The sequence below is a fragment of the Onychostoma macrolepis genome, chromosome 11 (assembly GCF_012432095.1).
Source record: "Onychostoma macrolepis isolate SWU-2019 chromosome 11, ASM1243209v1, whole genome shotgun sequence".
In the NCBI taxonomy this organism is placed as follows: Eukaryota; Metazoa; Chordata; class Actinopteri; order Cypriniformes; family Cyprinidae; genus Onychostoma; species Onychostoma macrolepis.
The window spans coordinates 27,506,594-27,634,853 of NC_081165.1; the positions used below are offsets into that span (position 1 = coordinate 27,506,594).

Sequence of the window (128,260 nt, forward strand, 5' to 3'; positions counted from 1 at the left end):
TTCTCTTAATGTTCGCATAACCAGAAAAAAAGTTTTAAATAATTTTAAGAACTGGACCTTTTTTGAACGTTCAGAGAGAATTCAAAGGTAACGTTACCATAATGTTTGCAGAATTATAAAATGGAATGTTCCTTTGATATTCGCATAAACAGGAAAGATTTTTGAACATTCAGAGAACAACTTAATAGTAACATTAGCAAAACTTTCTTGGAACATATTTTTGTTAGGACTTTAATTCTGAAATTCTGAAACATAAAGGAGATGTTATGCAGGATGTTCATGCTGCTTTCCTATTCAAGAAAAATTTCATAACAGTAGGCCTATAATTGCGCACTATATTTGAGGTCTTCTGAAGTCATGCAGCAGACCCAAACTGACCCCCAATCTCATTTACATTCTCATATATTGACAGGAAAACCTGGTGCAGTTCATCTAAAGGTGCATTTTATGGCTGAACACAAGCATGCAAGAGATTTGAGAGCTGCAGATAGACTTGGAATACAGTGCATATGGTGCTTTAGATCCCAATTTTATAGTTTGATAGCCGTGATAAATATGAATTTGTTTTACGGATAAAGATTCTCTCTAACATGTTTTGTGTTACTAACCTTAATTTCTGTCAGGACCACGCAGGGAAAAACTGTAAAAAAAAAAAAAAAAAATGAATATTTATTTTATTTTTTTACAAACTGAGGGATGAATCAAAATAATTACAATCTACATTCACAGGTTGTTCTACTAAACCTATAGTAAACTTAAAACATTTTTCCTAATTTTACTTCCATAATCAGATCTAGAAAATCTGGAATTCAGTGATAAAAATGAAGGTGGAACTTGGTTTTATCCATAATAATTGTTTGGATGGCGGTCTTGATATGAATGTGTCTAAAAAAATAAGAGGCATTGATGACGTCAGCGGCAACGAAAGTCGTTTCGGATCACTGATCTAGCTATATAAATATTCTAGATCAGTGTTTCGGATGCATTTCTTCAACTTAAAAATTACGTGCACTGATAAATCAACACAATCTCATATCAGTTCATAACAGTGTTGGGGGTAACGCCTTAATGCGAGTTATGTAATCAGATTACTTTTTTCAAGTAACTAGTAAAGTAACGCATTACTTTTTATTTTACAAAAAAGTAATTCAAGTTACTTTGTTTTCCTATTTATTGACTGACAAGTCTCCTGTCCCCATGTTGGGAGAAATCGGAAGTGCAAAGTGTGAACATGATGTTACTGTAGTTGTAGACTAAATGTGAATGTGCATTAATTCATCCCACTCGCAAAAAAACTGATTTAGTATTCATCAAAATGAATACAGTGAAATGCAAACTCAGAAAATGACGCAAACCTGCAATAATGAAATGTGTTAAATAACACAAATGTATCTAATTCCATTTTATCAACCAATGTCTTTGCTGCTGACCTTTGATGATCCAGTTCAACCATACTAATAAGCAAACATAACTTTAGATAAACTAACAATTGTGCTTCGTAGTTTTTTTTTTATTGCTGAAGAGTGTTGAACCTTCTTCTCCTGCGTTCTACTGTACAGACGTGAATTTACTTTTCCTTCAGCCTGAGGTTTATTCATTACACTTTTGGTGTGAAAGGGCTTTTACATTTGCTATAAATAGAACTTCTTATATTAAAAACAATCAAGCCCTGCTCATATCGGAAAAGTAACGCAAAAGTAACGTAACGCATTATTTTCCATAAAAAGTAACTAAGTTACGTAATTAGTTACTTTTTTAGGGAGTAACGCAATACTGTAATGCATTACTTTTAAAAGTAACTTTCCCCAACACTAGTTCATAACTATTTTACGTTTTGAATTCGTACGATCTACTCACGCACCATTGACGGTTATTTAGGGGCGGAGCTTTCATGCTTGCTTACACATGTTTCCTTCTAAAATTTGAACGTTTTCGAACGAATGCATACGAAATCGCCACCTCGTAAAATATCTACGTTTTCCCGTAAGAACGGGTTGGATAAATTGTTGACAATAAGACGATTAAGAAAGTTAATAGGTTAATTCTTCATTCCTTTAGTGTCAGTAAACTGTTCCACAGGAATCGTTGAGCTTCATAAATGAATCTTCATGATATTCCACCACTGATTAATCACACTGAATGAAGTCTACAGTAAATCAATTTCTCCGTGTTAAGGGCTCTGTCAGCGGCTGATCTCTCGGACTAATACAATCACAGATCATCAGGCGCCATCCCGCTATTTTCAGCTTCACTGCGTCTCCATCGCGGATGATGATGATGATGCTCTTCTTCTGACCGCAGGACAGTGATGGTGTGTCAGGACACATGTACCTCTCCAGACATCAATAATTATCATCGTGTCATTCATGATTCAGACAGCGTTCTGTCATTTCACGATGATCTCAGAGGACGAATGGACGGCTTTGACCACATGACTTTTATATCTGGGACTATAAAGCAAGTTGTTTGAGACACGATTGAGCTTCTTTCAGCTTTATAATACTCTGCATAGTGCACGAGAGACTTTGTGAAGTTTGTAAATGTTAAGTAAAGAACTGCATTATGCATACTACAAAATATATGCCAAAATTAGGCCCATTTCTTTTTTGACTCATTATTTGATCATACAAATTTAGATTACAAACTTATTTTTAAGATAACAATTCCACACCTCCAACTCTTTCCTTTCATGTTTTATGCATTTCAAACGCGTGTTGTTTCTACTTTGCAATAATGTTTGAAATATTTAACATGGCATATGCCACATGCTGTTTCACGTAGACTAAAATAATAAACACCAGTACATGGTTCATGTAGAACATGAAATATCAAGGAATTTTAAAATGTAAAAAAAAAAAAAAAAAAAAAATCATGGAACTTAATAAAAAATAGAATGTTTTAAGTTATAAAACATTATTGGGGTAGGTTTTACAAGAAAATACTATTCTTTCTGTAAAATACTGTCTTTATACTTTAAAATGTCACATTAAATTTAATGTGATTTATGAGTCAAAATTATTTTAAAGTAAATTATACACCATTTTCCCCACAGTGTAATTACATAACACTCTCTATAAATCTCTATAAAGTGAATCCAAATGCAAAGTCATGACCCTTGAGTATATAGTGTGCAGTATGCAGTATGCTAGAATCTGCTCCTTCAAGAGCTTCAGCTTCGTTTTATCTCCACCTGCTGGTGGGACACAGAAGTGAGATTACCTTCATAATGAATAATTCTCCAGACATAAACTTCCAAAAGTCAATCGTGGATTTCATGTCACTTCTTATTAAACAATAAATCCATTAAAAGTACATAGTAAGATAGAAAAGCAGCAGTAAGATAACCAAAGGACAGAATGACGTGCAGGTAACGACTACAAAGACTGAAACTTGTGAAGGTGCGGAGTGAAAGTCCAGCGAGTCTTCAGACATCAGAGTGACAGATGAAAGAGCATCTCATTACTGACACCCTGACCTTCTGCCGGACAGACAGAGAGAAGCAGAGCCAGAGAGAGACTTTCTGAGAGGTTTAACGCAGTCTCACATGTTCTGGTCATATTCCACCCAAAATCAACTAAAATATATATATATTTTTGATTTCTGGCATTGTGACATTATTTTCATGACAATCAAACGTATTTCAGATCCAATTCTTAAATTAAACTTTGTACAGCATCCAAAGGTATTGATCATTTTAACAAGCTTCAAGATCAAGTTCTCCAATTCTATCAAATTTAAATTTGCATAATTTACATTCAGATTATTCCAGGATATTGATCATTTAACATTTAAGATCAAGGGTGTAGAATTCAGTGACATGTCCCTACCAATATCCAGCCACTACTAAATTGTCCCTAGCAATAATTTTGATCAATCAATCAAATATAAGTGCATGTAACCACTGTTGTAATTTTGGCCGCATCTGAAAATAGGTCACACCATTGATATTACCTGAGAAGTTAAAGAAATACACTAATACATTACGAAGTGTTTGAAAGATATGAGCAGAGTTCAGCTGAATGATAACGTTTAGCCTCTTTAACTTTGTTTTTCTGCTGTTTTGTGTTCATCTGCTCTTTTTACATTGACTATCACTCTATATAGACACAATCAGATACAATCATTTCTCAAATATGTATTACAATACATACAAGTAACTGGATGCTCTCCACTGATTTCTATTGAACTGCAGCTCAAACTATTTCAAATATAGTGAATTCTATTGAACTACAAACTCCATCATAAAACACAATGTTTCCATCGAACATGTATTTTAATGTTATATTAATGGAGTGTTTCACTAGTTAGCAGTAAACCGGTCACCTCACCTCAATATGTTCATAGATTTGTGTTGGATGTTATCTTTGGTATGGAAATATTGATGTTTTATTTGTAAACATCATACTTTTTTCACTTATTTCAGTTAATGTCATAAAACTAGTGAGCTAAGCTGGTAGCGGTGCTGAAAGTGTCATTTAAACATGACTGAAGACACAAAAAGAGGAACAGACAAACCGAATCAATTGAGTGATTTAAACTCGTGACTTCATCAGTTCAAGCGATTCACTAGCAAAAACCAGTTCAAAAGAGCAATTTAATTTCGACATACATATATATATATATATATATATATATATATATATATAATTATATATAATATATAGTCAGTTAAACCACTCCATCGCAAAATGATACTGTTTCGAAGAGCTCCAATCGGATCGGTTATCGCATGATTCGCGGGTTCGTGAATCATTTCACGAATTGAATGATTCTGGATCAGCGCTACGAGTCTTGATCTAAAATAATGGTTCACGAGTCATTATTCAGAACGGAACTTCGGAGCGGTTTCGTGAATCCTTTATTCTGTTTTCTTTTTTATTAAACAGTTAGAAATTCATGGTTCACAAATTCACTAATTGGTTACCATGTTTTTTTTTTTTTTTTTTGGAGTACAACCATGGTGAATATTTGTAAGGGACGTGTTACCAGGTAAAAAAAAATGAATAATAATAATTAATTTACACCTTAAGTGGACACATGGGATGAACAGTAACTCATGAATCTGTTGTCTGATCTCTTCATATTTAAGGAGAGATATAGTTTCCAAAGTCAGACACTTGTTATGATTTTCAAGGGTGTAGAATTTAGTAGAGACGCTCTGACATGATCTTACCGATATCAGACACTACTAAATTATCCCTAGCAATAATGTTGATCAAACAATTAAATGTCCGCTGTCTGCCGTTACGTCCCCGCCAATGCCAGAATCAACGCCCTTCATTAAGATCACATTCTCCATTTTAAATTTGCAAAATGCAAAAGTAAATTATTCTATAAATTATGAAAGGATATTGATAATTTAACATATTTAAGACCAAATTCTCCATTTCAAATGCTTCAAATTTACACAATGCAAAGGTAAATTATTAAAAGATAGCCTATTGATAATCACAGTAGATGGTTAATGTTGAAACATCAGATCGAATAAAATGACATTATTCTATTTCTATTGTTTTCTATTATTTTTATTATCCATATATAAAAAGTAAATCATTATTTGGCCATTAATGAATTATATTATTCAACTGAAGTTTCCTGCTATGACGAAACATCCTGCAATTAAAAACATTGCATGTCTCTTCATCACAATCCCTGACTGACAGATCCGAATGAGGAAACGCAGAGACGTCAGCATTAAACCAGCAGTGAATCACCATCAATAACCTCAATATCAACACCTGGATGAATATTTAAAGAACAGATGACAAGCCGCTGCATAATCAGAAATCATTCATATCACATTCAGTGCAATAATGACACAAAATAAAACTCACGCAGACACAGAAGTGGAAAACTCAGGTTTGGTTTATCGAGAGCAAATTCTACACAGGTGAGCGTGAACAAAACCAGGTCATATATACAGCCGCAGTGTCAAATAAATACAGACGTGGATATTAAACATAAGCATGCGCAGCATGTGAAGCTCTATGTCTCAATCTACCGCCATTAGCAAAGCGTTAATGCAAAACTCCCTTCAGTTAACCAACTTCATCCAGTTAACTAGGGGTTTACTCAATGATCCGAGCTGCTCTTGTCAAACCGAGTTAAAGATTCAAGCAGGTCTGTATGTAGTGCCCTATAAAGTATTTACAAAGATCATATTTGATTCTCTTAGCTTCACGTGTAATGAATTGAACGGTAGTGGCGTTTGTGTAGTGAAAGACTGAATCGATTGCCTGCATGCAGAGTCCAGAAATCTCCTAAATCAGAAACCTTTAAAATATATTATCTTTTTTCATCTAAATAAATCATTGCTAGAAGGATTGTAGATGATTCTCTCCACAAAAACACCTTTTTTTGTGTGGAATGTTCTTTGGGATTTCTAACAAGACTGAATAATGTGACTTTCTTTTCACAAACCGCTGTAAGGCCTTTAAAATCAAAGCGAAGAAAGGAAAAACACATGAAATCTGAAGTTAAACGTCCAGCAAAAGCACAGAGTGATTCATTTAAGCACCAAAGGTACAAAAAGACTAACAGAGCACTTTAAACGGCACAAACCTTCCTAAACCACAACAACTGGGTTAAAACAGCAATTTAACTCGTAAACATCCAATTTGGATTATTTTTAGTTACAATTATCGCTCTAAAAAGTTTAGAATTCTGCTTTTACGTTGTTTTATATCATAAATTTAGTGCGTGTGTGTAAGTGAATCTTTAATGAATTGATTCAGTTTTGTTTTAGATCATTTCTGAGGAAGATTCTTATACTTTCTCACTGAATTATTTATTTCTCAAATTATCAATTTGTATATTTTGGACACAAAAAACCATCAATGTGGTCCTTAAATCACAAAAGGAGACGCATTTATCATAAATCTCCATGTTAGTGTTAAAATAATCATGGTTCTTCTGTGCGGCGCTGGAATGTGAGATTTTGAACTAAATTAGTGCTAATATTCATCGTTCTTAGAGTCAAAAGCTCTTCGCCTGTTGGCCGAAAATAAAACAAATGCTGTACAAATACAATCTCGGTTCTTGCATATTCTTAAATGCCCAAAAATGAATGTCGTCACTAAAAGAGCGTCCTAGAGAACTTGAGGCAGCAGAGTTAAAGACGTAAAAAAGGGCGTTACATTCACTAATGAGAGGTAAGACGACTCCTGATTGGCCGATCGGACAGAACATTATGTGTGCTTTGAATATGAGGACGATAAACGCCACAGCAACGGTAAATGAGCAATAAAAACAGTTTCTCTTACACACAGAGGCACGACTGCTGCGCACACACACACACACACAGTATGTTGGACAAACGCAGCCGAACACAAAGCTCAGCGGGCTCTGGTTGAATGGTGTAAGTGTTTGCACCTGTTCAATGAATCACGTGCCCTTTAATAAAGCGAATGCACATGTGCAGCTAGAGATCTACTCGCAAATGTGCAAAATCATGGGAGAGCGCTTGAGGAGGCATGGAGGAGTGATTCAGCTGTGAGACGAGACGTCTGAAGAACTGCTGCTGTTGCTGGTGGTGGTTTGAGCTCGCTTGATGTACAGATTCAGCAGCTTCATCTGTAGAGAGAAAATCAGACACGCAAGCCGCCTAAATACACAGTATTATAAGGGATCACAGCTGCACCGCTGAAAACTCGCGCAAAATTACTAAAACGGTAAAATCACTCTATACTTGAAATAACATTACAAGAAATTTAAAAAAATATATTTAAAAAAAATCATTTATTTCAGCTAGTTGCCAAGGCAACATTTCTCTTTTTTTTTTTTTTCTTTTTTTTTTTAAAGTTGAAGTCCTAAAATAACTCAAACTAAACTAAAAACCTAATAAAAGCTATAGACAAATTTAAAAAACAAACTAAAAATGAAAAAAAAAAAAAAAATTCTAAAACTGTAAAAAGTGAAATTAAAATAAAACCCATTTACAAAATCTATTATAGTATAACAATAATACTAAAATAACACTGGAACATTATGCTGCTTTCTAAGAGACCTTATTTCTAGGCCAAAAAAAACAAAAACAAAACATACATCACATATACACTATCATTTAAAAGTTTGAGGTCAGTAAGAAATGTTTATATTTTCGAAGAAAACAATACTTTTATTCAGCACAGAGGGACTGAATTGATCAAAAGTGTCAGTGCAGACATTTATAATGTTACAAAAATGTCTATTTCAAATAAATGCTGTTCTTTTAAACTTTCTATTCATCTGTGAATCCTGAAAAATAAATGTATCACGGTTTCCCAGAATGCACTGCAACAAGCTACCAAAGAAATAATATCTGACCTTGCTGCCGGTCAGCTGCTGTAGGTGAGGCTTCAGATCTTCACCGATGACAGAATAAATGGCCACCAAACAAAACACACTGGCCTTGCGTACGCTGCTCTCGGTGTTATCATAACCCTGAAACACACACACGTTCATCTCGCCGTTTTCATCAGTGTGAGAGCAGATAGGTGTGTGTGTGTGTGTGTGTGTGTGTGCGTGAGTGTGTGTGAGAGCAGATAGGTGTGTGTGTGTGTGTGTGTGTGTGTGTGTGTGTGTGTGAGTGAGTGTGAGTGTGAGTGTGTGTGTGAGTGTGTGTGTGTGTGAGTGTGTGTGTGAGTGTGTGTGAGTGAGTGTGAGTGTGTGTGTGTGTGTGCGTTTGTTTGCGCGCGTGTGTGTGTGAACACGTGAGTGTGTGTGTGAGAGCGTGCGTGTGTGCGTGCGTGCAAGTGAGTGCATGCGAGTGAGTGAGTGAGTGTGTGTGTGAGTGTGTGTGTGAGAGCAGATAGGTGTGTGTGTGTGTGTGTGTGTGTGTGTGTGTGTGTGTGTGTGTGTGTGTGTGTGAGTGTGTGAGTGTGTGTGTGTGTGTGTGTGTGTGTGTGTGAGTGTGTGTGAGTGAGTGCGTTTGTTTGCGTGTGTGTGTGTGAATACGTGAGTGTGTGTGTGAGTGTGTGTGTGAGTGTGTGTGTGTGTGTGTGTGTGTGTGTGAGAGCAGATAGGTGTGTGTGTGTGTGTGTGTGTGTGTGTGTGAGTGTGTGCGTGCGTGCAAGTGAGTGCATGCAGTGAGTGAGTGAGTGAGTGTGTGTGAGAGCAGATAGGTGTGTGTGTGTGTGTGTGAGTGTGAGTGAGTGTGAGTGTGTGAGTGAGTGCGTTTGTTTGCGTGTGTGTGTGTGAATACGTGAGTGTGTGTGTGTGAGTGTGTGTGTGTGTGCGTGCGTGCAAGTGAGTGCATGCAGTGAGTGAGTGAGTGAGTGTGTGTGTGTGTGTGAGTGTGTGTGTGTGTGTGTGTGTGTGTGAGTGTGTGTGTGTGAGTGTGTGTGTGTGTGTGTGTGTGTGTGTGTGTGTGTGTGTGTGTGTGTGTGAGTGTGTGTGAGTGAGTGCGTTTGTTTGCGTGTGTGTGTGTGAGTGAGTGTGTGTGTGAGTGAGTGTGTGTGTGTGTGTGTGTGTGTGTGTGTGAGAGCAGATAGGTGTGTGTGTGTGTGTGTGAGTGTGTGCGTGCGTGCAAGTGAGTGCATGCGAGTGAGTGAGTGAGTGAGTGTGTGTGAGAGCAGATAGGTGTGTGTGTGTGTGTGTGAGTGTGAGTGTGAGTGTGTGTGAGTGAGTGCGTTTGTTTGCGCGCGTGTGTGTGTGAATACGTGAGTGTGTGTGTGAGAGCGTGCGTGTGTGCGTGCGTGCAAGTGAGTGCATGCGAGTGAGTGAGTGAGTGTGTGTGTGTGTGTGTGTGTGCGTTTTGTGACAAATCAGGATATAAATGTGTATAATGACAAGGGTATGACAGGTATTACAAGGAGAAGGTGACTTTTCAGGACATTACTCCATGTCCCCACTTTTCAAAACGCTTATGAATCACACAGAATGGAGTGTGTTGAAAATCTGAAATAGCAGACAGTCTCCTGTAAGGGGTAGGTTTAGGTGTAGGGTTGGTGTAGAGCAATAACACATACAGTATGTACAGTATAAAAACCATTACACCTATGGGATGTCCAAACTTTTCACAAAAACAAACGTGTGTGTGTGTGTGTACCTGTAAGAGTCCCGGGATGATGTCGGGCAGGAGTGGAATCAGGGAATCCTGGGGAATGCGTTCGATTACTTTGGTCTGCATTTTAATGGCGGCGAGGTTGATGGGATAGTCGGCCGTCTGGATGATGGGACACAGCACTTTGATGCACTGCTCCGAGTGGATGGATCCGGCCAGCGTGGACGCCGTTTCTTCTGCCGCCGCACCACCTGCGGAGACACGAGCCTCAGACAAACAGCACAGAAGACACGCCTGCTTCCTGCACTGACGTTAAAGAGGAAATGATTGATTTCAGAGCAGCGCTTCTCAACTATTTTGACTCGAACGCTCTACATTGTCTACATTTCAAGGCCACCATTTAGACTAATATGTTTCTGTAAATACACATTTTTTTTTTTTCAAAGTTTTTCATGTATATAAAATATATTTCAGGGTTATTATAGTTAGCAAAAACTAAAAAAAAAAAAAAGCAAAATATTTATTTAATATAATACAATAAAATATAAAATTAAAACAAAAAACAACATAAAAAACCCTTTGTTTTCTCTTTTCTTTAATATTTCCCTGTCTAGCTTGTACTTATTTGAACAATGCTTGAAACTTGGCATTACGAGCACTTCCTGTGTCTGTTTGCCTCTTTAAGATGAATCGCTTGATGTATTCCCCAACTGTAAGTCGCTTTGGATAAAAGCATCTGCTGAATGTAAATGTAAATGTAAATTTTATTTCAGCAATGCCAAGTCAACATTCCTCATTTTGATTTAGTTTAACTTCATATACTAAAATCACAGAAACTAAAACTGAAATAAAATTAATATATAAAGTTATACAAACCTTAAAAAACCTTTAAAAAAAAATTGTATTCAAAACTAGTCAACGATACTAAAATAAAATTAAGTAAAATTATTATAACTAAAATGAAAACAATTTAATTTCAGGATTTCAGAAGTTTTAAGAGCTGAATGATCTTCAGGTTTCACATTCTTTATATCCAGTGAACTATAACAGTTTTTGTGAATATTTTGATTTAGAATTAAATTTAATGTAATATTTTAGTTAAAGTTTTAGTAAATTTATTGTGCATTTTTGGCATTTTTATTAGTTTTAATAAAGTTTTTTTTTTTTTTAGCTTTAGTTATTTTAGTATTTCAGCTTGAACTAAATAAAAATGAGAAATGCTTTGGCAGCTAGCTGAAATAAAATAAGTTAAAGTGTTTTCTTTTAGATTTAGTTCATGATAATAACCCTGAATGAGGCTTCCTCATATATCATATACATGAATCCTGGTTATAATATACAGTGTGTGTATATATATATATATATATATATATATATATATATATGTTTTATGTTTTTTTTTTTTATTATTAAAAATTCCTTAGGACTCTTTTAAAACCTCCCAGCTTAACAGAACTACTCTGTATGCTGTATGCTGGTTTTAATGATTAAAACATGATTAAAATATCAAACGGTAATACTAACCATAGGGAATTTTATCACGATTTATCATCAAATCGTTCCATGCCTAAGTTACACTCAACGAAAATGAGAAATATTGACTTGCAACTAGCTGAAATAAAATATATATATATTTTCAAATTTAATTTCTGTTTAATTTGTTAACTATAATAGGCTTCCTCATATTTCATGTATGGGAATCCTGACAAAAACAGACTCTGAGGGGGAGAATTAAAACAAGAAATATCTGGACTTTTAGTAGTTTCAGCCCTCTGGTGGAGACGTCTGGCTCACCTCTTTGTGACAGTCTTTATGGGCCTCCAGGGTTTTCATGATGGTGAGTTCTGCGTAGTTCTTGAAGCGCGCCGGTTGACTGCGCATGATCTCCTTCAGGACGCGCAGAGCCAGCGCTCGGATGGTGTGCTGCGGACGGACACAACCGTTCTTTAGCTGCATGCATCTGTGCTGTTTTTAAGTGTTGGACCATGTGCTGTCAGATTTTTGATTATTGAGTGATATGAGTGTGTCTCTCACGTCTTTGTCTCCCAGCGTCTCCAGCAGCAGCAGCAGCATGGTTTTGAAATGCTCTTCCCACACGGCCAGACTGTCGTCACGCGTGACCTTTAACAGCTCCAGCAGAGCGGCCCGCCTCTCCTCCACACGCTCGCTGTGATTGGACAGCTCCTTCAGCAGGTCACCAACCGTCTCCAGGTGCTGCCCGGGTCCTGGCCAATCACAGTCAGCAACATTAAACACACAATCTGAACATTTATGCACCTAATCACATCTGTATGAATCACTGAAGCATAATGGAATCACACTTAGGACTCAGAAAAGGCTTTTAATATTCAGTGACCATTAACTTTTCAGCAGCCTTATATTTCAGCCAGTGCTTAGAAAGTATTTATAGAAAATCTTTAATAATACGTTTTAAAGCCTGAACTGTTTTGAAATGTTCATACATTATCGATGGCAGGGTTTTTCTCGTTCGAAATTTTCGCACGTTAAGAAATAATACGACCTCACGTTGTGTCAATCGTGTTTACACACTGCCTCTGAAACTTTCGTCCGTCATAAAAAATTCGGATCAGGTTCTATTTTCTGCGTTTTCGCATCCATAGCAAGCATTTTGATAGGAAAGGATGACGAATAGGAAAAAAACACATATGAAAATTTCGGAGTCAGTGTGCAAGGACCTTAACACTAAACTAAAACTGTTAAAAAAATATAAAAATAAAATAAAATGTATTTTTAAGGGAAAAAAATTATTTTTTTTTTGTTTCAGCTTTCAACATTTAATTTTTGTTTAGTTTTAACTTGGAGTACTAAAATAACTGACACAAAACAAATAATACATAATAAATACTATATAGGCTTTAAAAACATAAAAATAACAAAAACACAGCAAAATGACAAAGAATTTAACTAAAATGAAAATGGAGACAGAAAATAATGAATAATGAAAATAATGAATACATAAAATGAATTAAATCTAAATAGTAATAAAATAACATGACAAAATACTAAACTTTAAACTAAAATGAAAACAGAAAATAATAAATAAATGAATAAATAATTTATTAATTAATTAAACCTAAATTGTAATATTTAAACTATATAAAACAGCACAACAAAATTAATAAAAATTTAAACTAAAATTAAAATGCAAACAAAAATAATGAATAAATAAAACCTAAATAGTTTTATTTAAAACACAAAAACTAATAAAAATAACATGACAAAATACTAAACTTTAAACTAAAATGAAAACAGAAAATAATAAATAAATTAAAAAATAAACCTAAATAGTAATATTTAAAACAACAAAAAAACTCAAAAACAACACAACAAAATTAATAAAAAATATTAAACTAAAATTAAAATGCAAACAAAAAAAGTTAATAAATAAAACCTAAATAGCAATATTTAAAACACAAAACAAAACACAAACACGAAAATATAAAAAGAAAATCTAATTCAAAATATAAACATACTCTATAATAGTATATCAGTGATGCTAAAATAACACTTATCAATGGAGATGTTTATTTTACAGAAGCTGACTTTTGCTCTTACAGTTTAAAACCTCCTCATACCTGCAGACAAACCTTTCGGATGCAGGATTTTGTTTTCTCCACAGTCCTGTGGACGACCTGTAAGAGAAACCCAAAGACGTTGGCCTGTTTCTGTGAACATCACGAAGTGATTCTTCCGTTGATGTGTTTGTTCATTTACCATCTCGGATGTGCTCCACGTCGTCAAACGTGGCGAGCGCTCCTTTCTCGTAGGCGCTGATGGAGTCGCTGTAGTTGTATGGGTTGTATTCGCGAGCCCACGGGCCGCTGAACGATCGAGGGGACGGTGTGTTTAATAATGACGTCTTGTTGTCCAGCGCGGTCCGGCCTCCTTCCATCACACCAGCGGACAGACGAGGATCCACACCGGACGACGCCAGACCGGTCTGAAAGAGAAACCTGCTTGTTTAGCTTCAATCTAGTGACTGATCATAACATCTATTAATCAGAAAAAGTAAAACACTCTATTGCAAAATCATTTATATCCATCCTTGCTTTCTTATTTTGCTTATTTTATCATTTTTATATGCTGTATTTTATTTGTTTATATGAAGCGCTTTGAGAAGTAACATTTAAAGGCGCTATAGAAAACAAAGATTATTATTATATATATATATATATATATAATATATAATCAGTTTGAGGAAGAAAGAAATCAGCAAGGCAGCATTTATTTGATCAAAAATTATTTCAATTTAAAACAGCTGTTTTCTATGTGAATATATGTTAAACTGTAATTTATTTCTGTGATGCGCAGCTGTATTTTCAGCATCATTACTGCAGTCTTCAGTGTCACATGATCTTCAGAAATCAGTCTAATATGCTGCTCAACAAACATTTCTGATTATTATCAATGTTGAAAACAGTTGTGCTGCACAATATTTTTGTGGAAACCGTCATGCATTTTATTTTTCAGGGTTCTTTGATTAATAGAAAGTTCAAAAGAACAGCATTTATTTGAAATAGATAAATGTTTACTGTAACTTTTGATCAATTTAATGCATAAAATAAAAGTATTAATTAAAAAAAAAAAAACTTAATATTAATCTAATATCTATTCAAATGTAAACAACCTGGCCATTTAAAAAAAAAAAAGCAATTATGTTAAATGTATATGACAATATTAAGCTTCACATACATTTAATATAATTGCTATTTTCAAATGGTCAGGTTGTTTACATTTTGAAAGTTGCTGGAATTATTGTTGATCACAGGCTACAAGTTGCTAAATATTTAGCATTTTGAGGCCTTAATCTTCTATTTCAGATGAAAATATGAAAAGCTTTGCAGCTTGTTTGATTAGTTTGGGTCAGCCACTGTCACACTGGAGCAACATCTTGAGGACAGTCTTGAAGGTGGTGGTACTCACCGTATCTTCTCTCTTGCCGTCGTGTTTGATGGGCTCGAGTATGTCTTCCTGACTGCGGAAACTGAAGCTCTGGATGGCTTCGGTTACACCTCTCAACGAGCTGAAGATCTCCTCTGAGTTCATGTTCTCGGTGTCGTACTCCAGCATACTGCACACACACACACACACACACACACACACACACACACACAGACAGAGTGAGGCGTGACTCCATATGCTTTGACTTTAACATACAACACAAGGCGGACAGACGACACACAGATGTGATGAATGCATTTACTGCTCAGCTGCAAAGTCAAAGTGACACATCTTAAACATTTCACACAGACAGATTAACGCAAAACAAACATCTGCATCCACCATGAAGCAAAAAGCAGCAGGAACAAAAAAAAAAAAAAAAAAACAGATGGATGAGAGACAGAAAGACGTCACAAAAGTGACAGAAATGTGGGACACAGACTCTCACGCTGGGACAAATATAATGAGACTGAAGTTTGACCAAAATTTTTAGGATTGTTAAAACACCCTCAAGGCAAGACACTACAGGTCAACGGTGTAAAAATATACTTTTCCCAGATGATTATTCACAGCACATTAAGACAGTTGTGTTTTACAAATTTTCTTGAAATGCTATGTTTGAATATGAAAGTAAGACATAATCTAATTAAATGTGTACTAAATTGCATAAACACTAATCTGAATTTTGGATAAAGCCAGATTCAAAATTGGTTTTGATTTTGTTGACATATAAAAAAATTTGGATTTCTCTTTTTATCTCTCCATAAATCAGAAAATACTGTCAAAAACAACAACAAAAACAAATTTTTATGAAAAATATGTTGTATAAAACCAGGTGAATGACATATGAACAAACCCCTCACTAAAAACCTTCAGAATATAGATATATATTATAAAAAGAGATATAAAAAAAACTGTAAATTCTGTTGTATTTAAGTGCTGCTGAAGTGATGCAGAAAAAACTTTTAAAGATATGTATTGTAATTGAAATCTACAGACGCAAATACACTGTAAAAAGTGATAAGTTGACTTAACTTTAAAAAATTGAGGAAACCCGTTGCCTTAACATTTTTAAGTAAATGATAATTAAAAAAATAAGTTAATTGAATTGTCAAGTTCACTTAACTTTATTTATTATTATTATGTACTTAATAATTTTAAGGCAACGGGTTTCCTCAATTTTTTTAAAGTTAAGTCAACTTTCACTTTTTACAGTGTACATAAAAATGCAATAACAAACTTATTCATTTTTGAATTATATATGAAACTAAAAACCTTTAAAATATAGACAGGAATAAAACTGTACATTTTAGTGTATGTAAGTGCTGCTGATGTGCAGGAGTACATTTTTAAAGATATGTATTGTAACTGAAATCTACAGACGCAAATACTAGTTTATCGATGTCTTTGCTATGTTTCTGGACCTGGGAACATTTCAGTTGCGTTGCTGTCTATGCAGGGTCAGAGAGCTCTCAGATTTCATCAAAAATATCTTAATTTGTGTTCCGAAGATGAACGAAGGTCTAACGGGTTTGGAACGACATGAGGGTAAGTAATTAATGACAGAATTTTCATTTTTGGGTGAACTAACTTTTTTAATGTGTATTTTGGATGCTTTCTTTCCTCTAGTTTGAAATAAGACATGTTATGGAAGCAAAATAGCAAAACTGACCAGTGCATGAAAAAGATCACTGGGTTTGCCTGTAGTGTTTTGCCTTCAAAGGAACATTCCGGGTCCATTTAAACCCAAAATATTTCTTTAAAATGTCATGCATTGACTTTGATTGATTAGACTACCAATGGAAAACCAATAATTGTGCAGGAGATTCCTGCTCTTATGTCTTAGTATCCTGACGCCCGGGCCGAGGTGTGTTACCTGGGCGAATACGCCCTCCGATAGGCCCGGAGAGGGGGGGTGGCAGGGCCGGGGTGGGGAGGAGGGAGGATAGAGGAAGACTTTGAGCTCCGGCCCCACAAACGACTGAGCCGAGAGGAAGAGGAGGATGAAGAGAGAGCAGGGAGGTGTAGAAACAAAGAGGAGGAAGAGAGGAAGAAAAGAGGAAACAGTGAAAGATGCTAGTTCTCTAACTACTGTATCCTGACCAAACACGACGCCATCAAACAATACATCACGTCTTGCAAGTTTAAGTGAGTTTTGGTCCAAACCAGCTGTGAGTACAAATAGGCCTAGTTGCTTCTGTTTTTATGCATAGTGCACTGTAAAAAGTGATAAGTTGACTTAACTTAAAAAAATTGAGGAAACCCGTTGCCTTAAAATTATTAAGTAAATAATAATTTAAAAAAATTGAAAGTTCACTTAAATTTTTTTATTATTATTATTATTTACTTAATAATTTTAAGGCAACGGGTTTCCTCAATTCTTTAAGTTAAGTCAACTTATCACTTTTTACAGCGCGCTGGGAAACTCCGCCCACAATGAAACCTGATTGGCCCACAAGCCTAATAAAACTAAAACCATAAAAAATAAAATAAGCATAAACTAAAATAAAATATTTCATCTAACTGCCACGGCAACATTTCTCATTTTCATTTAGTTTAAGTGTTATTTAGTTTAAGAAATAAAATAACTAAAACTTAATAAAAACTATACAGACATATTAAAAAACTAATAATAATGACAAAAACACAACAAAATCACTAAAGCTTCACCTAAAATAAAATGAACAGATAATCTAAAAATAAAATTTAATTCAAAATATTAACAAAAACTACAACAGTATGGTATATCAATGATACTAAAATAACACTGATTCTGAATGGCTGAGATTTTGTCACTTCAGGCAGCATTTTGAAGCATTGAAACATATACAAGTTAAAGAATAATTCTTGAAATAATTATTAAAAGAAATAACAAATAAACACCCTTCACACATCTGAGTTGTTGAAGAAATTACAGTCACTGTTGTTGCTCATTTCAGCCAAAAAAGCACAAAATGTTATTATTTAACAAAATTTACTGTATTAGGAACAACTGTAAAATTCAATTTTCCTTTCAATAACAAAAAAGTGGAAAAACGACTGACAAAATAGCGCTTATCATGGCTGATCAAAACAAAAATTATCGTGTTGCGTCACAACAAAAACAGAGACATTTACAATCTGCAACATAAGATGCAACAGCCTTTGAAATGCCAAAACAGAGCAATATTAGTAATATAACATGGATTTCATGTTATTTCTTGATGTGCATTTAGTGCAGAAGCTGTTTTTTAGTTCATGCAGAAACAAAAAACATCCTAAAAAACAAATATAAATAGCATCAACATCTATTTGCTTTCAGAGAGTTTGAAGATGAGTGAAACATGACTGTTCATTCATTTCGGTTATTAAACTAAAGCGTGTAAAACCATGTTCAAAGATGGGTTACTGGTGAGGACAGAATCACTAGAGCAAATGTTTGTCTTTTGGAGCAAAAGACAATTAGAAAGCCTATGATTCGAGTTATGACCAGGACCAGATGAAATCTGCATTTTTGGTGTCAGTTTGTGTTGTATTTACATAAATGTTGTAATTAGATTACATTAAATATGATTTAATGTGTTAAATGTAGCCGAGAATATGATATTCTTAATATAAAATAATCTTCTTTTTTTTTTAATTACAATAAATGTTTAAATTATTTAATTAAAATATTTGTAAAAATATTTAATACATATTTTAGGTGATGTGTAGCAGGGTTATTACTGTTAACTAAAATTAAAACCATAAAAAAAAATATATATATCTTTTTTTTTGCTTTCAATAAAATAAAAGTTAACTGAAATAAAAAAAAATGAAAAAAATAAAACTTATTTTATTTCATTCTCTTTTACTTCAAGCAATAGTTACACTTTAAGTTTAGTTTAAAATATCTGAAACATATTTTAGGTGACGTGTTGCAGGGTTATTACTGTCAACTAAAATAAAACCATAATAAATATATATGTTTTTACTTTAAATAAAATAAAAGTTACCTGAAATAAAAAAATAAATAAAAAAGGTAAACTTATTTTATTTCATTCTCTTTTACTTCAAGCAATAGTTACACTTGAAGTTTAGTTTAAAATATGTGAAATTAATTAAACTAAAACTAATAAATCAAATTAGTAAACACTATATAGAAATTAAAAACGAATAAAAATGACAAAAACAGCTAAATTAACTTTAACTAAAATTAAAACAATACACATAAAACTACTCAAAATATTAATAAAAAATAACACTGAAAAGTAGCTGAGAATATTATAAACTTAATATGAAATATTTATTATTGATTAATAATAATAAATAAAATAATAACAATAATATTTACAATACATTATTAGTGTTATTATTTATTTATCATTAATATGCTCATTTAAAAAATAAACTAAAATATTTAATATTGCTTTTATTTATTTAAATAAATATTTTCGTTGATGAGTGGATAACTCTGCAGCGTTTTTCTTCTTATTTCTGCAGTCTCAGATTCCATGTGGTCCTGCTCATGTCCCACAGCCCTCACAGATGGTTGTTTTGAGGTGATGTACCTGGGTGAGAGTCCCCCGTGCGAGCCGTTGGTGGGTGAGGTCAGCGGGCTGCTGCGGGTCACCGGGGGTCGTGGAGGGGTGCGTCCCACACTGCTGCTGCCGCTGGGAGACGCCTGAGACTGAACAAACGACACAGACGTGTGAGCAAGCAGCACATCGTAACATTCAGTGACAGACAGGGGCGTGTTTAGAGGTTTAGAGTAGGGCTGTCAAAAAAAATTAATTCGAATTTAAAATAATTTTTTTTTTAGGTGAGCGTCAGTCAGCGTTATCAGTGGCACACAAGATGCGATGACGATGCAGGTGTCACTGCATTTTAATGCTTATTTTAGCCTATCCAGTTGAACCCACTGGATGCGGGGCTGCTGCGTTGTTCATTCAAAATATTGCGGAAAAGATTTTGTCTATGTGAAACCAAGCCGTTCACACAGAACGCATTTTAATCGCATTTTCAAGAAGAACATCTATCACCGTTGCACTCGCGTCTCGCACAAGAGAGCCGCATGTTTAGAAAACCACGTAAAATTAATGTAAGGTCATCTTTTAAAAAACATGTCTCCAGACTTTATGGCGTTTTTTCTGCATCCCACTGCATCTCATGTTTTTAAATGAAAAAAGTGCTCTTTGTGATTGCTTTTCGGTCCTTTGTATTAAACTATACTTACAGGATGCTGTTTTGTTTCTAACTGTTTAAGCAACTTAATTAATTATAAATGGTTTATAAACATTATTTTAAACATTATGCACTTTTTTCAAAGATAGTGTTATTTTATTGTTTTGAATAAATGTGCTTTAGTAATATAGTAATATCGCTAACCCTAAAACTGCAACTTTATTAACTTCCTAAAAAGTATCATTATTTGAAAAAAAAAAAAAACAAGTCTAAAGATGCTTATAATAACTGGATCTGGCAACACGGAGGCTGCATCCGCGCCTTCATTCACAACTCAAGCCCCGTTCACATGAATCGCTCGCCATCATTTTCACACCACGGACACTGAACAATCTACATTAAACCATCTAAATTGAATTACACATGCAGACACTCATAGGAGGACTGTTAAATGGCTAATTAGAAATTAGAAAGAAACTAGAAACTGCATGGTTTGCGTGGTGCCTAAACACACTATTGGTGACGGAGAGCGAGATCAGCGTGTGTACCACTGCAGTCGCGTTACTGTTGTTCTTCAGATGGCTGTGCAGGAGTTTAGTGGCTCCGTCCTGGAAGGTTTTGGGCAGAGCACCTAACAGCATGCTGAACTCTGGGGTGTTCAGCTCAAACAGGGCGATCAGGACCATCTGAGCAGCCTGGAAACACACAACCAGCACAAAAAACACTAATGAGATGCCTTTAACTGGCAATATGAGACTTTGTCACTTCACAACAGGAAGAGAAAATGACGTTTCACACTTTCTCTGATTAGGGTGCAAATAAAAGCATTTCAAAATCTTGCAATAACATGAGTTTGATACACATCCCAATGGACCTTAGTGAGGAGTAGACGTCATGTTGAATCTGAAGTGAATGCATAAAGACTGTGAGGGACAGATATTTAGATTGTAAGGTCATAGGTCACATCTCATTCATTTTTTATTTTCATTTCATGTTTTTTTTGTCCGCTGGAAATATTTGAACCAGTGTTATTTTAGTATTATTTATATACTGTTATAGTTTTATTAATATTTTAAATTATTTACATTTTTATTTTATATCATCAGTTTTCATTTTAGTTACATGCTTAGTAATATTATGTAATTTTTGTTTTTAAATAATACTTTTTATGTTTCACTTATTTTCATTTTATTACAGTTTAAATTTGAGTAATTTCATTATGTTATTTCTTATTATTTTGTGTTTTTAAAATAATACTATTTAGGTTTAATTTCTTTTTATTTATTTGCAGTTAAAATTGTACTAATTTTATGTCATGTATTTTCAGTGTAATGTTTAATAATTCTGTTTCTATTTAATAGTTTTTGTTTTTTAAATAATACTAATTGGGTTTAATTTATTTTGTATTTATTTCCAGTTAAATTTGAGTAATTTATGTAATAGTTAGTTTTAAAATTAGTTTTTTTTTTTTTTAAGTAATACATTTATGTTTATTTTATTATTTTTTTCTTTCCAGTTAAAAGTTTAGCAATTTTGTTATGTCTTTTTTTTTTTTGTTAAGTAACACTATTTAGGTTTTTATTTATGAATGGACTAAACGTCTGTCCCTCACATCCCTGTTTTTTTGTTTTTTTTTTCATGCCAAAGTAAATACATCATCTGCACTGCCGAAGGTCAAAGGTCATTCAAGAGCTTCAGATAAAGGTGTTAGTGGCTCAGAAATGAGGAAAGACGGTCATCAGCTGAAACATGCTGAAACATCATCACACATCAGATCAAACCCCTCCAGACAGCAGCAGTGTTAGACAAGCCCGGCATGACCTCCGCAGGCAGTCAGGAGGTCAAAGGTCAAGGGTCACTACCTGCTTACATCTCTCCTCCAGGTTACTTTCCCCCGGCAGGGAGGCCACAGTGGAGCTCCTGCCCGGCGCCTCCTCGTTCAGCCAGATATGAAGCGTCTGAGACACACCACAGCTCACTTTGACAAACCCGACTTCAGCCGGAGCCTCAACGAAGAGAAGAGGAAAAGCACACTGACCTTCCTGACATCCAAGCTCTTCGGCTCTGTGGTCCACGTGATGATTCGAGAGACGGCTAACCGCGTCTCGCTGGAGTTCACGAAGTCTGACGGATCCATCTGTCTAGCCAAAGACTCGATGTACTTCAGGATGGCCACCTTCACCTGCTCTCACACACACACACACACACACACACACACATGTTGGTTTTTATGTTTTAAGGGTTCATTCCATAGGCGTAATGTTTTTTCTACTGTACAAACTGTATTTTCTATCCCCTTGCCCTAACTCTACACCTAAACCTGCCCCTCACACAAAACTACAGCCATTTTTACATTTTTAATAAAATGTTGTTTAGTATGTTTTTAAAGCTATTTTAATTATGAGGACTTAGGAAATGTCTTCATAATCAACATGAATGATTCAAAGACATTCGAATGGTTTGATAACACTACAATCAGAGTTATTATAGTTAACAGGAATAAAACATTTGAAAATAAACGTTAAATGAAATAAAATATAAAAATTTATTATATTTCAGTTAGTTTTCAAGGCAACATTTCTCATTTATATTTTTAGTTTAACATAATGTTCTAAAAACTAAAACTGAAATAAAAATTAATTAAACTATGCAGAAAAAATACAAAAGAAGAGACAAAAACATAACAAAATTACTAAAACTTTAACGAAAATTACATGAAAAAATATTTAAATATTGATAAAAACTATATAGACATATTTTAAAAACAAAATTAAAAAGTAATTCAAAATATTAATAAATCTATAATAGTACTTCAGTTATACCATATAACACTGTTTACAATAAGGTTGATTTCTTACCATTTATTGTTCTTAGTTAAAAATAATTTCAACATCTATTTATACATTATTACAGTCAAACATATTTGCTAATATTTAATGGGTCTGAGCAACATGAACTAACAATGAACAGTATTTATATTATCTAAAAATAATAAGGATTAATAAATACTGTAACAAATAAATTGCTCATTGTTAGTTAAAATTAGTAAATGCATTAACAATGTGTTAACAATGGAGTTTAAAAAAAAAAGCTCAATGACAATTATAGAAAATGTATAAACCAGACATTCAGCAAGGAAGCAAATTTATTATAATTATTAATAATTCAGCTATTTTCCATAACATTATTGAAATAGTAATTTTCTATTTCATTTCAAATTGTACATTTCAAATATTATGTTTTAATTTGGTGGTTTGATGGACATTGAAAGTTATTTTTGGACACTGGTTATGAGCTGAAGCAGAGCAGGAAAACGTTGGGAAATGAGAAAATAAAGTCCGGACCAACCTTGAGGTTTGGGGTCTGAGTCTGATCCACGATAAACCGCATCAGGATGTTGAACTGCTGATCGTACGGAAAAGAGTCCCTGCGAAAACCAGGTCGGAAAGAAGAAAATAAACATCGACTACAGGACAAAAATACAGAAATACAGTTCACTGCTGAACACTCTTGAACGCTTTATAGAGCAAACTAGGGGTGTGCGATATATATAATTGGCTAATTGGATAATGTCGTAGTTGTTCGCTGTAAAAAAACGTTGAGTAAAATTTACGGTAAAAAAACGGCAGCTGTGGTTGCCAGAATTTTACAGTAAAAAATACAGTAGCAACATTTTAGGTTTAAACTTAAATTTACATTTAAATACCGTAATTTCATTAACTGATATAATGTTTATATATCAACCTATTAAAGTACTGAAATCTGTTTTGTACCTTTGTAATACACTGATAACCACCAATAGCAGGTGGTGATGAGAAAGTGATGAGAAAAGCAGGGAATTCTGGGAATGTCAATTTACGGTTATTCACTGTAAATTATACGTTCTTTTTCACTTCCAAAAACGGTATACTACCGTAAAATTACATGTAATGGCCAATACAGTTTTCCACCGTATATAGTAGGGGAACTCATTGTGGCATATTTACAGTCTTTTACCTTTAAATTCACGGTCATTTTTTACAGTGTAGTTTTAACAATTTTACATTATCGAGTATTTTACAAAAACCATTCAAAACACACCGTACGGAGTGCACGCTTACATTATGTGAAGTGCATTTAGAGTGCATTCTTTCACTGTCTATTAAAATGCATTTAGAATGATCACAAATTCAAGACATGGGGGCAGAAAATGTATATATTTATATCACTTCATGTAGTTAGTGAATTTCACACAAAGAGTGCCGTTTTTTCTCCAAAAATTTACAATTTAAAAAAAATTACAAATGTGGTATTGATTTTTTTTTACAGCAGTTCAATAAAGAAGTAGTTAATTAAGAGTCTTAAGTTTTAGACACCATATTTCCTGTTTTTGCGCAATTTCGACAACAAAAATAATGGTGTTTCGTTCCTGAATGATTCAGTTCAATCGCAATGACTCACTTATTAACAGTGGCTTGCTGCCACCTGCTGGCGGTTTTAATTTCACATTTAAAGTATCTTTCATTATTTAAATAATTTCAAATATCAGTATTCAACGTTTTATGTTTAAAATATAAACACATTATTTATGCATTTGTAACTGCAGGTTAAATGCATTCAAGCCACTTCAGACGCAGCTTCTGTGTTTCCTCTGCATTGCAAAGATTCATTTTATTGATACTGATTTCATTTGCTTGGTAACAGCCAAAATGTCTTATTATTCTAATTCACTGATTAAATGTAAGAATTTGACTCAAAAGATAATGGACACGTTTAGAAAAAATGGCTTTATAAAGGTAAAAATGCGCATAAAATGTAAAAATCAGTTTAAACTTATTGGAAAAGATTAATTTCTATCAGTGTGAAGTGACCACCACAGAATATAAAGAATATCAAAAAATTCAGGAGTCAGCTGTCCACGGGAGTCCTTAAGATATTAGCACAATAACACACTCAGCGAAATATCATCTAATTATCGTTATCGATAAAATCACAGAAAATATCAAGATATTATTTTTTGTAAATATCGCACACCCCTAGGGCAAACTGAGCTGGTTTCAGACCTGGTGACGTCGAGGGCCCGCTGAACTTTGGCCTGAACGGAGCCCAGAAGATCGGCCCCCATTTTCTTCAGCAGCTGCGTGAGGAGAATGAAGAGCCAGTCCTGAAGATCCTCTCGGTGCACCGTGATGAAGTCCACCAGCGTCTCCAGGAACATGCTGAACACCTGACAGACACACAGGGAGATGTGTTTTAGCAACGCTGCTGTTGTGCTGTAGGGGGCGCTCACACACAACTTCATCTGAACCGAATGTCAGTCTTTGGCCGCTGCATCTTTTCGGAGGCAACAGCACATTCTGTATGAATTAATAATTAATGCATTAAAATAAAAATAATACATTGAAATTTTTTTAAATACATTTAAATATATTTTTACAATTATTTTATTTCAGGTGTTATTTTCATATTTTTAAGCTGAAGTACTAAAATAATTCAAAATAAACATGAAATAAAAATTATTTAATTATTTACATTTAATTACATTTTAATTTAAACTTTATAGACATTTAAAACACACACACACACACACACATATATATATATATATATATATATATATATATATATATATACATACATACACATACACACAATTATTACTACTACTGTTACTGTTACTATAATTTATATTTAAATTCATCTTTACCTTTTAAGAAAATCATAAAAATATAACAAAATACACAAATAATATAATATAATATAATGTAATATAATATAATAATAACTTTATTAATATAATATAATATTATTTTATTTCAGCTAGTTGACAAGGCAATATTTCTCATTTAGCTTGACATGATATATTAAAATAACTAAAAACAAACTAAAAATGAATAAAATTAAAAGACATTTAAAAATAATAAAAATGACCATAACACAACATTATTAAAACTTGAACCAAAATAGAAACTACAAACAAAACAAAAACAGAAAATACAAAAATAAAAACTATTAAAATAGATTTTAAAAACTATAATAGTATCTCAAAGGTATAAATAGTATCTTTAAGTTTTTAAAATGTATTTGTTTGCCAAGATTTTCAGGTTTGAAACACTTACTCTCTGATGCATCGGCCCAAAGCAACACCAGAACATAAAACAGAACAAAAGTCATCAGCATTAGAAGTCAAAACAAACATAAACATTATTTAAAAACTGTGAATGAATGAATATGACGAAAGGTCACCTTGCTGTGAGGATCTGCAAACATCCTGGTGAAGATCTCACACAGTCTCTTCAGCTCCACACGACTGAAACACACACACACACTCACATCAATTCACATTTCTACTTCACTTTCTAAGCAAATAACACAATCATATTGTTCACATCAAAATGGAAAAACAGTCTTAAAAAAAAAAAAAAAGCACTTCTAAAATTATATTTAATGTCAAACTAAATTATACTACATTTAGTGCTGTCAAATGATTAATCGCAATTAATCACATGCAAAATAAAAGTTTTTGTTTACATTAATAAGCGTAATAAGCAAGGCTTCGGCCTACACCTTTTTCGGTAACTATGTATTTTTATTTGTTTTGTGAAAAGTTGTTTGTGAGGACCGGAATAAAATTATTATTGATAGATAGATAGATAGATAGATAGATAGATAGATAGATAGATAGATAGATAGATAGATAGATAGATAGATAGATAGATAGATAGATAGATATTAGTAATATCATTTTTAAATAAAATAATTTTAATAAAATTAAAATATGTAAATAAAGATATATATATATCATTTTTATTTTGTAGTAACCAGTGTAGTAGATACTGAATGTACCTGAAGACTCTTCATACATTTTGTTTAATAAAATTAAAAGAATATAGATTACTAAAATGTAAATTATCAAACTAAATAATTAAGAAGGTGCACAGATATAAATATTTGGGCTGATATTAGTCATTTATTTTCTTAAAATTTAAATCAAATGTAATAAAATCTTAAAAGAAATATATAAAATTATTAGTGCTGTCAAACATAATAAAATCCAAAATAAAAGTTTTGTTTGCATAATATATGCTTGTGTATTGTGTTTATTTATTATGTATATATAAATACACACACATGCAGTATATATTTTGAAAATATTTAAATATATATACATTTATATTATTATATTATATATAAATATATATAATATATAAACATAACATTTTTCTTAAATATATACATGCATGTGTTTGTATTTATATATACACATAATAAATATACACAGTACACACTCATATATTATGTAAACAAAGACTTTTATTTTGAATGCGATTAATTGCAATTGTTTGACAGCACTAAAAATTATTATTCTTATTATTTTTTTAAAAATTTCTGAGTAAGCAGTGTAGTTGATGGCGTCTGCACCTGAGCACTCTTTGGCTCTTCAGGAGGTTCTGGAGTCCCAGCAGCCCCTCTTTCCTCTCGGACCAGTTGGAGCTGGCGCAGTGGTTCAGGATCTCGGCCACGTCCTCCGTCTGACGCAGGTAATGCGGGGCGGCGCCGTTACGCGAGCTGAAGGAGAGCTCGGAGCAGGCGCTGGACGCGTCGCTGTTAGCGTCGTCATCCGAGTACATGCTGGGAGATTCGTACCGCCGCCGCATCGGCCTCCGCTGCAGCACATAAACCACACACACATCTGTCAAATATTACTCAGATTACGCCACGATGCATGCAGCTAAAACCTCAAATTAGACAGAAAAGAGACATGCAAAGGATCGACGGTCATGGGTGTTTTTGAACAATTGCATGCATGTGAATGTAAGTGAATACAGCTGAATCCCATGGCCAGAAAAAAAGTCAAAATCAAAAGGAAAAAATAAAATATGCATCATTGAAATATTTGGGGTCGGTAATTTTTTTGGTCATATAAATGATTCATATTATTTTTTATAAGTTAATAAATACAAAGAGGTTCATAATGTTACAAAATATTTAAAAAAGATTTTAAACATTTTTTAAAAGATTTCAAATTAAAAAAGTTCAAATTAAATTAAATAATTAATTATTAAATTAAACTAAAATTCTTTAAATGATTTTAGATTTTAACATATTCACATAGAAAACAGTTATTTGAAATTGTAATAATATTTCACAATTTTTACTGTATTTTTGACCAAATAAATGCAGCCCTGGTGAGCAGAAGAGACTTTTGATCGCAAGCAAAAATATATACATGTAATAAATATTTTCAGAGAAAATTAAGGCTATTTTAGGACTTGTTTTGCATTGTGACATTGTTTTCATGCCAATTAAAAATATTTTTATACTATATCATACCTCTGTATGAAATGCAACAGACATGATTGGATTATTAAAGAAACTACAGATCAAATGAAATGATGGTGAAGATTTTGAAAGGAAAAACACTCAATCAGGTGTCCATAAATCAACTACCTTAGTCCTGGAGTCTCCTAAAAGCTGCAGGGTTTCCAGACAAATGCAGAGGGAAAGTAAAGACAAAGACATCAGGAATAGGATGACAGATGATAATCAGACTGGAGATGGAGGACGTGATTCTCACCAGAGCGTCTGCCACGGCCGCCTCCACCTCTGTGCCTGTGTTCAAGATCCGCATGGCCTGATGGATGAGACCGAACCGATCTGACAGAGACAGAGAGAGATCAGTAACCGCACGCCACATCAATGTTCAGAAAAACCACACACAGTCGCTGCATGCTTTTCATTCATCAGCATCACAGCACACAACCGTACAAACACAGACTGAACACATGCAAGAAAACAAATCAAGAAATTACAGAAAATGCAAGAAACTGCATGAAATTGAAGTCAAAACAACAGTAAAACTTTCCAAACTAAACACAAATATGCAACAGGGCCCAAAAGTCTGAAATAATGCTGAAAATGTATGATTTAAATTTAAATAATTAATGATTCAAATCTGGAAATAAACCAAGTTTTAGGATTTTGAGTGAATGCATGAATCACATAAATAAATACATAAAACTAATACGGAGCAAATGCATACAAATTGAAATATTTAAATATAAATATTTAAGTAAAACTAAAAACATTTGGTAATTCATTAACTTAAATAAAATATAGATTTTTAACATTTATTTTTACTTTATTTTAGCTAAATTTCACATTTTTAATTAGCTTAACGTGATGTACTAAAATAATTACATTTTAAACTGAAATAAAAATGAATAAAAATTACTGTGTATAAATAAAAAACAAAAAAATTATAAAAATGACGAAAACACATTATGAAATTACTAAAATTTTAACTAAAATGACAATAGAAAATAAAAACAATTCAAAATATTACTAAAACTGATACTGATCTCTATATGAATATAATCAGAATGAATGAATAAATAAATAAATGTTGACAAATGGACAAGAAATCTCTTTCTGTGTGATTCTGTGGATTATGTTTGTGTGTTATTCAACTTGTGATTCAATTGCTAAGCTGATAACATCATTTTTAATAAAAAAAAAAAAAAAAAAAGTTTTTACCATATTAGAAAAGTACAAAATCTAAATTACTACACTTTTGGACCGCACTGTATATTAAAATTATATGATGGCAAATGAGATTTGTGTGATTTTTTTCACACAAATAAAAACTTCGCATAATATTCCATTAAAAATAAAATAAAATAAAATAAAATAAAATAAAATAAAATAAAATAAAATAAAATAAAATAAAATAAAATAAAATAAAATAAAATAATAAAAAAAAAAAAATTCATGCTACACTTTGACAAGGCTGATTTTGGAAATGGCATAAGGGAGAAATACCACACTACTGCCAATAATCTCAAAATCTCCAAACATCAGCTGATTAACTGGCCTGTCCAGTATTATGACATAAATGAGCATTAAAAAAAAACACACACACATTTCACAATAAAAAAGAAAGCACAAAAATACAGCAAGCATAAATCAAACAAAAAGATACAAAATAACCGTCCAGTTCACATCCAGGGAAACCGAGCTGGTGTTAAAGCTTCATTAGTGACAGTGAACGCAGAGCTGGTCTCTGGCGCCACCTTGTGTTTGAGCTCATCTCACAGGAGTCGAAACCTGCTAAAACTCGCTCTAAACCTGGATGTGACTGACAGATACACTTCTGAACAGCTTCAGCAGGAGCCCTGTTAAAAACACTGATGATCTGGATTCTGGTGCCGTGACCCAGACTCGTGCGATCACCTGTCTGCAGGACATCGCCGGCCGTCAGCGCGCTGGTGGAGCGAGAGTGTCTGTGGGACGCTGGGAAGGATCAGGTCACACACATTTCAGAAACAAAACCGCATTTTTCTTGTGACACATTACGGTTTATTTTTTTTAGCTCACTAACACACTCGCAAACACAGACAGTTAAATGAAGTGAAGTTATAGGAAAGAAATATATGAACTGGGTTAATTTTAGAGTTTGAGGAAGGACTGGATGACAGATTTGCATCGATTTAGCCCGCAATATAAAATTAGGCAACACTATGAATATAGCAATAATTTTAATAGGCTTTCAATTTGGCCATCAAGTTCAAAATGTTCATGAAGTCTCCATGTGATAGTTTTCTTATGTATTAAGATGTAGTAAATATACAAGTAGATATTGTTTTATGTGTTGTTATTGGTGCATTAAAATGAAAATGATCAAATATTCTGACACTATTTCAGAACAAGTGCATAAATAATAACCAGGTTTATTATAGTTAACTAAACCTAAAACTAAAACCATAAAAAAAAACATTTCCTTTACTTGAAATAATATAAATAAAATAAAAATAAAACAAAATGATCATTTGTCATATTAATAATAATAATAATAATTATTATTATTATTAATAATAATAATTAAATTCAACTTTCCTTTCAAGAAAATCATAAAAATAGAACAAAATATGTAAATTATACACATAATAATAATATAATATATTATTACTACTATTATTTATAATCAAATTCACCTTTTAAGAAAATCATAAAATGACAAAATGTATAAAAATATACAAATAATGTAATGTAATGTAGTATAATTTTATTTCAGTTAGCTGACAAGGCAATTATTCTTATTTATCTAAACTTGATGTATTAAAATAATTGAAATTTAACTAAAAATTTATAAAAACTATATAAATATTTAATTACTAAAACAAAATTACTACTTTAATTTCAAAATTAAAACTAATTCAAAATACTGTAATAATGTACTGTAATAGTATCTAAATGATAACACTGATATTGACCTGTATATGAATATCATCAAAAGGCTTAAAAATGTTAGCATATATATTTTTAGTCATACCATTCAGTCCTAATGTTTCATGGGAAATTAAAGGTGAAACAGAAACTTTTAAATCCAAACTCATAGCTGAAGTGTGAGTAAAGACATGCGCAGGAGTCTGGTCTGGTCTGGTCTGGTTTTGGTCTCTTACCCAGCGGACTGAACCCTCGAGCCGGACTGGTGTCTCTGCTGCTCTCTCGACTCGTGTCACGACTACAGCCCTGACTCATGCTGGGCCGCGGGATACGACTGCCCCGCACTGACACACACACACACACACACACACACACGCGCGCGCACGCAGCAGGAATCAGCAGAGGAGAAACGTGCAGGTAGAATGAGACCGTGAGGAAGACATGACAGCAGAAATATTAACAGATCAGATGGTGAAGTGCAGCTTAAAACATGATATTAAAATTAAAATTCCCCTTTTAAGACAATCATAAAAATATGACATAAAAATTTAAAATAATTATTATTATAATAATAAAACACAAAAATACAAATGATAATATTAAATAAATTATTATTATTAGTAGTAGTAGTATCTAAATTCAACTTTCCCTTTCAAAACATAATAAAAATATGACAAAAAATAAATACAAATAATAATAATAATAACAATAATAACTATTGTTATTAGAAGTAGTAGTAGTATATTTTGTTATATTTTTTAAACATGCAATTTTATTTTGAAATGAACAAACAAAACTAATAGAAAAAAATTCAACCAAATGTAATGAACTACAGAGAAAAGAACAACAACCAAATAACAAAACAAGAATAGTTTTCAGATGGTGAAGTGCAGCTTAAAACATATTTAAATTCACCTCCCCCTTTCAAGATAATCACACATATATAAAAACAATATTACAATAATATAAAATAATAATAAATCACATAAAATAAATGTAATAATAATATGATTTAAATCCAAATTCTCCTGGATTTAAATCATCTTAAATGGCAAAATGTATATAGTATAACATAATATAATATAATATGCTCAATCAAACATAATGAACAAAAGAGAAAACAACAACAGTCAAATGAAAAAGAAGAACAAAGTTTTCAGCTCAATTACAAACAATTACATGTTTACAGCTGAAAGAAGCTAAAGAAGAGAACGGTCCAGAACTAGATCTTTCAGGTCAAACTTTCAGGTTATCTGCAGTAAATGATGCTCATAGATTTCCACCACAACGACAATGACATGAACACAAACAGAGAGAAGTATCGACTGGATCACATGAATGACAGTGACATGCAGCGCTGCTACATAGATCACAGTTCAGTGCTTACTAGTTTATTTGCACAGTTTTAACCCTCTTAAAGAGCATTTGGCTGCTCATTCACTTCATAACTAAACAAAATTAATGCACACTGTGTGATGAGCAGGAGTTGTTGGACTTCAGTGGTCAAAGGGCCCCTATTATGCCTATTATGACTTATAAGATGTAATATAAGTCTCAGGTGTTCCCAGAATGTGTCTGTGAAGTTTCAGCTCAAAATACCCCACGGATCATTTATTATGTCATTTTGAAAATGCCTATTTTGAGCGGAAACAGAAACACACTGTTTTCGTGCGTGTCTCTTTAAATGCAAATGAGCTGCTGCTCCCCGCCCCCTTTTCCAGAACAGGGCTGTGCCTTTACTGCTCATGCCTCAGATACTCTGCTAAAAAACATCTGTTTGGTTTTGATTATCATGTCTATGGCGTTGTATCCCGGGGGTACGTCGGCTAAAACTTGACCAAAATAAAAACAGGACAAGGCTGACTAAATATGATAAAAGCTATCAAGGACATTTAAGACTCAAACTGAAAATAGCTGACAAAATTAACACTGCTCTTTACTGAATAACTTCTATAGCTTTAATAAGAAGACATTTCTAACTTGAATGCTGCTTTTAAATGCTCTAGTGTGAAGATAAACATGGCGGATTGTGTGCGGCTCACTCAGGGCGGGGCCTCTGCTAATACAGCGGTGTCAGTCAGCGGCCGTAGGCGGGGCCTAAACAATGTGATGTCACACTGCTCAGAGACTGATTTGGTTTAATGGAGATTAAAAAATATGGAGAGGGTGGATTTTTATCATTGTAGGGTGGTTGTGTTCACACACTGCCAACACATATTTATGTCCAAACACCATGTAAAAGTAGATTTTGCATAATAGGAGCCCTTTTAATATTCAACATAAAGGTGTAAATGTCTTACCGTCTCGCACGCGGCTGGGGCTCGTCTCTCGGCTGCAGCCTTGACTGCGCGGGATCTTACTGCGTTTGTCCGACTGCGCTCCAGTGGATCCGACGGATCGAGGGATTCTCATGGAAGAGCGAGCCAAGAGCTTCCCAGGTGAACTAGAGCGGCTGCCCGCTGTAACACAGACACGCTTAACTTAAACGGTGTTCTCTGGCTTGATTTAATGTCAGTATTACTGTAAATACTGTATATGTCTAGAGTACACCAATACAAGCGGATGGGAGCAGCCCATGCATCAGACACATAAACAGAGGCTGTGTAAGGCAGAGACCGTCCACTCGTTCATTAATAAATGGAGAAAACATAACACTTAATATAGCAAGCTTCTGCACAGTTTTTCATTATATTATGAATATGTTTAAGAGATCATTTACAAAATAGTGTTTGTTTACAAAATAGGCTTTGTTGTTACAGACAGAAAATGTGCTTTTTGCATGATTTGAACTTTAAGATCACAATAAATGTTGGCATTGTTATTGTTATTCCTGATTGAGACATATTTTCAACAGACAAATTTTGGTCTTTCTCACTTCAAACAGATGGAGCTGAATGCACAAAGCTGGAAACAGTGTTATTTTAATATCATTTATATATAATCTTCTATATCTATTGGAGTTTCTTATTAACATTTTTTGTAATTTTGTTATGTGCTTTTGTCTTTTTTATTAGTTTTGTTTAAGAAAAATTTATGAATAGTTTTAACTTATTGTTAAAATTAAAAATATATATATGAAATTCAGTTTCAGCTTAATTTTTACTAACTGTCATATTTATTAATTTTCTTAATTTCTTAATTAATTTTTAAATATTGCTGAATAGTTTAAATCTTTTTAAATTACGTTATTGTTCAGTTTTAGCTTAATTTTATTAATTGTGTTATGTTATTTTTATTGACTTTCATTTTTAAAAATACTTTTAAATATTTTTAATTTATTTTTAAAATAAATTTTTTTACATTATTTTAGTAATTGTGTTATGTGCTTTTGTCAGTTTTATTTTTGTTTTTAAAAATATTTTTAATTTATTTTTTATTTTGTACATAATTTTTTGGTTTTCGCTTTGTTTTTTTATATTTCTACATAGTTTTAATTTAGTTTTACAATATTTTTTTATTTTTAGCAATTGTTTTATGTGCTTTTGTTCATTTTTTTATATTTCTAAATAATTTAAATTGATTTTTAAAAGATTATTTTACATTCCAGTTTTTGTTTTATCTCATTTAGTAATTTTCATACTTCAACTTCAACTTATTTCAGTTAGTTGCAAAGCAAAATTTCAACCTTTTGAATACATTTTTGTTATTTTAATATTTATATTTTAGTTTAGTTTAGCTTTATTTCAATTAATAAAAAATTTTTTAGTAGTTTTAGTAGAAGTTAATGATTAATATACTAACTAAGCGCGCTACCAAGATTGACGCAGAGTGAACTGACTCGCCTTAAAGGGATTTGACAAAAACAGAGACATGACAGTAAAATCATATTAATAACACATCCGGAATCAATGGCAGCAGTACAGTGGATCAAGCTTTCATGACGGGACGCATGCAGACGTCAATCCGTGTTTTACTCGTACCGTGAGTTTTACCCCCCACCGGATTAGCCGATCTGGATCCTTGACGCGGGACAGTGAAGAGAAACTACATTACCCATGAGTCCATGCATCAGCATGAACTACGGCTGGTCTAAAGCATGCTGATGTTTATGATGCAGCACAGGAAGAGAGATGGAGTTCATATCTCTTCATTAAGAGGGATGTCAAACGAAAACACACGAGAGCCACATTATACTGGAGTATAATGTATATTACACTGCAGCCAATGATATTACAGCATACTGTATGTCTCTTGATCAAGGTTTATCATTTGTTTAAAGGGACAGTTCACTGCAAAATGAAAACACTGCCATCATTTACTCACCCAAACATGACCAATGAATGTTTGCAATAAAATCAGACATGAAAGTCCTTTTTGGCGAACTATCCCTTTAATTGTCTCTATAATATTCCTATAATTTCTGTGTAAAGATATTGGATTGACAAGCATAAATCCTGAGGACAGCTCAGCTGAACAGGATGATGTAACCAAAAACTCACGTTGTGATTGGGACACAGCTTTGGCTCGGCTCCGCCCCCTACTGTCAGTCACAGAAGCTCCGCCCCCAGCTGCAGTCTCTGAACTCTGTCGTCTTGTTCGCACACGACCTGCAGAAGGACAGAGAAAAAATACAGAACCATAAAATTATGGATGAATGCAAAAATAATTTCAGTAACTAAAATTTTTTTTATATATATATATTTATTTAATAACTATATTTTTTATAAATTAATATTTTTAATATATAAAAATTACATTTAAATATCTGATTAAAAACTACAAGAACATTTTGAAAATAGTTTACAGTATTAGTACTTAAAATGACTAAAATTTAAACTGAAACAAAAATAAAACTGAATAATTTAAATAAAGCTGAAATAAAATAAAATATAAATATTAGATGAAAAACATAAACAAAATGAAAATATTGAAATGCCTTTGCAACAATATGCTGAAGTACAAAAATTACTAACTGAAATAAAAGTAAAACTGAAACAAATTAAAATGATTTAGAAATATAAAAAAAAAAAAAAAAAAAAAAAACTAATAAAATGACAAAATCATATAAAATGACAAAATTCAACTAAAATCAAAATGAAAACTGAATTGAAATAAAGCTGAAGTAAAATAAAATAAAGCTAAATATTAGATGAAAACATTTACATTTTGAAATGTTGCCTTTGTAACAAATTGTGAATTAAATAATTATTTAAATTGAATATTCATATTTTAACAAATAATATAAATTTAATTTACAAATAAAATGTAATTTACCAATAAAAACTATTTAATATAATAAAAATAATTTATGTATAAACATATAAACATAATATTACAAATACATATGAAGAGTTTATTTGCAAAAACAGATAACTCTGGGGTTTTTTAATTTTCAAAAATCATGTTTTTTTTATTATGTTATCATGTTTTTATTGTTTTTTATTGTTAGTTAGCTGCATTTTTTTGTTATTTTTTACCTAATCAAAATAACCCAACTGCAGTTTGATGGAGATTATTAAAAAACATGATTTTTAAAAAATTGTAAAAAACAAATGAACTCTTCATATATTAATTAATTTAATGTTTTTAAATAAATTTATATTTTAATTAGACATAAGCAGACATTATTTATTGCATAATTAATTTAACTGTGCAAACTGATGCATACATGCACAAAAACCTAAATGCAAAACCCAAAAACACGACTTATACTCAACAAACCCAAACCGAACACAGACGCTGTGAAGACTCATGCTGACTGACATGAACATGTTCAAACCGCTTATCTAAACATATATTCATATAAATGCTGGAGAATGTTGTATCTTGTTGCGTCTTGATTTTATGTCACTTATTTATGAAATTACCCACACTGGCCAATGAACTGGACCCGTCTCCTGTGTGCGTCTCAAACAGACTGACGACATTTCAACACAAAACGGCACAGAGTGATAGAGACAGAGCAGGACGATGAGACACACACATCTTACCCTCCACATTACCAGCCGCATCTTTGAGCAAATAAGAGCAGAGGTACAACAGAAGACAACAGCATCAGTGTGTGTTAGAGGAAACGGTTTGAGATCATTCAGGAGTGTGTTATTCATCAAAGCCCCCTCATATGAACGTGTGTGTGGAGTCTATCAAAATTCATGCTTGGAATAGATTCTAATGCCTGATCTAAAAGCTTGGTTATATTATCCTGATACATAAATATATAACCCCTGATAAAGGGAGCAAGCTGAAGGAAGAAAGAGATGTAAATATAGTCAAAATCAAACAGAACACAAAAACAGATATAGTTTGTCTGGGAATTGTCAACAACATAGCATCTTTCTGTTTTCATGCATAGAATAATAGAATGACATTAAAATTATTATGTGTAGTCACTTTACAGAAGGTGTGCTAGTTCAACAAGTAAACCGAATCAAAATGTGATAACTCATTAAATAACGTGATATTCTATTATGAGATATCATTTTTAAAACGTATAATTAAAAAACAATTAATTTATATAATTTAAATATTATTTAAATATAAATAGTACAGACATGTTCAAAGTTAATGTACTTTAATTATTCATTTAAATTAGAGCTGCAAAACGATTAATCGCGATTAATCGATTCAAAATAAAAGTTTGTTTACATACTATATGTGTGTGTGTACTGTGTATATTTATTATGTATATATAAATACACACATATATATGTATATATTTAAAAATATATATTTGTATGTATTTGTATGTAAACACTTGTATATAATTTATATTATATAGAAATATAAATATTTTACATATAAATCTAACATATTTTTCCTTAACATACAGTATACATGAATGTGTGTATTTATATATATACATAATAAATATACACAGTACACACACATATATTATGTAAACTACTGCTGTCAACGATTAATCGCGATTAATCGCATCCCAAACTAAAGTTTTTGTTTACATAATATATGCATGTGTACTGTGTATATTTATTATGTATATGTAAATACACACATATAGTATGATTTGAAAATATTTACATGTATTTACATGCATTAATTTATATTCATATAATTTATATTATATATAAATATATTTAATATATAAACAAAATATTTTTCTTAAATATATACATGTATGTGTGTTTATATACATATACATATACACACACATAATAAATATACACAGTACACACACATATACAAACGACTAATGTAAACAAACGACTAATCGTTTTGCAGATCTAATTTAAATATAAATATATATATATATATATATATATATATATATATATATATATATATATATATATATATATATATATATATAAAGTGTATTATTATTTAAATAATAATTAAAATACCTTAATTGCACAGACACCTAAAAAGGGTTCTTAGATTTCACACAATCACCTTATTATCGGGTTGTTCGGCTCTATACAACAAAACTTATAATTTAAAAAATTTACATTTAAATAAAATTACATATAATATATACAGGGGTGCACATAAGTGGTCCGCATGCGTGACCAAAATAAAAAAAGCGCTAAAAAAAGTGTAAATAAGTTCTGACAGCGCATTTGCGTACTGACATGGATGACAGCTGTTAACGCACAATTCCCATTTTAGATCGACAAACTGTACTGTATATGATTTCTTTTCAAACTGAAAGCATAATCTAGGCTAGCCGCTGCCCTTTTCAAAGCAAAACTGTGACATTTCATTCACTGACGCTGTTCCATCAGCAGCGCTAAACCCAGAAGCGCATATACTTACTTGCCGGCAACCCACCAAAATAAAAGCTAGCTGATTTTACGTTTGAAAATCATCAAAATTCTAATTCAAACAATAATAATAAAAATGATAATGAAAATATTAGCATTTAATTTTTTTAATTTACTAAAAATAATTGTATTTGTATGTAATACTCCCTTTTTATTTAAAAATAAAATAGTATTATCACACTTGATTATTTATTTTATTTTATTTATCTTTTTAAACTAAATAAAGTGCAATAATATTATTATCACTATTATTAATTTATTTTTTTATAGTTATATTTTATGGGTCACACTCCATGCCGTGGCCCATGTGAGGACCAAACCAAATCTCCAGGTACTCATATAAGAACCAGGCTGAAAAACTTATGTGCACCCCTGAATATATAGTATATACACATTTACAATTAATGCCCTTTAATTACAACTTAAATATAATTATAAATTAATATATATTTATATATGACATTTATTTAATTATTTATTAGTGCTGTCAAACAATTAAGCGCGATTAATCACATCCAAAATAAAAGTTTTTGTTTACATAATATATGTTTGTATACTGTGTATATTTATTATGTATTTATATAAAAGCACATACATACAGTATATCTTTTGAAAATGTTTACATGTATTTACATGTATATATTTATATTAATATAATTTATATTATATATATATAAATATATTTAATATATAAACATCACATATTTTTCTTGAATATATACATGCATGTGTGTGTATTTATATATACATAAATATACACAGTGCACACACAAAAACTTTTATTTTGGATTTATTATTAATAATATTGTTATTAATAATTGAAGGACACATACACACCCAAAAAATGGGGCGTTAAATTTCACACAATCACCTCATTATGGGATTGTTTGGCTCTCTAAATCAGTATTTACTCTGATTACTGTTCTCCACCGCTCTAAACATGTAAGTGTGTGGGTTTTTTACCCAGAGAGGCGTAGGAACCGGGCGGCAGTGCCGCAGCTGAGCTGAAGGGGGCGGTAGCGGCGACAGCAGGCATTCGAGATTTGGCACTAGCTGCGGCGTTAACGTCCACATCGCTGCGAGATCGCTGGAGAGAGCCGGACGAAGAGGATGTGCGAGAACTCACGACTTTAGCTGAGAGAAAATTGTAAAAAACTGAGTTTATGCAAAGTATTTAATAAAACTCTAGTATCAGCATAAACATACATTTATGGAAACCCGTTTCCGCACCTGAATAAAAAATGCAAAAAGTAATTGTGAGTTTACATCTCGCAATTCTGAATTTTTTTTCTCGCAAATGCGAGTTTTATAGCATGCAATTGCGAGTTTTAAAGTCCAATTCTGAGGTGGAAAAAAGACTGATATGTTTATATCTCGCAAATCTGACTTTATAACTTGCAACTGCAAGCTAAAAAAAGTCAGTTTCTCAGAATTGCGATGTTATATCTCACAATTATGAGGTTTTTTTTCGCTATTGCGATTTTATATTACGCAATTCCGAGAAAAAAGTCAGAACTCGCAATTGCGAGAAAAAAAAGTCAGAATTAAAAGTCGCAATTACCTTTTTTATTTTTTATTCGGGCTTCCATATACATCTATACTGCTACACTGCAAAAAAATTTTTTTTTTTCCTTAGTATTTTTGTCTTGTTTTCTAGTATAAATATCTACAAATTCTGGAATTAAGATGCATTTACTTGACAAGTAAAATGATTTAAGATATTATGTCTTGTTTTCTGAAAAAACAATACAAATTTTATTAGTTTTTGCTTAAAACAAAAATATCTGCCAATGGGGTAAGAAAAATAAGCCTTGTTTAGCCTTTGAATTAAGATTACTCTTCTTACTCCATTGGCAAAATTGGGATATATTAAGAAATGTTACTTGTCAATTAAATGCATCTTAATTACCTAATTTGTAGATATTTATACTAGAAAACAAGACAAAAATACTAAGGAAGAAAATCATTTATTGCAGTGTATTTTACAAAATAAATTTCTTTGTAAGAAAAAAACTCTCTCACTTTTGCTCAAGCTGCTCCCGACAGGTGTTTTAGCAGACAGCGGCCGACTACGAGACAAATTAAGAGTGTGAAAACACAAAGATTAGAAAGTGAAAGCTCATTTACACAATAAGGAGTCTTAATTGAGAGCGTTTCTCACTTGAGGCTCTCCTGCGAGCTGGAGGACGAGCGGTCGGACTGCGGCAGAGACATGATGCTGTCGGAGCTCTTCAGGTGAGACTGCAGTGCTTTCTGATAGGACAGTTCCAGCGCCTGAAACAGATGCTCCGCCTCCTTACTGAAGTGGGCGTGGAAACCCCAGTAACATCTACAAAACATTCATTCAGATTACAGCGGCTCGTCAACATCATCTCACTGTAATAAACTCAATGCTCAAGTTATCAAAGTGGATGCACAACATATAAATGACCATACTGATATCACACAATATTTGTTTATTTTATTAGCATCAGTGCAATTAGGCTGATATTAGAGGGGTTTTTTTCTAGGCTACACAGTTGATAGTGCGAAACATTTATCCAGTATTGTAACTATTCTACATTGTAATCAGGGTTATTGTTAACTAAAACTAACCATAGAAATACATTTTCATTACATGAATAAAATAAACATTATCTAATTTTTTTTTTTTTTAAAGGGCTGCCAAGGCAAGTTGAAGTACTAAAATAATTAAAATTGTCATATAAATAAATATATATTTATATATAAAATGTATTTTTATTTAAATAATAATTAATAAACATTAACAGCATAGACACTAATAATAAAAATAGTCCCTACGTTTTATACAATCGCCTCATTATGTTGTATAAAATTAAATTAATTAATATATATATATATATATATATATATATATATATATATATATATATATATATAAGAAAAATAAAAAATAAATGTTATATAGTCCATAGATCCATAGATCTTTATAAAAAAAATTAAAATAATAATAAAAATGACAAAACACACACACACACACAAAAAACTGCTAAAACAAACTAAAATGACAATAAAAAAACATAAAAATAAAAAATTCTAAACATTCAAAATATTAACAAAAACTATTACAGTAAATATAATTATATAATTATGTAAATATAACAGACATATTTTTAAAAATGTATAATAAAAATACAAAATTACTAAAACAGAAAACATAATAAAAACTACGATAGTACATGACACTAAAATAATGCTGATTGTAATCTTTTCATTTTTCCCAAAATCGGCTCATTTAGGTCTGCATTTCAGTTTTTTACATTGAGTAAAATGTCTATATCAGCGTATCCCTTCTGTGTTGAGATGATTTGGGTATCAACAATCAAGTTATCATCATTATTATTATTAAACACAAACACAGAATCACTCACTTCCTAGCGACTGATCTGGCCTCAGAGTCTGCATCATGAACTCCTTTCTTAATGGTTTCCATCAGGACAGCGATGTGCCTGAGGAGACGAGAGGATGAAAACTGTGAGTCCATTCAGCGGCTCTGCCAAACTCCACCACAGCAGAACATGAGCCGGAATCAATCAATCGGCCGAAACCCGATTCTCCATCCATTAACCGGGAAGTGCTGGCGAAGGCGAGGTGACATTGCCATGGCCAACGTGCGTGGGTTCATCAAGGACGTCAGCCTGATTCTGAGTGTGTATGCGCTCACGAAGACCTGATCTCATCTGTGAGAGCCTTTCTGAGATCAGACATGGACACTAGATCCTCTCCTGAGGATCCAGACTGTCACTGTGTCATCGGGTTTCATAAATGGAGCTTTCCATCTGCTCAAAGTCAAGAGTGAAGCCACTCTGAAACTGTCACTTGTCAAGCTATTTAAAAATGTAGATGAGTTTGTTTCTTCATCAGATTTGTAGAAATGTGTCTCTGCATCAGTGTCTCAGCAATGGCTGCTCTGCAGTGAATGGGTGCCGTCAGAATGAGAGTCCAAACAGCTGATAAAAACATCACAATAATCCACACCACTCCAGTCCATCAGTTAACATCTGGAGAAGACAAAAGCTGAAACGAATCCAGCATTAAGATGTTTTTAATGTCTAGTTCATAATCCATAATAACGCTTCCTCCAGTGAAAAAGTGCATCTGCTGTTGTCTCTCGCATCAAAATCCAGCCACATATTAGTTTAAAGCTGTTTTGGCTTGTAAACAGTGCTTGATCTGCAGATTTCTCTCCTGATTCACACCAGAACACTTTTTCACTGGAGGAAGCTTATTATGGATTATGGACTCGTATTTTAGACATTAAAAACGTCTTAATGCTGGATTAGCTTTAGCTTTTGTCTTCTCCAGATGTTAACTGATGGACTGGAGTGCTGTGGATTATTGTGATGTTTTTATCGACTCTCATTCTGATGGCACCCATTCACTGCAGAGCAGCCATTGATGAGACACTGATGCTGAGACACATTTCTACAAACCTGATGAAGAAACACACTCATCCACATCTGGGACGGCCTGAGGGTGATGACATTTACAGCACATTTTCATTTTGGGTGAACTATTCCTTTAATACAGTTAAACCACAACTACACTGACAGTTACTCACAGAAAGTAGCAGATTTGTGAATCAAATGATTCATTTAACAAAAATTGACTCAAAAGAGCCAGTTCATTTTGATGATTCAGTTTATGAAACCAAACGAATTGGTGATATTTAAAAAGCAGTCGCTCGTGGAAAAATATGGAAAAGAGAAACAAACTACATCATCCAAAAGATTTCATTTAGTGTTTCACAGAGGTTTGTAATGACATGCAGGTGAGTAAATGGTGAACTGTGTCTTTAATTCTCACCTCTCCAGAGAATGCGTCTGCCACTCCTGAAGAAGAAGATCTAAAAACTCATAACAGCGTCTGTAAGTCAGAGCAAATATTCCTGTTAAGATCAGAGCGACTCAAACGTGTGTGTGTGTGTGTGTGTGTGTGTGTATGCCTGTAGTTTCCTGTAAGGGGTAGGTTTAGGTGTAGGGTTGGTGTAGGACAATAGAATATACGGTCTGTACAGTAGAAAAAGCATTACGTCTATGGAGAGTCCTCACAAGGATAGCAAACCAGACGTGTGTGTGTGTGTGTTTGTGTGTGTGTGTGTGTGTGTGTGTGTGTGTGTGTGTGTGTGTGTGTTCTCACCGTCTGACGGCCACTGATTTAGACGTGCAGTTGCTGGTCATGATGGGAATCAGACGTGGATAGTGAGTGTGCTGAAGAAGAACACATCACAGAGTGTTACTACAATAAATACAGATATGATCAAAATTAACTTTTTGGAAATTTTTATGTAAGGATTTCAGGTTTAAATCTGTGAGATTCTAAAATGGAAAGTGTATTAGATAATTCTAATGTGAATATTTATAAATGTTAATCACCTGGTTTTGTAATATTCTGTAAATATTTGTGTAAATATAAAATTAATTATTATAGATAATAAAAATACATCTATTTGAAATAATAGTAAAACTACACACACACACATACTGTATGTATTTTAATTATTTATAATATTAACAGCTTAATACAAATATTCCATGTATAAATGCTGTTTAATCTACACTGAGTAGCTCACACTGCAGACAAATGCACAGACCAAGCTGTGCTGCACAGACTCTATTTTGATGTAAAACTGATTTGGACAGCATCAGGAATAGAAAATAATTCAACAGGAAGCACTCTGGGATGTTTCTAACTACTGTGATGTTCATCAAACCCACAAAGCCCACACTAAACACATGCAGGATACTGGAAGAGACACAATTAACATGCAGATCAATCTTATTGATTATGTTTGCCGCCCTGAATCCAACATCAAGCCTGACTGCATGTCACACAGAGCATCATCTGCCCGTGTGTGTGTGTGTGTGTGTGTGTTTACACGTACCCGTATAATGAGACGAATCGCCGCCATTCCAGATGTGGCCATAACTTTAGCGCTGTTGGGGACGAGGTTCAGTAATGTTGGCATGATGTTCTCAGCTCCGTGATCAAATTTATTACCCAACACAGACGACAGGTGTCTGGAAGAGACACATCAGAGATCAGACTAACAGAACAAAACTTTAAACTTTGTTTCAAAACCTAGTGAGCTGCCTATGAAGGGAGCATTTTGAGGCAGTCATAACCAGGCTGCCTTCTAAGATGCCTAATTTCAGTTTAAGCTTTGCATCTATCCTTTGCAGAGAATTATAAAATAGACTATATATATACATACACACACAAACTTCATGCATACAGTAATGCAATATAACTAGAATGTTATATATTAATATTTATATAAATTTATAAGTAATATTTATAATATTTTAATCATCACTTAAATTCATGCAATACTGAAAAAAAATATTTCTGCATAACATTTAAAAATATATTTAATCAACAATTAAATTTATGCAATACTGAAAACTATCAATAAAAATATTGAATTATATTTATATATAACATTTATATATTTATACATAATATTTAGGAATATGTTTTTATTAACAAATTAATTCATGCAATATTGAAACGCATCGATAAAATATTTTAGATTAAAGTATTTATATTAATAAATAATAAAAATATATATTTAATTGACACTTTAAATTATATTTTATATTTACATATAATATATAAAATATTTAATTAACACTTGCAAAATATCAATAAATATATGACTTATATCTATATAATATTTAAAAATACATTTGAAATTATTCATTTCAATTCATGTTTATTTGTATAGCGCTTTTCACCATAAGCATCATTTCAAAGCAGCTTTACAGGAAGTGTATGTTTCTACATTACAATCATGAGTAAAAAAAAATGCATCAATTAAAATGCACTATGTAAATGCAAAAAAATGTAATGCAAAAATGTAAATACAATTAAAATGCACTATTTTACCCAATATTTGTGCTTATTATATCATGTCATTAGTTAAATGAAATGCTAACTTAAAATCAATTATGCATTTTACATGAGGAGCTATATTTGTGTTCCAAATCAGTCATTTTTGTGCGTCCATTTAAGTTGTGATGTTGCCTATGAAGGCAGTTGCCTATGGTTTGGAACAGAGCCTGTCGGTCTAATGAGAGGGTGTGTGTTTTCATGCACACTAAGTGCTTCACACTCTCTGCTCCATCATGAAGCACAGCAGATCTTACGATGCTGGAATCCGTCCAATGTTTGAAACCAGACCACTTAAACTAATTGATTCTTTTCATTAAACTAAGTCTGTCATCACCACTCAGCAGTCAGTCCGTCTTCAACTAGAGCTGAATGGGATGATGGTTTATACCAGCAACAGCAGCAAACCGGAGAGATGCAGGTATATTTGAATGCCTATCAGTGGATAAGACTGATTTACATCGCAGAAAACGATCAAAGGAGATGAAGCAGCTTTTATTGAGGTATCTTTTACTCTAAAAACAAACATTTCACTCACCCGAGTGTGATACAGGCCTCGCGCACCACCTGCGAGCGCAGATCTTTAGCTGAGAGTTTAAAAGGCCCCTCCAGCTGCCGTAACTGCTGCGAAAAACCATCGTAGTCGCTCGCACCGGCCAACAGCAGAGAACGAACCTTCTTCAGCTGTAAATGAACAAATCAATGAGTCAAAGGTCACATTCAAATGACATGACCTCATAATACTGGATTGATGAGATAACGACCAGTTTGATCGTACTTTACAAAATAAACATGACAAAATGGATCACTCTGAAAGGCTCTGTTTTGTATGGATGCTTGTTTCTGCCATGGGATTAAAAAATAAAAAACATATCTCATAATTCTGATGTTTTCTTGCAATTCTGAGAAACAAAAATCAGAATTGTGATGTATAAACTCAGAATCGAGATATAAATTTAAAACTGAGATATGTATACTCAGAATTGGGATATCAACTCAAAATTACGATATAAACTCAGAATTATGAGACATAAATTCAGAATTGAGATTTAAACTTAGAATTGCAAGATATAAACTCAGAATTGAAATATAAACTCAGAAAAGAGATATAAACTCAGAAAAGATATATAAACTCAGAAAAGAGATATAAACTCAGAATAGAGATATAAACTCAAAATTACGATATAAACTCAGAATTACGAGACATAAATTCAGAATTGAGATTTAAACTCAGAATTGCAAGATATAAACTCAGAATTGTGAGATATAAACTCAGAATTGAAATATAAACTCAGAATAGAGATATAAACTCAAAACTGACATACAAATTCAGAATTGCAAGATATAAACCCAGAATAATGGGATATAAACTCAGAATTACGATACAAACTCGAAATTGCGAGCTATAAACTCAAAATTGCCAGATATGAACTCTGAATTGCGAGATTTAAACTATGAATTGTGATATATAAACTATGAATTATGAGATATAAAAGCAGAATTGCAAGATAAACTCAGAATTGAGATATAAACTCTGAATTGCGAGGTTTAAACTATGAATTATGAGATATAAAAGCAGAATTGCAAGATAAACTCAAAAGTGAGATATAAACTCTGAATTGCGAGATATAAACTCAGAATTACGGGATATAAACTCAGAATTGCAAGATAAACTCAAAAGTGAGATATAAACTCAGAATTGCAAGATAAACTCAAACGTGAGATATAAACTCAGAATTGCGGGAAATAAACTCAGAATTGCAATGTAAACTCAGAATTGAGATATAAACTCAGAACTGCGAAGATATAAACTCAGAACTGCGAGATATAAACACAGAATCGAGATGTAAACTCAGAATCGCGATGTAAACTCAGAATTGAGATATAAACTCAGAATTACGAAATATAAACTCAGAACTGCGAGATATAAACTCAGAACTGCGAGATATAAACTCAGAACTGCGAGATATAAACTCAGAACTGCGAGATATAAACTCAGAACTGCGAGATATAAACTCAGAACTGAGATGTAAACTCAGAATTGAGATATAAACTCAGAATTACGAAATATAAACTCAGAACTGCGAGATATAAACTCAGAACTGCGAGATATAAACTCAGAACTGCAAGATATAAACTCAGAACTGCAAGATATAAACTCAGAACTGCGAGATATAAACTCAGAACTGCGAGATATAAACTCAGAATTGAGATATAAACTCAGAACTGCGAGATGTAAACTCAGAATTGAGATGTAAACTCAGAACTGAGATGTAAACTCAGAACTGAGATGTAAACTCAGAACTGAGATGTAAACTCAGAACTGAGATGTAAACTCAGAACTGAGATGTAAACTCTATAAACTCAGAATTGAGATGTAAACTCAGAATTGTGATGTAAACTCAGAATTGTGATGTAAACTCAGAACTGAGATATAAACTCAGAACTGAGATATAAACTCAGAACTGAGATGTAAACTCAGAACTGAGATATAAACTCAGAATTACAAAATATAAACTCAGAACTGCGAGATATAAACTCAGAATTACGGGATATAAACTCAGAATTGTGATGTAAACTCAGAATTGAGATAGAAATCCCGTGGCAGAAATTGGCTTCTATAATTTTGCAATAATGACCAGTTGACTTCACATTTCCCTTCTAACTAAACAACTGAATAAATGATGGACATTAAATATTGATTTGAGTTTAAATTATATGTTGATTATTTTTATATTATGTGAGAAGAAAGAAAACAAGAGACATGAAAGCATATACATGCTTGCATGAAAGCACAGCTATGTATAAAATCACTGAAACAATGAATAAATATATGGTTTGGAGTCATTATACAAAATACGTGACCACAGAATGATGCCATCGACCAATCACAATCAAGTATTCCAGAGCGATGAGTAACAAGCAGCCATTTAATTCCATTATAAATGTGAAATCACTCACTGCAACTACTCGCTGTTCCCAATCGTGTTTGTCATTGGACAGAATTTCTCGGATCTTGTTCATGGAGTCCTCGAGCTCTCGAGCCGAGTAAATCTGTGAGCGAAACAACAGCGTCATCAGACTCACTGAACACTGGCATCTGTCCAGAGATCTCTAATGGAAAACCACTGAATGCAGAGTCCAGACTGACACTCCACATTACAGATGTTATTGCTGCGTTATTGATGATTCCTTGAGTTACTGACAGAGATGCATTTGGATGTAGTTTGGGGTCAGTAAGGTTTTTAATGTTTTTGAAAGAAGTCTCTTCTGCTCACCAATTCTGCAGTTATTTGATCAAAAATACAGTAAAAAATATGATTTTAAACAACTGTTTTCTATGTGAATATCTATTAAAATTGAATGTATTGCTGCGATCAAAGCTGTATTTTCAGCATCATTACTCCAGTCTTCAGTGTCACAAGATCTTTCAGAAATCATTCTAATATGCTGATTTGCTGCTCAAGAAACATTTCTGATTATTATCAATGTTGAAAACGTGCTGCCCAATGTTTTTGTGGAGACTGTGATACATTTAATTTTTTCAGGATTCACAGATAAATAGAAAGTTTAAAAGAACAGCATTTATTTGAAATAGAAATCTTTTGTAACATTATAAATGTCTTTAGTGATAATAATAATTTGTTACATTTACATAGCGCTTTTCTAGGCACTTGAACGCCCACCACACACCAGCTTATTGGTGGAGAGGAGACAGTGATGAAGCCAATCAGTAGATATGGGGAAGATTAGGAGGCCATGATGGTCAGAGGCCAATGGGCAAATTTGGCCAGGATGCCGGGGTTACACCCCTACACTTTTCGAAAGATATCCTGGGATTTTTTTTTTAATAACCACAGAGAGTCAGGACCTCGGTTTAACATCTCATCCTAAGGACGGTGCTTTTTACAGTATAATGTCCCCATCACTATACTGGGGTGTTAGGACCCACACAGACCACAGGGTGAGCGCCTCCTGCTGGCCTCACTAACACCTCTTCCAACAGCAACCTAGTTTTCCCAGGAGGTCTCCCATCCAGGTACTGACCAGCTCAACCCTGCTTAGCTTCAGTGGGCAACCAGTCTTGGGCTACAGGGTAATATGGCTGCTGTCTTTACTGTCACTTTTAACAATTTAATGCATCCTTGCTGAAAACAAATATTAATTTATTAAAAGAGTAAATCTTACTGACCCCTAACATTGTTGAACATATTAACGTTACGAAGCTGACCAATGCTTACCTGTACGGTGGGCACATCTTCAAAGGCACGGATGAAGTCTTCTTCATCAACAGCACCGGCACCAGAGCTCTCCTTACCTGATAGGGACAATCAACATATCCAGTAAGTTTTAAATATAGATTTTATATTTTATATTTTTATTTGATATATATATATATATATATATATATATATATATATATATATATATATTTATATGTGTGTGTGTGTGTGTGTGTGTATATATATATATTTGTAAACATTTTTAAATATTTTAATTAATATTTATTTATATATATTTTATTCTATACAAAATAATAACATATAAAAATATTAAATTGTATAACATTTATTATATATACAATAAAAATAAAAACAACATTTATAAAATTGTGTATAAAATATTACAAGTTATACATACCATTTTATATTTTATATATTTATATGTACATTTTATATTTTAGATATACGTTCTTACATTTTAAGTGGGTTTTAATTGAGGCTGTAAAGATAGCTACAGCTAATATGGCATTACATTGCAGCACGGCACTGAAATGTGTTATTGCTTTTAAAACTGAAAAACTGGAACCCTGGATTGCCCAATCAGAAGGCACAAGCAAAACCATCATTTTCATAAAAATAGTATAATAACAGTCAAGCTTCTGAGATGCAGGTCATTCACCTGAGCTCTTGGTGCTGGACGCGGAGCTCGGTCTGCGCATGGATCCCGTCCGCCGCACCGATGACGCTGCTTTAGAAGATGACGAGGAACGACCTCCATCCACCGAATCCTCATCATCGATGTTCTTATCTGAGGAATGACAGAGAAAACACTATTTATTTACTATTTAGTTGAATGAATGAAGCATTTATATAGCGCTTTATTGTGTATTGCTGTACACCCAAAGTGCTTTACACTCATGTGGGGGGTCTCTCCTCAACCACCACCAGTGTGCAGCATCCACCTGGATGATGCGACGGCAGCCACAGGACAACGGCGCCAGTGCGCTCACCACACACCAGCTACAGGTGGAGAGGAGAGAGAGTCATAAAGCCAATCAAGTGGATTGGGGATTATTAGGAGGCCATGATTGATAAGGGCCAGTGGGGGGAATTTGGCCAGGACACAGGGGTTACATCCCTACTCGTTACGAGAAGTGCCATGGGATTTTTAATGACCACAGAGAGTCAGGATCTCGGTTAAACGTCTCATCCGAAGGATCAAATGTTGTTATAAACATTTTGACTTTTTGTATTGGCATTAGGAATTAGGCATTAGGAAGCCGCAGAGGCTGGGACCCGGGCGTGGCACAGGGGCTCTACAGCGCCCCGTGGAACACAGTCGGAAAACTTGATGTATAGCCCACACATACTTGCACGTATTCATATGAAACTCTGTACACATATAGATCTCATTGAGCTGAAAAACTTTCACGCTGCATGTCATAGGCTCCGCCCAACAGAAGTCGGCTATTCAGGGCTGTTTGAAAAGCGCATGCTCTGGAATTTGATATACTCCTCTGAGGATTTCCAACCAATTGCCACCAAACTTGGTGACCATGATCCCAAGAAATTGGGGATGCTAAACCGCGAAGGGATTTTTGATATCTCGAACGGTTTGCCCGTGGCGAGGTGATGAATTATGGCGAGAAATGAGAAACAGGAAGTATCTAATAAAGTCCACGTTCATTGTCTGATTTTGATCAAACTTCAGTGGTTTGTTCGTTGTATCATGCCGATCGCAAAGATGTGACTATTAGGAGTCAAAGTTATAGCGCCACCAACTGGCAGCAGGAAGTGTGTCATTTTCAAAATACTTTGAATTCAGCATCTTATTTTTACTCGATTTGCTTCAAACTTCATCAGAATAATGTCAAAACACGGGCGATGTAAAACTGTTGAAGGAATATTGATATCTAAAATACTGTTGGCATGGCAATGTGTCAAACTTGAATATTCTTTTACGGTGATTTTGAGGCAGATAACATGCTTAGAATTCCATGAAACTCAACACACATATCAGTATTAATGATAGATAGACACTGGCAAAAGCTCATGAAAGGGCGTGGAGGAAGCAGTCTATAGCGCCACCTTTTGACAAAAGTTGGGGGGTTAGTTTTAGCTACAGACACCAAACTCGGTACATACATTGTTCTCATCAAATCGGTTATTTTGCATCGAATGTGGATTTTTGGAAAAATATAGCCGTGAATTATTGCACACTAGTCCTAAGAAAATCATAGAATTCACACCAAACTTTGTCAACAAGACTGGAAAACATTGAGGAACTTAAATTGTGAATGCATTTTGGATATATTGAACGGTGTTGCCATGGTGATTTATTAAAGTAACAGTCTTTTACAGTCTTGATGGTTTGGATTAACCCTTTCATTGCTGTATCCCTTAAAACCAGACTGCCAGATGGTTACTGTAAATGCATGTGCCCCTTTTTTTTGATGCCACCAGGGTGGCGGTTGCACTGATGGCTTGGGCCCGTCATCGCTGCTTGCAGCTATATTTAGTGTTTGTTTAAGGGTTTAAAGGTTTTAAAGGGTAATTTGTAATTGTATTAATTTAATTTTTATTATTATTTTTATTAGGTTTATATATGCTTTTTTCCACATGCACATATGTGACCCAGGACCACAAAACCAGTCATAAGGGTCGATTTTTGATCCTTTTTCAGATTTTTGATCGGAAAAGCTGAATAAATATTCTTTCCATTGATGTATGGTTTGTTAGGATCAGACAATATTTGGCTGAGATACAACTATTTGAAAATCTGGAATCTGAGGGTGCAAAAAAATCAAAATATTGAGAAAATCGCCTTTAAAGTTGTCGAAATTAAGTTCTTAGCAATGCATATTACTAATCAAAAATTACATTTTGATATATTTATGGTAAGAAATTTACAAAATATCTTCATGGAACATGATCTTTACTTAATATCCTAATGATTTTTGGCATAAAAGAAAAATCAATCATTTTGACCCATACAATGTATTGTTGGCTATTGCTACAAATATAATCGTGCTACTTATGACTCCTTTTGTGGTCCAGGCTCACATATATATTTACATTTGTTTTTTCTAATTGTATTTTTACACGTTTATTTAAAATTTTGTGATGTTTTTCCATCCAATAATCCAATGTTTATGTTTTATTTTATTTTGCCTTTGTTCTTAATCAATTAAATTAAAATAATGTCTTTTAATAGCTTTTCTTTCAGTGAACCATAACAACCCTGGTTTGCACTACAAGTTAGATTCAGCTTAATGCATGCAAACAAAACAAGAATGAATAAGACAAGGCTGTAAAACCCGCAGATGTTCATCTGAACATCCTGATATTACGCTGCACCTACAGACTTCAGATGTGCTGTGTGTGTGTGTGTGTGTGTCTGTGTGTCTCTGTGTGTGTGTGTGTGTGTGTGTGTGTGTGTGTGTGTGAATCTGAAGGACGTCACCTCCTTCACTCAGCAGCTCAGGAAACCCCGGTAGAGCTGCTCACGTGAGGAAACATCACCAAAATCTGCCAGACCAGCAATCAATCGCCATGAATTATTTATACACACACACACACCCCCACCCGACCTTATTCATAATGCATTAGTGTCAACACCTCTCTCCCACAATCCTTCACTGCGAACGGCCCTCTAACATGCTCCGAACTACTCCAGAAACCTCCAGGGAAACAAACACACATTCATCCAGACATCTAAACCACAAACATCTATTATTTTTACATTAAAAAAAAAAACAGACTCAAACCCATCTCTGGCCCCTAAAAGAGAACTTAAACATTATTGACTTAATTTATGATTTATGATACACCCCCAAAATGATTTCAAGCAATTTCTGAGAACAATTTTGTCTGCAAACACACATTTGTACACATATCCTTGTTTTTACATGGAGAAAATGACATTTTCTGTCACCCTCACAAACAATTAGCACATTTTAATTAATACCTTATTTTACAGGTTTATTAAGCATTTTCCACTGAAAGTTTCCATAAGGCATGTTGTGAGGACATTTGGTGGCCATAAATGAATTAAATAATTTAGTTAATTTAATAAAATAAATAAAATAATTTAGAAAATATACTAATTATACACATTTTTATATAACATATAATTTAAATATAAAAATGCAAATATATAATTAATACCAATAAAACTAAAAATAGTATTTTGCATATTTTGTGTAAAATGAAAAATAAGAAGAAAAAGATTAAATTAAAATATCTTATTTAAAAATTTTAAAAAGCATAAAAAAGAAAAATAGAAAAGGCAAAAGGATGGAGGCAGACTAATAATAACAATAATAAGTAATAATGAAATTTCTGGAGACAACTGCAAACACACATTTGTTCTTATATTGTGTATATTTTAATTAATATGTTATTTTACATGTTTATTAAGCATTTTTAATTGAAAGTTTTCATAATGCAGGTTACAAGGACATTTTAATTAATTAAATAAAATAATTAACAAAATATTATTGAAATTTTAATATAAAGTATGATTTTAATATAAAATTAAAAATGGAAATAATTTTTTGGTCCAATCTGATGCAAAATGAAAACAAAACAAAAAAAAAGACTGAATTAAAATATCTTATTTAAAAACAAAAACGCATAAAAATACAGAAGGCAAGTCAAAAGGATGGAGGCAGTCTAATTGTAATAATAGTTAATGATGCAATTTTCTGTCTACAAACACACTTTTGTTCTTGTTTTTACACTGAGAAAATGACACTTTCTGTCCTCTAACCCTCACAAGGCATTTGTATATCTTAATGAATACATTATTTATGTCTATTAAGCATTTTCAATTTAAAGGTTGAGGACATAAATGCAAAACACACACACACACACACACACACACACACGGTCTGCATGCAGCATTTAATCACAGCGATCAGATTTCAGAAGGACAGAGGCAGAGAGACAGACAGATGTGAGTCGCTATCACAGAGAGCTACAGATGCGCGTCTATGTCTGTCGGTCTGTCTCCGTCTCTCCGGTCATGCAGTGCTCAGACAGAGAAACGCTTACAGGCGCAGATCCTCCGGCACACCAGCTTCCTCAACATATCGTCACGCTTTCCCACGCTGCCTCATTCTGACACAGCCTCCAGCGGCACGCGACCCCTCCCTGTGTGTGTGTGTGTGTGTGTGTGTGTGAGTGTGTGTGGAAACTGGAGCATGCTGGGATGAGCAATTACTGATGAAGCTCCGCCCACATCACTGGGTGGAGGAGGGCAGGGGGAGGAGCCTCACATATGGGCTGTGTTCAGAATTGAATACTAGCATACCGCTCACTACATGCACACTGCATACTGTTTTTAGATCGTATGTGAAACAGTATGCAGTATGTATGCACTGTTGTCACATGACCTCGCTTAATTGCATGTTTAATTCAGTGAGTGGTGGTCCAGTTATCTCATAATACCAGTGTAAAAAATTAAAATTAATAAAATAATTTAATGAAATAAAAAAAAAAAAATTTAAATACAATTTCATATAAAGAAATTTAACTTAATATTAATTTATATAAATATATATATATAAATAATACTAATAAAATATTTTTAAATAATATTTTGGTCAAATTTAGTGTACAATGAAAAATAAGAAAAAGACAGAATTAAAATATTTAAAAATAAAAAGCATAAAAATAGAGTAAGAGAGAAGGCGAGTCAAAAGGATGGTTATAGTAATAATAAATAAATAAATAACAATTATTATTATTGATAATAATAATAATAATGCATATTAATATGAATATTGTACAAGAAACATATATATAAATATATAATGTAATAAAAAAGATATAAAATAACAATAACAATAAAAATTAATAAAATAACAAAAAAGTTAACAAAAAGTTAATTAAAAAGCTAATTAAAAAAAGAACCAATTTTGTGTAAAATGTTATAAAATACAAAATGAAAAATAATAAAAATAAATAAACATAAAATATAATTATCACTGAAGCCTACAGGTTTGGATTGGCTGACCTGTCTCTAGAGGGCGGGGTCTGAGAGAGAATGCAGGTCAAAAAGGGAGGAGGCAGTCTAATTATACTAATAAATAATTAGTATCATTTTTACAAATATATAATTACTAATATAAGCAGCAATAGTCTATACATCTAAATATCTAAATACATTTACAGTCTGATAAAAATAATGAGCAAAAAAGGGAGACATTAAAAATGACTGGTGACATCAGTCCTGGATTACTCATCAGATCAGTGCTCTTCCACACACACACACACACACACACACACACAGAGTCATCCAAACAGCTGACTGCATCCGCTCATGACTCTGACTGAAATCACACACTCATCGCTGACAAACACACCGTCACACACTGACTGACAAACAGCAGATAATACAGCAAACACACACAATAACGCTGCAGAAAGAGTCAGAACAGGCCTGTATTACACTGACAGACATGTTTCTGTGTGTGTGTGTGTGTGTGTGTGTGTGTGTGTGTGAGTGCATGTGTGTGTGTGCGTGCGTGTGTGCGTGCATGTGTGCGTGTGTGTGTGCATGTGTGTGTGCGTGTGTGTACAATTAAATTTACATAGAAGCCATCTTTAATTAGTTTTTGAGTTCAAAATTCATAACTTTGTCTGAGATGAAACATCACTATTTATAATCCTTACTGGTTAAAAACATATTAAATAATCAAAGCAAATAATCAGAGCTCTGGTTATAAGTCAAAATGCAAAATAAAAAAAAACTTTAATATTTGAATTATTTAAGAATATTGTGATGAATATCAGATCATTAAAAAAAAAAAAAATCTCACATTTCACCAGCAGGTGGCAGAACACTAAAACTAATGAGTACTTTGTGTTACAGAACATCTTCTGTGCTAATTCCAAAATTTAGATTTTTAGGTCTAGGCATGCAGTAGGGTGTAATATTAATATTTTTATTTTTTACTGTAAGTTGAATTATGTGATCCTGTATGTGTTATGCGAGTTCAATGTTGATAACTGGTTCAGATTCTGTCCTGATGCTGTGATTTAGGACAGGCTTCACCAAAAAACACCTAAAAACTGATCTAAAAGATGTCTTTCAGCGTTTAACGTCACATGCTAACAAATGATTTCAGAAATGTGTCTGACACCAAAGTCTTTAGTCTTTAGAGCAGATGAAATATGCTGCTGCTGTATTGACGTCTGTCTGCTCCGAGCGAATCTAATAATCCTCATTAAGACAGAATGAGAGGAATGTGAGAAACACAAGCCCAACATTCAATATATGTGATGCAGCTCACAGAAAACTGATGAAGGAGGACCAAACATATCTAATAATATCAGATGAAATACATTATATAGACTCCTAAACAAGTGAATGCAACAGAATCTTTCATAAGGCACTTTTAATGAAAGGAAAACTTTATAAAACCGAGTTTCATACGGCACAATATTGCCATATTCACTGAAAAATATTTAAGAGGTAAATATAATGTTACTCACAATTACTGGGGTTTAAAATGCAAATAATACTACTGAACTGAAGTGATCATGAATAATCTTCTTTTTTTAGAGCTACTTATATAATCAAATTTGTTTTAGAATTGATTCATTTAACGTACTGTAATTAATACTGTTATTTTCATGTTTATTACTGTGAAGCTGCTTTGTTGTGAATCGTTATTAACAATCAATTTCTTCAATCTCTGACTAATTCTTCATAAATATTGCAGTTTATTACAGCAGGACGGCTGATATCATGCCAAAATGCACATATAATACATTTATCCAAGCTAATGAGATGCACACAATATATATATGTAAAAAAAAAAAAAAAAAAAAAAATTAATTTGTACACAATATTATCTCAAACTTCACCCTAAAAACATAAAAGATGAAGTAAATAACTGTAAATTTAGGAATAAGAAGTGAACACTTTCTTAATCTAAGTTTATCATCTCAATAAACACCTAATTAATCAATTTGATGGATATATTTCTGACTCAGTAGTATTACTAATATATTATTATTGTTTTTGTTACTATTTTCAATTAGATTTTATTTTTTATATTTTCTGTTTTCATTTGAATTTTAGTTCAAGTTTTAGCATTTTTGTTGTGTTTTTGTCACTTTTTTAATACTGTATGTTTTATTATGTTTTAGTTATTTTAGTAACTTCAATTAAAGTAACTTACAATTTAGTAACTTAAATGTTGTTGCTTTGGCAACCTTTATATTTGATTTTGTATTTTATTTTATCTCAGCATTCAACAAGAACCCATTCTAATTAATAAATACTGCACAATCTATAAATAAAAAAGCATTTTTTTCTTTACATTAGAAAGAATTTAATTTAAATCTTTGAATAGTCCTAATTATAGGCTTCATTTTATTTGATTTTAGGGTGAATGATGAGAGATTTTGCTCCGTATCTGCGTGTGCATTAATGCATCAAACAGCATGATCCATCTCCCTCCTTCAAGACAAAAACACACAATATCTGAGCAACGGTGCTCATTTTTCCTCCAAATCGCTCTCTAACCTACTTAAAGTGTTGCGTATGAAGTGACGAGTAGCTGAACCGACCGAAGGTGAAAAAATGTCCTATTTGAGCCGTGCGTCCAATCCAAAGCTGCTTATTTTTGCTGCGCTGTGTGTGTGGGCTGATCTCAAAACGTCCCACACACACTCTCTCTCTCTTACGAAACACACACAAGATGCTGTAAACACAGCGAAATCCCTTCAGCGTTTCTCAAACGGAGCACACGCTTTCATTAGAACGGTGTTAAGACCGTCTTAAACTGCACAGAGCTCCTTTAGCTTTCATGGTGTCGCCATCTAACGCTGAAGCTGCTGTGAAGCTCATGTACAGACTTCTGTTGATCACAGCATGTTAATTGGCAGCCGAGAAACGCAGCACAAAAACAACATTCAGCCTCTGAAATCACAAGCACGGCTCATTTTCTGTTGATTACAGTCACTGAAACACTCTATAGACTATTATTAACCCATTTTATTTGTGTGGTTGTAAAGTCAAGTGCTTATTTTAGTGCTAGTATTAAATTTGTGAAACTCAAACAGATGAACACTGTCCTAGAGTTTGTTTGTTTTAATGCCATGCCAGCTTTTTTGACAGCAAAAACTATACTTGAGTTTTTACTATTTAAAATGGAAACTACATAAGATATACTCATTTTTTTCTACTCTCAGAGGAGTAGAAATATTAGCATATCTGAAATATGTCACACTATTGATATTACCTGAGAAATACGCTAGAAAAACACATTTAATGCATGTGTAGGGCATAAGAACATATAAAAACATACGAGCAGAGTTCAGATGAATGATAAAGTTTAGCCTCTTTAACTTTATTTTGTTTTGCTGTTTTGTGTTCATCTGCTCTTTTTACTTTGACTATACACTAATACAATAATATTCCTCAAATAAGTATTACAATATATAAATTTAACATTCACAATGAAGTGGCTGGATGCTAACTTTTCTCTCCAATTAGATCAATACGTTTTCATGCAACTTACATTTAATGCAATTTGTGCAAACCTTTTCCGATGCATTTTATTTTTGCACTTTATAGAAATGTTAGTCACAAAATCAGAGAAAGACTAGTGGTGAACACATTGGAGATGTAAATACCAGGTGAAAACAAGGTGATAACAGGCCTATTTTGCTCTTGAAGAGCCTCGGGTGACTGTGAGAGCAGCTAAAGCCATCAGAAACGGGTGGCAGAGCATCAAATATTAAGTTGATGATCATGAATACTTCAGAGCACTTCAGACACCTGAGACGTGGCTCACAAACTCACGCCACACAACGAGCCGTTAAAACAGCAGTAATATGCTAATGATGCTGATTTCAAGTCATTTGCAGCCTATAAACCGAAGAAAAAAGAGATACGAGATTAGCTCGAGACATTGAGAAGATGCAGAAATGAGAGCGACTATCAGACCAAACCCTGAACGCTTGATCCTCGCATGCATTACACGCAACAAACGTCTTCAATGCACCTGCAGCGCTCTACTGAAACACATTCAGAGTAGTCTTACCGTCCCCTGCTGTCATGACGGAGGCTTGATGTGCAGTAATGAAGCTCTGCTGTGTTTCTCTAGTCTTGTGACTGAACACACACACACACACAGCGCTGCTCTCGTCTGCAGTGACTCCCTCTCTACTGACCTCACTCACATTTAAAGGAATAGCTCACAAAAATGAACCAAAAACTGATGTTTTTGAATCTGAAACATTCCAGAGCTTCAGTGATTCAGTCTGTTCTTCATATAAAACCATCATATGATTTCAGAAGACTTAATATAGCGCACGAGTCATGTGGAGTACTGAATCTTTACACAAAATATACTAGAAAAATTTGCATATGTGTTTTTTGTTGAGTATTATATTTGATGCATCTGGTTTTATGGCTCATATAGTCTGATATCGTGAGAATACAGAAGAAAAAACAGCTCAATTTATTTATTTATTTTTTTAAATATGCGATTTGTTGCAGATGCTTATATTTATATGATCGTAATGTAAATGTAAATCAGTCAGATCTAACATTTCTAAAAAAGAGTTTTTAGTAAAGGAAAAAAACTTTGCAAATGCTTTAAGACCCTCAAATTACACATCTTTATTTATTTTTGTCAAATTTTCACAATTATTTTTTAAGAGATATAACCATTTAAAAATAATGTTACACATTTTGCATTCGGGTCATTTTTGACCCGGGTATATATGAAGTAACATTAGGTGTCAAAAATACTTTTGCAACATTAACTATGAAGTTATATTAGTGTCAAAAACTTTTGTAAGTTATCTTACACTTTGAGACTGAATTTTGTTGATAAACATGTTCCTTTTAATCACTTGTTACTGAAAATGAAAGTTTATGCAAGTAAATCAATTTATTTTGTTTGAAAACTTCTCAGAGTAATATTTATGTTGATTTGATGTTGTTTTGTTAGAAATAAATATGTAGGTTTCGTAAATTTGGACTGTTTTTGAACAATCATGAGTTAAATTCAAAGGAATTTAACTGAATTCCATTGATTTCAATGGGGTTAATACTGGTCATTCTCAGATATATCCCATCAATATTAAGAAAAATAAAATACATTTTATATATATACATACATACATACATTTTTTTTCTTTGTTGTGTGTGGTTTATGTGTAATTTGAAATTTCAAAGAATTCCTCAAGTAGATACATTTTTTATCACATTTACTTATTTATGAGAAGTTGCTAAACATATACAATATGGTTGTAAAATATTAACTTATGACTGTTTTATAAAATAATTATTCTTTCAGAGCCTGAATGCATAATGGGGGCTAAAAACAATATAAAAGACGAAAACTTGTGGAAAAGACGAGAACAGACGAAGTCAGTCCACATTCCACCGTCCCAAACCAACACACACACACACACACACACACACACACACTGAAACTGGGGCAGCGAGGAAACAATGGCCTAACAATGGGAACAATCTCAGCGGCGAGCATTTCACACACACAGAAGAAAGCTCAGTTTATGAGCCGGTAACTTCATATACAGCACCTGATAGAGCTTTCATACGGTTTCACAGTGATAGAGAGTGATTTACAGCCGACAGTGTCACAGATCATCATATATGACATCAAATATAACAAGACTGACTCACCTGAGGACAGGATCATGTTCCCAGACCTCTGGACTTCATCAAACCTGCTGAAAATCACATTCAACCTGAACAAAACAGACAGAGGAAAGACTTCATTAGTCTCCATCTCATCATAAAAGAGCAGAAATCTAACACAGATACACACAAGGACTGTCAAACCTGCAACACAGCAAACAATAAAGTGTTCTTTTATAAGTCGGAGTTTTACTAAACATATCATAAAGGGATACATAAATAAATTGATTGATTAACTAAATACAAAAAGTATAAAAGCAAAAGTATAAAGAGTACTGTAATATATTGTAAAAAGTATAAAAGCAAAAAGTAATATGATAAAAGATTTTTATATAAATATAAAAAATTATATAAAAAGTAGCCTATACAATATCAAAACTGTGAAGTGGTTTGTGCACTGTAAATAAATAAAACCAAAGACAATTAAGAAAATATAAATTAATTACAGTTTTTTATTTTTTGAATAACTCATAAATAATCATTCAATTAAAAATGGTGTTAGAATTTTAAAAAGTTCATTTAAAATTAAATTGTTCAAAATTAAATTGTCATAAAAATTTAATCTAAAAAATATTTCTCAAATTTTAATACATTTTCAATAGATTACATAATGTTTTGTAAAATATGGATGGCATTGTAGCAGAAAAAAATAAAAAGAAAGTATATTATAAATATTTTTTATAATAACTTTTTTTAAAAATCACTACATTAAAAATACATCAAAATGTTAAAAATTCAATTCAATTCCCATTAAAATGTTTCTTTTTTTTTTTTTAAATGTAGATGGCACTGTAACAAAAAAAAGAAAAAAAGATGAAGAATAAAAAGCACTGGCACTGTAAATAAGTTAAAAAAAATTATAACACTTATTAAATTAAATTTTAATTTAATTAAACATTAAATTAAAACAAAACTAAAATTAAAATACATTTTTAATAAATCACATAAAATATTTTCTGTAAAATGTGGTTGACACTGTTGTTATGAAGAAGTGATTTTAATGATAATAACTGTTATTTATGTGATTTTATTACCGTGACTGCGGCAGCCCCTTCTTCCCCAGATCCATCCTCACTCTCTCCCCGACGTGTCTGTAAATCTCCACCAGACAGTTCATCGCACCGTCACGAACCTGACCAGAAACAGCCACAGTCATTCATGCCATAACAAAAACAGTAGAAGCTGAGCGCACTGCATTGCATTGTGGTACTCCAAGTATCTATATAGTGGCATGTAAATATGACTGAATAAAGTAAATGTCCAATAACATGTTATATAAACACATTAGCATGGTATTTCCATCACTATACCATAGTATAGCCACAGTACTGTGGAGGTCAGCAGCAGTTCCTGTGATGACCAGCAGGGGGATCCATAGACCACAACACTACAAACCCTCTCACCTGACTCGCCGGGTCTCCTAACAGATGACAGATATGAGGAACAATCTTGCTGAGGGTTAAACCGTGAGCTCCGTATCTGCAAAACATGAAAACAAACACAGTTTTGAATAAAAGTAAATTAGGGTTTTTATAGTAAATTAATACTGAAGCTAAAACCATCAAATAAATGTACTGTATGTTACCTGAAATAAAACACTGAAAACTATTTGTTTATTCATTCATTCATTCATGTATTTATTTATTGAAAATAGTTGTCTGTGCAACATTTCTTATTTTAATTTAGTTTACCTTGATGTACAAAAATAACAAACTAAAACTGAAATATTAAATGTATAAAACTAGTGCTGTCAAATGATTAATCGCATCCAAAGTAAAAGTTTTTGTTTACATAATATATATGTGTGTGCTGTGTATATTTATTATGTATATATATATATATATATATATAAATACACACACACACACAGTATATATTTTGAAAATATTTACATGTATATATTTATATTCATATAATTGATATTATATATAAATATATTTAAAATATAAACATATTTTTCTTAAATATATACATGCATATATATATATATATATATATATATATATATATATATATATATATATATATTATGTAAACAAAAACTTTTATTTTGGATGCGATTAATCGTTGACAGCACTAATAAAAACCTTTTTCTTTTTTTTTACTACTAAAAATGACAAAAGCACATTAAAAATTACTAAAACATATAGAATTATTTAAAAAGAGAAGAAGAAAAACAAAATCTAAATTAAAATTGATTCAAAATATTTATAAAAACCCAGGTACATACACATTAAGAGTGGAAATAAGGCAAAAGCAAACAGCTTCTCTGGTCCGGTTGTTTTTATGTCTGAATCCGGCCAGCATTCGGTCCCAAACATACTGCAAACAATAATACTTTTATTAGTTTTAGCCACAATTTATTTCACATTACTCTATAAAGCGGGACGCTGTAAGTGTGTCACCTGCGGATTGGCCGCTTGGTCCATGATTTTTAACAGAAGTGACTGCGCTTGATCTCGAACCTGGTCCTTAGAATCACCTAAACGATCGATTAAACTGGGCAGAACTGAGAGAAAAACAAATATAAGACATATTATGAAATTATTAGCATCTGTATTGTTATAAATCAATAAACTCACACAAATGAGTTTCAAATTAGTGGTCAAATACATAAAACTTTACAATATTTATTTAAAAAGTGTTACATTTTAACCATTGTAATATTAAAAAATAAAACATTTTATTTTTATAAAAATACAATAAATATTCAATAATGATAATATTATTATTATTTAATGATAATAATAATTATTATTATTATTATTATTATTATTATTTTAGAAACATTTTCACCTGTTCCTATTTGTGTTTTGAAGCGTTCCTGTAGTCTGGTCACTAAAGCAGATACTATGTCCATTCCCAGCAGCGCCACCTTAAAAGACCAAAAATATTCATCAAAATAATAAACAAAATTAAAAAATTAGGTTATTTCAATAATAACAGCCATAACTTACATTACAAATGGCATTCAGTAACATTTAAAAGTCAAAACTGCATTGAAAACCTCTTTTCTGTAAATCAGACTGTGTATGCAAATCCAAGCAGCAAAGGATTATGGGTAATACCCACTAAACCGTGTTTCATTGGCAAATATCCACAAAAATACGAGGAGTTTGTAGTAAACGATGACAGATTGTGTGAAAGTGAAAGGTGCTGAGTCAGACGAGCACAGTATTTGAGGTGAACGGCAGAGTTTGTGGTTCTTCAGAGTCACCGTCGTCGTGAAGAGCAGCAGGACTGTAGGACAGCATTGGGCCGCCCGGTTACACCTCAACCATCTTTGTCTGGGGGTGGACTGGGCTGTTCAATGAACGTATAGTGAGATCAGCCCTGCTAACACCGAAACCAACACAACTCGCATCACCTGAACTCATTTGTTTAGGCTATGGTGCAATTTTTGGAACCCATAAATGAACTTAATGTAACAAAGGAAGAAGTTAATAACAGAAACAGCGACCCCTAGTGCACAGATCACTACTTACATATTAACATGATGTCTAAACACATTAATGCAATTATATAAATAACGTATTTAAGACAAATAATCTTGATTAAAAAAATAAGACTGCAGGCTTTATAATGTGTGCAAATTATCATTAAATTAAAATGGTGAAATTAATTAATTAAAATTGAAGCAATAAATGGGTCGATTTTATTTCCGTTTTTAAATTTAACATTCAATTCATTAAATAAATTAATTAAAATGTGGATGGCACTTTTGCCAAGATGCAGTGATTTTAAAAATAATTTAGAGGCCTGTTTTGCTTTTTGTTAATTGTATAATAAAAAGAAAACAGATAGAATTCAAAAAGAATAGAAAAGCTAGTGTTCGTTTTTTAAAGAAAGCAAGCAGTTTGTAAATGAATTGAGTGAAAGTCTAAAAGGGGCAAGTTTTTTTTTTTTAAAGAATAGAATTAGAATAGAGTGCTAGAGTTAGAGGGTCAAGTAAAGATGGAAGAGATGTGCTTTTAGTCGATTCTTGAAGATGGTAACAAAGTAACAAAAGAAATTAAAGACAAATTTAATAACGTTTATATAATGTGTGCAAGTTAGCATTAAATTAAAATGTTTAAATAAATAATTAAAGCAATAAAAATTCTGATTCTATTTCTTATTTTTAAATACATTTTTAATTATATAAATCAATAATTTTGTGCTTTTTTTTTTTTGCCATGACAGTGATTTTAAAAATATGAATGTGATTTTACATCTGTGACTGTGGCAGTCCTCTCAGTTATATGTTCAACAAAACTAATATTTTAAAAGTAATAATAAAATAATATATTTAAGAAAATAATTTTTAAAAAATTACACAATTTGAAAAAAAGCAACAACACATGTACACCCTTTCTTGAAAAAGTTTGGAAATAGTAAAAAAAAAATTCTGATATCAGTGTCAAAATGAAGAGACAAAAAAAGCAATAAATTAATTCGTAAAAACAATCGAACTGTTTTGAGATTTGTACAAAAAAAATTGACTGATTGAATTTGATTCTTATATTAAGAACTTAAAATTGAGAATCTAAACATTTTTGAAGAGACATAAAAAATGACATATTAATAATTAAATATTCTGACTGAACACTTTATAGCATGTGCACCACATTATGGCACTGATTTGCATTAACTATTGTTCAGCTGTAATGTGTGCATTAATAGCTATATATTTGTGCATGTTTCATGAAAGCTGTGCATGAGTGTATGTGCTATATAGGGTTGCATGAAGCAGATGCATGTTCTCTACACTTAACATACAGCAGATCTCACGTCACATGGGTTTATTAAACATTTGCATGTTTATTATATCTCTTGCATGGCTGCAGCAGCCTCACTGTGACTCTGAGCGTGCGTGAGGTAAAATAAGACGTCCCGGCTGCAGTGGGACCCCGGCTGTCCTCGTTACGGAGAGTGGGGTGATTACTCTCGCCGGAGACGCTGGGTTTCCAGGCCAGCCTTGGGACGAGCGCTCTGATTGGCTGATGAGGCTCAGCCGTTTCTGAGTCGTTAAACGGAGGTGTGAAGAAAACATGCATGCTCATACTGCACCGCCCTATCAAACTGACCTTCTGTCCATTATAATAACAATTAGACAGATTATTGATTAGACTTGCTAATTAAACTGTCTTATTGCTCATCTGACTGAATGTACAGTACAGTGAACAGAGTACAGCAGCGCTGCTAATGAAAATGTATCATGACAAACAGAACTACATTCACTGCAGCTGATGCACACACACACACACACACACACATCTACACAGTCAAACCACTTTCTGTATGTCAGATTTAACTCAACAGCCCAGAATCAGCAGAATCTTCTGATGATTGTGAGTGAAATCTGTGGATGGATTTATAAATATGTGCATTAAAGGGATAGTTCACCCAAATATACTCGTTCCAAAACTGTATGCATTTCTTTCTTATGTAGAACGTGAAAGAAATTAGGACCAAATATTGGGGAAAAAAACCCTGGTTTGTAGGGTTGCGCAATTTGGCCAAATTTGGTTGTGGAGTTATTATTATAAAAACTATAATATATATATATATATGGAGAACATTAAATAAATAAATTGTTCAAATAAAAAAAATTATAATAATAAAACTAACTGGTAATAGTACTATTATAATATCACTGTAAAAAATCAAGCATTTAAAAATATAATAATAATAATAATAACAGTTATGATAATAAATATTATTATTGTTATTAAATTAAAATATAAAGATATATTTTAAAAATAAATTATATTTCACTGAGCATTTTTTTAAATCAAGCATTTAAAGATATAATAACAATAATATTTATAATATCTATTATTGTTATTATTATTAGATAAAAGATAAAAATATACTTAAGGAATATTACTATTGTAATATTTAACTATAAAATAAAACAATGAAGTGATTTAAAATATTACTACTGTTGTTATTTAAAAATATGAAAATTACTAAAAAGTAATTGATATTGTAATATTTTACTGTAAAATAAAAATCTAAGTATTTTAGAAAAATATAATAATAATAATAATGAAAATAATAATTATTTTATTTTACATTAGAACTGTAAAATGCCAGTGCAAATATTTATGGATTTCTTCATTTCTTCATTTTCAAATGTTAAAACATCAGACTTTGATTTGAAAGGAAAGCTGCAGGGAGCTCTGAAAGCTTCTCTTTTGTTGATAAGCGCCACTAATTACAAGTTTGTGAAGATGGTTGCCGCATGTTCCCTGAATGCACATTAAAGCGACTCAAACTCAGAGCAGATGCAGAGATGGAGCTCATGTGGAACTGCATTTACTTTCACTGCATGGACCAAAAACAAACTAAACAAAACACATCAAAATATCTTCCTTTATGTTCCGCAGGTTTGGAACGACAGGACAGTGAGTAAACGATGACAAAATGTTCATTTTTGGGTGAACTATGCTTTTAAAAGTGTTGACGTGTGCGAGTTGGTTTAAAAGGTGTCATTAAAATGCATAATTATGATTTAGACAAACAGATACAAAGAAACAGAGGCAAACCGATAGCCCCGCCCCCAAACCCACGCCATTGGCTGGCTCCTCAAATAATCTAATGAGCTCCTCCTTCTATTACATGCGGAGGAAACCATTAGATAAGCATCCGGTTCCAAGCACCCTGCTCTTCAGTCGTCAGTGTTCAGCCCACACACTTACATGAGCTCTGAGCGGAGAACAGAAGAACGCTTTCCGTCAAAATAAAAGTTTGATGGTTTAACGTTTCCAATTTAAAACATTTATTAAAACGGCTATAGATATTAGCATTGTCATTTTATAGTTGCACGACATAGTCATATAATTATTATTATATTATTTTGTAATAATAAAAATGACATTATAAAATGACATAATAACATATGTTATTATTATTATTATTATTATAGCCATACTCACATAAGCACAACATTTTTAAACAAAAACAAGCAACACAGACCTGGATTTTTTTTTTTTTTTTTTTTTAATCACAATTAGATTTTTAAGTTTCATGTATTGTAATTATACAGTTGCAATGGCATAGTTTTACTATATTTTATTTACTATATTATATAATATAGTTTTACGATAGCTTTTTTACTAATTATTTTATTTTTTATTTTCCAGTGAAATATTAAAATAGTTATATTTAATATTTTGCTTTCACTTAGTCATTTCTATATTTTTATTTAGCAATAATAATAATAACAATTATTACTACTACTATTATTATTATTATAGTCTTTCTCATATATAAGCACACCAATAAAAAAAACTGTTCTTTTTTTTAAAATCGCATTTTAAAATCACAATCACAACTTTTATGAGTGAAAAATAAAAAAAATCACAATTACATTTTTTGCAGCCCTAATTTTCACATTCACGCGCACCATCAAATTACCTTTGCAGGATGTTCATTTTAAGAGGCAATGTGTTTTTTTTTGTTTGTTTTGTTTTTAAATAGTCGTGTATGATTTTAATGAATTTTTTGTTTTTATTTTTAATTTTGTTAAATCTAAACTGTTGGAACTGTGTTGAGTCAATAAAACCAGCCCTCGCTGAAGGTGACACGCGTGTGCCGTCCAGCGCCGCTCTAGAATACTAAGCGTGTAGAGACTCATGAGCACTTAAACATGCTAATGCTGGAGCTGCGCTGAATATTTCATACCATCTGATCAATGCAGCGCACAAGACAGACATGATGATGGTAATGTGAGAAACAATATACGCCTGCTGGACAGAAAACAACAGACAGGGAGGAACGTCTGGAAGAAGACAAAAACTGAGAATATAAACACCGATCACATAATGGCTCAGAGCCACCAAATAAAAGCACTGGAGCCAAGTACAGTATATGTAATCGACCAGACTGTAAACCACTATTATAAGTATAACTAATTGAGTTTTGAGGGCACAGATTTCATGTGCATCTGGTTATGGACGTGTCAAATGAACGTGTCAAGTGAAATCTAGCAGCAGATGTTCAGAGAAAATACCAGAAAAACAGCTGCAAACTCAGATGCTGAATAAAGATTCATTTACAGATTTAAATTTGGTTTAAGCCACAGAAACTCCCTGCAATAATTTTAAGAAATAATTTAAAGAACTGAAATTAAATGAAAGCTAAAAAGAAAATAAATAATTAAAAACACAAATGCATTTGTAGTAATTTGAATAAAGCTGCAATAAAATAAAACAAATATTATATATATTATATATGAAATATTAATATTATAACCAAATAACATCAACTTAAAAAGAAAAACTTGAACTTACTGAATATATATATATATATATATATATATATATTAATATTATAAACAAATAACAAACATTGAACTTACTGAATATATATATATATATATATATATATATATATATATATATATATATATATATGTATATATTAATATTATAACCAAATAACATCAACTTAAAAAGAAAAACTTGAACTTACTGAAACTTAGCGCTGAAATAAATTTAATTTGAGGAAATAAAATTACTAAAACTGAAATAAAAATGAATTGAAGCTAAATAGAAATATATTTATTTAAAACCTAATAAAAATTATAAAGGCACACATTTAAAAATTACAAAACTTTTAAAAACTGAAATGATAAAACTCAAAATAATAATAAATAATTTATTAATAATGTTTATTTAGTATTATATACTACTATAGAATAGCATATAAATAATTCCTTATTAGCATTGCAGAAAATGTAATTTACCTCACAGATTGATAAAAACATTGCAGTCAAACTGATATAAAGCCAAAGGTAAATCATAGTAAAAATGATGAGCAGAAAATGAGACTAATATTAAGCGAATCCTCAAACCAAACATTATTTTGTGGCAAAAGCACTGAGAAGGACAACCAGCAGAATATAAAATACTGAAAAACCCTAAAGATTGAGCATTAGAAGCGACACGAAATCAAAGGCAAGGAAAAAACCTCATAACGCCTGTCAAGTTTCTCAAATGCTTAGTCTGTCAGGTCACTCAAATACACACAATGTCTGGAGTTTATAAGCATAACCTACAGTTTTCATTTAATACAAACTGCCTGTCCTCCAAAAATGCAGTTCTGTGAAGTTATAAATCAGACCAAGAGTCTCACTGAATCAGTAAGTAATCAACTCTTCCTGAAACGATAACAAATGCTTTATCATCTAAATCAGCAATCATTTCCACTGAAACATCATTAAGCGTTACAAAGTGTGAGATCTAAAAGATCTGCGCCGATGATACGCAACTCTAACCTGGAACTACTGAATCAAGAAAGCTAATTATTACTCAGAAAACAGAAATAATGGTAACTGAATTACACAATCTCTCCTCAGCTTTTATTTAAAGTAACAGTTCACTCAATAATGAACATTTGCTGTCCTTGAGTTTGTTTCTTCATCAGGTTTGTAGAAATGTGTCTCTGCATCAGTGTCTCAGCAATGGATGCTCTGCAGTGAATGGGTGCCGTCAGAATGAGAGTCCAAACAGCTGATAAAAACATCACAACCGCTCCAATCCATCAGTTAACATCTGGAGAAGACAAAAGCTGAAACAAATCCAGCATTAAAAATTTTTAATGTCTAAAATATGAGTCCATAATCCATAATAACGCTTCCTCCAGTGAAAAAGTGCATCTGCTGTTGTCTCGCATCCAGCCACATATTTGTTTAGAGCTGTTTTGATCTGTGCAGATTTCTCTCCTGATTCACACCAGTCCAATTTATCACTGGAGGAATCGTTATTATGGATTATGGACTCGTATTTTAGACATTAAAAATTTTTAATGCTGGATTTGTTTCAGCTTTTGTCTTCTCCAGATGTTAACTGATGGATTGGAGTGGTTGTGATGTTTTTATCAGCTGTTTGGACTCTCATTCTGACGGCACCCATTCACTGCAGAGCATCCATTGCTGAGACACTGATGCAGAGACACATTTCTACAAACCTGATGAAGAAACAAACTCAACTAGCGCATTTTTTTATTTGTAGGTGAACTAAAACGATTCTTACAAACTCTCTCACCTTGAAATTGCTTGCATTGACCCATGTGGTTGCCAGACTGTCCACCATCCTGTCCAGCATGCTCTGATCGTGTTCCAGGTCATGTGACTTCTGTCTGTCCAGGATGTAGTCTATGATTTCCGGCCCCACTTGGAAGCGACGTCCAACCTCCTTCTGCGTGACCTGTGCCACTATATACTCCATGTTGGGCTCCATGATGAACCACGGCTCAGGACAACACATAAAACCACAAATACTGGCCAGAAAACAGAGTTTTAGATCTTGTTAAGATCTGAGAATCCTGAAGCGATGTGGGATGCAAAAGGCCGCTGGAAATATGAATGCAGGATTGTGGACGGCACCGGTGCAACATATGTCGACTGAACAATATTATAATCGACAGATCGAACACTGATGGAGTAAATACTTCTGCAGGGAAATCCTGTCAAACGGCCAATCCATCACTTTATGTCCTGCAATGCAAATGAAAATATTACAGATCAGGTATTATAAAAAGGCACTTCCAAAAACTGAATGATCACTTCAACCCTATAAAGCTACTGTATTATATTTGATTCAAAACTGCAGTCACACTCAATCTCCTCATGTCTTCTGTCTCTGATTGACAGTTTAAGAGCTCTTTTAAGCTCTTTTAGTGTAATTGTACAAACATCCAGCTTTCTGCTGTCAAATCTTGACTGATTTTGATCAAGTAAAGGTCAGAATAACTGCAGTCATGTTTCCAGATGAACACTTACTGGACCGAAGCAGCTCAGCTTTACTTGATTCTCCATCAATCATTTTTTAGTAAAATCAGTGCGTCTCAAATCTGATCATCAGGATCTTTTGAGGAGCTTTACTTTCACTGTTCCTCAGCGGAGGAATGATCTTCATCTCACATCTTCTGAGGAGCGTTTATTTCTTCATCTCTCCATCAGCATTGCATTATATGTTTGGATCATTTACATCTCATCTTACTGAGACATATTATTGGAGATATGTGACCCTGGAGCACAAAACCAGTCGCTGGGGTATATTTGTAGCAATAGCCAAAAATACATTGTATGGGTCAAAACTATTGATTTTTCTTTTATGCCAAAAATCATTAGGATATTAAGTAAAGATCATGTTCCATGAAGATATTTTGTAAATTTCCTATTGTAAATATATCAAAACATCATTTTTGATTAGTAATATGCATTGCTAAGAACTTCATTTGGACAACTTTAAAGGCAATTTTCTCAATATTTTGATTTTTTTGCACCCTCAGATTCCAGATTTTCAAATAGTTGTATCTCAGCCAAATATTGTCCAACAAACCATACATCAATGGAAAGCTTATTTATTCAGCTTTCGAAAAATGACCCCTTATGGCTGGTTTTGTGCTCCAGGGTCACATATAGAGTGTCAGTATCTGCTCTACTGTTATAAAGATCTCACTGATTTACAAGCATCAGAATTCCATCATAAAAATATCAGCAAATTCATATTTTTGCTTAGTTGAAGCTATGAATAAATTTGAGCTGTTTCCCTTCATATTATCACTATATTAGACTATAAGAGCCATAAATAAATAAATAAATAAAAACATTTATTTTTTTAGATTTTACATTATACTCTATCTAAAGGCTCAACAAACTATATCCTTTTAAATATATAGGTATTGCAAGGTTACTAGAATAACCTAAAGTTTGGTTATCATCCCTATAATGGTCTCAGTGTTTCATAAGTTATCTACTTATATGTAAACGCAATATTACTTTGAATTTCACATGACAGAAAGCACTGTGGCAGTATCATGGTTCAGATGGCAATAACATGGTCCTCAAATATATACTATGGCACTTTCAGAATACCATATTCAAGTACCACAGTATTTAAGGTACTTCAAAGTAGGCTATACATAATAAATAAGGTATTACCATAGTACTTCGTTGTTGTAACACAAGCCAAAGATGATGTAATCATCATGTGTCACGTGAGAACGTTCATGTAGCCTATTTTTGAGGACATTAGCAGTCGCGGTTCACTAATTAACGTTAAGCATTAATGAAGCAGCTGCAGTGATTGCTAATCTAACTTTAGCCGTGTTTAATTTCATGTGAGCAGTTGTTTAGCAGCTGCCTGGCTAACAGATCTCACTGTAAACAGGGCAGGCTGCTTGACACTTACATGCTAAACAAACCCCGGGCCTTTCAGAGGAAACCCGACGAGAATTACGCGATAAAAACCCGATAAAACATAGCGTCGCGATATCGTTGCTTGGTAACGGCGAAGAATGTTGGTTGTTATTAGCAACAGCGCGCGAACCGCACGAGGCCCGAGAACTCTGTTTACAAACACGCGCGCGACCACATATCTCAAAACCCGCGTTGATAAGCTTCATATGCATTTATTTAGCTACACCCAAAATATTCTTAACTGCTTTATATGTACCCTGCGTTTCAATATCTAAATATCGTTAAACCGATAAAAATTGACCTGCGAAGCAAAACCGCTAAATATTAATATTTGTTTCAGAGAGGTACACAGAAAACACGTTTATTTTGTCTTATTGATATTTTTTTTTACTTGTTTGTGTTTTAAAAGTGTGAAAATTTGCCAGTAAAAACGTAAAAGTTTTGTTTTAATGAAGTTTAGCTATTTTTTTACTATTTAAAGTAAAGTATTTTTACTTTTACTATTTATATTTTGCATATCTCTACATCATTAAAAAAAAAAGTACCTTGGTTTTTCCATGCATGCATGTAAATACCATGACATTTAATTGTAGCAATTCAGTGGTATAAGCATCACTATTATTCTATATTTTTTTTCTATATTTTAATAAGTATAGCATTTAACTCTTTTCAAGTATATTTTCTCATCTAGTTGCATGTGCGTTGTTGCAGTTATATCAACTATTCCTGTAAACTATAATCTAAAATCTCAATCTAGATTGTAGTACATCTAACTTTCATTTCACAACGGTTTGCAAAAAAGCCATTACAATGAATACAATCCATGCAACTGAACAAATAACGATCGATATTGACACTGTAAACACTGTAAATGATGCATCTACTCTCACAGTGTAATGTTTGCTTTGCATGCATGCATGACTGTAACAATATATCCCGTTATGCACAAACTATTTCCATTGACAGTGCACGCAAAGCTCAGCCACAGCAAGCTGAGTCACAACGCAACTAGTGATAAGCTGGAGGGAAAAGCTCGTTTGATAACGGACGTACCTGGCATGTCGCTCTAAAGCCGCTACATGGGAACCGTTTCCCGTGGGTAGATCCTCAGTCGATTTTTTTTTTTGGAAGGAAACGGTAGAGATCTCCGCCCATTGTGCGGCTTCAAACATGAAGATGGCACTGCGCATGCGCCAGATGAGGCGCGATAGCGCGCCCTCTGCAGTCTGTTCAAACCAACTCAGACCGCGCGCCATCTGCTGTCCGTTCAGCCCAGTTTTAACAAACAATAGGCACATCCTGCTCTTTTAGTAAGAGTTCTATAAACTGTTAAATTGCCATTTAAAAAAAAACACGTAAAAAAAAAATTATAATAATAATAAAACCGCTAATGTTGCAAGGTTCTCTCCAAATAATGAATAAATATTCTTCCAGTAACGTTACAAGAATGTGCGTTACAAGTTATCTTGTTCTCAAAACGTTAGTACAAAAACGTTATTTATGCAAAGTTTATGTAACGGTTTTTTTGTAAAGATTTTTAAAATGTTACTAGGCCCCTTCTTTCAGAACGTTCAGAGAACATTCAAAAGTAACGTTCACATAATATTTGCAAAATGATGCAAGGGAATATTCCTTTAACGTTCGTAAGAAAACATGTTTTTAAATCATTTAAAAAGTCGAAGTTTAGAATTCGAACAGTTTACCCAACTTCATGGGTATGGAGGGCCAAATTACTCAAAATTAAATAAATGTTGAAATATATAAATTTCTAAATACATTTTTATTTATATATTTATAAATTAAATAAATGTATTTATTTTTTATATTTATAAAATCATTCATTTATTTATGTATTTAAATAAATAACTATATTTATTTGTTTAAAATATGTATTTATTGTTATGCATTTAATTATGTATTTAACGATTTATTTATATATTTCAACATTTATTTAATGATTTAATTTTGAGTAATTTGGCCCTCCATAAATGGGAACGTCAGCACATTTTTTTTTATTTATTTTTTTATTTGTATTTTTTACCTGACATTATGTTTAATTAAATGTTAAGCATTGGCACTAAACCTGTTCACCATGCGGTCTCGTGCTGTGTTACTCCTCCCATCATATATAATCGCGTTTCTCCTCCGACACACGAACCGAAACACACTTTGACAACATGTCGTTTCACGCCGAACGGTCACGTATTAAACTGGTAGCCTGTTGAAATGCGCGTCTATGACATCTAAAACTGAAATCTAAATCGCTGTAGAAAGTGAAAAAACAAGAATAGAGATGACAAATGAAACAAAACCGTGTGACTTCCTGAAGTGACTGTAACTCCTGCGGCACGCGCTCAGGTGAGTTTGACTTCGGCTGTAAACAGGTTTAAAAATATATCCTGAAATTAGTTCAAATAGCTAAACAGGTAAAGTATTGTGTTATTATTAGTACGTCTTATACTAATTCTTGTACCTATAATATGAAAAAATATAATGTTGGTGCTTTATATATATATATATATATATATATATAATGTATGTATATATGTATGTATATGGGTCATTCTATGGAAATGTCCATTTTTCTGTCCCTAGCCTTTACAGAAATATTACACTTGAAAAATTGCACTTGCTTTATTTTGAGGTCAAAAACAGGTTTTTCTACCATTTAAAATACAATAATGAATTCATAACTACCAAATATGATATCAACGGCATAATAAAACAAAATGCTGTGTCACTGGTGTTACCTTTTAACAAAAATATGTTATTTTGAAATAAAAATCACGTTGATGACAACACTTGACTTCCTTCTTTCTAGTTATGAGAAATTTTCTGATTTATCTCATGATTTCATATGAAGCTTTTAGTTGAAGTCACTGGTGTGACCTACTTTATTGTTAGGGAATTGTAAAAAAAAAAACTATAATACAAATGGATTAAACTACTTAATTTAGTGAGTATACCATGATTGACACCATGTGGTTTGATATCTTGTAAGAAATTTTGTAAAATGCATTTTTCATGAAAATTGAATATGTATAACACCAGTGAAGATCAGTATATCTGGTCTAATGTACGTCTCTGGTGATTTATTGTGTTACTGTGTTACTGTACTGTTTTTGTCTGTCACATTAAATAAATACAACATAATCTCCTTATTTTGTGCATTTTCATTATTTTTCTGTAACTCTGACTACATGTGCTGAAAAAAAAAAAAAAATCGAGGAATAATATTTCGTAAAAACGTTTAATATTGCTAAAGAAGGTAACACCAGTGACAAAAAATGATACATGTGGTCTTTTTAAAAAAAAAAAAAAATTAAGCTGTCATTTATATGTATTCATAAAAGTCAAAAGGTAGTCTAATAATGTGGTCTACGTTTAAATGTTAGAAAAAGAAAACAATTTTAAGACATCTTGCCATACCAAAAGTGGACGTTTCTGTAGAATGACCCATATATATACATATATATATATATATATATATATATATATATATATATATATATATACATATATATATATATATATATATATATATATATATATATATATATATATATATATATATATATATATATATATAATTTTTTTTTTTTTTTTTAGATGAATTCAGGTTAATTAATGACTTTTTCCCAGTCATGTCAATGGCAACTGAATTAACTTTTACACTTTTTTTTTTTTATTTGCTTTAAGTTTAAAAATAACATTTTTCAATTAAAAAATCCACATCCAAAATAGTGTGTGATTGCAAATACATATTTAATACCTGGATTCACCCTATACATTCTCGGTGTCTTTCTCAGGAAACAGTGATTAGTTATCAGTGATTAAACGTATCTTTCATCTTTATCAGAATGACTCTTCCTGCCAAATGTTTAACTGCTTCTTCCTTTTCACTGGTTGACTTATATTTGCACCGAAAACTGATGAAGTGTCACGTCATTACATTTCTCAAACTTGGACAAATGCTCAGACAGAACCATGTCTGTATCTATATGGCGTAAAGGTAGTGTTTTGTGTAATTGCTTGCATGGCATAATCTCTCAGTTGTGGTCTGCAGATTTGCACAAGCTGCAGAGTTTTGGCACACAGATAAAGAGTCATAATGCAGTGTGTCCTATTTAGGGACGCTGCATGGGTGGATGTTACACTAAGACCTATTTTTCCCCAGTAGAAAACAGCGCTGACCTCTTTCTTACGCCGTCATCTGGTCACTGACAGCTTTCAGAAGTCTTCTTGGTTTCTGTCAGCCGGTGAAGACGCAGTGCAAAGTCAAACACAGCATGTGCAAACACGCTCGCATTAAAATAATTGCACTGTACATTATGACAGCTGTTGACATGCTCTTTTATAGCCTACAAACATATCACATATACTCTACTGCCTTGAGGAGTTAATAGGAAAGGAAATGTTTTCGTTTTGGTTTGTATATTTACAACAAAAGCAGTGAGTGTCAGCTTTCAGTCTATTCCTCGCCCAAAACTATCAGATGCCTTTGAATACAATACACGAGTCATATGAATACTTTAATAATGATGCATGTGTTTTTTTGCTCGCCAAGTGAAAGCGGAGCATGTTTTCTGAGTGGAATAAATAATGATGGAAATGTTATTGCTCTTTAAATGTCCAACTACGAAGCATTGTGATCGAAAAGAAGATGATAGGATGGAAAAAGTGATTTTGCATGATCAATCTCATGAGAAACTGCTAAATTGTTTTTCCTCTCACCGCATATTATTTCCTTTAGAAAAGGATGCAAAGTTTCTCGGGTGAACGTAAATGTTTTGCGAGAGAACATAAAGCACAGAAACCATAATCATATGTATTTCCAACACAATTTTTTTGCAAGCAGTTACAGCGTTTCACACAATGGGGAACGCAAAACATTTGCTTTCTGTCGTAAAGGTGTGAAGTCAGCAAAAGTGGGACGTCGGTTAAACTGGGACAAATAAGCTTTTGATGTAGTGCTCCTTTAAAAATAATTGCAGATAATAATGGGTGGTCTTAAAATGACTTGAATATCAATTATTTGATTAGTCAAATGTAAATCATCTGGGTGTGGTTACTCAAGTGCGGGAAGGTCTGAGAAAATACATGGTAAGTGCCTGTAAGGTTTAAATTCGGTAGCACTTTATTTTACAGTCCTGTGACTCATGTACATACTATGTAGCCTACTTATTATAGTAATTACAATAACTAGGTGTTAACCCTGAATCTACCCCTAAACCTCACCCTACCCCATGTAGTTACCTTATTACCAGTACTTTCTTAAGTATGTACACTGTAGGTACATCAGTGCACGTGCTGTAAAATAAAGTGCAACCTTAAATTCTAAATCAAAAACAGTATTTCAGTCTACAATGTAAATGTGTATTACATGCGATTATTCGATTTTATGCAGAGATATGCAAGTTTCTTTGTTCTGTTTTTTAAAAAATGTTATGTTTTGTTACTGTCCCAATTTACCTGAACGTTAGATAAATCAGGGGCAGTAGCATTCAGCTAAAGTGGGACATCCTTTAAATGAAAAGATAATACATTGCTTAATGTGAGAAATTGTTTTGTTTTACAAAAATGTCACAAAGTATAGGCAGAAGACAAGGAAAGAAAAAAAAAGAATATTTTGTCAATATAAATTTTGTGTGTGTGTGTGTGTGTGTGTGTGTGTGTAAAATTGCCTGTAAACAAACACACACCTGCTCTCACCCACACTTACACACATAAACGCAAATATGAAAGCACTGCTAATGAAGTTCTTAGCCATGCATATTACTAATCAAAAATTAAGTTTTGATATATTTAAAGTAAAATTTACAAAATCTGGAATCTGAGGGTGCAAAAAAATCTAAATATTGAGAAAATCACCTTTAAAGTTGTCCAAATTAAGTCTTTAGCAATGCATATTACTAATCAAAAATTAAGTTTTGTTATATTTACGGTAAGAAATTTACAAAATATCTTCATGGAACATGATCTTTATTTAATATCCTAATGATTTTTGGCATAAAAGAAAAATTGATAATTTTGACCCATACAATGTATTGTTGGCTATTGCTACAAATATAGCTGTGCTGCTTATGACTGCTTTTGTGCTCCAGGGACACATATAGTTTTTTCTCCCACCACATATGATTTCCATCACAAAAGTTTGACAGATCATCCAGTTGATCATTATGAGGTCAAAACATAATATATATATATATATATATATATATATATACACAGATGATTTGTTTACAAGATCTATAACATGCATTTAGAAAATGCATTGAAATATAATCTTTTTTTTGTTTGTTTTCTCTTTTGTCAGACACTCGACCCACATGGCCCACGGCAGCGATCAGTACACGTCTCTAAACCATCCCGAGGAGAATGACGAAACCAGGAGTGAAGAGTTTGAGTCAGACGTCACTCACAACTGTTCCTCAACCGCCCCACAAGCTGCGCAGATCATTCTCCAGCATAACGCAGGGAGCTACGCTCAGCCCTACGCCCATCAGACGCCCTTCCCCAGCTGGGACGGTCCCGTCAGGGCGGATTCTCCTCACAGCCTGCCCTCCTGCCTCCCGTCTGCCATCTACCACACGCTCTCGGATGAGGGCTCGTTTTTTCCCAGCAGGCCTCACTCTCTGCCGAGTCAGAGTCTTGAGAGTCTGGAGTATCCCAGATCTCTGCGTTCCTTTCCTCCGTCCACGAACATGTACCACCATCCCTCGCCCTCGTACCCCGAGGCTCACCTGCGGCCGCCGTGCTGCGGTCAGTTCGGTCCACCGCCGCATCCCATGATTCCCGTCCATCACTGCAGCTCCAGACCCGGACATCAGCCGCCCTACAGACCCTCAGGTGCGTTACGTGCAAAAGTTTAGGATGGGGATGATTTTTTGTAAATAGAAAAATACTGTATGTTCCAAGAATGTTTTTCTAACGTTGCCGTTACGTTATGAAAACGTTATTTCTGGACATTCTAGACATCCAGTTTTTTAAATGCATTAAACACATTGGAAACACTTTCTATGAAGCCCATATTTATAACACATTAATTCTTAAGGCATTATAATGAATACATAATGCATTATTAAAAATTTTTTTTTTTGAAACTTATAATATGTTATATCATCTCATGAATATTCATAAGAACAATTTTAATGTATTATAATATTTACTTGTTTGTGGTTAAGCTTTTAAGAGCTTGATTTATAACACACAGTGAACACGTTGCATCCACTTAAGTTACAACGGATTATATTTTTTCATAGTTATAATATATTATAAGTCTCATATCTTGCTTTGTTGCTTAAAGCAGACAAAGAGCACTTATAATTAATAATAATAATATTTCTTTCTCAAACAACCGAAAGATTAGATATCAGATTAGATGAATGTGTAATACGACATGCATATATATACATATATATATATATATATATATATATATATATATATATATATACATATATATATATATATATATATATATATATATATATATATATATATATATATATATATATACACACACACACACACACACACACACACACACACACACACACACACACACACACACACACACACACACACTCACACTCACACACACAATAAAAATAGTTCAAAGCAAATGTGTCATATTAAATATAGGCTCCATAGAAAGTGTTTCCAAAACATTTTTTGTTAGTTATATGAGTGTTAATAAAACATTCAATTTTTATAATTTTGCAAACTTTATGAGAACGTTACTTTTGAATGTTACTCTGAACGTTCTAATAGTAACATTTAAAAAAATCATTAGATAAACATGGTAACGTTTCAGAAATAGAATGTTCCATGAACAAAGTATAAATAATGTTTTTGTGCTAACATTTTGAGAACATTATTAAAGACCAGAAAACTTTGAACGAACATTCTATTAATGTTAATAAGCATTAAAGAACATTCCTTTTTAGCTGGTTTTGATAAACTGATCAAAGTGAAAGTGAAGATATCTGTAATAACGTCACAAAAGATTTCTATTTCAGATTCTTTTGAACTCTCTATTCATCAAAGTGTCCTGAAAAATGAAATGTATGACGGTTTACACAAAAATATGAATCAGCACAACTGTTTTCAACATTGATAATAATCAGAAATGTTTCTTAAGGAGCAAATCAGAATATATTAGAGTGATTTCTGAAGATCATGTGACGCTGAAGACTGGAGTAATGATGCTGAAAATTCAGCTGCGCATCACAGAAATAAATTACAGTTTAACACATTCACAGTTATTTCACGTTGTAATAATATTACATAATGTGTACTGTCTTTTATGATCAAATAAATGCATCCTTGGTGAGCAGAAGAGACTTCTTTAAAAATATAAATATATTTCTGACCCCAAACTTTTGAACACTAATGTACATCAGGAAAATTATAATTTAATTCGTAAAAATAAAGGCAGCAGTTTAGTTTCATCAAATATCCCTCTTTTCACCATTTTTAGCCATATAGGGTTCTTGAGTTTCTATATTGTTAAAATCCTCTACATATGGCCAAATGGAAAATATGAGCATTTGAAATTCTAAACTAAAAAAAACAACTATAATATATGTCCACCCATCATTTACTCACCTCTATGTTGTTCCAAAACAATTTCTTAAACCAAAAGTGCACAAAAAGAGACAAAAACAGCACTAAATAAATCTCATTTGCATTTGGTCCATGACAGTCTGATGCAAGGCATCTAAACACAGTCATTTTGAATTCAAAACCAGCATTTATACAAAAGCAGCCTGGATATCATGTTGTTTCAAAATACAAAAGAGTTGACATGAGGTTGAGACAGAATTCACACGTAAGAGTTCAACCGCAAACTCTCAGAATCACTGCAAGCCTACATGTGGTTATTTTATATTCTGAATCTGCATTTTTGTGTTCATTCACAGGCCTGATGCAGTACAGAGAAATGGACACACGCTTCTCTGAAAAGTGAGTCCCGTAGCGTCATATTACACCAACTGGAACTCAGTTACGGTTCAGAAACAAAAGACCTTTTGCTTTTTAAATCAGAATGAAACTGGAAAAGAAAGAGTCATTCATGGTGAAAAATGAAGGCTTGCACGCTTTTAACAGTCTATGCATTGTGCATGCTTTCTGTACGTGTGTGTCTTCAGAGGAAATGCATCTGTGAACCCCAGACAGGCCACTCAGTGTATCACACACCTGCCACAGGAACAGAGTGAGTACTACTTCCTGTCTGCACGTCAACACGACCAAAGCACAGGCAGTGACGTGGATAGCAGGGTCAGAAATGAACTTTTCCATTAAGGTGCAATATTTGCCCCGTGGTGTTGATTTTACATTCCTAAGGGCAATTTTTATAATTGCATTATTAATTGTATCTTTGTTGACTTTGATTGGTTACATTTACATCAGTCAGAATACTTTAAACTGTTACAAAAAAAAAATAAATAAATTGTTTATAAATTATAGGCTGCATTTAAAAAACAGAGACTTATTACAGGAATGCAATATTGCGACAAAAATCATTATTGTCGATTATTGCTCTTGATATTATAAGTGATTATTAATGTTGATTAATAGAATACATATAAAACATTTTGTCAGCGTTGACTAATCTAAACGCCTCTGATTGGCCCAAAGTCAAGTCACCTTTATTTATATAGCGCTTTTACAATGCAGATTGTGTCAAAGCACTTAACAGTATCAAATTGGAGGATAGAGTGTCAGTAATGTATAATGATAAGATTAAACACTCAATTTTCAGTTAAAGGCATTTCATTATTGAATTCAGAGATGTCATTGTCTAGCTCAGTTTAGTTTAAATAGTAGCTGTGCAATCAAATCGGCGATAATCGCTAGAAATTAAGTGTCCCCAACTGAGCAAGCCAGAGGCGACAGCGGCAAGGAACCAAAACTCCTCTGAGACAGAATGGAGAAAACCTTGGGAGAAACCAGGCTCAGTCGGGGCCAGTTCTCCTCTGACCAGACGAAACCCGCAGTTCAAAAGTTTATATTTCTATTTTAATTTTGTTGCAATTTCTAACAATAGTAGTATTATGTAGTTAGGTATTTTATTATATTTTAGTTATTTTGTTATTTTTGGTTGATATATCTGGGGATATATCTCTGGGGGTCATCTGGGTGTCCTGGTGGGTCCTGGCCCAAAGCATTCATAAGCTCAACGGAAAAGTGTGATTGTCTGCAATACTCTGTGCTGCGGGGAAAAAACAACACTTTTCATTCATTTTCATATTTCATTTTAATCAGGGCATATTTTAATAAGCACAAAAAATAAATTGCGCCCACAAATATTGAATGCATATTATTATTTATAATAATTATTAGCTGTGATAGATTTAATTTTCATAAAAATATATAGCACACTAATTTCAAATGCAATAAAATAATAATAATAATAATTAATATTATTATTATTGTTATTATTAATAATAATTTTGCTATTTCCAATAAAGTTTAGTGTGAGCATGCAATGTGATATTTTAATAAGCATAAAAACATTGCACACACAAATACAGAATTTAATAAAACAATAACAATAATAATAATAATTCCAATAGAGTTTAGTGTAACCATGCAATATTTTAATAAGCACAAAAATAAATTGCGTGCTCAAATATTGAATGCATATTAATATTTATAATAATTATTAGCTGTGATAGATTACATTTTTATAAAATATATAGCACACAAATTTCAGATGCAATAAAATAATAATAATAATAATTAATATTATTATTATTGTTATTATTAATAATAATTTTGCTATTTCCAATAAAGTTTAGTGTGAGCATGCAATGTGATATTTTAATAAGCATAAAAAACATTGCACACACAAATACAGAATTTATTAAAACAATAACAATAATAATAATAATTCCAATAGAGTTTAGTGTAACCATGCAATATTTTAATAAGCACAAAAATAAATTGCGCGCACAAATATTGAATGCATATTATTATTATTATTATTATTAATAATTATTAGCTGTGATAGATAAAAAATAAATAAATAAATTTAATTTGTGGGGTATAGCGGTTATTATAAGGTCATTTCATGCAAGAGGAAAAATACATTGCAAGGTTTCATACATTGCACGTGTTTCGTTTTGAGGCGGCTTGACCTACTCTTTCAAGTGTGTCGCGTGTTTTTTTCTGCACACAGGGAAAGTGTTTGTCACGTACGAGGCTGACAGTGAAGAGCATTTGAAGGAGATCATTAAGTTTGGGTCTTTGCTGAGGAACAACGGCTTTGACACGCATGTACAGATCATTTTACAGTTTCCGGTTTAATCCAGCTGTAGTTTTGAGGATTTGGATTCATTCTTGCGTCTTTGTGCACAGATTGATGTTTTCGAGCAGCAGCTGAACAGCATCAGTAAGATCGACTGCATGGAGCGATATCTCAATGAGGTAAACATGCAGAGACAGGAAGTGATGTCATTATCATCATCATCTAAACACCTAGAGTTACAGCATCTCTCTCTCCCTGCAGAAAGATTACCTAATCATCATCATCATCAGCCTGCGGTATTACGAGACCATATCAGGCATTAACAGCAGCGTGGAGGGAGACGAGAGAACGTCCAACACTGTGTACATCCACAAACAGGTCCACAATAACAAGCTCTGCTTTCATTTGTTATTATTCAGAATACTTTTGCTGATTCCAATAGAGTTTGGGAAGTATTGAATGGATTAAATAATAATAATACTAATTCATAATACACAATAATAATAATAATAATTGTTATTATTATTAATACTTTTCTGTTTCCAGGAGTTTAGTGTGAGCATGCAATAGGATATTTTAACAAACATGCAATACACACGCAAATATTGAATGCATTGAAATAATAACAATTATTTTTATTATTGTTGTTGTTGTTGTTGTGCATTTTTATGAATTAAGAATAATAATAATAGTAATAATGCTTTTGCTGAATCCAATAGAGTTGGAAAGCGTTAAAACAACAACAACAATAATAATATTAATAATAATAATAATAATTTTGCTAATTCCAATAGAATTTAGCATGGGCGAGCAATGTGATATTTTATTAAGCTTAAAAATGCATTGCACACACAAATATAAAATGCAATTAATACTTTTTCTAATTACAGTAGATTTTAATGTGAGCATGCAATATATTTTCATAAATATAAAAATGCATTGCACACACAAATACAGAATTTAATAAAATATAACAATAATATTATAATTATTAATACTTTTGCTAATTCCAATAGTTTACTGTGAGCATGCAATTACATACTTTAATAAGATAAAAATAAATGGCATGCACAAATAATGAATGCATTAAAATAATAGCAATTATTAGCAGCAGCAATAGTAGTAGTATTAATAATAATAGTACTTTTTTAATTAAGTTGCTCATACGTTTTGAAAAAAAAACATTTCATGGATGAAATATTTAATCGAGGTCATTGCAATGCATTCTGGGATTGCATGCGCTGCCGTAGTCAAAACAAGCATAATATAATTGCGAGGGTTGGGTTAAGGGTGTGTGTTGCTCTACGCTTGTTAACTTATAATGTAAAAACACATCATCTATAGTTTTTGTGACACTGTTGATGTGTTTGCTTGCCTCCATCAGCTGCAGAGTGAATTCATTCAGAACGGCTGCAGGAACTACAGGTTCATTCCTATTCTGTTCCCGGGGGCTAAAAAGGTTTGTGAAATTCAACAAACACTGCAGTTTACCTCAAAGCATTTCAGCAAATCAAAGCATGTTTGTGAGCTTGTTACAGCACTAAACCGGTTAATCTAGCCCCACATTCTCTACACTTCACATAGCAATGCACTGAACTGTAGAATCATGGTCCATGAAGCAAAATATCAATATCATTTCAGCTTCTGTAAGATTTGCGGCATTTCTCACTGAAGCAGGACCTGTTTTCTTCTCGTTGCCAGTGTTACGTTCCCACCTGGCTGCAAAACACGCACGTCTACAGCTGGCCGAAAGACCGGGACGATATTCTGCGCAGGTTAATGCGTGTGGAGAAATACAACCCTCCTCCCATCGGCCCTCTGCCGACCATAGTCTCCATTCCCCTTTAGAGCAGCGCTTCAAATCACATGCTAACATACTGCTTCTACTGTGACCTGGATACCATCTTGTTTTTGACTGCTGAAAGTTAAAGGAATAGTTCACCCATAAATTAAAATATGCAGAAAATGTTCTCATCCTCAGGTCATCCGAGACGTAGATGGGTTTGTCATCTTCAGGTTTGGAGAAATGTAGCATTGCGTCAGTGTCTCAGCAATGGATGCTCTGCAGTGAATGGGTGCCGTCAGAATGAGAGTCCAAACAGCTGATAAAAACATCACAATAATCCACACCACTCCAGTCCATCAGTTACCATCTGGAGAAGACAAAAGCTGAAACAAATCCAGCATTAAGACGTTTTTAACTAAAATACAAGTCTATAATCCATAATAACGCTTCCTGCAGTGAAAAAGTGCATCTGCTGTTGTCTCTCACATCAAAATCCAGCCACATATTTGTTTAGAGCTGTTTTGATCTGTGCAGATTTCTCTCCTGATTCACACCAGACCACTTTATCACTGGAAGAAGAGTTATTATGAGTTATGGAGTCGTATTTTAGTTAAAAACATTTTAATGACGGATTTGTTTCTTCTCCAGATGTTAACTGATGGACTGGAGTGGTGTGGATTATTGTGATGTTTTTATCAGCTGTTTGGACTCTCATTCTGACGGCACCCATTCACTGCAGAGCATCCATTGCTGAGACACTGATGCAGAGACACATTTCTACAAACCTGATGAAGAAACAAACTCATCTGGTGACGTCATGTGACCACAATGTCACATTTATCATCGCATACTGCAAACTTTTCCTTAATATTTTTTGACGAAATTACCATTTGAAGAAGCTTTTTACACTTTTTTTTACTATTTTGTGAATGGAAAAGGTAGATCTGTTACATTTGAGTTTGTTTCTATTACACTGTGACCTGTAAATGTTACTTTAAAAAGAAACACAGCAGCAGAGTATTCTCTTATTGTTATAATAATGTTGTTTTGGTACTTTGTCAGTCTTCTGCATTGAAAACAAATATAGGCACATTTATTTATAATGTTACAGTTCTCAATATTTTATAGTTTTTCCAGTGAAGAGAGAGTCTAAGATTTATGTTTTCAACCATGCATCATTTTTATTGTACTTTCTGAAAATATTTTATGAATTAAATAATTAAATCTAATAAAATAATGCAATAATATATCCTTATTTAATAATAATATTTTATAGAAATATACAACTCACTGTGTCTTTCAAGATTTATCTTTTGAGCTGTATACTATGGAGGGCCAAATTACTCAAAATTAAATAAATGTTGAAATATATAAATAAATGGTTAAATACATAATTAAATAATTAAATACATAAATAATTGCAGAAATAAATATTAATTTATTTATTTAGTCATTAATTGATTTATTTGTTCATTTATGTATTTATTTCTTCATTTATTTCATTTTGAGGGTTACGGTTGTCTCCACGTCACTCAGTGGGTGGCGTCACCTTTCCAACTCGATTTCTTTGGGGTTTTTTTCTAGTTTAGGCGCCTTTTTCTTGTGCTTTCATACTGGCAACGTGTGCCCCTCTTTAGGGTGACCATACGTGCCATTGTCCCCGGACGTGTCCTGGCCAGGATTTCTAGGGGGAGACCGGGGAGTGTTGTAACACGGTCAGTTTGACAAGTCAGAAAAGAGCTGTGGTCATGTCATCAATATCATACACTACATTCACATCGTTTATGTTACAGAAAAAGTGGCATGTGAATGCGAGCAACATTGTAGATTTTATGACCAAAAAACAGATTTTCAGGAAAGAAAGTAATATTTTTCATTAAGATAATTTTTTGACTTACATAACCTAAAGTAGCTGTTTCTCTAGTGTAATTAGATACTTTGCATTCGTGCTAACTTAAACCCCACATGCTCAAACAGTTGAGGTGGGGATAGTTGTAACAGTTTATTAAAAATGTTACAACCAACTCTTAATGATTACAATGAGTCCAGTTATCCAATCACATCCTCTACTGAGGCAAAGTCATGTGAGGTTTTTGTTGCACATCAAGGGATTTATGTAAAATATGTTTCCATCATAGTTTATGTGCATAATTTTTTATTGGACAAAAACACTATCCGCCTCAAATGAGCACATATGTGACCCTGGAGCACAAAACCAGTCGCTGGGGTATATTTGTAGCAATAGCCAAAAATACATTGTATGGCTCAAAATGATCCATTTTTCTTTTATGCCAAAAATCATTAGGATATTAAGTAAAGATCATGTTCCATGAAGATATTGTAAATTTCTTACTGTAAATGTATCAAAACTTAATTTTTGATTAGTAATATGCATTGCTAAGAACTTCATTTGGACAACTTTAAAGGCAATTTTCTCAATATTTAGATTTTTTTTTTTGCACCCTCAGATTCCAGATTTACAAATAGTTGCGCATCAGCCAAATATTGTCCGATCCTAACAAACCATACATCAATGGAAATATTATTTATTCAGCTTTCAGATGATGTATAAATCTCAATTTCGAAAAATTGACACTTAAGACTGGTTTTGTCGTCCAGGGTCACATATACGTTTTTTGTGCACATTTTTAGAATTTCTGCGCACTTGAACATTTCCATACAGCATTCCAAAATTCACATAAAAGTAGGTAGATGGCAACACAGCTAGTGACTGAACCCTTATGTGACAGGAACACAGTACACACACACACACACACACACATACAGCAATTGTTTTTGTGCTAAATTTAAAAGGTATACAATATAAAGTTTTTTGTCACTTTAAATGGTTCACTTTATTCAAAACTGATTCTTTTTTGTTCCTCAATAAAGTTTGTATGTGTGGGTCTTATTTCAGCAAATTACTTCACCCTGTCACATCTATCTTAATTTTATTTGTAGTAGACAAATGTGGCTACGATGTATCAACGTTTGAGAGATCTAGCACAAACAACCACTGAGTTACTGATGCTCAAACAAAAAGTGTTACTATCATCCCCGATCATTTCCTTCAGCGAGCATGAAAACAAAGCCAAAACTAATCCTGACATGGACGTGGTAAAATGGCACGTATGGTCACCCTACCTTCTGTCTAGGGTTGCAACTTCAGAAAATGACAATACGGGACAATCACCATTAAGCTGTATATAATTTTCACTGTACTTCCTGAAAATATTTTATGAATTAAACATAAAAATGAATGCAATGAAACTACTTTGGTATTTAATAATACCATTTTTTATTATTATAACATACCCTCAGTTTTATGTGCTGAACTGGAGTAGCAGATGAACATTAATATCTGTAACAGAGATGCAGTGTTTATTTTGCAATGACAATATTCATGATTCAATAAAACAGCAAAAAAACTCACCATTCTTGTAGCTCAAAACTAACATTCACATTAAATTAATAAATAATAACAAAACAGATATGATTCCCACAAACCTATAGTGTTGGACAAAACAGTCACTATCATACAGCAGATTAGTATTCTTAATTATTTTTCCATTTTGACCTTTTGCATTCAATAAACGAATATAATAAACTCACAAAGACCCGACGTACCCATGAAATGACCCTCATTTGCACATTTCACATCCAGCGTAGCAGCTTTCGCTTCAAAATCACAGTAAAACCTGTCAGATGCCCTCATTTTCATCACACGGTTAACAGTTGATCATCACGGCTTAAACTAAGCAATGCACGTAAAATATAAATATGGCAAAAACAGCAGTAAAAAACACTCGTATATCTTCCCGTCGTCCGCTTTTGGCCATGTTTTAGTGTGTTTAGTAACAGATCAGATGTTGTGCGGTATGTACAGCTTCAGTCCGCGCCTCACAGCGCTGCTAGTTGAACATGATTGATTCGGGATCCTGGTTCATCATATGCGCCATGTGTCGCAGAACATCCTTCTTAGTAATGATTCCCAGCAAACGTCTGATGTGAGACAGAAAGAGTAGATGATTTAGTCATCAAAGCTCTGATTAGCTGATTAGACACATCTCATGCTTTAGAAGGGGATTTTATCACATCCATTTGCCTCATTTGAAGTCTATAGTATACACTTATCCAAAAGTTTGGGGTCGGTTAGATTTTTGAATGTTTTTGAAATTATCTTCTGCTCAACAAGCTGCATTTATTTCAAAAATACATTAAAAATCGTAAAATATTTTTAAAATTTAAAATAGCAGTTTTTTGTGTGAATATGTGTTAAACTGTAATTTATTTCTGTGATCAAAGCTGTATTTTCAGCATCATTACTGCAGTCTTCAGAGTCACATGATCTTCAGAAATCATTCTAATATGCAGATTTGCTGCTCAAGAAACATTTCTGATTATTATCAATGTTGAAAACAGTCGTGCTGCACAATATTTTTGTGGAAACTGTGATACATTTATTTGTCAGGATTCACGGCTGAATAGAAAGTTCAGAAGAACAGCATTTATTTGAAATAGAAATCTTTCAGAACATTATAAATGTCTTTACTGGCACTTTTGATCAATTTAATGCACATTTGATGAATAAAAATATTAATTTCTTTTAAAACGTAAAGTAACACTTTACAGCAAGGTCTCATTTTTTAACATTAGTTAATATATTTTACAAGATGTATTGATAAAATGTTCATGTTCATGTTAGTTCACAGTACATTACCTAATGTTAACAGATACAACTTTAAATTTTAATAATGTATTAGGGTCAAAGACGAAAAAGGGTTTAAGCATAAAAACAATAATTGTAATACTGCTTTAAATTGTTGTTTTTCCCCAAAAATTTTTATTTAATTGCAATTTTGTTTGTTTTTCTGAGCAAAAAATAAATATCATACACTTTTCCCTGATTTACAGAAGACACCCACTAAAATGTCATTCAGTGTAACAATCTTAGCATATTTACAACAAAAATCAATTTATGACATATTAAAAGACTAATTACTTTCACCCCAAATATTAATTAGTTGTAATTTTACATTTTTAAAATTTGCCACTATCCTAGGTTTTGGCCAATTGTCAGTAAGAATTTTTTTTACGCATTTAAAACACAATAAAATTTTATATGCTCCCTTATTCTTTTATATATTTTAATATGTACAAGTCAGAATAAACATGTTTGAATTTTTACATAAATATTGAGTTACACTGAATGACAATGTAACATTATTTCAACCAAATTTTGACATTTTATTCTCCAAAACATTAAAAGTAGACACTTTACTTACATTTAATGTGCTTTCTATGGACATAAAATCACTTTTGTACATTTCTTTTGATGCAGACATCTTAACGTCTTTGAACCATTAGTAAATGCTGACTGTAACATTAACTAAGATGTTCATGTTAATATAGTTAACTGACTTTAACAAATTAAACCGTATTGTATATAGTGTTACCAAGAAATCTTACTGAAAAATGTATAATTTTGACCCATACAATGTATTGTTGGCTATTGCTACAAATATACCTGTGCTGCTTATGACTGCTTTTGTGCTCCAGGGACACATTTCTGTCTTACGGTCATTTATGTTATCACAGAAATACTAAGATGAAAGTAATTGGCGCTTCAAATAACGTTTGTGTCGATTGCGTCGTTTCGCAAATAGGTGGAGACAAGCGACTGTTAAACAATGTATTTGTCATTGAATCATTCATTAAAGAGATTTGTTTAAAAAAACACTGATTCATCCAGTAATGAAACAAGTGAAGCATTTATGAGTCTCATTTTCATAATTTTAATATTAAAATTGGTGTATTAAATATATTATATTTCAAATACATATATATTAAAATGTTTAATAATTCATTCAAGTTAAACACTTAAATAGACTGTCACTAATTATGTTGTTTAGTTCAGAATCATGGTCTCTATTTGAGACAATAAAAATTGTGATTCTCAGTTTATCCAGGATCGAGCAGCTCTAATTATTAGTCAGTAAACAAGCATTTCTTTAGGCTCTTACCCGCTGCGTGTGACCAGACACTGGCGCAGACCCAGCTTGCGGAAGATGTCCACCACCGTCTCCATGGGCGTGTGGTCAGTGACGGTGAAGGGGCTGAGGTTCAGGATGCGTCTGAGTTTGAGCGGCTGCGGGTTCGAGGCGGGAATCTGCGGAGCGTCTTCAGTGAAATACACCACAGAGTTACTGACGACCCCGTCCTGCTTCTGACGCGCGTTCTCTGAGAAACACAGAGGCACATAATACAGTATTTCATACTTGGACTGAATATTCACCACATATCCGCAATGATGACGATGTATGATGTAAAAAAATTTTTTTATTTCTGTCATTAAATTAGTTTTCGTGAGAAGTGAAAAATGCAGTTGGAAATGTTGGAAACTCTCAATGAATCAATTAAAAATATTCAATGATTACAGTAATTAAACCAAAAATTCAGTAGAAACATCACTGAAATATTATTACAATTTATTACAAAAGAATCATATATATATATATATATATATATATATATATATATCGATACATCGATCTCTCGATGACAGCGATGGTAAAATCACCTGCTCAAACTGAATCCTTCTAAGTTTCAAAAGGTAACGAAACATGCTTTATTTTATTCTTCTGTAACTGTTCTTAAAATATCAAGAGAGTTTTTTTTTGCTATTGCAGCATTTACAGATTAATCCGTGCTGGACATATAGGTCCGGGTCGCTAAAGACCCGAATATGTAATAATGACTGGCGAAACATTCATGCATTTAAAGGGATCATCGGATGCCCATTTTTCACAAGTTGATATGATTCTTTAGGGTCTTAATGAAAAGTCTATAACATACTTTGGTTAAAATTTCTCAATGGTAGTGTAAAGCAACTCTGTTTACAGCAAGCCATTTTAGTGCATGTCCCTTTAAATGCTAATGAGCTTTGCTGACCCCGCCCCTCTCTTCCGTGGGGTGACGAGAGAGGGTAAACTTTAGCCGCATTCATCGTGACAGCCAAAAATCTGAGAACGGCTTGATTTTAGAAAAGGGTAATGATTTATCACTATTTTTAAAAATCCACTGGGATTTTCATTTCGGGTTAAATTTCAGTTCAAACTACATGTAAAAGTGAATTTTGCATCCGATGACCCCTTTAAGAGTTAAACATCCCCGGGTATGTCACATAACCTGCTGTCTGGAATACCCCCAGATGAGCTGAATCGTATGCTAACGCAGCACTGTGTGCATGTGTCTTACTGATGGCCAGGATGAGGTCGCGTCTCTGCACGAAGCCGATGAGCCTCTCGGACTCGCGCGAGACGACCACAGGGAAGCCGTTGTAGTCGGTGTCTTTGATGAGTGTCTCCACGTCCTCCACCGTGGTGCTGTCCTGCGTCAGGACGGCCAGCGGCGGCTCGTTGCGGCGCGGTCGCATCACGTCGGTGGCCAGCGTACGGTGCGTGAACTCGTCCTGATCCAGGTACGGGTAGCCGTTGAGCTGGATGTGAGCTTCGTAAATGCCCTCCTTACCGAAAGCATCGGCCACCCATTTACTGGTGACGGCGGCCGCCATCAGAGGAACGATGTACTCCAGACCGCCGGTCAGCTCGAACATGATGACCACCAGAGACACCGTCATCCGCGTCACGCCGCCTGCATAAACACAAACACTTCATAATCTACACCAGCAAAACTTAAGGCCTGTTTACACCTGGTCATTTCATGCCTTTTCGCTGATCGGATATCTATCTGATGTGTTAAAACATTTCCATTTACACTTGGCCACATAAATGTGTCGTCGCAAAACAGATATAAATCCGATCTTTAATTCCCGTGCTATATTTAAATTTAATTCATGTCAACAAAATCAAAAGATAAGCGCTGCATTTTATTAATTATCAGCTCATTTCAGGATCAAAGACCGCAATAGGAGAGCGCGGCGTCTGCACTGGAAAGATAAGTTTGTCTTACTACTTTTAACGCAGTCATATCTGATTATAATGTCATATAGCCTATAACACGCTCTCAGGCTCTGTGTATTAAATATCACTCCATCTGAAAGCACGTGATGGACATTTACTACTAATCACAGAACCGGCTTTACTGACGAGATGCGCATGACAGTTGTATGCGATTTATCATGCAGCCCTATTTTCGTAACATTTGAATTTTCCGGTGTATTCAATCTACCCTGATCAAACCCCTGATCTGCATCATCAAATCTTCCTCTCATTGAAACACATCTGGTTCTGAAGAGATTCTGGATCTGGAGCATCTCACCCAAACACGCAGCGGCGCCGACCATGGCGTACAGACCCGGAGTGACGCAGTCTGCACCTGGACGGCACCAGTTCTTAAAGATGATCCAGTCGTGATGATGGTACGCCATCTGCTCCACCGCGATGCCCACGATACGGCCGGCGATGGCGCCCACCGCCATACTGGGGATGAACAAACCCGACGGGATCTGAGGAGAATCACATTCAGAATCAGAATTGTTTTGGTCAGTATTGAGATCACAATTATTCAACATAATGGCTCAATGAGTTTGGAAACAGTATGCATTTATTGAACTGTCTTTTTAATTTATTTTAAATATATATCAATTAATATTCAATTCAATAATCCTGATGAATTAATAAATTGTTACATACATTGTTTTAAAAAACGTCTGTGCCAATGTCAGAGAAATTATTAAAATATTTTTTAATTATATCATACGCATATTTGCCCGGAAACAACGCAGATAAAAAATGCAGAAACAGAATAATTAGGCCAGTTTCTTCTCTTGAAATGAAGCTGAAATAAAATATAAATATTAGATTAAAAAACTGTGTTTTTCTTTCAATATATAATTTTAAACATCCATGTAAAAATAGATAAAAAAATTCATTATAAATATGCATTCACTGATAAGTCTTTTTAACCGTTTCTTTGAACTTTGAATATAATTCAGCTGGGGAAAAATTAAATATATATTTAAAAAATTTACTTTGATATAATCCAACTGAATTGTTTTTACGAAATTAATATAATTAATGTTATTAAGAAATAAAAATAAAAATAAATAATACATAAATATATACAAATAAAATAAATACAGTATATATATATAGATATTATAAAAATAAAAATAAATGAGATCATTAATACTGAAATAAAAATAAAAATTAAATAAAATAATATTTAAAATAATTATTTAAAAATTACTGAAACAAGATAAAATAAAATGAATTATAAAAATATGTATTCATATAAAAGTACATAATATAAAATGAATAACCAAAAATAAATTAGATCAAAATAAATATACATGAATTGAACTGCCTTTTTAACTGTTTTTCCCCATGAGCATCATTCTCCCCTCCTTCATCAACTCTAACAGCTGACAACTTTCCCATATTCTTCATTAATAAAATTAAAACTATCAGTGCATGTCGGCGCCAATAGCATCGTGGTTAGTGCGTCGACATACAGCGCATCTGCGCTCACGGCGGCCCGAGTTTAATACCCGCCTTTAGGTCCTTTGCCGATCCTGCTCCCCTCTCTACACCCAATGATTTCCTGTCGCAACTCTACTGTCCTATCCAAAAAAAAAAGGCGTAAAAGCCCAAAGAAATTACTTAAAAAAACAAACAAACAAAAAAACACATCAGTGCACAATTCTCCACACCACAAACTGTCAAACATATCTTACCAGCAAACATACACTCGTTCACATGCTTCGCTCCGCTCTCTGAGGCAGAAGTCTCTAAACCCATTCTACTACTTGTCCACTTGATCCTATTCCATCTCATCTCCTTCAAGCCATTTCTCCTGCAGTTGTACCTGCACTCACTCACATCATTAACACATCCCTTCACACTGGTGTTTTTCCCTCAGCATTTAGACAGGATCGTATAACCCCACTACTTAAGAAACCCACTTTTAACCCAATTTTTTTTAGAGACCTACAGACTGGTTTCAACATTTCAAACATTCAAACAAATTCAAACATTTGAACGAGCTGTGTTCAACCAAGTCTCTGCCTTTCTCACACAGAACAACCTCCTCGACAGCAACCAGTCTGGTTTCAGAAGTGGACATTCAAACTTGCCCTCAGTTGTTGAAGCCCTAAGACTGGCAAGAGTAGATTCCAAATCTTCAATTCTTATCTTGCTGGATCTGTCCGCTGCTTTTGACACGGTTAACCACCAGATCCTCCTGTCAACCCTACTGGCAAAGGGCATCTCAGGAACCACACTCCAATGGTTTGAGTCTTACCTCTCAGATAGGTCCTTCAAGGCCTCTTGGAGAGGTGAGGTATCCAAGTCGCAACATCTAACTACTGGGGTGCCTCAGGGCTCAGTTGTAGGACCACTTCTCTTCTCTGTCTACATGGCATCACTAGGTTCTGTCATTCAGAAACATGGCTTTTCATATCACTGCTACGATGATGACACTCAGCTCTACCTCTCATTCCATCCTGATGATCCGACGATAGCTGCTCGAATCTCAGCTTGTCTAACAGACATTTCTTGCTGGATGAAGGACCATCACCTTCAACTCAACCTAGCTAAGACAGAACTGCATGTGATTCCATCAAACCCATTGTTTCATCACATTTTCACCATCCAGTTAGGCACATCAACCATAACTCCTTCAAAAACAGCCAGAAACCTTGGAGTTATGATTGATGATCAGCTGACTTTCTCAGACCACATTGCTAAAACTGCCCGGTCCTGCAGATTTGCTTTATTCAACATCAAGAAGATCAGGCCCTTTCTTTCGGAACATGCTTCACAACTCTTTGTTCAAGCTCTTGTTCTGTCCAGGCTGGACTATTGCAATGCTCTCTTGGCAGGTCTTCCAGCCAGTTCTATCAAACCTTTACAATTAATCCAGAAGGCAGCAGCAAGATTAATTTTTAATGAGCCGAAAAGAATGCAAGTCACACCTCTGTTTATCAATTTGCACTGGCTACCAATAGGTGCTCGTGTAAAATTTAAGGCATTGATGTTTGCCTACAAAACCACCACCGGCTCTGCACCCCTTTACCTAAATTCACTACTTCAGACTAATGTGCGCTCTAGAAGCTTGCGTTCTGCAAGTGAACGGCACATTATAGTGCATACCAAAGAGGCACAAAATCACTTTCACAGACTTTTACATTTACTGTTCCCTCCTGGTGGAATGACCTGCCCAACTCAATCCGAGCAGCTCAGTCCTCATGGTGAGTTCACACCAAAGGCGAATCTATTTAGAATTCAGATTTCATACATAGTCAATGCAAAGACACGAATAGAGGTGAATTCACGTTGGGTGATGCGAATGCCGCGAAATGCGTGACGCCTTTGCTATGAATGCCCTATATTCACCTTAGTTGGAAAATTTCAACTCGAGCAGAAAATTCGCATGACGCTTAAGCCAATCAGCGCTGAAAGTGGCTGTCATCCAGGCGCAGTTCCTGGAGAAGACGGTGAAATTGTGCACCTCTGGATGGTGCTGTGAACCCAGACACGTCAGTGTTTGGCTGGACTTCCAGAAAAGGTACAAAGCAGCAATGATAGTTATCTTCACCATGGTTGATAGCGCAATGTTTTTATTCACACGAGTGACATGAAAAACATCCTGCGAGTGATCTAGAGCGAGTGACATGATGCACATATTCGCTTCATGTTTGGTGTGAACACCATCTTCAAGAAAGGCTAAAAACAAAACCTCTTCCATCTTTATTTGACCCTCTAACTTCTAGCACTCTCTATTCTAATTCTATTTTATCTATTTGGGTTTTTTTTGCTACGTGTACTGCGTTGGGTTAACCGAGACTTGTCATAGCACTAGCATATTATTGCTCTTTTGTTGACTGTGATTGCTTCTATTTTCCTCATTTGTAAGTCGCTTTGGATAAAAGCGTCTGCTAAATGACTAAATGTAAATGTTTTTCTTTAAACTTTAACTATAATTCAAATAAAAAAACACTTGCTTTGGCAACTACCTGAAATAAAATAAGTTGGAGTACTAAAATTACTAAAACTAAAACTATTTACTAAAGCTAAATAGAATAATTCGAAAATAAATGAATATAATTAAAAGCACATAAAATTACTGAAATTTAAAAAAAAAAAAAAAATTCAAGATATTAATAAATACTGTGATGCTATATGTGACACTGCAGCACAAAAGCAGTCATAAGCAGCACAGGTATATTTGTAGCAATAGCCAACAATACATTGTATGGGTCAAAATTATGCATTTCTCTTTTATGCCAAAAATCATTAGGATATTAAGTAAAGATCATGTTCCATGAAGATAGTTTGTAAATTTCCTACCGTAAATATATCAAAACGTAATTTTTGATTAGTAATATGCATTGCAATGCAATGGAAAGCTTATTTATTCAGCTTTCAGATGATGTATGAATCCCAATTTGACTGAAAAATAAGACCCTTATGACTGGTTTTGTGGTCCAGGGTCACATATATTTCACACAAGAGAACATGGTGGTTCTCACCTTCATGCCGAATGTGAAGATGGTAATGACGATCTTGAAGACGAGCGCCAGCGCGAGCTGCCAGAGGGCGTTGTAGACGCCGGGGCCGGCGGGTCTGTCGGGGATGTCGTCCACGGGCCGGGTCATGTTGGGGTTGTTGATGTAGTCGCAGAGCTGCGAGGACTCGAGCGCGCCGCAGTCGTTGAACAGCTCTGAGATCAGCTCGCTGGTGCTGCGCCGCGTGTAGGGATTGGGGAAGGCCAGCACGGCCGTGATCCCCGTCACCACGATCACCTCCAGCACCGGGTACTTGCCCAGCAGCGTGGTCTTGCGCCGCCGGCACCAAGCGATGTTGCAGCGGATGAAGAGCGTCCCCCAGAGGCCCCCGAACACACCCAGCAGGATGAATGGCACCAGCTCGGCCATGTACCACGGCGTGTGATACTCTACGTAGAACAGAACCAGACGATTGTTGCCAAACGGGTTGATGGAGCGCAGCGTAAAAGCCGCCACCAGCGCCGCGAAGAAAGACCGCCATAACGTCTTCAGAGGGAAATAATAACTCACCTGCAGACACACAAAAGATATTTAGATTAGGGCTGAATCATTCAGAAACTAAGCAAGTAACTGACTGTATGAACGACTCACTGAATCATTGACTCACTCGATTTGTTCAAACTGCTGATTCATTTCGGAAGAAAAGCAAGTGACTGTCTTTATGAATGAGTCATTGAGTCATTAACTCACTCAATTCATTCAAACTGCTGATTCAGTTTGGAAATGAAGCAAGCGACTGTCTTTATGAACGAGTCACTGAAACATTGATTTACTCAATTCATTCAAACCACTACTTCATTTCGGAAGCAAAGCAAGTGACTGTCTTTATGAATGAGTCATTGAGTCATTGACTCACTCAAATCATTCAAACTGCTGATTCAGTTTGGAAATGGAGCAAGTGACTGTCTTTATGAACGAGTCACTGAATCACTGGCTCACTTGATTTGTTCAAATGGCTGATTTAATCATAAACAAAGCAAGTGACTATCTTTATGAAAGAGTCACTTGCTTCATTGACAAACTTGATTTGTTCATTCTAAATATTTTATAAATATATTAGGGATGCACTGAATGTTCGGCAACCAAAATTGTTCAGCCAAAATTAATAACTAATACAAATTTACAGATAGGTGTGTAAGACATCAAAACAGAAACACTGAAAAGAAAAGAGTGTGTGTGTGTGTTTGCACCTCCTCCAGACTGAACAGAACTCCTCCAATTGGAGCTCCGAATGCAACCGACACTCCTGCGGCCGCAGCTGCCGACAAAACCTGAAACAAACGTATGAAGATTTCAGCATATTCCCTTGACTCCTGTCTTACATCAGTCACGTCTCGTCCAGCATGAAGATGTGCGCACCTCTCTGCGTTTGCCCTCGTTCTTGCTGTATTTGGAGAAGAGGCTGCAGAACAGGTTCCCGCAGCAGCAGGCGACGTGCACGAGCGGCCCTTCCTTCCCCAGACTGAGGCCAGACGACACGGCCAACACCAGCGTCACCGTCTTTATGAGCAGCGTCCACTTGCCCAGATACCCGCGGATGATGAAGCCGCTCAGGATCGTCTTTATCTGGAACGACACACACACACTCAGCCCTCTTTGAGAGTTATATTATATTATTTGTTATCCTGGACCACAAAACCAGTCATAAGTCATTCGAAATGAGATACAACTATTTGAAAATCTGGAATCTGAGGGTGCAAAAAAATCTAAATATTGAGAAAATCACCTTTAAAGTTGTCCAAATGAAGTTCTTAGCAATGCATATTACTAATCAAAAATGAAGTTTTGATATATTTACGATAGAAAATTTACAAAATATCTTCATGGAACATGATCTTTACTTAATATCCTAATGATTTTTGGCATAAAAGAAAAATGTATAATTTTGACCCAAACAATGTATTGTTGGCTATTGCTACAAATATACCTGTGCTGCTTAAGACTGGTTTTGTGCTCCAGGGTCACATATTAGCTATGTTTTCTGCACCTCTGGTATTCCTGATCCGCAGGCGTATGGAGCGAACACTCGCACCAGAGACACAGCCAGGAAGGAGAAGAACAGCGCCCACATCACGTACAGGAAGTAGTTCAGCACATACACACCTGCGCCCTGATGACAGAATCACGCAGACATCAGAGTGTGAAAAAATGTGAATAAAATTTGCAATAGTAATTTAAAATGCCAATTTAAACAAAATTCCAGGTTTGCTGTGCTTGTTTGTAGGGCTTCACAAATGTTTTGTGATTATTATATATCAATATGACTATAATAATAATACCTATTATTATTTTTACTAAATAAAAATATTAAACAAATAAGAAATATATATTTCACTGTAAAGTTAAAAATCTTTTTAGATTTTAAAGAAACTAATTAGAAATTATTTAGATTTTTTAAGATGTATTTTATTTTTTAGATAAAAATTGTGATTGCGATTAAACAAATTGTTTGTAGGGCAAATTGTAAATAAATAAATTAAACAAATAAGAAATATTAATAGAAAATCTTGTGCATTTTTTATATGTAAGATGCATTTTTCTGATAAAAATTGTGAATGCAATTTGAAATGCTATTTAAAAAAAAATATATATATATATATATATATATATATATATATATATGTGTGTGTGTGTGTGTGTGTGTGTGTGTATCATCTAATTATATATCAATGTGACTACAATAATAATAATTAAATATTTATAAAAATAATTTTTTTAAATTTATTAATCACTCTGCTGTACCTCAGTGTATCCCGTCATCAGTTCAGCCCATTTCTGCCACTGAGGACATTTGTCTCTGTCGGCGAAAGTGGTCTCATTGGACGTCCAGCAGCACTGCTCGTGACTGTACCAGAGCGCAGACAGACACACGCCTTCCTTCAGATCCGTCATCCAATCAACAGCCAGATCGATCACTCCAGCCAGCGTGCCTGAGACAGACCGGAGAGACGGTACATGCTGAAAGAGTTCTGGTCAGTCGTGTCATGAGTGGGCGTGTCTCTGGTCAGTGATGTCATGAGTGGGCGTGCCTCTGGACAGTGGTATCACAAGTGGGCGTGTCTCTGGCCATTAATAGGCTTGTTTGAGATGCGCCTCGCCTCGCCTGAAATGTAGGCGAGAGCAGGCGGCTGCAGTGAGGGGAGGAGTGAAATAAGTGCAGTCAAGACGGACAGTTCTGCCCTCTCGAAGAAGAACAGATACCTACGAGATCAAAGGCAGATATCGCGTTATTCTCACTCACATGGTGTGCTTCTGATAAACATGATATAATTTCAGTTCTGTTGCTTTTATATGAATATAAAAATGATGAACAAGACACTCAAAGTGCTTGCTATTTAATTCCATACAAAAGGCGTATTTATCATTATTTTTTATTTTAATTCAAACATGTATTTTAGATTTTTATAGAAACTATGACAACAATCACATATCTCACACAGAGGTCGCACTGTCATAGTGTTTGGGAATATTCATGCACAAAAATACATAATAGCATGAAATCAGATTAAAAAAATAAAACATTTTAGAAGAGAACGCAGCATCACGGTTGTCTGAACCAATGAGCATTAAGCTGTCGTCAGTCAGTCGTTTCCCATCATGCTTTTGATCAGAGCAGTCGGTGGAGAGCTACTGCGCGCGACTGCTCAATCCGACACAGCCGGCTTGCCGTCGCGAGAGTTTTTGGCACACGTCAGCATGACATCAGAGCAAGGCGGACGTAACTCGGACACTTTTCTAACCGGCATGCATCTCGCGGTGATCACCGGTGATCGGTTCTGCGCAGGTTTTGCTCATCTCAAACAAGCCCGATGTCAATAGTGGGCGTGTCTCTGGTCAGTGGTGTCACAAGTGGCCGTGTCTCTGGTCACTGATGTCAATAGTGGGCGTGTCTCTGGTCAGTGGTGTCGAGTGGGCGTGTCTTTGTGTCAGTTATGTAATGAGTGGGCGTGTCTCTGGTCAGTGGTGTCAGGTTAAGGCTAGAAGGGATATGTATGGCGCTACTGGGCATGCGCACATCAACACAGCGTAATTTTTGTCACACTGTACAACAATAATTACTATTTTTTCATTCTTGTAAGGGGTAGGTGTAGATGTTAATAAAACACAATCTAATAGGTAGAAAATTAATTTAATTGTTCATTTCCGGTCGGAGCTGTATCCCTTCTAGCCACAACCGTGGTGTCACGAGTGCGCGTGTCTCTGGTCAGTGGTGTCAATAATGGGCGTGTCTCTGTGTCAGTTATGTAATGAGTGGGTGTGTCACTGGTCAGTGGTGTCATGAGTGGGTGTGTCTCTGATCAGTGATGTTACAAGTGGGCGTGCCTCTAGACAGTGATGTAATAGGTTGTTTGCACATGACGTCACTGATGACACGCGAAATGCAGCTGGAGGGCAGGAAGTGATTTTTCTCCATAGGAATCAGTAGCAGAAACTCAAAATTCCTGTGTTTTGCGTTGTTTAAGGATGCTTAAATCGGCCAAACCGAGAAAACACAAGGAGCTTTTATTGTGTACGACAATGTGTTGTTCATAAAAGGGGGAAAGTCAAGAAACTGACTGAAAAACGCAGGGGAAAGTGGCTTGTAAAGCTGCGTCTGCGGTCGGGAGGAGCGAGTCGGATAATGCTTGTGTGTGCAAATGGTTAATATAATAAGATATAATAATATATTAAAATATTAATTAATATATAAATAGATTGGACCGCCACCGCTCACGCATTTAGCGTGAGACGGTCAGAATTCACTCAATGCTAAACGGCCACGTCCGGCGCGCCGTGCACTTCAGTGTCGGGTCGATTCCGGCTCAGATGCGGCAGTGTCGGCTCGCTAACGGCCGCCACATCTGGCCCGATTGGTGAGTGAGTCCACAGGCATCCGGCCCAAGTGCAGCAGACGGAGTCGGGCCGAGGGGTAAGTCTCCGGCAGGCGAGAATCTAACCAGAACTGGCCCGGGTGTATTTTGCTATCTGGGATGTGGCTGTTGGTCCTATTAGCAGCACTTAAAACAACTTATTTAAATTCTGAATCGATTATAGCCTAGAAAGCGAGCAAATAGCGCTTTCATATATAACTGAAAAAATATATATATATTTCATATATAACTCATATAAAAAGCTGTCACTCACTTCAATTTATCGCAATCCCACGATGTTCCGTGATATGAAGCTCTTACAACTGCAAATAATCTTATTTACATCGTGTGGCGTTTATAGTGAATTCTGACCGTCTCACGCTGAATGCGCGAGAGGTGGCAGTCCAATCTATTTATATATTTATTAATATTTTAATATATTATTATATCTTATTATATTAACCATTTGCACACGAGCATTATCCGACTCGCTCCTCCCGACCGCAGACGCAGCTTTACAAGCCACTTTTTCATGTTTTTCAGTCAATTTCTTGACTTTCCCCCTTTTATGAACAACACATTGTCGTACACAATAAAAGCTCCTTGTGTTTTCTCGGTTTGGCCGATTTAAGCGTCCTTAAACAACGCAAAACACAGGAATTTTGAGTTTCTGCTACTGATTCCTATGGAGAAAAATCACTTCCTGCCCTCCAGCTGCATTTTGCATCATCAGAATCACGTGATTGCAAACAACCTATTGGTGTGTTTCTGGTCAGTGGTGTCACGACTGGGCGTGTCTCTTGCCACTGATGTCAATAGCGGGCGTGTCTCTGGTCAGTGGTGTCAATAATGGGCGTGTCTCTGTGTCAGTTATGTAATGAGTGGGCGTGTTTCTGGTCAGTGGTGTCATGAGTGGGTGTGTCTCTGGTCAGTGATGTTACAAGTAGGCGTTCCTCTGGACAGTGATGTAATTAATTGGTGTGTTTCTGGTCAGTGATGTCATGAGTGGGCGTGTCTCTGCACCTGACAGCAGACCAATCAGCAGCATCACCAGCCATCCTGACCAGGCGTCCAGCAAACTCTTAATGAACTCCCAGATGGACTCTTTACTCTTACTGGTGATCTGCAAAGACACACAAAATAAACCAGTGCACTAATGATTCAAATGCACCACATCAGTGTCAGGCGGTCCGGTTCACCTTCCGGTGTCTGTCCGTGTCTCTGGATTTCTCTCTCAGCCAGTCGATGGTGTGAAAGTCCTCGTAAGTGCCAACGTCTGGGAACGGCTCGTCCAAGAAGTCCATCAGGTTCCCAGCGCCGTTCATCTCCTCTGTAGGAGTGCCACTGCTGATGCCTGAGGAGAATAAACCAGATTTTCAGTAAATATATTACCAAACACACATTCTCTTGTCGAACTTCATGCGGTGCATCCTGGGATGCTTTTGAACGCTATTAAAGAAGGAACATGTATGCTAAAACTTTGATGATATCTAAATAAAAACTAATGAAAATATGAGAAAACTTTAATATACAGTAGGAACAAATTATTTATTTTACTTTCTAATTATATTTCATATATATATATTCTATTCATTTATTAATTTAATTTAAAATGAATTGCAGTATACTGCAATATTATGCACCTTTTTTTCCCCACCTTTTCACATTTTGCATCAACTTGATTATGATTTTGCTTCACCATGTGCTTTAACGTCCATTAAAACATATTTAAAAAACTAAAATATGAGAAAACATTTATATACAGTAGGAATACTTTATTTTTAGGTTTTCTTTTTTATGATTTTTATATTGTAATTTGTTTTTTTTTTTATTTAAAACTAATCTCAACCTTGTAAGCAGAAGTATTCATTAAATGGCTTTTAAGCTGTAAAAATAAATGAATAAAAGCAACACATAACTACCAGAGTGTAACACAGTGATTATTAATGCATACAGTATTGCAATATCATGCATCGTTTCACCTCTTCCATCACTATGCACTAAAAAATACATTTAAAATAAAAATTCAAAATATATTCACATACACTAGGAACAATTTATCTTTATTTATTTTTAATATTTTTTCAATTTATTAATTTTTATTTTTATATTTTAACTAATTTCAGGCATATAAACAGAAGCGTTCATTTAAAATGGTTTTTAAGCTGTAAAAAAAATAGTGTGCAACACAGTGAATATTACAGTATACTGCAATATCATGCAGCTGCTGAAATCCATATCCTAATAAAATACTGTAGTACTGCATGTAGTCACACATTGACAGTCACAATTTTTTTTACAATTTAAAAAACATTTTTAGTAAACACTTTAACTACATGTTTAGAATTACTTCTAAACTAAATGTAAAAAAAAAAAAAAATTACATAAAAATAAATATATAAAACAAATCCACTGAATGAAACCATAGCACACGTTCAAAAACACAGTACCCTTTTTTGCAGTATATCTTAAGAAATACATTATAGTAGGTGTTCAGTAATATTTATTCATCACAATAGAAACGGACGCACGCAGAGGCCTCACAAAAATATCACTCAGATCAGATTTCACAGGTGTATTTCTACCTGTGCTGCACAAACATGTTAAAAAACACATGCGGGAATAAACCCAAACACATTAAAGACATGAAATACGCTCAAATGACCCCATAATAACACGACTGTCATACAGAGCAGGTGCACGATGACTGCGATCAAACAAACACACGCGCATGTGATGAATCTCACCCTCTGCCTCCGCCATATCGCTGTTTGTGTAATAAATTAAAGCTGTAGTGATGATTTGTAGTGTTTATCCATCATAACATCAGAATATACTGATGCGGCAGGACGGCGACGTACAGTGATGACGTCAGGGCGCGTGCGTGCGTGAACGTCACCGCGCGGCGCGACGTCTGCGCAGAGACACCCTAGCAACTTTTTCTTCCAAAAGCACCTAGCAACAAATTTAGCTATTTTTAAAATTTATTTGGCACCTTTTAGCTAGCAACTTTTGATAAGTGACTCAAATGATAAAAAGGAACATACCATTTAAATTACAGAAAAAGAGAAAAACAAAGATGCGTAGTAGTGCACACATCACGTGAATTAGTTGACTGCTATTTGCAATTGTTTAATAACAATAGTAAAAAATAATTTGAAGTCTAACCTTAAAATGCATGCTTTTTATGCACCCTTCTCATTTTAAATACTTTGGTAAGTTAATAAGAATATTGGTAACACTTTAGTGTCCAATTCTCACTATTAACTAGTTGGTTATTAGCATGAATATTACTGGGATATTGGCTGTTTATTATTACTTAAAAAGCACATATTAATGTCTTATTCTGCAAGACTTTATTCTTAATCCTACCCAATTCTCAAATTTTATTGTCAACCACTATTTTATTAAGTATTAATAAGCAGTAATTATGAGTATATTGATGCAAAAGTAGTTAGTTCATAAATAGTTAGTTAATAGTGAGAATTTACCCTAATCTAAAGTGTAACCAGAATAATTTATGTAGTTATCTATTATTTATTTGTCTATCCTTGTTTCATTCATTAATTTTGATATAGGATTTAGAAAGTAATAAGTAATTAAATACTTTTTGGAGAGAGTAATTTGTACAGTAATCTAACTACACTATTGAAGATGTAATTAGTAACTAGTAATTAATTACTTTTTTGAGTAACTTGCACTGCTAGTAATTTTCCAGTGTATTATCCGTTATCCATTGTAACCCGAAAACACAAAATATAATGCATAATTAAAAATGCAGGTAAAAAAACCTGTGGAAAAATCAATACAGAGAATTCCTTCAACATAGTAGATTGTGCCCTATTTTACAGACTGTGTAGCACATTAACTAACTACTAATACACTGCTTAAAACCATAACGCTTCAGAATGTGTTTTGCTTGTTTACTAATACAGTTTTTTTCAAAATGCTCTACACACAAAACATACAAAACACACACACATCTTGCAAAACCAGGGTGCAGTGAAGAACAGGAGTTTGTCATAACACTCGCACATACATGCATATGCAAATATACACTGTATGTACTGTATGTATGACTGATGAATTTTACACACGTATATGCAATTGAACTGAATCAATACTCGACTGACTTGAGCTGTAGAATGACTCTATTGACTTCTGCCCTGCCCGCCTTAAAAAACTCAGACCAATAAAAAATATTGTTACATGTCAACAAGTGCTGAAGCAACAATGCAAGATCAGTTACTATGATTTTCTGTAAAAATTTAAAGAGATATGATGCTACAACCTTATTTGGCCCATTGTAGCTGACTTCACCCTACAGTTGCAATTCCTTTTGAATATAGTCTGGAATATTCTTCCATATATCTATATACCAAATTTCATACACAATGGTGATTAAGTGCTTTACATAAAAATCAGAAAGAAAATAAAAGGTATTAAAAATGTAAGACAGCCCCATGATGCTGTATATAAGCTGACACAAATCTTGGCTGTTGTGTACACACACATACTGCTATATACAGTGGGAATTTGTGAGTAAATTAAATTAACATCAAAATAAATTCACAAGAGCAAGTATATTGTTTGCACATGTTTATTTACATTAAAGGCAAAATAAGTGAAATAATAAGAGCACAAGTATAGATCTGGAACTTCTTTAGGTCTGTCTAAATAACTAAAATATCATGTAATTGCAATGTCTTCTGGTCCATATCCTTTCCTTAGAAAGGTGTGCTAAACACTGATTAATGTAACATAAAAATACTATGCATATTTATATATTTTGCTATTGTATTGTGGAGTGACACTTTCATAAACTTTTCTATACTCCTCTGATTATATAATGGTAAATATTACAATATCATAGCACAACAACAGTGATCAGCAATAATGATAAGCCTAATACTCACAATAAAAATAATAAAGTCATATAGATCATATTACAGTCCGAACAAAGAATGGTCTTCTCAGCTGCAATAGTTGCAACTCTTGCATCATCAGAACAGGGTTTTGCATCGTTTTGTCGGGGCTGAACGCAGCCTTGGACATACTGTTATACTGTGTTATTTTAAATGATCATACAATTATGTAAAATAACTGTTTCAGTGCTGCAAATCTATTACTGTAACTTTTTACCACAACAAGAATAGCAATGTAAAGTGAAAAAATTGCTAGATTTACTAGCCATAAAAATAATTGCAACCACATTTAAAAAATATTTTGACACAAAAAATTCAAATAGTATATTAATCTATTGGTCTGCATTGCTTAAACATCTGTTTTTGAGAAATCTTAAGAAGTTTACATGCAGATCCTTAATCTAATCACACTGAATTTTGCATATATACACTGTAAAAAAATGACCGTGATTTTAACGGTAAAAAACTGTGAAAATGCCACAGTAAAAACCTGTTAAATGGTTAACGGTAAGTTCCTGTAAAAGTTGCATTTCAAATTTTGTTTGAATTTGATGTTTTTTCTTTAAAATAACTATGCTGCTTCTCATTTTTTTCTTATCAGTTATGTTTATTAGGGTTGTATGTTACATCTAATGTTGTTAAATTAATGTTTATAGCATATTTCAGTTTAATGAGTCTCGCCATGATGGTGTTTAGTGTTTGTGTGAATGACACTGTGCACCTTCTATATATGTTATTATTTAAAAGCTGCTTGTGATGGGCTTTGGTTCATCATGTGACTCTCATCATCACCTGCATTTGGTGGTTATCAGTGTATGGTACAAAACAGATTTCAGTACTTCAATAGGTTGGTATATTAACATTACATCAGTTAATGAAATTACGGTATTTAACTGTAAATTTAAGTTAAACCTGTAAAACCTAAAATGTTGTTACCGTATTTTTTACAGTAGAATTCCGGCAACCACAGCTGCTGTTTTTTTACCGTAAATTCTACTGAATTTTTTTTACAGTGTATGATTCACTCAATCCTTGGTTCCCCTTCGTCACCATCAGATCCTCTGATCGATGTGACTTAAGCTCGTCCAGCTACTCTTCTAAATTCACCAGAGCTGAAAACTGAACAGGAGATAGTTTGAGTCCAGATTTCAGCTGTGTTTTTATTTCCTGAATTAAATATCGTTCGTCCAGCTCTTTCAAAGCGTCAAACAGGAGACTGCGTTTGTCTGTATTTTCTGGAGAGGAATTAATCATCCCCTTAATGTTTTTAACTGCCTCTTGACTGAATGAAGGGTGACTTTCTCTCCGTTTCAGAAGGTCTTTTAAAGCTCTCTGATTGGACTCCAGCGACAAACCCAGTAAAAAGCAGAAGAAAAGATCCATCTGACTTTTTAAAGCATTTTCCATCACTTCCCAAAGTCTATAGTTTGTGAAGCACGTCACTCCATGGTCAAGTTTCAGACTGGACAGATCTCCGAGCTGGAGCTTATTATTCACATTAATGACTTCAGTCGCATATAAAGCTGCCAGAAACTCCTGTGTTCTGCGATTCACAAAACAGAGTAATTCACGCTTGCTTTTGTCTTCAATCTTCTTTATGAACGATGAGCGTATCAGATCGCTTTCATCTCTAATGCCACATTTCTTTAAGTGTTCGTAACAGAAGAGAGAGTTTCCATTCACCAGCAGATGAAACGCTATTCTCCCCAGAGCTACGATGGTCTCTCTTCTCTCTCGCATCAGTTCAGTCTGATCTAACAGGAGTCTGATGTACATCTGAGTGAAGGTCTTGGGGAAATCATCACTGTCTGTTCTGAACATCTTCTCAGGAATCGCTGTGATGATTCTGCAGTAATCTGGTAAATAACACATGCTCTTGATGCGTGGTGATGTCTGGATGCGACTGATGACTTTATCACTCGTTCTCTGATCACTGATGCTCTTTCTGAAATATTCCTCCTTCTGTAGATCAATAAAGCCCTGGATCTCTGTCACACGATCAATGAATCCATCAGGAATCTGATTGGCTGCCGCTGGTCTGCTGGTGATCCAGATCTGAGCGTTAGGAAGCAGATTTCTCATGATCAGGTTTGCCAGTAGATCAGAGACTGAGGCTGGATCATTTATATCAGTAATCTTCTTTGTGTTTTGGAAATCTAGAGGAAGTTTAAACTCGTTGAGTCCATCAAAGACCAGCATGATCTTGTCAGAGTCGTTGAGTTTCAGATCTTCAGTGTTTTCGAAGCATTGCTGCAGAAGCTCCACGAAGCTACACGTCTTCACCGTCTCTCTGATAATGCTCAGCTTCTGAAAAGGTATTGGAAATATATAATCGATATGAGTGTTTGATTTCTCTTCAGCCCAGTCCAGGACGAACTTCTGCACAGTCACGGTTTTTCCAGCGCCGGCATCTCCCTTCATCAAAACGCTCCTGATATGCTGGCCTTCGAACATGTTGTTGCGCATGATCCGTCTATTGTCACTGATGTGAGAATCAGGGTCCTCGGTGATGTGTTGTTCAATGAAGACATCGTTCAGGTTTTGTCTTTCTCCAGGGGTTTCATTCAGATACTGAAACTCCTCCTTCAGTCTCAGTTTAAACGTCTTCGATGAGGACACTGATACTACAGATAAACACAGTTCAACAACTATCACATCACATGCTTTTATTATGTTTACATGAGCAGAGTTCAACAAACTCTTTTAATTATTAATCATTGTTATAATCTTATGATCGTGTGTTTTGTTTTCATGAGTAAGAGATAAGAGGTTTTTAACGTCACAGGTCGATGTTGTGAAGCTGTGATTTTCCATTGCTATTGCTTGTGGTATAATAACACTTGTTGGATTTGATGGACTTGATCTGATCTTACATACAGAAGTGTTCTTCTAGTTAAATTGTGAGTGTTTTATGTTCCCTAGTTTCTAGAAAACTCCTTAATATGTGACCCTGGAGCACAAAACCAGTCTTAAGTCGCTGGGGTATATTTGTAGCAATAGCCAACAATACATTGTATGAGTCAAAATGATCCATTTTTCTTTTATGCCAAAAATCATTAGGATATTAAGTAAAGATCATGTTCCATGAAGATATTTTGTACATTTTTTACCGTAAATATATCAAAACTTAGTAATATGCATTGCTGAGAACTTCATTTGGACAACTTTAAAGGTGATTTTCTCAATATTTTGATTTTTTTTTTGCACCCTCAGATTCCAGATTTTCAAATAGTTGTATTTCAGCCAAATATTGTCAGATCCTAACAAACAATACATCAATGGAAAGATTATTTATTCAGCTTTCAGATGATGTATAAATCTCAATTTCAAAAAATTGACACTTAAGACTGGTTTTGTGGTCCAGGGTCACATATGACCCGAGTATGTGTTCAAAACTGATGACTGGAACAATGAGTGTCGTGAAATAGTGATGCAATGATTAATTTAGGGTTGTAACAAAACCTCAATCTCTAATGATTTAAATCACATGTCATTATCGGTTACCTGACGATTGGCTCTGTGTGCTGCTCTCTGGGTTGATCACAGACGGCTTGACCTGCTCCAATAAAAAAGACAAACTCCACATTAAGAGGCTAAATGGCACTCTTAAAGGGGTCATATGATGCGATTTCTTGTTTTCCTTTTCTTTAGTGTGTTATGTAGCTGTTTGAGCATGTATACGATCTGCAGAGTTACAAAGCTCAAAGACGTGTTTGAGAGAGGCGGGGCATGGAGGAACTACAGTAATGTACAGTATTTGAAAAAGAATGTGTTTTTTGAACATTAAAGCATGTCAGCATATTCTATTACACCAAATACACAAACTAATGATCTTTAAAATAGCATCATATGACCCCTTTAAATATCTTATTTTAAGGTTTAATCCAGGAGACTTCTTTAGTATCTAAAGTTACTAAAACACTGAGATGTACAAACACAGATCTCTATAAACACGTGTGCTCATATTGATGAACAATAACAATACCTTGTTGCTGGAAACATCAGGATTCTTCAATACATTCAAATTCTGACTTCTGCAGGAGAAGATAGAAAAAGAATAATTTTCCTCAATTTAAACATTTTCTCATTTTAAACCAGATTCTGGATTTATTTTATTAACCAGTGAACTGCTCATCAATAACCACACTTTAAAAAAAATCATTTTCAGTTTTTAAATGCTTTACATATACAATGAGGTCACACCTCAATTTTGATATTTTCTAAAGGCACCAGGCAAAAAGAACATTTGTAACACTTCCAATGCGAAGGGAAACATCACCCAACTTTCGTGATCCCTCGTGTTTATTTCATGCATCATCAATAGTTCTTTGGTGATCTGCATCTGATCTAATGACTGTCACACATTGACTCTTTCAAAATGTACCTGTATATTTTAAGTGCATCATAAAAGCTTCAGAAAACTTGATGAACTTGAGTAGCAAATTAAGGAAGCATGCCAAATTTGGTAAAACAGGGCCGTCTTCAACATATTCACACATAACTGTAAAATATAACAGGACTGTCCCACCTTCTGATCACTTCACTTCGTCCTGCAGAAGAGTCATCTGTTTCAAATGGCCATAAGAAGACAAAAACAACAAACAAGTTTTTATAAATGTGTTCATTGGATATAAAATATAAAGTTAAGTATGTGAATGTTTGTCTTCAACAGTGCACAGGTGGTCAGAGCTGTTAATATTTAGGACTGGTTTCATTAATGGACACTTCAATGGTTTATCATTTTTATTTAAAGAAGTTCTTTTGGAATTATGGAATATTAAAATGATTTTTGAGCCACATAAAGGTTAATGCTTCCTCTGTTATCAGTTCCAAAATAGAGAGAATTACAGTAATTCATTCATGAAAATAAAACAACAAATCATCATTATTGCTTTCTCAAAATCAGCCGTCTATAAAAAGGAGCCCAAAACAAACCCTACATTTTTGACACCAGTTGTAATTAAACCAGAAAAGGGGGTAGAATAAGCATTGAGCCAGTGGGCCAAACACTATGACCTCGGTTTTATCATCATTTAATTTCAAAAATGAACCATGTTTAGCAACAACTTATAGGTAGGAAAAATATATGACTCACCAATAATAATAACAGTACACCTCCTTACCTAAAAGAACCATTTTATACAAATGAACATGTTGCAAATAACCAAGATAAGGCACACATTCTCAACTACTTTTTGCTGAAGGATCATCATACATACCTCTGTGGTAACTTCAGTGACGTCACTGTATACGGTGTAGTTGAGTTTCCCCACCGCTGCACATTTGATCTCATATTTAGTTCCTGCTCCCAGATCAGTCAGAGTAACTGTGTGTTGATCCTTCATCACTGGTTTAGACGTCCAGACTGAGGCATGCTGAGATTTATACTGTAATCTGAGCTCTACTGTAGCAGGACATGCTGGAGGAACCTTCACAACGACAGTGTTTTCATTGATCTCTTCAGTGACTGGACAGGCAGGCTGTGATGGAGGAATTAAACAAACAGCTTCGTCACATTCACTTTCATACAGCAGAATACAGGAACCTGGATTATTCTCCATTTCTCTCGAGGACACAATGAACCTGGCTGGTTTACGATCTTTTGAATCAATCAAGTTCTTAAATGTCTTTAAGTTGCTCCTCATGGTCTTTTGGATCTCAGGACTGAGCCAAGACTTTTGCTTTGTATCAGGGCGGTTCTCATTATTTCTTTCTTTTGCTGAAGGACTCAAACAGGCCTTTTGTTGAAGCAGCAGCACATCTGTCCAGTCCAATGACGTGAACGTGAAACAGACCAGATTTTCAACTTCCAGATCCATTAATATCAGATCTATGTTGACTTCTGCTTGTGCACCAGCATCCTTCAGCTGTCGGAGGATTGATTTAATGATATCAGACTCTCTTTCTCTCTCTTTCAGCCATTCTGCAAAGTCAGATCTTCTGAAAGGAGATTCCTCATGTTCTTGTAGAAGTTCGTTCAGTGCCGTTTCCTTCATCACGTCTCCACGGATGTTTGGCAGCAGAGAGCCGAGTCTCTTCATGAGCTTCAGTTTGTACTTGTAACAGTTTTGCTTCATTTGCAGAATTTTATCATGAAATACAGTAAAAGTCAGAGCAGGTGAGTCCTTCAGAAGATCACTGCATCTCATCTCAGCTGTATTTAGACTCTCAATCACTGATTCTATTGCAGTGATTAGATCCATGTCGATGTCCTTCTGAAGTTTTGAAGCTCTTGAGTGAAGTTTGTCCAGAGGATAAAGCCAAACTCTCACGGGAACGACAAGCTCTTTCTTTTCTGCCAGAAGTTTTGGAAGATCAGAGAAAACCTTCAGAGCATCTTCAAAAGAGGTCGGGTTTGACGGTAACTGGAAATCGCCATAAAACGTGCATGTGAATTCCTGGACTGCATTCTTCTGAGCGTCATTCATCTTCAGACTGGCGTTCGCATCTACTGAAATGAATCTGAGTTTCTCAAGGGCCAGTTTTGCTTCTCCTTCTACTGTATTTTTGTTCTCATCTGCTGAAACTTCTCTATCAAACACGAAGCAGGCGTCCGCTCCATACAGCACTGCTGTCACCACGTGTGTCGCTGTGTCATTATCAAACACGTCCTGATTAATGATATTTTCAGGTGCCAAGTGATTCATGGTCAGTTCTTCAAACCTGCAGGTTGTATGATAATGTAGAGTCAGTCTCTGCTGTCTGAAAGACTTCTTGGTGTCATTGAGATATTTGGCTGCTCCTGTGACTTTGACCAGTCCACCTAAAAGACTCAGTTTCAGGGAGCTGTCAATGTTCAGTAAGGTTGATTTGTCCTCAATGGAGTCTGAAGCCGTGACTTTGAAATCGGCGTTAATTTGGGGACGGATTCGTAAACTCTGCTGGACCTTATCTGGATCCCACAGTGTGATTCCTGCAAAAAAAAGAAGAATTGCGACTGATTACACTTTAGGTCCATTCAGGCATAAAGTGATTTAGTAATGAAGCAATCAGATGTTTCCAGTGAAATGAGCATCAGTGACTGTTGATGGTGTGATGCGGTCACAAATAGTGCAAAGTTTTCATATATGTGACCCTGGACCACAAAACCAGTCTTAAGTCGCTGGGGTATATTTGTAGCAATAGCCAACAATACATTGTATGGGTCAAAATTGTCGATTTTTATTTTATGCCAAAAATCATTAGGATATTAAATAAAGATCATGTTCCATGAAGATATTTTGTAAATTTCTTACTGTAAATATATCAAAACTTAATTTTTGATTAGTAATATGCATTGCTAAGAACTTCATTTGGACAACTTTAAAGGTGATTTTCTCAATATTTAGATTTTTTTGCACCCTCAGATTCCAGATTTTCAAATAGTTGTATCTCGGCCAAATATTGTCCGATCCTAACAAACCATACATTCAACACAAAAATTAAAATAGGAAAAAAATATGCAATATGAAAATAATTTAAGAATTTTTTTTTTCTTAATTAAACACAAGATTTAGTTTTCAAAAAGCCTTTCCCAGATTTACATCTTGAAAAAGGGGGGTCGTCTTATAAACAGGGTGGTCAATACGGTAGAAGTCAACAATCTTTCTGAAACAACTACCAGTTCGGGATGAGGGGGCTGTTTGAGAGGCTTTTTAATGTGCGCACGCTTCAGGTGTGCACAGCACGCTCAAAATGCGCGTCAGAACAGAACGCGAATGAAATGACTTGACACGCCTCGGTCTCCGTAGTGTTGTGATATGTTATATATACAGTACATATATATATGCATGTAGCAGCAGTGGTGCTGAAAGAACGCTCTTGAGAAACAGTTTAGAGAAATCAATCTATTGGTTACTTTCTAAATAATAAAAGTATAGCGCATATACTAATAATTATATGAAAATAAATCAGTTTTACCAATGCAAATATGTTAGAAATGATGCATCGCGATACAAATGCCAATTTGTATCCGACGCACACTTTTTAAACCGATGCATCGCATCGTTGACTTTTTATGCCGATGCACCGAGCGAATCTGGAAATCGTGAGCCACATGCACAAAGTTCATCACAAGTGGCTTTTCCACAAGCTGAAGTATATACTAATATAGAGAAGGTAGACAGAGTCGTTCCCAAAAACGCAAAACACCATCATAGTAACACACGACTTTTAAATAAAGCAATGAAAGTTCATCAAACAACAGAAGATGTAATATAAAACCCTGAAGTACATAACTGATAACAAACACTATTAAGAAACATGATTATTTAACTAAAATACTTTTAAATGTGGACGCAGAGAATTCTGGGAATGTCAGTTTACAGATACATTGATTTGTTCTTTTTTACTAATAAAATCTGTACAATTAACAGCATTTTACTGTAAAATTACATTAAATGTCTGTTTAGATCTTTTACAGTTTTTCCCTGTTTATAGTACAGGAAATTACTCTTAATCTGTTAACTTCTTTTTTTTTTCGTAGTGTTTTTACAATATTCTACAGTTAAAATGACATTCATTTTTTTACAGTGTATATATAATATCTGTGAATGTTTAAATGAAAAGATTCTTTCAACAACATGGATTCATTCAGGAGCAAAACAAGCAATGGTCTTTGTAAGAGAGTGAATCTTTTAGTCAATTAATTCATTCAAAATTCAGTCCTGAACAAAACAAGTGACTTTATAAATAGCACCTTTCCCTCCAGAATGTTCATTTTAGCTGCAAGAAATACTGATTCCTGTGATTGTGTGAGATTCAATTGTGATAGCGCTATAGGTAAATAACAAGAAGAATACAAAGTGAGGTAAACTGTAAAAGTGTTTGCACTTCTAACCTGTGTGTTTGATTACAGTAATAATTTTAAAATGTATTATATGAAATAGTAGTTTGCAACATCAAGCATCATAACAGAGTTTCAGTTTAAATAGCTGAAACGATGATGCATTCCACTTAAGTCAGATTTGTATTTTGCCCAAATAGATTTTCAAAAATTAATTTTGTCTGCTATCTTTTCAATTTTCACATTTTGGGAGTCTTCAGCAAATCAGGGTGAGATGAAATGTTGCATTATGGTACGGTACCTGGAATGAGAGCATCTTTCCTGCAGTCGTACAGCATCCCCAGCTGGAAGGATCTCCCTAGAGCTGCTGTTTCAATCATATCCACTCCTACTGTAGCCATGCTGAACACACAAGAACAGGCGTTTTGATAAATACTCAATCTTTTTGTGCAAGTGAGATGAATTAACGCATGTTCACGTTTAGTCTAGAACTACATGTTTACACACAACGCTCTGCACTTACTCCTGATTTCTCTCAACATGGCGACACGAGAGCTGCCAGTCAATACATGGGAAAACAAAGTAACTAGAGTTACTTATTTGAAAAAGTAACTCAGATATTTTCTTGTAAACTAAAAAGTAATGCGTTACTTTACTACCCTACTAAAAAAAAACCAATAGAAACCATCACAGAAATTCCAATGGTTTCCATTAAAATACCATTATAAACCATTAGCTTTTTCCAGTAAAACCAATACAATATTCCTTTTTGTAGTGTGTTTTGGACATTTTTCCAACAGGATTTAACATCCCACCAATAGAATCCATCACATACCAGTAGACACCATTATAGTTTCCATTAAAACAACACAATTCCCATTATAACCATTATAACCATTAAAACCATTACATTTTCTATTGTGTTTTGGGCAGAGTTCTATTGTTTTGTTTTTTTCAGCAGGGTAGTTACTTGAAAAAAAGTAATCTGATTACATAACTCGCGTTACTTCCAAGACTGGTTGTGGCCAATTAGAATTCATAAATTGAAATGGAGCCAAATCTTTTGGTTCTGACCTTTGTACAACATGCAAAAATTGACTTTGGCGTGTATATGCTACGCAATGGGTAGGATTAGGGTTGTGGGGTAGATGCGTATCATATGCAAGCCAAAACTGCGTAATATATGCACGCCACAGTCCATTTTTGGGTATCAATACCACAAGTTTGCGTTTTTATTTGGCGTACGCATTTTCATGAGACCGGGCTCAAATGTTGGGTTGAGACAGCAGTTTTTACAGTGTGTCACACCTTTAAATGGATCCTGTATACTGAGCACAAAAACAGGAACCTGTCTGTTAAAAACAGAGCCAGAAACTGACTTTTAAATAGATTTAACAACACAACACGTTTACTTAGTTTCAGTTTTGCGATTTTTAGATGTCATAGGTTTGCATAAGTATTCACTCTCATTGTTCTAAACTTAAGTAATGAGGAATCTGATTATCGTGTGTGGCGTGATTCACATCGCTGGAAATGTTGTAGTTCATTAATAAACGCACAATTGAGTTTAATGACATTCTACATATTCAAGAGAAAAATAAATGTTGCATACTCGAGCTGTTTCCGCGAGTTTTCTCCTCTCCTCTGTCTGTTTTACCGTCACTTTCACTTTCTCAGTAATGTGTTTCACCAGAGATTTGAGTTTACAGTCAGAGGAGTTTGAACACGAGCAAACCAGACACAGCAAAGCGAGTTTGATTAATCGATTTATAATTTATCGCAGATGTAGTGGATTAGATGTAATGTCAAATACACACATTTTAGAAGAAACCAGAAATTAGATTCATTTATTCATTCATTAGGTTACTTTTCTGGACTGTAAAAAGTGATAAGTTGACTTAACTTAAAAAAAATTGAGGAAACCCGATGCCTTAAAATTATTTAGTAAATAATAATTTTAAAAAATAATTTAAGTGAATTGTCAAGTTCACTTAACTTTTTTTTTTTTTTTTTTTTACTTAATAATTTTAAGGCAACGGATTTCCTCAATTTTTTTTTTAAGACTTGATTTTTTTTTTTTTTTATTTATGGAATCCACCTGAATAAATCATGTAAAATCTCCTGAATTAATTAATCTATAACACAATGAATTTCATATAATTAGTGAAATATGCTCATTTATTTTAAGTTGATTCTCAAAAGTCTGTGATTCTGAGTGAGGCCTGTTTGTATTTGACTTTGAGTTATTTTATACATTTAAAAGACTGTATACAGCCAGACAGCTCAAGTAGGAAAATACTTGAGAAATACTGGTATAATACTGCACTAGCACAAGCAAAGCTGCTCACTGAACAAGGGTTAATGTTTTATATTTAACTCTATACTCTTCTGCACAATGGAAAACTTCAACATAACAGAAATTCTTAAAAACACATAAAATAGCATTTAATTTCAAAATTTACTCTCCATATCCAGCCATATGCAAAGCATGCTGGGAACTAACAATCACCTCTAAAACTGCAAAATTGAGCTAATTCTAATTCTAATTATTTCTTTAGTTTAATCAGCGTCAGCATTACTACTGGCTTGGCTCGCTAGTTTTATGACATAAACTGAATTAAGAAAAAAAGTATGATGAAAGTTAAAGAAGCTAAACGTTATCATTCAGCTCATATCTTTCAAACACTTCGGCTCTTATATGTTCTTATACTCCACACATGCATTAGTGTATTTCTTTAACTTCTCAGGTAATATCAATGGTGTGACCTGTTTGAGATGCGGCAACAGTGGTTACATACACATATATTTCATTGTTTGATCAAAATTATTTCTAGGGACAATGTAGAAAGGACTACACACTAAAATCTACGCCCTTGTTTGAAAGATTTCTAAATCCCTTTTTATATATTTTTATTACACAGCAGTTTATTATACATCTCCGTAGTCTGGTAATTTGGAGGAAAAGTTACCATGGTCAGTTGTTTGAAGTTCCTGACCTCTTTGTGATCCTGAGTTAACTGAAAGTCATCAAGCCTTCTTCTAAACTAAATGAAAGACCTAATTCAAGTCTTTTGAACATGTGAACCATTGTCTGAGCAGCGTGGGAGAGTTTTATCTGAAAGTATTTTTCCTTCTCAAACTTCAGCTTTCATGTGCAGTTCCCAAACACTACTGGCATATAATACACACACACACACACACACACACACACACACATATAATATATATACTGTATGTGGTTCATGCATTTGGCGTGGGACATGCTTCCAGGCTCTGTCTCACGCTCTCACTCTGCCCATGTGAATCAATTGTGATACGAAACAAAAGGTGCGTTCACGCCATGTCGTAATCACCTTAATTACGAGATACCACCTTGTATAAATCGTTCACATCTTTGAACTCATAATTACAAGAACTTGAGAACTTGTAACACCTGACACATGCGATAGTTCAGTGTTCAGACTTTTGGTAAGCATTACAGCATCCTATGCTTTTGACTGTTACGTCGAAGACATTTACAGTATCATTTTATTCCGGAGAGTGATGGAGAGCCAACATTAAGATGTTCTTCTTGTATTGTACTTTTCTAAATTTCTAATGTTTTTAACTGTTTATCATTTTGAAACATTTAAAGCAGGCAGGGTTAACCTTACAGTAGAACTCAACACGGATTACTATCAGACTTTCAAAAATCCTTCATCACTTGAATTTAGATCATTATAATTTCATTTGAAGCATAGACTTTAGCACCTCTTTTTACTTTGAGGTTGTTCTGAGGTGCAATACAGATTTAAAATCGTAACAAGAAATAGTTTAATAGCTGTGAATGGTTTTGAAATCAAATATTTGCATAACTATGACAGGAAACACTGCAACAATCTAACAATGCCTTGGAAAAAGAACAGTTAATCTTAAATAAAAATTAAAGCATATAGATAAACCCAAATAGGAAATATAACAGTTATTAAATAAGCATGTGTTCAATTCTGTGTCCTAAACTCCTGAAACAATGGTGTCTCATATTTTAGAGCAGTCACTGCAATTTAGGATAGAAATCAATTAAATCTATCTGTGTGTGTGTGTGTGTGTGTGTGTGTGTGTGTGTGTGAGAAAAAATTCAGATGTAACCCCCTTTGTAGTCCTTAACATTTTCATAAGTACACTCTCAGAAATAAAGGTACAAAGCTGTCACTGGGGCGGTACCTTTTCAAAAGGTACATGTTTGTACCTAAAGAGTCCATTTTGGAACCTTAAAGATACATATTAGTATTTAAAGTGTACATATTTGAACCTAACAGGTACACAAGTGTACCTTTTGAAAAGGTACCACCCCAGTGACAGCTTTTGTACCTTTGTTTCTGAGAGTGTAGGCCTAACTGTAATTTAATTACACTTTTTTTTTCTCAGTAACTGTAACTACTTACAATTACATTTATTTTGCAATTAAATCGCACAATTCCGGTACATAAGTAGTTACACCCCAACACTGGCCGTGAATCGAACTCTCTCTGAACGAGTGTGTGTTTGCGAGCAGTGTTGAGGGTAATGCATTACAAGTAACGTGAGTTATGTAATCAGATTACTTTCCCAAAGTAACTAGTAAAGTAACACGTTACTTTTTAATTAACAAGAAAATATCTGAGTTACTTTTTCAAATATGTCACACCAGTTACTTTGTTTTCCCATTTATTGACTGAGAGCTCTCCTGTCCGCATGTTGAGAGAAATGGGGAGTAAGTGCAGAGGCGTTGTGTGCAATGTGTAAACATGATGCTTAGTTTTTATGGCCTTATTTCAGCTACATCTTTTCCCCCAAAACTTACTAACCACGTATAATCTTTTTTTTTTTTTCTAAAAAAATGCAACCATGTACATCCATCTTGCTCACATATTATTGTATCACAGTTTGTGCTGAATACAAAAAAATTACATGTTGGCCAATAGTATGTTATAAGTAGCTGAAATAAGCACAAATGTGATTGAATGTCAAAACAATCTCAAGGGCCCCAAAATCACCTCAGACCCCAGAGGGTTAAAAGCAAGAGTGTTTTATAATGGATGCTGGCTGAAGGTGTTTTAGATTATATGGTGGTCAGTGGTTTAGTGATTCTGAATGGATCCGCAGTAGTACAGGCAGGCGGTTTAGTGGTCTTTGGCGTCTCCTTGTGGTCCTGTTTGGTATCGCAGCTTGACTTCTGCTTATTTGTACTGAAAACATTTATTTAATTTAGTGCTGTCAAACGATTAATCGCATCCAAAATAAAAGTTTTTATTTACATAATATATGTTTGAGTACTGTGTATATTTATTATGTATATATAAATTCACACACATTCAGTATATATTTTGAAAATATTTACATGTATATATTTATATTATATTATATATATAAATAGATTTAATATATAAACATAGCATATTTTTCATAAATATATCCATGCATGTGTGTGTATTTATATATACACAATAAATATACACAGTACATATATTATATAAACAAAAAAATAAAAATTGAATTTGACAATTTCATTTAAATTGACTAATTTAATTATTGATTGATTGTGACACTATACATTGTGAATTATGAAAATTAATTATTAAATGAATATTAAATTAATATTTAAATGAATAAATTAATTAAAAGAAGGGGGTAACAGTGTTCTAACAAATAATGCTACCTATCAGATTATGCTACCAACAGTGTATTTTTAATACTGTAAGGGTAGGTTTAGGTTTGGGGTAGGTGTGCATGTTAATAAAGCCTCACGTCACATTAATATCATGCTGGAAGCAAAATCTGATAAATCTGAAGTAGCATTTTTCGCTGTTGAATTATGCTACCAACTCTTTGTTTTTAATATCTTTATTGCTTTTAACTCTACATAACAAAAAAATAACAAAAGCACAAACTTTCAACATAAATGCTCTTATTCATTCACAAGCAACAGTCAACAGGTTACAACAACAACAACAAAAAAACAATATATACCTATATATACATACACAACACAAATACATACATACACATAAATAAAAAATAATCAAACTATACAATAAAATTAAATAAATAAAGGCCTCCTATTACAAAACATTTCCAACATTGTTCTCCTATATCTTCTATTATCTCATCAAGTGTATAAAAGTGTTCCAAGCATCTTCAAAAACCTTACATCTGCCTTTGATAATAGGCCTATATATTATTTTCTCCAGCAACATATTCATTGCCAGTTCCTTAAGCCACCTCTCTATACTTGGTGCTTTTTCCAATGTACAATTGTACAATGCACATATAGACAAATATACATTCTCTTCTTCTCAATTTTAGATTACTAGGATATAGATGTAATATAAAATTTTTGGTTCGAGAGGGATAGTGACTGATTATTTTATCTATCATACTCTGAACTCCTTTCCAGAATTTCAGGATCTCTTCACAATCCCATAGGCTACACAATGAAAGAAAGTACCTTTACACAAATTACATTTAGGACAAATGTCGCTACCAACTCTTTTAATGGGAGGTAGTAAAATCAGACAGGGTAGCACTTCTTTTTTTCCACTTAAAGCACTGGGTGTGTGCGAATGCTGCTGTTGTTTGCGTCTCTTATTTCGTCGCAGACTGCTGTCAGCTCTCTGCACTTCTCAGTCTACTAACTAGTAGCCTAGACAGGGAGGAGGAGGAGAGCAGTGGTCATGGACCCTGGATTATAGACTCTGGAGCTGCTGGGTGTGTTTTTCTCGCAAAAATGACTTTAAATAAACAACTTTTGTGTTTCTTTTTTTTTTTTTTTGTTTCTGAAGAGAGAAAAATTAGAAATGAGAAAAAGTAACGTAAAAGTAGCAATGCATTACTTTCCATAAAAAAAGTAATTAGCTAAATTTTAGGGAGTAAGGTACGGAAGCCCGTTTCCGCCACTGAATAAAAAATTTAAAAAATGTAATTGCGACTTTTTATCTCACAATTCTGACTTTTTTTTTTCTCAGAATTGTGAGATACAATCTCAATTGCGAAAAATAAAGTCAGAATTGCGAGATATATAAACTCACAATTTTTACGTTTTTCTCGCAATTGTGAGATATACGGAGCCCCTTAAATTATTTTTTCCCACCAACATGTCCTTTAAGGGGCTCCATAGTACGGAAGCCCATTTCCGCCACTGAATAAAAAATTAAAAAAGGTAATTGCGACTTTTTATCTCACAATTCTGACTTTTTTCCCCTCAGAATTATGAGATACAATCTCAATTGCGAAAAATAAAGTCAGAATTGCGAGATATATAAACTCACAATTTTGATGTTTTTCTCGCAATTGTGAGTTTACATCTCACAATTCTGACTTAACTCGCAATTGCGAGTTCATATCACGTAATTCTGAGAAAATTGCAAAATTGCAGAATTGCAAGTTTGTATCAGACAGTTAAAAAAAAGTCAGAATTGCAAGTTTGTGTCAAGCAGTTCAAAAAAAGTCAGAATTGTGAGAAAGTTAATGCCATATTGTAATTTTTTGAAGTAACTTGGTGAATGCTGCTGTTGTTTGCGTCTTCTGCCCACCCATCCCGAGATGACGCGCGGCTCTATATCGCCGCAGACTGCTGTCAGCTCTCTGCGCTTCTCAGTCTACTAACTAGTAGACAGGGAGGAGGAGGAGGAGAGCAGTGGTCATGGACCCTGGATTATGGACTCTGGAGCTGCTGGGTCTGTTTTTCTCGCTGTTCGCCTGCTTGTGTTCGCTGGTCACACTCATGATGCCGCAATGGCTCACACTTTCCACCGAGCTCCTGCCCACCGAGAGCTTCCAGCTGGGATTGTGGGAAACCTGCGTGGTCCAGGATTTTGGGATGACCGAATGCATCCCGTACAACACTCTGCTGGGTCTCCCATCGGACATCCGACTGGCCCGAATCCTGATGTGCACCGCTGTGGCGACGGGTTTGATGGGTCTGTTATTCGCCATCCCGGGCATCAACCTGGTGAACGGCTGCAGACGCACGGAGAGCTTCGAAGCCAAAAGGACCTTGAAGATGCTCGGCGGGATCTTTAGCATCGTCGCAGGTGTCCTCGGTCTCGTGCCTGTCTCGTATGTGGCACATCTGACGGTTCTCCGGTTCTTCGATGAAAGCGTGCCGAGCGTGGTTCCTCGGTGGGAGTTCGGAGATGCGCTTTTCCTCGGCTGGGCGGCTGGGTTTTTGCATTTGGCGGCTGGTTTGTTGTTGGTCACTTCTTGCTTGTTTATGCAAGACGAAAGGTGTTCGCTACACCAATCTATAGCGCTAAACAGAGCTCAGATGACGCGTCCAGAACGCTCTCCACGCGGGAGGACAGAATATGTGTGAGATTATTAATGAACACACAGTTTGCTTCAACTAATCTTTTGCGTTTTGCACTGATATGATCAGATATATTCAAAGATTGTAAATATGCTGATGCTGTTTTTAGTTTTTGGGCAGATTAGACTTGATTACAAATCATTTTGTGAATCATTTTATAAACTCAAACCCAAATCTGCATGTGAATGTGATTCTAATGAAACCACTACTAATCGTGGAAACAAATGATGCAAACTTTCCGAGAAAGTGCAACTTAGGTTTTTATGACTACGAGGTCATTTATTAGAGACAATTTTATGCTAATTATCCAAATGAAAACCAGATGCAAGTGTGTTTTTTTATATTTAAAAGAGAGTTATTTAATGAGAGGAAGATGATATTATACTTTGTTTTCTGAAATGTCAAAGCAAAGTGCCAGAGTTGATGATCAGTCAATAAATCAGCTGAATGTTTGTCTCGTGATAGGTGTGAAGAGATGAAGAGATTTTTGTGCTCACCAAATGTCAACAAATGTGAGTTTTCACAAAAATATGTTGTGGTAGCCTATGTTGTAACATATGCATATTTATGATAATATCACTCTTGAGGCACATAAGAAAGAATATTTTAAAATTCTTAAATAGATTTAGTGGGGTTCAAAGGTCTGAGAAAATGCTTTTTTGCATTGAATTTCTTTAATGCAATTTTATTCATGTGTTATAATAAATAGGGCATAATAAGGGATTCTGTATTTGGCACATGCAAACATTTCACATTCTTTACTTGCATAAAAAAAGAGTTACCTGCTCAAAAGAGAAAATATATATATATATATATATTATAATAAAGTTTTTATGTTTGATTAGTGACTTTGAAACAGTGGAGAATTGAACGCCTTCATTTTGCATCATAATGTTTTTTTTAATTGAACATTTGCAACTTTAAATAGAATTGTATGTTGCTCTCAGACTTTTGAACTTCCTTGCATATATTATTATTGTTTTAAAAAAGTAAATAAATAAAAATAATAATAAAAACAAATATTCTGAACTGTGCTGCTGAAAAGCAAGAGTTGAAACTGCTTTTTTGCAGTATTTATTTATTTTGCATTTTTCTCTTTTAATCAGATTTTTAGTGGTTTTTCATGTAAGGATTTAATTTACATGAAAAAAAAAATCTTGTTTTTTTCAAACTCTAAAAACTTTATTTCCAAGTTTAAACAGATTTTCAATGTGTTCCTCTCAGACTTTTGAACTCCCTATTAACTGTATATTTTAAGTTCAAAAACATTATGAATTGTGGTAAGAGCTGAAAGAGTTTAAGTCCTGATTTACAGAGACAAACAGGTGTAAAATACACAATGTGATGATGAAATATGCAGTAATTTCATCTCACATTCATCTATTCAAACACGGGTTGGATGTGCCAGTTAGTTTTAATTCTAGTTTGCAATATAACTTGAAAGAAACAGTGTTATTAATACACGTTCTTCAGTGAAAGTGATGGATGACCTTCAGTTATCTTCACTGAAACAAAATTGCATTACATAACACAATTATTATACCAGATGAATCCAGAGTGTGTGATCTCTGAAGTGTCCTGATGGATCGGAGCCCGTAGCAGCACAATGTTCTTCATGAGGAATGTGTCTTTGATCATCTTTCTAAATCCCTTCAGCTTCTCGTCTGAAGTGTTTTAACCGCTGAGTGTCCGTGTCCATCGGCCCGGGTTCATGCCGTCTAATCAAAGTTCTCATTGTTGGCTTTCCACAATGGACTCATTATGACTTTGTATGCTAATCTTCCCATCTTTACATAC

General features: G+C 33.9%; 5 protein-coding genes and 1 non-coding gene across 8 annotated transcripts; 3 read left to right on the top strand and 3 right to left on the bottom strand.

Annotated features, from left to right (window-relative positions):
• Positions 1-5,847: 5,847 nt before the first annotated feature.
• LOC131549104 (CLIP-associating protein 1-B) lies at positions 5,848-75,217 on the bottom strand. Of its 3 annotated transcripts, XM_058790930.1 has the most exons (44): positions 73,772-73,968; positions 71,871-72,322; positions 64,636-64,714; positions 64,245-64,348; positions 64,070-64,161; positions 63,243-63,318; positions 62,874-62,971; positions 61,825-61,889; positions 50,827-50,955; positions 50,166-50,242; positions 48,886-48,978; positions 46,463-46,608; positions 44,918-45,053; positions 44,173-44,243; positions 43,840-43,899; positions 42,405-42,482; positions 41,174-41,341; positions 41,035-41,081; positions 39,976-40,146; positions 37,222-37,242; positions 35,731-35,838; positions 35,212-35,250; positions 33,592-33,750; positions 31,528-31,635; positions 30,299-30,358; positions 28,644-28,723; positions 28,517-28,540; positions 27,488-27,732; positions 26,312-26,375; positions 25,129-25,292; positions 23,435-23,513; positions 22,125-22,268; positions 21,949-22,044; positions 20,635-20,781; positions 19,474-19,592; positions 16,821-16,925; positions 14,927-15,074; positions 13,718-13,943; positions 13,579-13,635; positions 12,017-12,207; positions 11,777-11,905; positions 10,028-10,288; positions 8,305-8,421; positions 5,848-7,572 (listed from the first exon to the last, which is right to left on the bottom strand). In XM_058790930.1, exons 2-44 carry the CDS (start codon positions 72,090-72,092, stop codon positions 7,486-7,488), a joined length of 4,890 nt encoding a protein of 1,629 aa, XP_058646913.1. In that variant the 5' UTR covers positions 72,093-72,322; positions 73,772-73,968; the 3' UTR covers positions 5,848-7,485. The 3 variants fall into 3 exon arrangements, with proteins under 3 accessions (XP_058646913.1, XP_058646914.1, XP_058646915.1); XM_058790931.1 differs by lacking the exons at positions 16,821-16,925; positions 21,949-22,044; positions 30,299-30,358; ... (2 more) ...; positions 37,222-37,242; positions 73,772-73,968 and adding an exon at positions 75,083-75,217; XM_058790932.1 differs by lacking the exons at positions 16,821-16,925; positions 21,949-22,044; positions 28,517-28,540; ... (3 more) ...; positions 37,222-37,242; positions 73,772-73,968 and adding an exon at positions 75,083-75,217.
• LOC131549968 (U4atac minor spliceosomal RNA) lies at positions 65,116-65,247 on the top strand. The gene has a single exon (XR_009273541.1). It is a non-coding gene; the product is annotated as a U4atac minor spliceosomal RNA (small nuclear RNA).
• Positions 75,218-76,135: 918 nt separating the features above from the next.
• Positions 76,136-87,329, top strand: traf3ip2b (TRAF3 interacting protein 2b). The gene is made up of 9 exons (XM_058791836.1): positions 76,136-76,387; positions 80,346-80,878; positions 82,954-82,996; positions 83,182-83,246; positions 85,215-85,312; positions 85,394-85,462; positions 85,545-85,661; positions 86,668-86,742; positions 86,985-87,329. The coding sequence occupies exons 2-9, from the start codon at positions 80,359-80,361 to the stop codon at positions 87,129-87,131; spliced, it is 1,134 nt and encodes a 377-aa protein (XP_058647819.1). The 5' UTR covers positions 76,136-76,387; positions 80,346-80,358; the 3' UTR covers positions 87,132-87,329.
• Positions 87,330-88,666: 1,337 nt separating this feature from the next.
• On the bottom strand, positions 88,667-107,337 carry clcn4 (chloride channel, voltage-sensitive 4). Its single transcript, XM_058792275.1, has 12 exons — positions 107,196-107,337; positions 105,648-105,802; positions 105,472-105,571; positions 102,341-102,528; positions 101,586-101,708; positions 100,958-101,164; positions 100,789-100,869; positions 99,563-100,108; positions 95,350-95,536; positions 94,327-94,722; positions 93,093-93,309; positions 88,667-91,071 (listed from the first exon to the last, which is right to left on the bottom strand). Exons 1-12 carry the CDS (start codon positions 107,209-107,211, stop codon positions 90,981-90,983), a joined length of 2,307 nt encoding a protein of 768 aa, XP_058648258.1. The 5' UTR covers positions 107,212-107,337; the 3' UTR covers positions 88,667-90,980.
• Positions 107,338-109,040: 1,703 nt separating this feature from the next.
• On the bottom strand, positions 109,041-119,867 carry LOC131549467 (uncharacterized). Its single transcript, XM_058791680.1, has 8 exons — positions 119,750-119,867; positions 118,439-118,539; positions 114,593-116,286; positions 114,469-114,496; positions 113,902-113,938; positions 113,359-113,407; positions 112,878-112,929; positions 109,041-111,997 (listed from the first exon to the last, which is right to left on the bottom strand). Exons 2-8 carry the CDS (start codon positions 118,536-118,538, stop codon positions 110,463-110,465), a joined length of 3,495 nt encoding a protein of 1,164 aa, XP_058647663.1. The 5' UTR covers position 118,539; positions 119,750-119,867; the 3' UTR covers positions 109,041-110,462.
• A 5,902-nt stretch (positions 119,868-125,769) lies between these two features.
• On the top strand, positions 125,770-126,862 carry LOC131549685 (putative claudin-24). The gene has a single exon (XM_058792067.1). It carries the CDS (start codon positions 125,798-125,800, stop codon positions 126,467-126,469), a length of 672 nt encoding a protein of 223 aa, XP_058648050.1. The 5' UTR covers positions 125,770-125,797; the 3' UTR covers positions 126,470-126,862.
• Positions 126,863-128,260: the final 1,398 nt, after the last annotated feature.

Excerpts from the sequence above, each read along its gene's own strand:
- LOC131549104 (XM_058790930.1), bottom strand. The coding sequence starts at position 72,092 with ATGTGTTGTCCTGAGCCGTGGTTCATCATGGAGCCCAACATGGAGTAT. Across the intron at positions 50,956-61,824 it reads GAACATGATCCTGTCCTCAG|ATAAGAACATCGATGATGAG; the intron begins GTGAGTCAGTCT and ends GTCATTCCTCAG. Across the intron at positions 13,944-14,926 it reads ACGGCAAGAGAGAAGATACG|ACCGGTCTGGCGTCGTCCGG; the intron begins GTGAGTACCACC and ends TTTCTCTTTCAG.
- traf3ip2b (XM_058791836.1), top strand. The coding sequence starts at position 80,359 with ATGGCCCACGGCAGCGATCAGTACACGTCTCTAAACCATCCCGAGGAG. Across the intron at positions 82,997-83,181 it reads GACACACGCTTCTCTGAAAA|AGGAAATGCATCTGTGAACC; the intron begins GTGAGTCCCGTA and ends GTGTGTCTTCAG. Across the intron at positions 85,463-85,544 it reads TGGAGCGATATCTCAATGAG|AAAGATTACCTAATCATCAT; the intron begins GTAAACATGCAG and ends CTCTCCCTGCAG.
- clcn4 (XM_058792275.1), bottom strand. Across the intron at positions 100,109-100,788 it reads TTCTGTTCAGTCTGGAGGAG|GTGAGTTATTATTTCCCTCT; the intron begins GTGCAAACACAC and ends GTGTGTCTGCAG. Across the intron at positions 93,310-94,326 it reads CGACCTCATCCTGGCCATCA|AGAACGCGCGTCAGAAGCAG; the intron begins GTAAGACACATG and ends TGTGTTTCTCAG.
- LOC131549467 (XM_058791680.1), bottom strand. The coding sequence starts at position 118,538 with ATGGCTACAGTAGGAGTGGATATGATTGAAACAGCAGCTCTAGGGAGA. Across the intron at positions 116,287-118,438 it reads GAAAGATGCTCTCATTCCAG|GAATCACACTGTGGGATCCA; the intron begins GTACCGTACCAT and ends TTTTTTTTGCAG. Across the intron at positions 112,930-113,358 it reads CTGATGTTTCCAGCAACAAG|GTCAAGCCGTCTGTGATCAA; the intron begins GTATTGTTATTG and ends TTATTGGAGCAG.
- LOC131549685 (XM_058792067.1), top strand. The coding sequence starts at position 125,798 with ATGGACCCTGGATTATGGACTCTGGAGCTGCTGGGTCTGTTTTTCTCG.